Source organism: Schistocerca nitens, chromosome 2 (genome assembly GCF_023898315.1).
Source record: "Schistocerca nitens isolate TAMUIC-IGC-003100 chromosome 2, iqSchNite1.1, whole genome shotgun sequence".
Lineage (NCBI taxonomy): Eukaryota > Metazoa > Arthropoda > Insecta > Orthoptera > Acrididae > Schistocerca > Schistocerca nitens.
Window position 1 is genome coordinate 575,375,130 of NC_064615.1, and position 144,179 is coordinate 575,519,308.

General features: G+C 42.6%; 1 protein-coding gene across 1 annotated transcript; it reads left to right on the plus strand.

The window, feature by feature from the left end:
• Nucleotides 1–18,763: 18,763 nt before the first annotated feature.
• Nucleotides 18,764–109,624, plus strand: LOC126235165 (uncharacterized). Its single transcript, XM_049943897.1, has 3 exons — nucleotides 18,764–18,938; nucleotides 23,075–23,317; nucleotides 109,422–109,624. The coding sequence occupies exons 1-3, from the start codon at nucleotides 18,764–18,766 to the stop codon at nucleotides 109,622–109,624; spliced, it is 621 nt and encodes a 206-aa protein (XP_049799854.1).
• The last annotated feature ends 34,555 nt before the right edge of the window (nucleotides 109,625–144,179 follow it).

Sequence of the window (144,179 nt, forward strand, 5' to 3'; positions counted from 1 at the left end):
ATTGACGCCAACATGTCCGTAGACGACCTGTTGAAATGTCAGAGGAAGCAGAGATTTTCGCGACCTATACCTCTCCAAATACTGGAGTAATGGATGGGGGTTTATTGTATTTTAATTATTTGGTTTATTTATTTAATAAATTTTGCTTAAGAAAATTCTCTGTTTCTTATTTATTTCTGTTTTTTTTTGTTATAATTTCCAGCGGTTTTATTTAGGTTTTTTCTTCAGTCTTTTGAAAGCTAAAGAATATAAGTCTTTGGTTTTAAATACCACAGGAGAGCTAGATATATGTCCTGCAGCGTTGATCTCGCTGATACTCCTCGTCGGAACTGCTCCACCTGAAATCTCTAAAATGTTTATTTCGCTACGGAGATCGATCGGCACAACCAGGTGCTATGTTGTATAATGCGTATGGATTGATGTGTCCAATTTTTTTTTATCAGCGAAAAGTTTATTGCTTTGGAGATATTCTCTCGACGAATGTTGACCGTGAAAAGATACAGACTTGCACTATCATTCCACACTGCACCTCCGATCGATCTACGGCTCGTGATATCTGAAGTATGTTTGTCAGATCTTTTATATACTGATAAATACACACCTTGAATGAGTATTATTTTCTTGAATTTGTTTATTGTGCCATCGACTAGCTAAACATTCACAATGGAGCTTAATAACGTCGCACAACAGTAGCAAAATCTCTCCAACATAAAACACATCCGATCTCTGTAATCGCTTCACACAGAGTCCACAAATATACATCTTTGGTTATTTATTCCAGATGTAAGTAGGCTGTTTAGGTTTTCTTATTGGTAACGCCACGTATGTTAGTCAGGGCCATTCTTTTGTAGGTATTTTTAAAAGTCAGATTGCGTTGCGCAAAAAATATTGTGTGTCAGTTTAAGCACAGTCATTTATAATTGTTCAAAGGGGACGTTTCATATGTCGACCCTTAGCCGAGGATACCTCACTGGAATCTTCTGATTTTTTTCATGTAGTTTGTGTAATTAGTATAGCTTTTGTTTATTGCTAGAGCGTAATTGTAGAGAGAATCTCCTTTGTAGTTACAGTCTTTCATTGTTGTACAGTAAAACAGTTGTGACATGCATGTAGATTTGCAACATGTATTTCGCAGCTGCGCTTGCGATTAACTAGATATTATTTTCAGTCCTATGTTAATGTGTTTTCTCATTTTTGCTCTTCAAATTGTGCTTTTCTGTGTTATCGTGTGAAATATTGTGACAATTATGGCGAGTGAAAAACGTAATACTAGGCTGCAAAGTAAACTGAGAAATGACAGTGAAGACGAAAGCAGTGTGTTAGCGCCACCGTGTAATGAATTAACTAATGTTCAACATAGTAATTTGGTAATTGTGCATAGGGAAATGGAGCGGGCGGCAAACAATGGTATAGACAGTGAAACGATTAGTGAACAGGGAAGCATTTTCGATCGATCGATCGGCAACAGCCCGCCTCAGGAATCGGGAATGACAGGACACAATCTTACAAATACTGCAGATTCAGGGTTTGCGTCCTCACCGTTTTCTCAAATAAGTCAAGACACATTTTCTGCTTCTCAAAATGTGAATGTTGCCGGTGCAACTTCACTGCCGAAAAGCACTGAGGAACATGTTTCAGACACCAGTGCATTGTTATTACAGTTAATGAAACAAATGGGACAAAGGCTACAAAAGTTGGACACAACGCTTGAACAAAATCAGAAACAAATGGGACAAAATCTTCAAAAGTTAGACACAATGGAACAACACCAGAGACAAACACAGCAACAGTTAGACGCAATGGAACAAAAGCTTCAAAAGTTAGACTCAGTGGAGCATACGCTTGAACAAACACGTGAATATTTAACTACTGAGTTACATAAAATCGAATCGAAATGTCAAAAAGTCTGTAATGACGTAAAAACACAAATTTGTGAGCATTTCTAAGCTATTTTTTTGCGGCATGAAAATACATTACAGAATCACGAAGCAGCCATAAAAGAACTGCAAACTATTGTTCATGAAAATCATGAGACCTTGCAAGCTAAAATTGACTGAGTTGCATCTACCGATTCGGTTACGTAACTTGCAAAACTCAGGAAAACTTAAAGGACACAGTAGATACGATTTCAACACAAATGGACACTCTGAAACTTGGTTCAGAAAAACACACTGAGGAAATAAGTACACTATCGGAGAAAGTAGCCGAACTTTCCGATCAGTTCACTAACTTATCTGCAAAGGTAGATGATGATCTGAATGACACAAGACCTGTAGCTATCACTGACACAGAAGAGTATGAACAAATTAAGAAATTCAAACAAAACCAGAATCAAATTAATACGCAACACAAAAGAGAAATCCGGGAAGTACAAGATCAGTTGGCACAAATAATACAAAAATTACATATTTCAGAGGACACTCGCGCTCCAACACGGGAAGAGGGACTTAGAAATACGGAAAAGCCACAAAATAATAACACAGGGCATTTCGGAAATTACGAAAGAAATTGGCAAGGTGCACCGAATTTTCAGATGGAACCGCCGACACGACGTAACAATGACCGATATGCTACTCGCCGACACGATGATTTTGACTATAAGCTGTTCATTACTACACGTAAATTCAAAACATTTAAGAATTCTGGCAACGACATTCATCCACAGGCGTGGCTCCATCAATTCTCTCATTGTTTTCCTCCCAACTGGTCGTTAGAACACAGATTAGAATTTATGTGTGGCTACTTAGAGAATGAACCAGCTGTAAGAATGCGATCGGTCATTCACGATTGTCACAGTGAAGGAGAATTTTATCATGCCTTCCTCTCAGCATACTGGTCTCAAGCTACACAAGACCGAGTCAAACATAGCATCATAATGATAAAACATTTCGAACAATCTGAATTTTCCAGTCTTGTGAAATATTTTGAAGACATGTTGCACAAGAATCAGTACCTGTCAAACCCATACAGCCCCTCAGAACTCGTCCGCATTTGCTTAATCAAATTACCTGAACATTTACGATATATTATTTTGGCAGGACGTTCCAAAGACGACATTGAAGCTTTTCAGGGACTGTTACAAGAATTAGAAATTGACACTGACAATCGCGGAAAGCGAAAACAGGAACACAACAATTACAGGTCACATCCGTCGCAGTTCCGCGATGAAACAAATAATAACTGGACACGACAAGGCTATTCTCACAACACAAATCGTGACCAAAACAGACACTACCCGTGTGACAACCGTTGGCAGAGTAGTAATAATTACAGAGAAAGATCGCATTTCCGTAGTAATGAATATGACAGAGATAACCACAGAAACAGACAATATGGTAACCAAAACAATTATTATCATGGGAGACAGAATAACTTCAGACGCAACAGTTCAGAGCGCAGTTACGATTCAGGGAGACATTCTAGACCATGTGACCAACAAGAAGGAAATTACGTAATCTACCGTTATGACGACAGACGATATAATCGTAACAACAGACCAGAATTTAATCAGAACTGGCGGGTTTCAAACAGGGCAGGGCCCTCTCGACAAGTTGAATTCGTAGAAGTTAGGCCTCCAAATCCCAGTAACGACGCGTGGCAACAAAGAGACAGACAATGACTCGCACCGCAGGCAGACACGTGCGCCGGCTGGCTCCGAGAAAAATAACGTAGACGCTAACCTTGAGAAAAATTTTAGCATTCCTTACCGACGTATACCACATGATAACTGCGTTGATGTTGAAACTCTGCGTACTAAGAAGACTAAAGGTTTACACCACATTTCACATGTAAAACCGTTTATTGAGAGATAATCTGCTTTTTAACTTAGTCTTTGCCATAAAATTTTTCACTTCACGCTACTAGTACAATTTGTCACACTGAGAAACTGTTAACATGCAACAATGTTTTGAAGTTAACTATCCAGTCTAGAACCTAGGGAACATTTTTAAACAGAAATTACGAATGGATTGTTATAGTGAACAGATGACACAGTGTTGTTATTTGTACATTCTTGCTTGTTACTTGCACGATTACGTAACGACTATCAGGCTTATATACTTAGAACATATACTGGTACTGCTAATGGGATTTTAATGCAACATTTTGGTTTACTTGAAAATACATTCTGGATTTAAAGTACTTTCTGCGAGATACCAGATGACACAGTGGTTAGTTTATGTGACAGCTACACGATTTTATCACGACGCTACTAATGATTGACAATTTACAATGTTGCTTTTGCGGTGTTTCTGTTTTATATCTGCACAGTTTTTCTGATTTCTTCTGGAAAGGAAAACATGTTTTAGTAGTAACTTTTGTGGTATAGTTACAATGAGACAGCCTTTTCCATAGCACAACTTTCTTCGTCACGGCAATAAGCGTAATAAGTAAGATATCTATACGCAAAGCATTTCACTTTTGGTTATCATGAAGTAAGTACATTGACTTCTGCAGAACTTAGCTTTCGGAGGACGATAACTACGACACTTCCACAGAGATTATCTTACAACAAGACGCTCAGTTTAGCGCTACAGTACACGTATTTGAGTGATTAATTTTGTACTTAAAACATTTTATTTTAAAGATTTTTGAATTACAATGATACAGAGGTTTTCCGTGATACATTTCATTCCATTGCTGTAATCTGTAACACCTGAGGGTATAATTACATTAATCCTCAGGGGGGTACACGCTTACTTTGTGTACCATGTGTGTGGCAAGCACAAGGAGCCCTAGCTAATATGGTATTTGCTTATACAACTTTACACATCGGTACCATATTTCTCTAACACATAAATACACAGCTATCTGGTCATTTAACTGAGAGACAAACATTTTTTTTTACTACATCAGTGACACATGTTTACGTAATTACACAGTTGGATAACTTCACACTTATGCAGTTGTATTTTGTATGTACTTTCTGAACTGTTCATATATTTTTTGGAACCATTGTGATACTATGAGAGCATCGAATGATGTATTTAGTATGGGATTATGATTTTTAAAGTACGTTTGAGGTAGATGACACTATTGAAATGAGCAGAGAATTTTTTTTTTAGCTTTGGACATTATTGCAGAAAGCTACGACATTTTTGAGATTTGATTGAGGTGTTGTGATGTTATTGTTACGATGACTATGTGTATTATGCTGTTGAGGTATGTTTATGATCGATAAGCTGATGATATATGAGGAATTTGATTATGCTACGTATATTTTATGATGAAATATTGAAGAAGTGTCGACGAATATCTATATGAGTTATAAGGTAAGGAATAATGAGTAGTGGTTAGGGACTCTGATTTGTGAAACAGGATGTTCAAGAATCGTACTTTGAGAGTTATGAAAGGTGTGTAAATGGGTGAATGTATCACAATGCCGGCGAAAATTTTTTGGACTCTGTTATATTCATAGGATTTTGTTTCTACACATTTGCAACGCAAATTCTCGACCTGTGAAATTTTTTATATGAGACTGTCACTGTAGTGCAAACTGGTGTCGTAAATATTTCGGTAAGAAAGCTAAGTGACCTTGATGTAATGCGTTATGGGCGACCAGCTGTGTGAGTCGCCTGGAGAAAAAGCCATTAAGTGGAGAAAAAAAGGAACCATTAACCTCGCTATTGACATTCCTTTGTAGAAAGCATGGCAAATATGACACTCTCGAACTTGAAAACATATGATTACACTGTGGAGCTCTTAATTTATGATATTTACTAAAATGCCTAATGAAATGATGAGAAACATTTTACATCTATTGTCATTCTAGTTGAGAGTTTGCTCATTTTGTTTAATATCTAGTTTCTAGCTGCACTGCAGCATTGGTTAAAATAAAATTTTATAGATGTACTAATATAGATATTTTATGCCTAGAGATCCAGTAAATAATCACTTTATGGTCTACTTAAAAAAAAAAAAACGAAGGAGCACAAAAAGACATTTCCCTTCACAGGAATTGCATACAGAATTTTCTTTTCAAGTACTTGGTAATTTTTTGTAGAATAAGTTTTTGTGGTGCACCACTTCAATTACATACACATTATGATGTGAATATACATTTCCCTTATTTGTATTGTTGTCTTTAGTGTACTATTTTTTCTGCTTGAGCTATGTCATGTTTAGATACAAGTTATTGCATTTGCTGCTGCTGTTTGCCAGGCATAGTGCTACTAAATTTCACTTTGTATTACTCTGTTAAGCCAGTTTTACTACTGATTTATTTTTCTTGTTGCTGCACATTGGCTCATATTAGTTGTAATGTTGCATTTGCTTGGTAATTTAGATTTACTGTAGCTAGCTTTGCCAATTTGAATTTTTTGTCATTGCTGTTTGTATCAATTGTTTTGTGCTGCTGCGTTGCCTCGTCCCTTAGTTTATGCATCTGAGCTCAGTAGATTTAAGTTAGCTTAAGAGGGGGTAGACTATATAAGAGAATGTGTTGCGATGAATTGGAAGAAATGCATTGAGAAGTTATACGAAAAAGGTACAGAAAGCAGATATAGATAGGACTTTTTGGAAATAATGAAGAACGAAGGGAGATCTCCGAGAAGTAAAGAAAGTTTTGTTTGCAAAATACTGCAGCAAAACAAACCCTGTCCTTTCCTTGTGTTATCCCACTATGTGTTTGTGTACCCTTGGGTATTTGTGTTCTTCCTGTCTTTATGTGTTTATCTGATGAGAGTTACATTGCAGAATTTTTCTAATACTATGTTATTTACTTTGTAAAGATGTTTAGACATTATTTATCTGTTCTGTTTTGTTGCTCATATGTGAAGTTGATGTTTCAAAAGTTATTCTGATCTTTATGTATGTACTTATGTCATAATTCTTGTAATACTGATGTGCATGTTTATTTCTATTCTTTTGTAAAGCCTGTTTTACTACAAATGTTATCTGTATTGTTATGTTCTTTAATGATGTATTTTGTACCTTTGTTATTGTATTCTTATGTTATAAAATTGTAATTGACATCAGTTCATCAAATTAAGTAACTTGTAAGTTACATTTCACTGCACACGTTTCTGTTGGTCATAGTACATGGACAATATGTGAGAAGTAGGGACTGATAGTGTTTGCACATGTGTTTATAATTCAGCAAGGGACTGGATAACAGCATTGCTGGTTCTAAGGACATTTCAAAAAAAATTTTTGTGAGTGCACAAGTGGTGGTTCATGGACTCGCTATATTGTCCGCAAGACTCTTCGATGGTGATTGTGCACCTGCACAGTTGCAACAGATGGCTGCTGGCCGTCTCTGCAAGGACTACAGTGGGTCTGCATCTCTGGCGGCCACAAATACCATTATTTCTACAAGGACTGCAGTGGGTCTGCACCTCTGGTGGCCCACCAATACCATAATCTCTACCAGAACTACAGTGGGTCTACTCTGTGACGACCTACCTACCAATATTCTTCAAAACTTCGACTGACTCTGCTGTGGGTTTGCTCTGTTGTGGCCCATTACCTGTGTGCATGTCAAGAGTCAGCACTGTCTTTCCGTTGGAAGGACAACACTACTTCTTCAAGACTGCATTGAAATCCACTACTTCTGTGTGCATTGTCTTTTACTGCTCAGACTTTGAGAAAAAAAAACCTGCAATTTTACTGAGATGAATGATCAGGACTGTCTTTATGGACTGTGAGAAAATTTTAGCTTTTGACCAACATTGTATCAATAAGTGTGTGCATATCACATTTCACGCCTCACATGTGTCCAGATTAAACTGAGCCTAAAATTTAAAAACGTTTTGAAATTTATCTGTAACCACAAAAGGCGATATAGAAGTAGCAATCAAATGAGCAACTTCCAGTTCCCTGATACCACCTAAATCTGGAGTGCCCCAGGGAAGTGTGGTAGGTCCGCTGTTGTTTTCTATCTACATAAATGATCTTTTGGATAAGGTGGATAGCAATGTGCGGCTGTTTGCTGATGATGCAGTGGTGTACGGGAAGGTGTCGTCGTTGAGTGACTGTAGGAGGATACAAGATGACTTGGACAGGATTTGTGATTGGTGCAAAGAATGGCAGCTAACTCTAATTATAGATAAATGCAGATGAATAGGAAAAAGAATCCCGTAATGTTTGAATACTCCATTAGTAGTGTAGCGCCTGACACAGTCACGTCGATTAAATATTTGGGCGTAACATTGCAGAGCGATATGAAGTGGGACAAGCATGTAATGGCAGTTGTGGTGAAGGCAGATAGTCGTCTTCGGTTCATTGGTAGAATTTTGGGAAGATGTGGTTCATCTGTAAAGGAGACCGCTTATAAAACACTAATACGACCTATTCTTGAGTACTGGTCGAGCGTCTGGGATCCCTATCAGGTCGGATTGAGGCAGGTCATATCATATACTGGTAGGTTTGATCATCACGACAGTGTTACGGAAATGCTTCAGGAACTCGGGTGGGAGTCTGGAGGAAAGGAGGCGTTCTTTTCGTGAATCGCTACTGAGGAAATTTAGAGAACCAGCATTTGAGGCTGACTGCAGTACAATTTTACTGTCGCCAACTTATATTTCGCGGAAAGACCACAAAGATAAGTTAAGAGAGATTAGGGCTCGTACAGAGGCATATAGGCAGTCATTTTTCCCTCGTTCTGTTTGGGAGTGGAACAGGGAGAGAAGATGCTAGTTGTGGTATGAGCTACCCTCCGCCACGCACCGTATGGTGGATTGCGGAGTATGTATGTAGATGTAGATGTAGATGTAAATGAATGTGAGTAAATCACTACTTGTTAATAAATATAAAATGATTATCGCGAATGTCAGTGTAATAAATATGACTAACATCTTGATTAACAATTGCTGCGCTACTCTTGTGAAGAATTTATTTAACGAGCTATTTCGTAGCCTAGAAGCCACATCATCAGGTTGAATATGGCGAATCATGACTTTAAAGTTGCAACATGGATGGGACCGAACATTCTTTGTCTAAGAATAATTGAGGCATCGTCAGGTAAGCGGAAAGTGTGGGTCCACGGTTCCTCAAGCGTGCCATGATTCGGGAACAGACGACAGTAGATCGAACGTTGCCGGTGTTGGCCATTGCATACAGGGACACAATCTGTCCTTACTGTCATAAATACAGAAGGCCCGCAGTGCACGGATATGCAAGCGGGAAAGTGCCCAATTACATACTGAGCGGAAAGCTATGTCGGTGGCGAAATCGGGTCTATTCAAGGGCGGAAATGTAAGGAGTCAAAGACAGGTCAGCAGGGTGTGTTCGGTAGAGATGGGCAAAACTGTTCTTTTCAGAGATCGGATCCGAACTGTTCGATCATCGAAATATTCATTCAGGAAATTAAAGACGTCGGCCGTGCGATGTGGCCGGGCACCATCTTGCATAAACCACGAGGTGTTCCCAGTGTCGTCTAAGGCAGTTTGTACCGCCACAAATTCACGAAGAATGTCCAAATAGCGTGATGCATTAATCGTTTCGGATCTGAAAAATGGGCCACTGATTCCTTTGGAAGAAATGGCGGCCCAGACCAGTACTTTTTGAGGATGCAGGGACGATGGGACTGCAACATGGGGCTTTTCGGATCCCCATATGCGCCAGTTCTGTTTATTGACGAAGCCGTCCATGTAAAAATAAGCTTCGTCAGTAAACCAAATGCTGCCCACATGCATATCGCCGTCATCAATCCTGTGCACTATATCGTTAGCGAATGTCTCTTGTGCGGCAATGGTAGCGGCGCTGAGGGGTATCCGCGTTTGAATTTTGTATGGATAGAGGTGTAAACTCTGGCGCATGAGACGATACGTGGACGTTCGCGTCATTTGGACCGCAGCTGCAACACGGCGAACGGAAACCCGAGGCCGCTGTTGGATCACCTGCTGCACTAGCTGCGCGTTGCCCTCTGTGGCTGCCGTACGCGGTCGCCCTACCTTTCCAGCACGTTCATCCGTCACGTTCCCAGTCCGTTGAAATTTTTCAAACAGATCCTTTATTGTATCGCTTTTCGGTCCTTTGGTTACATTAAACCTCCGCTGAAAACTTCGTCTTGTTGCAACAACACTGTGTTCTAGGCGGTGGAATTCCAACACCAGAAAAATCATCTGTTCTAAGGAATAAACCATGTTGTCTACAGCACACTTGCACGTTGTGAACAGCACACGCTTACAGCAGAAACACGACGTACAGAATGGCGCACCCACAGACTGCGTTGTCTTCTATATCTTTCACATCACTTGCAGCGCCATCTGTTGTTGAAAATTGTAACTACTGTAATTTCGAAAGTTTGTCCGCCTGAAAATTTACTGTTGTCCCAAGCATATTGCAACAAACGGTGTATTTCTACCGCTGCTCGTTTAGTTTTTATTGCCGTTTCAAATATACCTGTCATTTTTGAAACACCCTGTACATTCCCAGTTACGAGAAATGTGTAGGTTCGATTGCACGCGGTTGTAGCAGCCGGGGTCTCACTTTATACTGATGTAGACAATGGGCATCGCTACGGAGTGGAACGAAATTTCAATCATTCAGTGAACCATTTTGTGGTTGCAGAAGACTTTAGTAGTTTCGGGGTTGATTGCAGACGTATATCCCACTAAAGTAATACGCAGTTTTGAGCGTTGGAACATCTATATCCCATATCTGTTAGTGTTACCATTTAGTGATAAGTATCCAGAAAATTGAGAAAATACTACGGACCATCAGCTGGATGTATAGAAGTCTGTGAGTGATGACGTGGAATGACGTTTGTTTATAGCTCGCACGCTGCATCTGTTCCACGTAAGTCAGATCAAGTCCTCTTCTTCTCCATTCTAAAAACGTCTAAAATGAGTGATCATTTCCTTATACACTCCTGGAAATGGAAAAAAGAACACATTGACACCGGTGTGTCAGACCCACCATACTTGCTCCGGACACTGCGAGAGGGCTGTACAAGCAATGATCATACGCACGGCACAGCGGACACACCAGGAACCGCGGTGTTGGCCGTCGAATGGCGCTAGCTGCGCAGCATTTGTGCACCGCCGCCGTCAGTGTCAGCCAGTTTGCCGTGGCATACGGAGCTCCATCGCAGTCTTTAACACTGGTAGCATGCCGCGACAGCGTGGACGTGAACCGTATGTGCAGTTGACGGACTTTGAGCGAGGGCGTATAGTGGGCATGCGGGAGGCCGGGTGGACGTACCGCCGAATTGCTCAACACGTGGGGCGTGAGGTCTCCACAGTACATCGATGTTGTCGCCAGTGGTCGGCGGAAGGTGCACGTGCCCGTCGACCTGGGACCGGACCGCAGCGACGCACGGATGCACGCCAAGACCGTAGGATCCTACGCAGTGCCGTAGGGGACCGCACCGCCACTTCCCAGCAAATTAGGGACACTGTTGCTCCTGGGGTATCGGCGAGGACCATTCGCAACCGTCTCCATGAAGCTGGGCTACGGTCCCGCACACCGTTAGGCCGTCTTCCGCTCACGCCCCAACATCGTGCAGCCCGCCTCCAGTGGTGTCGCGACAGGCGTGAATGGAGGGACGAATGGAGACGTGTCGTCTTCAGCGATGAGAGTCGCTTCTGCCTTGGTGCCAATTATGGTCGTATGCGTGTTCGGCACCCTGCAGGTGAGCGCCACAATCAGGACTGCATACGACCGAGGCATCATGGTGTGGGGAGCGATCTCCTACTCTGGCAGTACACCACTGGTGATCGTCGAGGGGACACTGAATAGTGCACGGTACATCCAAACCGTCATCGAACCCATCGTTCTACCATTCCTAGACCGGCTAGGGGACTTGCTGTTCCAACAGGACAATGCACGTCCGCATGTATCCCGTGCCACCCAACGTGCTCTAGAAGGTGTAAGTCAACTACCCTGGCCAGCAAGATCTCCGGATCTGTCCCCCATTGAGCATGTTTGCGACTGGATGAAGCGTCGTCTCACGCGGTCTGCAACGTCCAGCACGAACGCTGGTCCAACTGAGGCGCCAGGTGGAAATGGCATGGCAAGCCGTTCCACAGGACTACATCCAGCATCTCTACGATCGTCTCCATGGGAGAATAGCAGCCTGCATTGCTGCGAAAGGTGGATATACACTGTACTAGTGCCGACATTGTGCATGCTCTGTTGCCTGTGTCTATGTGCCTGTGGTTCTGTCAGTGTGATCATGTGATGTATCTGACCCGAGGAATGTGTCAATAAAGTTTCCCCTTCCTGGGACAATGAATTCACGGTGTTCTTATTTCAATTTCCAGGAGTGTATATTCTAGGTACTATTTTGAGACGTTACTAAATTCTAAATAATTCTTATGGTTCATACATCATTTGTAGTTAGCGAGGCCAATGTGCCCCAGCAAACTTCATACAGTATAAAAGTCTGTGGTATGTGACATGTCAAAGCCACTCTCAAATTTTATTTTGATATTTTGTTTCCAATATTTTTAATTTTTTCAGTGTGTCTTTCTGGTGAGAATAAATGTTTTTACACTGACTTATCATACTTTTTTTTTGTATTTACCACCCTAATGAGGTCCCTCTACAAGCAAATGTTTAATATGGAGAATCCTACAGTAAACTAGTTATATCCGTGGGACACATGTGTCCTACCTCGATGTATTTCGAAATCCGTCAACTTAAAAAAATAATTGTTAAGGAAAATGTAATGTTGATTATACCGGAAGACAGTTTTTCAAATTGTTCAAATGGCTCTAAGCACTAAGGGGCTTAACATCTGAGGTCATCAGTCCCCTAGACTTAGAACTACTTAAACCTAACTAACCTAAGGACATCACACAAATCCATGCCCGAGGCAGTATTAGAACTTGCGACCGTAGCAGAAGCGCGGTTCCGCATTGAAGCGCCTAGAGCCGCTCGGCCACAGCGGCCGGCACAATTTTTCATCTTTTACTTTTGAAATATGTGTAAAATGAAATGTAGCTACAAAAGAATTAATACTGGTTTAGTGATGAACGTATCCAGAAAGTTTGATAAATGTCGGACTGGTGCTTCATAGTGTAACACATCCCATTTCCGTCATCGTACTACGACGTAGGCAAACTTTCTTTTTTGACTCATCAGTCTTCTGACTGGTTTGAAGCGCCCGCCACGAATTCCTCTCCTGTGCCAACCTCTTCATTCCCGAGTAGCACGTGCAACCTACGTCCTCAGGTATTTGCTGGATGTATTCCAATCTCTGTCTTCCTTTACAATGTTTGCCTTCTACAGCCCCCTCTAATACCACGGAAGTCGTTCACTGATGTCTTAACAGATGCCTTATCATCCTGTCGCTTCTCCTTGCCAGTGTTTTCCACATATTCCTTTCCTCTCTGATTCTTCTCAGAACCTCCTCGTTCCTTACCTTACGAGCCCACCTAGTTTTCAACATTCATCTGTAGCGCCACATCTCAAACGGTTCGATTCTCTTCTGTTCCTGTTTTCGCACAGTTAATGTTTCACTACCATACAATGCTGTCCTCCAACCTCAGAAATTTCTTCCTCAAATTAAAGCCTATGTTTGATATTAGTGGACTTCTCTTTTTGTCTGTGGTAGTGTGCTTTTGATGTCGTCCTTGCTCCGTCCATCACTGATTATTTTGCTGCCTAAGTAGTAGAATTCCTTAACTTAATCTACTTCGTGACAATCAATCCTGGTGCTAAGTTTCTCGCTGTTCTCATTTCTGCTACTCCTCATTACTTTCGTCTTTCTCGATTTAGTCTCAGTCCATATTCTGTACTTCTTAGACTGTTCATTCCATTCAGCAGATCATGTAATTCTTTCTCACTTTCACTCAGGATAGCAATGTCATCAGCGAATCGTATCATTGAATTTTAATTCCATTCCTGAACCATTCTTTTATTTCCATCATTGCTTCTTCGAAGTACCGGTACAGATTGAGCACTAGGGGTGAAAGACTATCTTATTATTCCCTCTTGGCTTCTGCCATATATGAAATGGCTAATTACTTTTATCCAGTTCGCCAACAAGAAATAATGTCATGAATGGTTCTGAAATTTGGAAGTTCATCTTCAGATGAGTTTGTGGATACACAAACTGACCACATTGAAGCCTAAAACATTTTTAAATTCGAAGATTTTAAAAACCGTTATGAACACTAGTTTGGTCTTACTGTAGATGGAAATTCTTCACTAATGTTCTGTAATGTAGTGCAGGAGGCGTCCGGAACGTATGTCAGACAACAGAGCGAAAATACTACAGCAATCCCTGTTCATTATTTCTACGGAATTGGAAGCGAAGCCAACTACAACATGATATTGTTTTATATTTAAAAGACATACACAACTTCAGCAATTGTACTTCAAAATTACGTAAAAATGAAAACATATGGAGCGTCAGATAGAACAAACATACGTCTTACAAAAGTAAATTTATAAGAGGCATAGCGTAACAGTACCAAATATCTAAGTGTCACTATATGAACAAACAAATAGTAGAGCAAATTTTCAATATGTGAACTATTTAACAAAAATATCAATTCATTTTTGTAACATTCTCGATGCATAAAGCACATGTTTTCATATTTTAGGTAAAGTTTTGTAACTTCAAATGTAAACAATAATTTGTATGCATCATATCTTTACATGACCTCTTATCTTTGCTTGTATTTTTGCTGTGTTTATGTAGTGTACACATCTTAGATACGTGCTGTTATTAGCAATGTCTTGTGCTCTGCTCCTTTAATTATAGATACAAGAGATCTGAAAAATCGCAGACGTACGTGGTGTTAAGACTAAATAACCTGAAGAATCTTTCACAATGCCTGAAACGTCTTTGTTGCCACATTACTGAAAATAAAATGTAAATGGTCTGTGGTATACATTACGTTTCTCACGTATTTAAATAGTTTGAACGTCGGTGACAAACATGCCATACCATGGGAACAAGCACAGAATGAAGCTCGAGACTGCCGGCCTGAGTGGCCGAGCGGTTCTAGGCGCTTCAGTCTGGAACCGCGCGACCGCTACGGTCGCCGGTTCGAATCCTGCCTCGGGCATGGATGTGTGTGATGTCCTTAGATTAGTTAGGTTTAAGTAGTTCTAGGGGACTGATGACCTCAGATGTTAAGTTCCATAGTGCTCAGAGCCATTTGAACCATTTTTTGAACGCTCGAAACTACATCGTGGAACACAGTGCTTGACGATCGGTACTTCACGTCACACTGACGCTGTAAATACAGCCAGTGGCATTGGGCTAGGCAACGCGTCACGCTACGGGACACGTCTCTCTTTTCTGACCTCGTTACTGGCGCGACCTTAGACCGTAAATCGCCTTCCTTTTTTACATACGTTTAATAAAAGAAGACGTTTTATGGTGACGCTCTTAGCTCGCCAAGGTGGTGGCCCTCTGAAGTGTCGTTCAGCTGGATCTCTGGTGCCGTGCGTCACAATTAGACCCCTATCAGAAAGAACTATAAGAAGAAATTCACTGTATTCGAAGAAGAGGTGCACGTTTCGTCAGACCTGCGGTTGGTAAGCATAAGAGCGTTGTTGCAACTGGCGTCCATTTGCAGTGGAAAAAACCAAGAGCAGCTTTTTGTATCACAGTTGAACTCATACTTAAAATTCCGAGAGCGAACCTCCCAAGAAGAGTCAAATAGTAATATACTTATTCTCTCACATTTTTCTACAAAATGACCGTGACAGTAAAAATCAGAGAAAATCGCGCTTATATGGAGATTTAGCGGCATTTCATCTAGGCTCCCGTTATTAATTGTTTCAGTTTGGTATCGATCTTGCTTGATTAATTTATCATGTGTTCTGCCTTCTCACTTCAGAGGCAATAAATTCGTAAGCATGTAGAACACCTGAGGCCGTATTAACACTCCTGTGGTGACTGTTAATATGAGTGAACAATTCTATTGAACCCGTCGCGCTTTTCGTCTAATCCGAAATAGATTGTGACCAATCGATCAATTTCAGGTCCACTTCTTCAGCCGAAAACTCCTTTGTAAACTACAACCTACAATTCTACGTATTCAAAGATGGTTCTTATTTAGCATGGCAAACGCTTTGGGCAACTACATAAAATTGTTTGAAATTTTCCATCCCTTTCCATGTCAACCTTCTAGTTAAGTTTATTTTGTCAGTTTTCACCGGGGTGCTTCAAGTTTTCGTATTTGGTTTTTCTTTTAAAAATCAGTCTCAGTCTTTGTAACATATATTCGAAACCAGAACCATCTTTCATTGACAATGACGTAATAAATTTTGTGTAGGACAGCATCAATCAATTAATACTACTCATACTGATTTTGACACGTTTTTTTAGAAAAGCCTTTTAAAGCCACCGAAATATTTCAATCGAAGCACGAGGTCTAAATATCTCGATCCTGAGAAGACAACGTTTAAAGGAAGACACCTGTAAACATACATCCATAACTCTTGTAATACTTTGCTCACATGAGACAAAACGCACTTTCAGTTTCGTAATCCTCTGACCAATCGGAACTATTTGATATACATCGCAACAACATTGTGTTTGGTTTTTATTTTGGTATTCTGCTAGTGATTCTTGTTTTCGTGTATTTTTATGTCTTCCACTCCCCATACAACCTAGTCCAATCAATACTTTATAAACACGATTTGCATATGAACAGAACCGGCAATTTGTGAGGGAGTCACATTGTCATTCGTATGCACCAGGCTTTATGTATTGGCCATCACGATACCTAAAACCATTCGAAAGTTAGTTTCAATCATACACGCCGTAATTCTGGCGTAGGACTCAAAATTTGCCACCATGGGAATGACGTCACAAACCAGCTCAGCCTCAGCTGACGATGGGCAGTTGTGGGGAGGTTGAAACCATATTGACTCCTGTAGCGAGCAGCACAGATGTGCATGTTTTCAAGACGGTGTATCTTTTCAAGATGGCATTGTACTGGTTTCTTTTTTTTCCTTATGTGAAGATGGAGACCCTGTTGCAGCAAGATATTTCAATGCATTGCACACGCGTTACTGTTTCTGTATTGAACAGTAGTAAAAGATCATTATGCAAAGTTTTTGTTCGTCATTTACAAAGTTAAAAACCATCTCAATAATAAAAAGATGAAGCTGTTGACGTCAATCCTGGACATCCGTCGATTACAAGTTAAGTACGAGGGTGCTGGTAAAAAAGCCAGAAAAAAACGTTTGTTTCGCAAATAACTCATCTTACTTCTCGATATGTCTCATTTGAAGGATTTACATTTAGTTCAGCAATCCTCCACATTTTTCATCCCACCGGAAAAATGAAATCTGTCAAACACTGCAAAACACTCTTTGACTGCATCTATCACTTCCTCATTTGATGAAAATATCTTCCCACCATGCGAAAGTTCCAATTTAGGGAACAAGAAGAAGTTACTTGGAGTTAAGTCTGGTGAATAGGGTGGACGAGAAACCAATTCAAACCCCAATTCATGCACTTTGACTATTGTTGTCGCTGATGTGTGGGATTGTGCATTACCCTGGTGGAAGAACACTTTTCTGAGGCCAACCTTTTTTCAGCCAATGCAAATTTCAAACAGTCCAGCAATGAAGCATAACAGGCTTCAGTTATGGTTTTGCTTTTTCCAAGTAATGTATTGGGATTATTCCTTGGTAATGCCATCACCTTACCAGCTGACAAAATGGTCTTGGCTTTCTTTGGTGTACTTTCATCAGCCTTTGTACATCGTTTCGACTGCCGTTTTGACTCTGGTGTGTAATGACGGATCGAAGGTTTCATCAAAAATCACCAGTCGGCGTAAAAAGTGTTATGAATTGTGATTAAGCATCGCCAGACATTGTGTTGAAATGTTGTGCCGGATGAGTCTTTGGTCGACGATGAGCAGTTGCAGCATGGCTTCTTCGTGCAGAATAGCTCAGTTGAGATATTTACGATCTCAGCAATCTAACGAATTTATATTCGGCAGTCTCGGATTACCGTCTAATGGATGCTGTCAGAAGTTTCCTTTGTGGTGACCTCAACTGAAGAGCTGGAGCGCACTTCGTCTTCGGTGCTTCTCCGATCACGTTTGAATTCAGTAATCCAAAAGTGGCTCAAATGGCTCTGAGCATTATGGGACTTAACATCTGAGGGCATCAGTCCCCTAGAACTTAGAACTACTTAAACCTAACTAACCTAAGGACATCACACACATCCATGTCCGAGGCAGGATTCGAACCTGCGACCGTTGCGGTCGCGCGGTTCCAGACTGAAGCGCCTAGAACCGCTCGGCCACTCCGGCCGGCAATCCAAAAGTAAACGGTCCTCAATGATGGTACAGATTCCGCGTGAACTTCATCAATTTCTGTTTTAATCTGTGCGGCAGTCGAGCCCCTTAAATGAAAATATTTTATAACAGCTCAAAACTCGCTCTTCTGCATTTTCGATCGCAGTTGGCATATTGACCTATTAAGACGGCTGTCAACAATGATCTGTAGGCAGTACATTGCTGAAATTCATCCTTGGAATAATCGAGCTTATGAACCACGAAGGCGAGACAAAAACGTTACGTTGTTTCATGGAAATTTACCAGGTTTATCAAGCCACCCACATCCAAGGCAGTTATGGATTTGGAAATCTGCTGGCGGGCGTCGGTTTTTATAAATCGAACTAAAACAGATAGCTAGACCTCAGACGCACAATAGTAGCGCATCAGCGGCTCCCCATCAAGTCCTGACAGTCAATCTATTGTTCGGACAAGGCGCGAGAAACAGTGGATCTGCAGCGCCTGGGTAACGGTCACGGTTGCCTGACGTCTCGGAAAGGCGCGGCGCGGGGCTGAACTAGTTGTCCGATGAGCGAAGTGAGTAATGGCCCGGCGGCCGCATTAGCATGCGGGGCCAGGCCGCTACGCGTGACGGCGGCGTGCGTTTGCATGCCGCTGGACGTCGCCTGAAACCCCGACCAGCTCCACGCGGCGGCAGCCGACTCCCATACGTGCGAGCGGAGAGAGCTCGTGTAGCAACCGTGACGTTCCGGACTGTGAGCATTACAGCGGACAACAAAGGTTACGCACTCAGCATGAAGAAAATCAGCCAGAAATCAGTTTTCTTATCACTGGTGTAATGAAATGTGTGGCGAGGGCCTCCCGGCGGGTAGACCTGATCGCGTGGTGCAAGTCTTTAGAGGTGACGCTACTTCGGCGACTTGCGCGTCGATGTGGAGGAAATGATGATGATGATGAAGACTACACAAACACTCAGTCCCTGAGCGGATAAAATCGCCTACCCAGCCGGGAATCGAACCTGAGCCCCCTTGGCATGACATGCCGGCACGCTGTCTACTCAGCTACGGTGGCGTCGACTGTCATTGTTATGCGCATATCGATCCTCCATTCAACAGTAGCGTGAACGTCACTATCAAAATAACTGACTGCGAGATTAATGTCCTCTAACTTCACGAGTTGCGACATGGTCGCGAACTGAACATTGAGCCGAATATAGAATAAATTTCCTATACTATACGTCTATGGTCACAAATTTTTTGACGTCAGACTAAAGGTTTCGGTCTATAATGACCGTCTAATAGACTGGAGCCATAGTGGCATCGTCATTTCACGATCCCACTATGGCTACAGTATACTGGGACATGTTTTTCTAAAACAGATCTGAAGATGGTCATTATAGAGTGAATCCGGTAATTCTTTTTTTTTTTTATAACTTTGTGTTCTGCCTTACGGCAGGTCTTGTCATGGCGGAGGCCTCGTCAGAGAGATCCGCCACATGAGCGTCTAGGGAAGTGATTCCAGTGGTGGTTTCCCGTTGCCTTCCACTGATCATGATGAAATGATAATGAGGACAACACAACACCCAGTCCCTGAGAGGAGAAAATCTCCGACCCAGCCGGGAATCGAACCTGGGCCCCTTGGCGTGACAGACCGCCGCGCTGACCTCTCAGCTATCGGGGCGGACATCGGATAGTTTGACGACTAAAAATTTGTAATCATAGACATATAGTAAAGGAAATTTGAAGTCATCTAAATTCGCTCAATAAAGGAATGAGTAGAACTGATGGGATACCTATACGATTCTTCATAGCGCATGCAGAACAACTCCCCTCTTCCAACAGCAGTCCATCATAGATCGATGGAGGACTGAAACATTCTAGGTGACTGAAAACACGCGCAGATCTTTCCCAGTTTTAAGGTGAGTGTACAGGTGCACATAACTATGAGTTTATATCGCTGCTGTCTGCCTGTTGTACAGTTCTGGAACACGCTTTATGCTCGCCTATTATGACCTTCCTAAAGGCCGAAAATCCCGCAACTATAGGCCTACATCGCTGACGTCTATCTGTTGAACGATTTTGGTACACATTTTATGCTGACATTTCGTCTGGAACCGTAAGTTCCCACTGTAGAATTAACGTAAATTCTGCAAACAACTACCGTGTGAAACCCAAATCACTCTGTTCGTCCACGTGACCCAGAAGGCAGTAGGCGCTGGATCGCAGGTTGATGCCGGGTCCCTTGAATTTCGGAAGGCATTCGTCACGAAATAACTTTCACTGCCAAGTAACATAGCTCGATGAAACTTGGAAAGAACTGCTACCGTATACTATGGAACTTGATTGAACGAAATACGCAGTGAGACGCACAGAAATCATTTTTTATTCAAAGACAATAATTACACTGAAGTCACCGCAATTTGTGATGGTCTCCGGTAGATTACAGGAGTAGGGACGTTGTTCTTAGTAGTGTATGTGATCTCCACGGACAGGAGTACATGCTTTACAACGTGCTCCCATGTTGTCCACGCGATTGATAAGGAGTTTTTGTGGTAGGGCGCTCCATTCCTCCAACAACACGGTTAACACCTACTGGTTGGTCCGTGCACATGGAAATGCTGGTATTAAGTCGTAGGAACGGGTGGGCCAGGCAGGTCACCGAATATCTTCTCGTTCCAAGAGCTCCTCCACGTGTGATGTTCGATGCAGTCACACCGTCATCCGTAACAATGAAGTCAGGGCCCAATGTACCCCTAAAAGGACGCACATGGAGAAGGAGTACAGTGTCACAGTAACGTTGAGCGGTGAATGTACTGTGTTCAACGATTTAGAGATCAGTAAATCCATATAACATTACGCTTCCCCACACCATAACATCTGGAGCACCAAAACGATCATGTTCGAGAATATACTTGGGTGAATTACGTTCCTACCTCCTGTGACGGTACGTCCAGAATCAGTATTCAGTCTGAATTTGCTGTCTCAAGACCGTGCGACCTCACTCTTCGTTGGTCCAGTCCATATGCTGTTGCCACCATCGCAAACGGCGCCGCCAGTTTGCAAGTGGCAACGGTACACAACGTACTAGTTTTCAGGCAAAGAGACCACCCACATGCCGTGGATGTGCCATTGTAGAGTGTCAGATTGCACACGTTGCAGTGTTATTATATGTCGTTGTAACTGCACTCGCTGTTTTAAATGACTTCCTTCTTGCCTGTTGTTGTTAACCGCGTTCGATCACTCTTGTCCTTCGGAACGCTCCCCATACATGCGAAACATCGCTCTGATCAGTACCAAACTTTTGGGATACACTCGTCACACTTCGTCCTTCTTCCAGTTTCGCGATGATTGTTGCCTGTGTGAAGTCATCCAGTTGTCGTTTCCGGGCCATACCGTAATCAAGAGCACCACCATAGTGCACAGTAACTACTCACTGATCGAGACGCACTGTCTTTTTCCATTCTTTCAACTGCCCCGTTTTGTGGGGCAAGCCCCATTTGGTGCTATAGTCACGGTGACCTCACCCCTCTGACGTCCAACTTTTCAGCACTCTTTTTGAGCAATACTAGGAGACCTCCGGCAACATGGTCCAGCAGTTTAAATCATTTTTACTGAATAATTAATGTATTCCGATACTTAGCAAATCTCGTCCCTAAGTTTTGCAGAGCTGTGTTGAGATGTGTATGTAGCATCGGGTGAACGGCATGGGTTATAGGGCCATTACTGTTCACCATATGTATGAATGACCCAGTGCAGTGCTCTTCCAACTGCGACCCCAGGGCCGTTGCGGCCCGAATCAAGTAATCGTGCGTCTACGGTTCTCAGCCGTATTTTATGATAATGTCCATGTAGCAGCTAACAGTGAAATGCAAAAACTCAACTAACGTTCAGAAATTCTTAAGAGTGTAGTTTTCATGCTCAATAACAAACATAAATACTTGCAGAGACAGCGAAGACTTAATGTGTGCCTAGTTTTAATTGACGTTGGTAAATTCAAACTGCTTACCTTAGGGACGAAGCTGGGCGTAAGGGCAGATAGATTTGTTGTTTCGGGGTAAGGGGCTGTGATAGGAGAAATGTTTTCTTGTTTTTGTTCCAGTGCTGACAACACATGTGTGCCTTACCGATCAGCTACTACGGTTTAATTTCTAGTGGAAGTAACATGAGTTCGTCAGAGAGCTTTATACAGACAGTATTCTTCTAATGCGGTACATATTTGTAGCAAGGAATATGGGATTAAATTAGGGCTGTTGTAATACAGTGCAATGAGCAGAAGAAAAATGAATTCAAAATATTTGGTATACAATTGTGACCCTGGCTCATATTGCATAGCCCCCGTTTAAATATAAGTACACTTATTGTTATTAATCAGTTAATCATCAACTCACACAGTCAATAGATTAACGCTACACGTGGAAATTACGGTGTCAACATTGGAGTCGCTGTGGGTGGTACGAATCTGAAAGAGAGAACACGAAGTGTTGTAAATGGTGCCGATCATCATTACTGGAGTGCCGGTGGCCAACTTATCCACCGCTACTATAGCTGCTCTATTGGGGGCTCATAACAATCTAGTTTATGTAGGTAACCGATTAATAATAATATCGGTGCATATACGGCCATAGTTATCTCCCCACAATGTCAGTACTGACACGTGAGCAAAAAAGTTTGGTAACCACCGACCTAGTGGATAACGTTGGAAATTCCATGAGATTGTTCGCAGTTAAAGTCGTTGTGTTAGAGAGGTCACTACGCAAGAAAATTGAGCGAAATGCAGGAAGAGCAACAGAGGATCTTTCTTGGAACGTCGAAGGCACAGTGGTAACATTGTTAAGCTGTGAACTCGGTCCCCGCCTAGTTAAGACATCGACACTATAAAAAAGTATATGCAAAATTATGCTTCTGACGTTTCGCGAGGCGTGCGCAGTGACGCCTGCCCCCGACTTGACCTCCTGCCGGGATCACGAGCGGTACAGCCACCCCCGCCGCCCCCCGACCTGGGGAAACTGTGCCAGGCGGGCGGCGCGTTTTGCCGGCCGCGCCGTGTCGCAAGGCGCAGTTCTTGCCGCCGTGACTCAGCGGTCGCCTCGCCTCGCCTCGCCTCGCCACGCCACAGCCACAGCCCGCGGCCGCTCCTCCTGGCCGCCACACCACTTTGCGGTAAAACTTGTCGGCCCGTCACTGTACGAGGGGGCAGCGCTGCACGTCGCTAGATGCTCTCTTTTCTTCCAATATACACTCCTGGAAATTGAAATAAGAACACCGTGAATTCATTGTCCCAGGAAGGGGAAACTTTATTGACACATTCCTGGGGTCAGATACATCACATGATCACACTGACAGAACCACAGGCACATAGACACAGGCAACAGAGCATGCACAATGTCGGCACTAGTCAGTGTATATCCACCTTTCGCAGCAATGCAGGCTGCTATTCTCCCATGGAGACGATCGTAGAGATGCTGGATGTAGTCCTGTGGAACGGCTTGCCATGCCATTTCCACCTGGCGCCTCAGTTGGACCAGCGTTCGTGCTGGACGTGCAGACCGCGTGAGACGACGCTTCATCCAGTCCCAAACATGCTCAATGGGGACAGATCCAGAGATCTTGCTGGCCAGGGTAGTTGACTTACACCTTCAAGAGCACGTTGGGTCGCACGGGATACATGCGGACGTGCATTGTCCTGTTGGAACAGCAAGTTCCCTTGCCGGTCTAGGAATGGTAGAACGATGGGTTCGATGACGGTTTGGATGTACCGTGCACTATTCAGTGTCCCCTCGACGATCACCAGTGGTGTACGGCCAGTGTAGGAGATCGCTCCCCACACCGTGGTGCCGGGTGTTGGCCCTGTGTGCCTCGGTCGTATGCAGTCCTGATTGTGGCGCTCACCTGCACGGCGCCAAACACGCATACGACCATAATTGGCACCAAGGCAGAAGCGACTCTCATCGCTGAAGACGACACGTCTCCATTCGTCCCTCCATTCACGCCTGTCGCGACACCACTGGAGGCGGGCTGCACGATGTTGGGGCGTGAGCGGAAGACGGCCTAACGGTGTGCGGGACCGTAGCCCAGCTTCATGGAGACGGTTGCGAATGGTCCTCGCCGATACCCCAGGAGCAACAGTGTCCCTAATTTGCTGGGAAGTGGCGGTGCGGTCCCCTACGGCACTGCGTAGGATCCTGCGGTCTTGGCGTGCATCCGTGCGTCGCTGCGGTCCGGTCCCAGGTCGACGGGCACGTGCACCTTCCGCCGACCACTGGCGACAACATCGATGTACTGTGGAGACCTCACGCCCCACGTGTTGAGCAATTCGGCGGTACGTCCACCCGGCCTCCCGCATGCCCACTATACGCCCTCGCTCAAAGTCCGTCAACTGCACATACGGTTCACGTCCACGCTGTCGCGGCATGCTACCAGTGTTAAAGACTGCGATGGAGCTCCGTATGCCACGGCAAACTGGCTGACACTGACGGCGGCGGTGCACAAATGCTGCGCAGCTAGCGCCATTCGACGGCCAACACCGCGGTTCCTGGTGTGTCCGCTGTGCCGTGCGTGTGATCATTGCTTGTACAGCCCTCTCGCAGTGTCCGGAGCAAGTCTGGTGGGTCTGACACACCGGTGTCAATGTGTTCTTTTTTCCATTTCCAGGAGTGTATTTTTAACACATACTCTAACTGTGATTGCATGGTACAGCGGGTATTAGACCGCTGACTCTGTAACAATGTATGGTTGAATAAATGGTCTCTAGCATGGAAGCCAAGCATTTCCGGACGTAAGTTCATTAGAACTTTTTTGTTCCGCATCCTCTCATCGATCAATTCCTGGAGTTTGTATACGGTGGAAAAAAAATTCACTCTGTATACTCCGCAATCCGCAGGCAACAGACGCCGCTATCATTTCACTCCTTCTCTGTCCCATTCCCAAATGGTGCGTCGGAAGAACGACTGTCCATAAACCTCCAGATCAGCTCTAGTGTTTCTAATTTTCTCGTCACGATCATTTCTCGAGACATACGTGTGAGGAAGTAATATTTTGCCCGATTATGCTTGGGACGCACGCTCTCTCGGTTTCATCAGTGACCTTCGTTGTTATACAGAACGCCTCTCTTGTAGCCACTGTTACTGGAGATTGTTGAGCTTCTCCGTTACGCTCCCCAGGTTACTAAACGATCCCGCGACGAAACGTACCGCTCTTCGTTGGATCTTCTCTATGTCTTCTGTTGATTCTACTTGGTAAGCGTCTGAGGCTGGTGAGAAATCCTCAGTAATCGGTCTTACAAGCGTTCTATAAGACGCTTCCCTCGTGGACGAATTCCATGTTCGTAAGATTCTCTCAATGAATTTCAAAGTTGCGCCTGCTTCTTCTACAGCTCGTTCTATTTGGTCATTCCACTTTAGGTCAGACGGTAAATCCTAGGTATTCTCCGGTTGTTACTGTTTGTAGTGGTTTTTTACCAACAGTGCATAAGCTCAATGTTGTAACATAGGAACCAGATTACGCGCAAAATAAATCCGAAATATGCTCAGAATTGATATTTCTCCTCAGATAAAAAATCCAAACTCATGAATATAAGTAGTGGGACCATCTGACTGAGTTGTTAAGGAAATATGACCTAAACAGGAGAGACTCATTTTACACATCGTATTTATGATCGCCATGGTAGCTAATGTACTGATTTTTGTAGGCCTGACAGTTTGTCTTTTTATCTACTAGTTTACGCCTAATTTTTTACCTAGTTGCTTACACAAAACTCAGATTAATTCAGGCGTTTATTGTAATACAGGGAGCGAAACGCTATTTAAAACTTTTACTGAAGCTGGACAGAATTTATAAGAGTCGATAAGCATGAAATTGAAGCACTGGTTGAGAAGGAAGTAACTTATCCCCGATTTTATTTAATCTGTACATTGAGCAATTAGTAAAGGAAACGAAAGAAAAAACTAGAGTAGGAATTAAAGTTCGGGGAGAAAAAAATTAAAAACTTTGTGCTTATCCATTACGGATGTTTAAGAATATGTGACTTTTTATTCACTGCAAATACAGAAAACTGCAACCACTCACTTTTTTTAAATAGTTATTTTTTCCATGACCAGGATTTCGAACCTTTTCAGGCTCATCTTCAGATAGTATACTGGAGGTTACATAGCTATTTCAATGCGTAATGCTCGGTGCTCAGACTGTGACAAGAAGATGGAACATGCTTTAATGCATCGCCATGAGCGCTGTTTATATACCGATTTGAATCCAAAGTTTAATTTTGTACTTTCCGCAACAGTATGGGTGGCTTTTCTTGTTAAGATCCGTCTGTCTGCTTTTACTGTGATTGACAGTTGGTACCATATCACTCACTTTTACAAATTATTTATGCATACACACTGTATCCAGCTTGTGCTGTACAGCTGTTACCTGTTACAAAGATATGGCAGAGGCCTAGATTTCTCAGACATATTATATGTTTTTGTTTAGATGCATTAAAGTCGATGTAAGGACAAGTTCTGTAATGAAAGCTGGCGTTAATATGAATGCCCAAAATAAGTAAATAAATTACTACTAGAACAAACTTCAAATGATGCACATTAAGAACAAAAGCCATCCATACTGTCGTAGTAAGTACAAAATTAAATTTTGGATCCAAATCGACATATAAACAATACTTATGGCATTGCATTAAAGCATGTTCCATCTTCTTACCACAGAGCGAGCACCAAGCATTACGCTTTGAAGTAGCTATGTAACCTGTTGAAGACCATCTGAAGATGAGCCTCAAAAGGTCGAAAACAGGTTCATGGAATAAATAACTATTTCAAAAACGTGACTGTTTGCAGTTTTCTGTATTTACCAAAAACTTTTTGGTTTGCCGATGAGACTGTCAGAGACAGCAAACAACTTTGAATAGCAGGTTAATGGAATAGACAGTGTCTTTAAAGGAGATATAAGATGAAAATCAACAGAAGCAAAACAGGAATAATGGAATTTAGTCGAATTAACTCTAATTATCCTGAGGGATACGAGGAAATGGACACATAAGCAGTGGACGGGTTTTGCTATTTGGGCAGCAAAATAAATTATGATGGCCGATGTAGAGAGAACATAAAATTGGCAGTGATAAGATAAGCGTTTCTGAAGAAGAGAGATATAGATTTAAGTATTAGGAAGTCTTTTCTGAAGGTATTTGTCTGCAGTGTAGCCATGATGGAAATGAAACATGGACGATAAACAGCTTAACAAGAAGAGGCTAGAAGTTTTTGAAATGAGGTTCTGCGGAAGGATGCTAAAGATTAGATAGGTAGACGGCGTAACTAATGAGGAGGTACTGAACAGAACTGGAGAGAAAAGGAATATGTAGCACAACCTGACTAGAAGAAGGGATAGGTTGATAGGACACATTCTGAGGCATCAAGGGATCACCTGTTTAGCTCTGGGGGAAGTGTTGGGGGGGGGGGGGGGGGTAAAATCGTAGAGAGAGACCTAGAGATGAATGCAATAAGCAGATTCAGAAGGATGTAGGTTGTAGTTTTATCCGCAGGTGCAGAGCCTTGCACGAAGTAGAGCAGCATGGAGAACTGCATCAAACCAGTCTTCGGAATGAGGGCCAAAATAACAACAACGTATAAACAACTGTGCTTATAGCCCAGTTATGTGCAAGGATCATGTTGTACCCAGTCTGTTGCCAGAGCTCTCAAATGCAAAACGTGAGGTAGCCACATTTTATATAAAACGATGAATCTGTTCTCCGTCAACACCGATGGCGACTAACTTGCCTTCTGTTTTGAAAAGGCATGCAAAGTCGAACGGAGAGTATTGCTCACCGTATTTGTTAAATAATGTAACTTTGATCGTAGAAACAACTCAAGAGCCTGGTTATGTTTGATGAAGGTGAAGCGCACTTTACGTGGAAAGGTAAGTACTGACCGCAAAGGGCAACAAGGCATAAATCTATAGACTAGGAAAACTGTGGTAAGAAAATAGTAATGCTTTTGAAAATATTTGATTAGTAATGCATATAACTACACCCAAAATTCACTTAAGTCACGATGGCACAGACCACATTCATACAGCAAACCGATTCTCTATGACGCATTGAAGATCACCCACTTCACAAAAGCCACGAACGTAGCATTTCAATATCGAAAACATGGTATAAAGTTCTCAAAATGACGCGAAATTCTAGGTTTGGTGTTATTAATTAATAACATTGCGTCGTGAGTCACAAATTTGTTAATTTCTGTTTGTTGTCCAACGCGTTTCGGAGCTACAACTCCATTTTTAAGGACTGCATGGATATGTATGCCTCAGTTTTTCACCTAACACTGACAGTACGACACAGTTGTTAGATTTAACGTCATAACCTTTACCTCAAGCAGAATTAATGAGAAGAAACAAGAGAAATGACAGAAATATAATCTATTAACATAGTATCTGCATTTGACCAAATGGCTTTCGACTTCTGCATTGGTGAAGAACTTTCAAATTTGCACATTTACTTTTTGAAGTTATTTAACGTGTTTATTACAGTACTAGATGACTCAAATGGCGGCTATTAACCAATGTTACAGTGATGTGATACAGTATTAGATTTACTGTTATTTTCATTTACGTAATTGACGAAATAAAATAAGAAATTAAAAAACTATTTACAGGAGAGACGCTTAATAATCTTGGTCTAACATGTTTACATGTTCAAGACGAAATTTGGCATATTTATTTACACACAGAGTGACTTGTAATTGCTACCTTTTACTACTTCTATCGATAAGTATGAAGTTTATACTTTTTCGGACTGTGACTTCACTTTTTTTCAATTAGGCGTAAAGGAGGCCACAATTTGCACGTTACTGGTGCGGCTGGTACAAGTCTACAGACAATTCAGTCTGCACGTGAAGAGACGTCATGGAAGTATTTTATGATGAAAATGTGGATGTGGTCGTCAAAGAACAGACTGTACGTCAGCACCCAAACCTGTGGCAACAACCCCTTCGCCAGTGCCGTCCAAGTCTGTCCCTTGAGGATTTAGTCCTCCCTACGACAGTCCCGACAATGTACGACATCTAGTAGAACGTGAAAGGTGCTGTGTGACGACATAATGAATCAACATATGATACATGTTTCCTCGTTCCTCTTTCACGTCATGGAAAAGAACCAGTCGAAATCTATTGATTGTTTATGATTTTTGATATAACTCCTGTAGGATCATGTCTTAATTTCATTTTGGAATGATCAAAAGTTGACTTTTCTCCTCCGCCTTTGTGAACTGTATAGGAAATTTAAAAATATGGGTATCGGGGTCATATTCTTGTAAATAAGATGAAGAGAGCTGACCTAAGGACGATAGTTCACTGAATGAGCCGATCGTTTGAAGGTTAATGTAATAATTGTCCCATGTATCAATGTGTTCAGTTCAGTTGCTAAATTTCAGCTATTTATTGTGTAGTTTTTTTGCTATCCACCCTCAGTGCTTTAACGAGGAAAATTGTGCTGGCTTAAGGTTTAGGGTACTTACCATTCAATCATTGGAACATTTTTTTTTTCTATAACGCCGTGATCCTAAGTAGATGGTTGCACTCAGGTTAATCTCCATGACTTATCAACATTTTTCATTATTTGTTCAACCTATAGCATCCATGCAGTACAAAAGTTTCAACATTGCGTATATTTTACCATTTTGAGTGATATCATACTTTTTTATTGATGCATGTGATTTTTTTTTAATGTCAGTCTACTTTTATGCGGTTTATTCTATATGTTTACACAAAGAATATGATATTTATTATGTCAACTTTTGATGCAGATTTTAAAACAATAATTACAAATAATGTCAATAATTATAGCTCCCCCTCCCCCCTTCCCCCACACACACACATAGTGCAGACATGACCAACCACATGTCTTTCAGACGAACCCTAGTCTCTTGTAGTCCTAATAATTTAATACTGCAGCACAGCCAGTGCCTGCCCAGGGACTGGGTGTTTGTAATGTCCTCTTCCTCCTCATCATCATTATCATTGGTGAAAGTGGCTTGATTAGGCAGTGTAAAAAATTGGACTATGTAAAAATTGGGACTTTGTATGTGTGCTGATGACAGCGCAGTTGAGCGCCCCATAAACCAAACATCATCATCACCTCCAGTGCCAATAGGTAAAAAGTAAGTACCCCGAAAAGATATTCAATTGTTGTTGTTATTATGGTCTTTAGTCCTGAGACTGGTTTGATGCACCTCTCCATTCTACTCTATCCTGTGCAAGCCTCTTCATCTCCCAGTACGTACTGCAACCTACATCCTTCTGGATCTGCTTAGTGTATTCATCTCTTGGTCTCCCTCTACGATTTTTACCCTCCACGCTGACTTCCAATGCTAAATTTGTGATCCCCTGAAGCCTCAGAACATGTCCTACCAACCAGTCCCTTCTTCTTGTCAAGTTGTGCCACAAACTCCTCTTCTCCCCAATTCTATTCAATACCTCCTCATTAGTTATGTGATCTACCCATCTAATCTTCAGCATTCTTCTGTAGCACCACATTTCGAAAGCTTCTATTCTCTTCTTGTCCAAACTATTTATCGTCCATGTCTCACTTCCATACATGGCTACACTCCAAACAAATACTTTCCTGACACTTAAATCTATACTCGACGTTAACAAATTTTTCTTCTTCAGAAACGCTTTCCTTGCCATTGCCAGTCTGCATTTTATATCCTCTCTACTTCGACCATCGTCAGTTATTTTGCTCCCCATATAGCAAAACTCCTTTACTACTTTAAGAGTCTCATTTCCTAATCTAATTCCATCAGCATCACCCGACTTAATTCGACTACATTCCATTATCCTCGTTTTGCTTTTGTTGGTGTTCATTTAATATCCTCCTTTCAAGACACTGTCCATTCCGTTCAACTGCTCTTCCAAGTCCTTTGCCGTCTCTGACAGAATTACAATGTCATCGGTGAACCTCAAAGTTTTTATTTCTTCTCCATGGATTTTAATACCTACTCCGAATTTTTCTCTTGTTTCCTTCACTGCTTGCTCAATATACAGATTGAATAACATCGGGGAGAGGCTTTAACACTGTCTCACTCCCTTCCCGACCACTGCTTCCCTTTCGTGCCCCTCGACTCTTATAATTGCCATCTGGTTTCTGTACAAATTGTAAATAGCCTTTCGCTCCCTTTCTTTTACTCCTACCACCTTCAGAATTTGAAAGAGAGTATTCCAGTCAACATTGTCAAACGCTTTCTCTAAGTCTACAAATGCTAGAAACGTAGGTTTGCCTTTCCTTAATCTTTCTTCTAAGATAAGTCGTAAGGTCAGTATTGCCTCACGTGTTCCAACATTTCTATGGAATCCAAACTGATCTTCCCCGATGTCGGCTTCTACCAATTTTTTCCATTTGTCTGTAAAGAATTCGCGTTAGCATTTTGCAGCTGTGACTTATTAAACTTATAGTTCGGAAATTTTCACATCTGTCAACACCTGCTTTCTTTGCGATTGGAATTATTATATTCTTCTTGAAGTCTGAGGGTATTTCGCCTGTCTCATACATCTTGCTCACCAGATGGTACAGTTTTGTCAGGGCTGGCTCTCCCAAGGCTGTCAGTAGTTCTAATGGAATGTTGTCTACTCCCAGGGCCTTGTTTCGACTCAGGTCTTTCAGTGCTCTGTCAAACTCTTCACGCAGTATCGTATCTCCCATTTCATCTTCATCTACATCCTCTTTCATTTCCATAATATTGTCCTCAAGTACATCGCCCTTGTATAGACCCTCTAAATACTCCTTCCACCTTTCTGCTTTCCCTTCTTTGCTTAGAAGTAATTACGTAGGTTTAAAAATTTAAACCACCGTTTCGGGAGTCCTTGAGTATCTCACATGTTGAATGCAGCCAAACTCAATAAGAGAAGCCTTCTCTGAGTAGCCTGGCGAATGTGTGTACGAAAGATTGAGTTTTTGTGTGTTTTCCCGCAACATCCCTATAAGGCGTAAGGTACTGATGATGATCTCGTTTGTAGGAGTTGTCTATTGATTAATAGTGGGCACCAGATACATTTATCTCAACATGTGTTTTATTTAATGCAACTTGCCTATTTAGTGGTTAATAAATTCCATGTGGGAAGACACTACTGTTTCACGAACCTCCTCACCCAGGTGTGCAAGTACTGGCCGCGGGCCGCATGCATCCGCTAATGGTATTTGCGCTGCCTGCAAAGGCAGTCAGAATTTTTATGTAGCAATGTATACCTTTTCTAAGTGCAAAGTTAACTAATGCATGCAATCATTTTAAAAGGTGCGGCCCTCCGCTAAACTCTGCTTCCACAAAGTGGTCTCCGAGCTAAAACTATTGCCCACTTCTACCCCAATCGAATCCTCTTCCCCATTTAATGGTCTGAATTTGAAATACCACTATCGTGTGAATGTAATATATTCTGGATTAGCAGAACATGAGGCACACTGATGAAAGTAAGACATCATTTAGGAGCTATTTTCGGGTGCTACAGAGAATTAGAGACTGAGTCGTTATCCGTTGTCAGCCAATAATTAAATCATTGACTTCATTAGCATATTTAGGAACCTTTCTTACATTGTTAAAATTACGCGTGACGCGTTCGTGAAACACAATCAGATCAAACCTTCAGATCAAATCTTCCAGAATTAAAATTCTTCGCATTCCCTCTTCCACAGAGCACGTAGCTTATAGGGTAACAATAGTAAAAAGTTATACGGCAATTAAATTTCTCGTCATGGATTTTTTACTTATTGTGCAAATGTACAGTAAACAGGAAGAACTTGAGGACAATTCTGTAAGGGTACCTGAAAAGTCCCTAACCATTTCTGAGAAAAAACGTTTTAATTCAAAGGATATATTTACAATATGAAAGAATATGTGTATAACATGGAAGAGGACATCGTATTTCAATGAAATCACTGTCGTTCGACATTGTTTCCCTCCATATCCAAGCAAGAGTTGCCTCCTCTCTTCGGTGCACCTGAATACACGCTATAATACTGCAGGGGTAACTGTGGGCTCAACTGCCAAAATGCGTTCGCGCAGATGCTGCAGATCCCTATTCTTCATCTGTACATCTGCGTCTTGATGCGACCACAAGCAAAGAAGATCAATGGCGTTACATGAGGCACGCATGCGGCCTTGAACCCTGGTAATCCACGTCCAATGCAGCGTCCTGAGAACGTGTCGTTGAGACGATTCGCACAATGTACGTAAAGTGCCGCGGGGAGCCGTCCTGTTGAAACACCACCAAATCCAGAATGTTGGCAAACAATTGGGGCTGCCCGAATTTCTGAAGCATGTGCAGCTTGACATTGATGTGATTGTTGCTGCAGCAAAAAAGAATAGAGCGTAAATACGCTGCTGGGTGATGCCTAGCCTCACATTTACTTTCGGAGTATTAAGTTCCAACTCAGTGGTGATATGTGGTTGTTCAGCCGGCCGCGGTGGTCTCGCGGTTCTAGGCGCGCAGTCCGTAACCGTGCGACCTTTACGGTCGCAGGTTCGAATCCTGCCTCGGGCATGGATGTGTGTGATGTCCTTAGGTTAGTTAGGTTTAAGTAGTTCTAAGTTCTAGGGGCCTGATGACCACAGCAGTTGAGTCCCATAGTGCTCAGAGCCATTTGAATTTTGTGGTTGTTCATCAGTCCATATCCTCCTGCTGTGGCGACTGACGAGCCCACAGGTATGAAAGGCAGCCTCATCACTGTACAGGACGTGTGCCAACAAACGATCGTTGTTACTGACAGACGAACGTCGTTACGCATGGCCCTACGTGACGCATGTTCCTCAGGTTCAAGATGATGGAGCACCTGGATGTTTTAAGCCTTTTTTTATTCAGTAAGAAGTGCCTGTCTGATGGCATGTTCCATGTTGAGACGACGTGTCGACGTCTTAGGACTCTGACCGATAGCCTATCTCGTATGGTCTCCACAGTTTCCTGCGACGTTGACGGTCGCCCATAACGTTTCTCGTCACAAACATTTCTAGTTAGCTTGAATTTTGTTGACCAAACCTCTATTGGTCGTTCAGTTTGGGGCTTATGTACGATAGCATCGACGACACTGTTCTTCAATCTCAGCAAAGGGCAGCCAATTGAGTCTTCACCTTACGACACTGATTCATTGTTCGGTACTCAACTTCTCAGATTACCTGCAACGAAGAGACAAAAATTATCGTTGTTTCATAAATGGTTTGTGACTTCTCGGGCGCCCGATGGGTGACGCGGGAGTGTACAGTGTGCGAAATTGAGCAACAGCAGCTCGTACCTATCCGGTCACTGAGTCGAACTGAGTTTGGATGACAGGTATATTTACGACATTCCACGCTACTTCAGCGGTATGTCAAATTTTACGCAACGTAATCGCTGGCGAATAATGCCATGTCAGTCTCTCAGCAACCCATCTTCATGACGGGAGAGAATTTAGAGAACGTGCTGACCAAATTAACAGTCGAATAACTTCTGTCCCGAAGTAGATTAGGATAGCACGAGCGAACAGGAGGTCTTGTATCGCCTTGCTGAAAATTAATTTCACGGAGACCTCGAAGATAGGGTACAATCGCCGTTATACAGGGTGAAAAGTATTTAAACCGACATACTCTGGCAGCTTGTAGGGGACATCAAAACACATATTTTTCCCTAATGTCATTTTCTCCTATGAGGAGCATTTAAACCGGTAGAGGAAGATTTCTCTGGCGGCAAATTAACAAAACCAACAAAGACTGTTCCATTTTTTTATGACCAAGAGACAACACATTATCACAACCCAATTTCAATTACAGTAGATTTTCAAAAATGCCTCCATTGACACGTAAACAAAGGTTACACCGTCTGATCATGTTCTGTCTGACTCAGGCAAAACCCCCAGGAGTATCCTGAATTGTTCCTGCTGCTGCTACTATCCGGGCAACCTGATCCTCTTCTGATGCAACAGGTAAACAAGGTTGCGCATCTCTCCCCACACAAAAAAGTCCAGAGAGGACATATCTGGGTATAGAGCAGGCCATGGTACAGGACCATCTCTGCCAATCCACGTTCCTGGGAAACGTCGGTCCAGGAATCGACGCACACAACGACTGAAATGTGCCGGCGCCCCGTCATGTTGGAACCACATACGTTGTCTTGTAGGGAGCGGGACGTCTTCCAGCAATTCTGGCAATGATCTGGCGAGAAAATTGTAATAGTGCCTGCCATTTAATGGCCTAGGTAGCAGATACTGCCCAGTTAAACAGCCCCAACAACACCGACCCACACAATAACGAAGAACCGCACTTGATGAGCGCTAGTAACTGTGGCATGTGGGTTATCCTCACTCCAAACATGCGAATTGTGCCTGTTGAAGACTCCATCACGCCCGAACGTTGCTTCATCGGTAAACAACACAGAGGATGGAAATGTAGGATGCATTTCACACTGTTCGAGATACCACTGCGAAAACTGTGCTCTGGGTGGATAATCAACTGGTTCCAGGTTGTGGACACGCTGAAGTGAAATGGGCGTAACAATTGCTCTCGAAGGACTGTTCTTACATTGGTCTGATTCGTCCCTATGTTACGTGCAATTGCACGAGTGCTGATTGAAGGATCCCGCTCCACATGCTGCGAGACAGCTTCCTCAAATTGCACCGTTCTTACCGTACGACGGCGTCCCTGTCCAGGTAGTCTGCTAAATGACCCGGTCTCATGCAGACGTTGGAACACAGCAGCAAAGGTCGTATGATGCGGGATACGGAGATTAGGATATTGTTGTTGATAAACCCGCTGTGCAGCTCGTCCTTTGTGGTGCGCTACGTAGTACGCACCAACCACATCAGTGTACTGACTCCAGGTGTAGCGCTCCATTAGTTAACAGAGACAATGTACTACTACACTGGTGGACAGCAGTTGCCTACAACTCAAGAGCGTAATACGCCCTGTAACAACTGAAGAGCGTAATACGGCGTCCACCGTTTTAAATAATCCTCATAGGAAAAAATGACATTAGGGAAAAATATTTGTTTTGATGTCCCCTACAACCTCCCAGAGTTTGTCGGTTTGAATAATTTTCACCCTGTAGATGTGTCAGTAATGTAGCGACTGGTGTCCAAGTTCTTGGCTATGTTAAAGAAGTGATCGCGCCGTGATCTCAGTGGTGCCCTATACCGTCACGTCAGGTGCAAGAACCGTATGGTGACGGTGAATGCAATCTGGTAATGCACGATCTCCTCGGCGCCGACACAGATGAAAACGTCCATTAATGATGCTGTTGGCTGAACCGAGTCTCGTCAGAAAAGATGACGTAACAGCATCCCGTATCCTGTGCTGTCACTGGGTGCACCGCTGTCGGCGCATCTCTGTCTGCTCCCGCGTCAACAGAAGTCTTGCCTACAGTTCGTCGGGCTCCAGACGTTGCCGCACTGTCTATGAGTATACTTAACTGCAGAAATAAGTCAGTTTCCTGACTTAAGGTACATGATTTGCCTGAAAGATCCTGCACAGCCGAGCGAAATATATACCTGCCCCTCTGGCGCTAGTCGCATGGGGCCACTCCAGCATGGCATTGAGTGGCGCCTTCCTGAACCATTCATTCGATATTCGTACAACAGCCCTGAGATCATGAGCAGCAATACTGCTGAACGATAAACGGCAGACTTGATAGACTAGGATCCTGCAATTCACAAATTCCGACAAGTGTTAGTAGACGTTTTTGCTACTTACACTAGACATAACACTATTTTCTCACAAACGACCAGTATTCAAATGCGACCCCTGACTAAGAAACCTACTGCATAAACCTTTATACACCGAATGTAGATAGCGTTACTCCTAGCGATTTTGTGTGGTTTTACTAAAACGCTAAATATTTGCATATTCAAGCATGCAGTACTTTGCATGCCAGTTTCATTTTTGCAGCTTGGAGTTTTTACGGTGTTTTAAAAATTAATGGCAGCTGTGTGTCTGATACAAGTACTTTGATGTAAAAGTGTTATTATAAACTTCGTTGTTGTTCTAAGAGAACTCACGAATCTAATGACTCCTTTAAACAGTCAGATAAAAGAAATAGCCAGAAGGGAAAGCGAGATTGAGAAGAAAGAAGAGGAAGTGTGTGGAAGAAGCAAAAAGAGGCAGAAGCGATGTCGCAGGTGAATATACTCGTAGCGAATGAAGCTGTTAATCTGCACATGGATGGATCACTTAAGCATGTAAGCCACACACTTGCAGCCTATGTCCCAGACGTGATAGTGGAGCGACTGTGCCTCCCCCCCTTCAGCCGCTATGCTGGCAGGCGGCAGGCAGCGATCGGGCCCCGAGCGCACTGATTCGTGACCGCCAGCTTTTTCCGTTGTAGCCTCATAAGTAGACCAGAACCACAACACGGCAGTAGCTCATTCGTGTCTGCCCAACAACAACAACCTGATTACATCGACGGACAGTCGTTTCCACCGACGCCTCGTTGTTTCTCTAGTTGTTACTCTACCGCACTTTTAAGACTGCAGTGAGATGCCAAATAATTCACTCAAAAAATTTTCTGAAAGTGATTCTGCACGACCGAAGGTGATACAGTCTCAGAATCGAGGATATCTTATCTGTGTTTCAAACTGTGCGTTCTGATTCGGCAAGACGTATAAATATTCTGTCGTGGTTTAAAGCAATTTAGTTGACTATAGCAGATGACTCATCAGAACTTGTTCCCTGAATCCATCACCCAGGCAGTTTCATGGTTTCCTTCACGATATGGCAGCACTGACATGGCCGTGCTGCAATACTTAGAGAGCTGCCTAGTGGTAGATAAGTTGTTTTTATCGTGTCTCTAATGAAAGTCACCTGCAATAGTGACCGTAACATTGGTTTTTCTTTTTTTTTTTTGACTATGACACGGTCACACAACCGGAAGAATTTCAGAAATATATCGGGTTCTGCAGATGTCTGCTCGAAAAAAACGTAGATATATTTGGGAATGTTAATAATGATCAGTTAACTACATAGCTTTTATCGATTACATGTTCATAATCTCAGCTACATTCATCGAATCAAAAGAATTTTGAATCGGTATGGTTTACGAAGATGGTCTTTGGACTCGGCCAACAGAAAACCTCGATATGCGTCAACAGCACCGTTCATTGGTTGTGATTTTCTGTAATTATGACACAAGTGAGACGCCGAAGTTCCCAGGCACAAAACAGTGGGAAGCGAAAAGTCTACCCTGGTCCGTATGTCTCAGTTCTAGGTGATTCTAGGCTTATTTTGATTTGCTCTACCACATAGTCAAAACATGTCGACAGAAATATACACACATCAAAAAAAGTTTTGCACCACCTCGGTTCCGAGAGGTCCGGAGCCGGCCGCGGTGGTCTAGCGGTTCTAGGCGCGCAGTCCGGAACCGTGCAACTGCTACGGTCGCAGGTTCGAATCCTGCCTCGGGCATGGATGTGTGTGATGTAGTTAGGTTTAAGTAGTTCTAAGTTCTAGGGGACTGATGACCACAGATGTTAAGTCCCATAGTGCTCAGAGCCATTTGAACCATTTTTTAGAGGTCCGGAACCTGTACAGAAAATTGGAATAGAGATCAACATAAACATCATTTCCGCCCTGTTTATTGCTCATGAAAACCACATATTGCATGATGTACCACTATATAGTGAGACCATGAGAGGTGGTGGACCAGATTGCTGTACACACCGGTACCTATAATACCCAGTAGCACGTCCTCTTGCATTGATGCGTGCCTGTATTCGTCGTGGTATACTATCCACAAGATCACCAAGGCGCTATTGGTCCAGATTGTCCCACTCCTCAACGGCGATTCGGCTAGATCCCTCAGAGTGGTTGGTGGGTCACTTCGACCATAAACAGTCCTTTTCAATCCATCCGAGGCATGTTCGATAGAACATGCTAGCTATTCTAGTCGAGCGATGTCGTTATACTAAGGAAGTCATTCACAAGATGTGCACTATGGGGGCGCGAATTGTGGTCCATGAAGACAAATACCTCGCCAATATGCTGCCGATATGGTTGCACTATCGGTCGCAGGATGGCATTCACGTGTAGTACAGCCGTTACGGCATCTTCCATGACCACCAGCGGCGTACGTCGGCCCCACATAACGCCACCCAAAACAGCAGGGATCCTCCACCTTGCTGCACTCGCAGGACAGTGTGTCTAAGGCGTTCAGCCTGACCAGGTTGCCTCCAAACACGCCTCCGACGATTGTCCGATTGAAGGCATATGCGACACTCATCGGTGAAGAGAACGTGATGCCAATCCTGAGCAGTCCATTCGGCATGTTGTTGGGCCCATCCGTACCGCGTTGCATGGAGTCGTGGATGCAAGGTGGACTTCGCCATGGACGTCGGGAGTGAAGCTGAGCATCATGCAGCCTATTGTGAACTGTTTGAGTCGTAACACGGCGTCCTGTGAATGCACAAAAAGCATTAATCAACATGGTGGCGCTGTCAGTGTTCCTCCGAGCCGTAATCCGTTGATAGCGGTCATCCACTGCAGTAGTAGCCTTTGGGCGGCCTGAGCAAGGCATGTCATCGATAGTTGTTGTCTCTCTGTATCTACGAACTTTTGCGTGTCGAAATTTTCGCTTTCCTTTTTGAACCGAAAGTGCAACAATCTCTGCTTCCTCAGCATTTTTCGAATTTTATTATTAAACCATGGCTGGTCTTTTCCGTCCTTAATACATTTTCACGGAACATACTTACCCACTTTAAACCTGTGCCATAATTCCTCTATGTCCATCATGTTGGAACTACACATATCAAAAAAAGTTTTGTATCACCTCGGTTCCGAGCGTTCCTGAACCTGTGCAGAAAATTGGAATAGAGATCAACATAAACATCATTGCCGCAATTTTTATTGTTCGTGAAAACCACACATTGCATGTTGTACTACCATACGGCGAGACCTTCAGAGATGGTGGTCCAGATTGCTGTACACACCGGTACCTTTAACACCCAGTAGCACGTCCTCTTGGATTGAAGCATGCCTGTATTCGTCGTGACATACTACCCACAAGTCCATCAAGGCACTGTTGGTCCAGATTGTCCCACTCACCAACGCCGATTCGGCGTAGATCCTTCAGAGTGGTTGCTGGGTCACGGCCTCCATAAACAGCCCTTTTCAATCTATCCCAGGCATGTTCAATAAGGATCATGTCTGCAGAAAATGCTGGTCACTCCAGTCGAGCGGCCGGCCGGGGTGGCCAAGCGGTTAAAGGCGCTACAGTCTGGAACCGCCCGACCGCTGCGGTCGCAGGTTCGAATCCTGCCTCGGGCATGGATGTGTGTTGTCCTTAGGTTAGTTAGGTTTAAGTAGTTCTAAGTTCTAGGGGACTGATGACCTTAGAAGTTAAGTCCCATAGTGCTCAGAGCCATTTGAACCATTTGAACCAGTGGAGAAATGTCGTTATCCTGAAGGAAGCCATTCACAAGATGTGCACGATGGGAGTGCGAATTGTCGTCTATGAAGACGAATATGCTGCCGATATGGTTGCACTATCGGTCAGAGGATGGCATTCACTTATCGTACAGCCGTTACGGCGCCGTCCATGACTACTAGCAGCGTACGTCGGCTCCACATAATGCCACCACAAAATAGGAGGGAACCTCCTCCTTGCTGCACTCGTTGGACAGTGCGTCTAAGGCGTGCAGCCTGCCCGGGTTGCCTCCAAACATATTTCCGTCGATTGTCTGCTTGAAGGCATATGCGACACTCATCGGTGAGGAGAACGTGATGCCAATCCTGAGCGGTCGATTCGGCATGTTGTTGTGCCCATTTGTACCGCGCTGCATGGTGTCGTGGTTGCAAAGATGGACCTCGCCATGAAGTTGCGCATCATGCGGCCTATTGCGCGCAGTTTGAGTCGTAACACAACGTCCTGTGGCTGCACGAAAAGCGTTATTCAACATGGTGGTGTTGCTGTCAGGGTTCCTCCGACCCATAATCTGTAGGTAGCGGTCATCCACTGCAGTAGTAGCCCTTGGGTGGCCTGAACGAGGCATGTCATCGACAGTTCCTGTCTCTCTGTATCTCCTCCATGTCCGAACAACATCGCTTTGGTTCACACCGAGACGCCTGGACACTTCCCTTGTTGAGAGCCCTTCCTGGCACTGAGTAACAGTGCGGACACGATCGAACCACGGTACTGACCCTCTAGGCATGGTTGGACTACAGACAACACGAGCCGTGTTGCTCCTCCCTGGTGGTATGGCTGGAACTGATCGGCTGTCGGACCCCCTCCGGCTAATAGGCGCTGCTCATGCGTGGCTTTTTACATCTTTGGGCGGGCTTAATGACATCTCTGAACAGTCAAAGGGACTGTGTCTGTGATACAATATGCACAGTCAACGTCTATCTTCAGGAGTTCTGGGAACCGAGGTGATGCAAAATTTTCTTTGAAGTGTGTATTTTGTCGGACAGGTCCAACAATAACGTTATTACGTAAGCTACATTATTCTGCTATCAGTAGCTCCCATAAGCATATCTTATCAGTAGACTCTTGCAAATGGTAAATAAAGTTGTCATTATGCAAACTAGACGCACCGCCTCAGGAGAACACCGTGACAGTCTTGTAAAAATATCTGTCTAGAGCTATGCAGACTGTCATCATACTTTCCTGACCAAGTTTTCTCAGCATAACCTACTGTAAAAGAATCAACGTTTTAGTGACAATAATGAAGCATATCACCGCAGTGGAACCATAAAAGTAACCTGAACACACAGCACCACTTAACAGTTTATTGCGTAGCAGCAAACTGTTTTCTACGTACTTTCGACTGCGGACGAATAATGAAGCTCTTCTGTGCTTAGAGTAATGGAAGTCATAATTCGTGTTTTAATATTAACTACCTGTAAAAAGAAAACTATATAATGAAAAAAGGGGTATTTACGTGGAGGCATGGAAACGTAAAACAGAAGAACAAACCTGTTACATCTTGCAATTAGGTCGCTTTCTCCTAGAAGGAAAGAAGAATATGAGACTAAGCTCAGTAACAGAACTGTAACAATAAACTCATAGCTGTGTCAGTAGAGTGGCCGTAGAATATGGCAGCAGAATCACCGGACAGCTGATTAGGAATTAGAGTATGCTAAGTGGACTTCAAGAAGTACCGAGGTAAATCAATATGTACCTTTTTGAAGAAGGCTTTTTAAAAACTTTTGTGACATTTCATTGTAATTACTTGAACCTAAATGTCAAAAAAATTGACAAATGCCTTAGCTTCACTGCAGATTTTTTTGGAAATTTTCAGGCCAGTTTTAACAAAAAAAAAAAAAAAATGGTTCAAATGGCTCTGAGCACTAGGGGACTCAACTGCTGAGGTCATTAGTCCCCTAGAACTTAGAACTAGTTAAACCTAACCAACCTAAGGACATCACAAACATCCATGCCCGAGGCAGGATTCGAACCTGCGACCGTAGCGGTCTTGCGGTTCCAGACTGCAGCGCCTTTAACCGCACGGCCACTTCGGCCGGCCTCCAGTTTTAACAGATACCTATTACAACAGATATCTATTATAACGAGAAAAAAAATCACGTGCCTCGGACAACATGAAAGATGATGGCTCATGTTCAGTGAATAGTTTTCCCCATGCACGTGATTTTTACAAATCCCACCCACACCTCTTGAACTTTTTCCTTGTTTAGAAGCTGTGACAGTCACGAAAAAGTTTTCAGCTATCCTAAGAAATATTTTCTTTATCGTAGTTCCAGTCTTGGATGACTATGTTTGTTTGCAATCACGTAATTAATTTCGGACGGCAGTGACCACCTTCAGACCCGAGAAGAAACGTGTTCCGTTGTACATTTCACGCCATTATATGCGATGGTGCGGCTAAAACCGTTAGCCATTTCGGCTTCGTCAAACAAATACAATTATGTTTATTTGTAATCAGGTAATTAATTTCAGTTGGTGATGATCGCTTTCAGGCCTGAGTAGAAACATGTTGCATTATACATAATATTCTAGTACATGTGACGATGGAGTCAAAAGAGTTTGCCATTTCGGCTTCGTCAGCCAAATACAATTATGTAAAGAACAGCATCCAAGCATAGATACTGTCACCGACTGAAGTTAATTACCTAATTACAAGTAAACATTGTGATCCATGATTGCAATTACAATACAACAATTTTTCCTTGACTGGATCCTTGCAATAAGATTCGGCGTAAACTGGTGAGATCAACTGGAAGAAGTAATAGTGGCTATAGTTCTGACATAAATTACAGGAGCAGCACTGTTCTGACCATATTCCCCGCTCTGTTGCCGTCCATAGATGACTTAAGCAGAGAATGAAGCAGAAGTTTTTAGTAATGACAATAAAGCCATGCGGTTGATTTATTGAATGAAGAAACAGTTTTCCGGGAACCCAAAACAACCTGCTTGAAAGTCGAAATAAAATTAACGAGTCGTTACCTTCCTGCAGCATCTCTCAGAAAACTGGAAGGTTTCTTTGCAGGAAATGGTATAAAATTCAAGTGACCAGCAATAAATATTTGCATGGATTGATCGTCGGTAGATGATGCGACGTAATTTTGTCCGCGCTGCTTAAAATCGTCAGTGATTAGGAGTCCCTGAGTATCGACTTTGAGGAAATGTCAGAGATACTCAGACTTCGTTGCATGGTTGCTGCTCGTCCTCACCGAGGACGTCTCCGCTGCGGTCACGTCACCTCGGCCCGTCCACTGACGCTAGCTTATCAAAAAATAACGCGGCTCCGAGAAGTGGAAAGAGAGTTTGACTGGACATCCACCTCACAACGTGCGCCAAATTCAAAACCCACCAAAGAAAGTTACAAGGGATGGTCTTTCCCGTCGTAAATGGCTGAGACCCACCAGAAGCCGAAACAGATCCTTAGATTAGTTAGGTTTCAGTAGTTCTAAGTTCTAAGGGACTGATGACCTCAGAAGTTAAGTTCCATTGCGCTATGAACCATTTGAACCATTTGCACACCACTACGGTGCGAACTAATCGACAATACAACATATTGTGGAGAACTGGCCACTCAATCGATTTAAGGATTGTCTGAAAGTCTTGCAAGAAGTGACACGAGTGCTGTCATACTGTTAAGGATAATGCTGATACATGATGAAACAACGCTCTGGTGGGCGGTTTGCGGGTTTAAATGACCTCGGGGTACGAGCATGTGGTGTATTTGACCTGCGGTCGTCGCACGGTAGCTCTGGCAGCAGTCCGAAGAGGCAGAGGTGTGTTGTTGCATGTCAGGCTAAGGTGCAGCGAGTAAGTGTGCAGACGTTTTCAGACGTGCTAATGGTGACTGTGTGTTGAAAATGGCTCAAAGAACACATATTGATGACGCTATATGGAGCAGAATACTATGGAGACTGGAGGCTGGTCAAACACAGTAGGTCATAGCATGGGCCTCCGTGTACTACAAAGTGTGATCTCAAGATTATGGCAACGATTCCAGCAGACAGGAAACGTATCCAGGCGCTACAGTGCGGGACGTCCACAGTGTACAACACCACAAGAAGACCGATATCTCACCATCAGTGCCTGCAGACGGCCACGGAGTACTGCAGGTAGCCTTGCTCCGGACCTTACCGCAGCCACTGGAACAGTTGTCTCCAGACACACAGTCTACAGACGACTGAACAGACATGGTTTATTCGCCCGGAGACCTGCAGGGTGCATTATACTGACCCCTGGTCACAAGAGAGCCCGTAAAGCTTGGTGTGAAGAACACACTACTTGTTCATTGGAACAGTGGTCCCAGGTTATTCACGGACGAGTCCAGACATAGTCTGAACAGTCATTCTCGCAGGGTTTTCATCTGGCGTGAACCAGGAACCACATACCAATCCCTTAATGTCCTTGAAAGGGACCTGTATGGAGGTCGTGGTTTTATGGTGTGGGGTGGGATTATGATTGGTGCACGTACACCCCTGCATGTCTTTGACCGATTAACTGATTAACTATAACAGGTCAGATGTATCGGGACGTCATTTTCCACCAGTATGTCCGACTTTTCAGGGGTGCAGTGGGTCTCACCTTCCTCCTGATGGATGATAACGCACGGCCCCACCGAGCTGCCATTGTGGAGGAGTACCTTGAAACAGAAGATCTCAGGCGAATGGAGTGGCCTGGCTGTTTTCCAGACCTAAACCCCATCAAGCGCGTCTGGGATGTTCTCGGTCGACGTATCGCTGCGCTTCTTCAAACCTCTAGGACACTTCAGGAGCTCCGACAGGCACTGGTGCAAGAATGGGAGGCTATATCCCAGCAGCTGCTCGACCACCTGATCCAGAGTATGCCAACCGGTTGTGCGACCTGTGTACGGGTGCATGGTGATCATATCCCATATTGATGTCAGAGTACATGCTCAGGAGCCGGCCGGTGTGGCCGTGCGGTTCTAGGCGCTTCAGTCCGGAACCGCGTGACCGCTACGGTCGCAGGTTCGAATCCTGCCTCGGGCATGGATGTGTGTGATGTCCTTAGGTTAGTTAGGTTTAAGAAGTTCTAAGTTCTAGGGGACTAATGGCCACAGGTGTTAAGTCCCATAGTGCTCAGAGCCATTTTTTACATGCTCAGGAAACAGTGGCGTTTTGTAGCACATGTGTTTCTGGACGGTTTTCTCAACTTATCACCAATACCGTGGACTTACAGACCTGTATCGTGTGTGTTCCCTATGTGCCTATGCTATTACCGCCAGTGTTGTGTAGTGCCACTTTCTGTGGCACCGCATTCTGCAATTATCCTTAATTTATGATTATGAGTGTACTTTAAATTGAAAATACATTATGTACACTACGTGAGCAAAAGTATCGAAAAACAAAAGTATCCAGACACCTCTACGTGATACGTAAATCACCACTAGATGTCACCAGAGGCGGTTCCATCAGCAACATTTCAACCTTTCTAAGGCTAACCAAGTCGCCTATTGGTGATGTGGTTGTGAAGCGGCAACACGAAAGAACAATCACAGCTAAAACAAGACCAGGTAGGCCTCATGTAGTCACAGACAGGCACCGTCGATTACTGAAGAGGGTGGTTGTACAAAATCGGCGGAAGGATTCGTGAGATGCAAAAAGTGCTACCAGCAGGCCAGTTAGCACAGTGGTTGTTCGTACAGAATTAAAATAATGGGGTACAACGATCGAGCAGCTCATGAGTCACACTTTTCTGCAGTCAGTGGAGGCACGTGAGGCTGTGCGAAGAGCGATGCCCCTACACAGTGGATTGATGGAAACGGGATGGATCACGCTATACCCAGATGGCAATCCGGTGGAACGGTTTGGGTTTGGCGAATGCCTAAAGAAAGTTATCTACCATTATGTGCAGCGTCAGAAGCGAAGTATGGGATTGCTCTTCGAGGTGAGAGTGTGGTCCACTTATTTCACTTAATAAAACGCTAAATGCGGAAGGCTTTTTAAAGCATAGTGTACTGAGTACAGCAGAAAGACAGTTCTGAGACGACGACTGCTCGCGTCAGCATGTCAATGTACCCTATCACAAAGCAGCATCCGCTAGACAATGGTTTGTGGACAATATAATTTCTGAAATGAGCTAGTCTGCCCAAAGTCACGACCTTAATCCACTGAAGTAGTTTCAGGATGAATTAGAATGTAGACTACGCTACCTTATCTGGTTTCGGGTATTGCGGAAGAATGGGCTGCCATTCGTCCACAGGCATTGACACACCTCACACGAAGTGTCCCCAGCTGAGTTGAAGCCGTCATAAAGGCGAACGGTGGTCAAACGTGCACATTAATGCCCACTAATAAGTTTCCAGATACTTCTGATCAGATATTCTAGGCTCTACACTGAAGCACCAAAGATAAATACTATATTGCTGTGCCTATGTTATTCTGAATTACGAGCTAACTTATCAGGGCATAAAACCAGGATCATAGTCTCTCATGAATTCCCAGGTGAAAATAAGTAAAAGGAGGACTGGCTTCAGACTAACACAGACACTACAATATCGTGTGTGTTTTTAGGGTTCCGTGCCTCTATCTGTAAAAAAAGGAGCAACTGATGGATGGCTTTGTTGCCCGTCTGTCTGTCAGTGTAACTGTTATGAATCCATTTTCTCTGGAACGAGTAGGCGTATCAAGTTAAAATTTATGTCACGTATTAAGGTCTATAGTCCATTGGCGGTGTAAAAATTTTAAACTTCTAAGTCACCTAATTCCAAAGGTACGGCCATTTATGTAACACATTTTGATACTCGAAAAGTGACTCATCAAATCATGTAGGGTGTTTTCCATTCACCTATAACCTAGAAATTTGGCAAGAGCCAAGCCTTCACAGTATAAGTAACGGAAAAAATCCAAAACCTGTTAATCTGTAATTATATAACACAAAAAAATATTTTCTCACTTTTTATCGGTATGTCTGTCTGGTGTCGATTATGACCCTTAGTCTCTGGAACATTTTGGCGTATCATCGTCAAATTTATATCACATACTAAAGTGCATAATACCTCGACCGTCTACAAAAATTTAAGCTTGTAAGTCAATGCATTCAAAAACTTGGGTCATTTTTGGTACAAAAATGGTTCAAATGGCTCTGAGCACTATGGGACTAAACTGCTGTGGTCATCAGTCCCCTAGAACTTAGAACTACTTAAACCTAACTAACCTAAGGATATCACACACACCCATGCCCGAGGCAGGATTCGAACCTGCGACCGTAGCAGCAGCGCGGCTCCGGACTGGAGCGCCTAGAACCGCACGGCCACCGCGGCCGGCTTTTGGTACATATTTTCATACTCGCAAACTCACTCATCGTAACCTGTATGGTACATTCCGTTGACGTAGAATCGTGAAATTCGACAAGAAGCAAGGCTTCACAGTACAAGTAAATCAAAAAATCTGAAACTTGTTAAATTGTGATTGTATCACATGAAAAACGTCTTTTGCTCTTTGAAAATACGTTGGATTCATCCCCCGTCAGAAGAATAATAGACGAATATTACTGCATGCAAACATAAAACGTAAGTTGTAGGCATGTTTTAGTAATTAATTAAATTGTTTCATTATGACTTGTTTCTCTACATATACACTGAAGTGCCAAAGAAACTAGTGTAGGCTTGCGTATTCAAATACAGAGATATGTAAACAGGCAGAATACGGCGCTGCGATAGGCAACGCCTGCGTAAGACAAGACGTGCCTGGCGCAGTTGTTAGATCGGTTACCCTTGATGACTGCACAACACAAAGCCTTACGCTTCGTCTGGGCCCTTCCGCACCGACATTCGACTGTTGATGACTGGAAACATATTGACTGATAGCACGAGACTCGTTTCAAATTGTACCGAGCGAATGGACGTGTACGAGTGTGGAGACAACCTCATGCATACATGGATCCTGCATGTCAGCAGGGATCTGTTGAAGCTGGTAGAGGCTCTGTAATGATGTGAGGCGTGTGCAGTTGACGTGATATGGCACCCTTGATACGTCTAGATACGACTGTCATGGGTGACACGTACGTAAGTATCCTGTCTGATCGCCTACATTCATTAATGTCATTGTGCATTCCGACGGACTTGGGCAATTCCAGCAGCACAGTGCGACAACTCACACCTCCAGAATTGCTACAGAGTGTCTCCAGTAACACTCTTCTGAGTTTAAACACTTCCGCTGGCCAGCAACCTCCCCGAACATGAACATTAAGGGACTCCGGAACGCCCTATACTTGCAATGATAAAATAACGCTTATAAATTACATCTTTCCTCACAAAGTATTTGAGGTAGGAAGTTGAACTTTTTACAGATTATTTATTGGAATATGGGCTACACCTTAACACAGGGATTTTACAAAATTTTAGTTCAGTTATTAAAGATGATTTTTTTCAATTGTAATGAAAATTCACAACTTTTTTTGCAATTTTTTATTTATATATTCTAAAATATACAGTTTTTTGGAAAAAGGCTGTCTTAAATTATGCAGAAGGTACTGTGTAACATTTACTGAAACTTTGAAACAAATATGTTTGGAAGATCCTTAGAAAACATGTAATTAGTATGAGAAAATAAAAGTTTTGGGAATCGAGCGACAAAGATTGGATTAACTTTTTAGTGCATTCCAGGTCCATAGGATGGATTATCTTCATCCTATGCAAACTCCTCCTCCAGCTTCCTCTTGTTCCTCCTCCTGTTTACTCTTGCTTGTATTTCTAGACTCTTTACAGCCCTGTCTGCAGCCCGAAGGCGTTCCTTGTCTAAAGCAAGCATCGCTCGTACCATGTTAGAACCTATCTTCATTCCCATATTTCTAAATACCTTGCACCTTACAATGTTGCCATCATTGAAAGTCGCAACAGCATCATACACACCAAAGTGAAGTGTTTCTATTCCAACAAATACAGTCTTGGGGATTCTCGACCATATAACACTATTTACACTTTCATTGGGGTTTTGAGTTTTTCCGTGAATACACTTTTTCAACAGTTCAGGTGCTGCTAAGTCTCTGAAAATAGGTTTTATCACCTCCATTATTGCATGAGGCAGACTATGCTTATGAGTGTACACTTCACCAGTTAGCAATCCTTTGTTATATTTACACCAACTGTCTTCTTCTTTGGGACACAAGCTATGTTGGGGATTTTCATCGTCTTTATTGTTTACAGTAATAACACATACCTTTGGCTTTCCAACATTTCTCCTTTTCTTAAAAGCCTTCAGAGGATTTCTAATAACTTTACTTTTACTCATTATTATACTTCAACAAAACAGAGACTCAAGAAACAGAATTCATTACGAATATTTTCGAGATAACGACAGAGTAAATAAACATGAAACAATCGACAATCACAGCGATATATATTAAAAAAAATAAAAAAAATAAAAAATAAAGAAAAACAAAAAAACACAATAAAATAAAGTTGTTATATTAACTTAAATATGTTGTTAAATTAACCTAATTATGTCATGTATTGGAAAATTCGACTCGTTCCACATCATTACGAAATATCGTATTCATGATCCATGGAACTAGTATTAATCTAATCTAATCTAATCTAATCTAATCTATTGAACCATCACAGGTTAGCCACAACACATACTTTATCTCACATCACTAAAATGTACCTGATGAACACGGACGTTAATAATAACACCATTTGACAGCAGTTTAACAGCGCCACAGTGGGTGACGCCCATGTAGAACACATTTCAAAAAAAATTTAAAAATAGTTGTAGTCTTCGGAATTGAATAAATTATATATCTATTAAAAGGTAATAGTTTGCAGATTCAGAAAACGCAAAAAAGTAAAAATTGAACTTTTCATGATTTTGAGCCTTTCCGGAGCCCCTTAATGACCGTATCTGGGATTCCTTGCAACGTGCTGTTCAGAAGAGATCTCCACCCCCTAATATTCTTACGGATATATGGCCATGCATGCAGGATTCATGGTGTCAGTTACCTCCAGCACTACTTTGGCGCATAGCGTCCACTACAGTGGACAGCTGTTAATGGTCGTTTCTTTGGCATTTTCAATCAGTTCTGAGGCTGCAAATGCACACAGTTCACTGCAGTGGGCACTCCCTACTGGTGTTGTGTCCTGCATGCATTTTCAGCCTCATGACTGATTGAAAACGCCAGAGAATTGACCATTAAAAGTTAACCACTTCAGTGAAATTCATGCACCACAGGGTTAAGACATTGGTGTAGTTCATGCCACGTCGTGTTGCGGCACTTCTGCGTGGTCGCGGGGGCCCTACACGATATTAGGTGGGTGTCCCAGTTTTTTTTGGCTCTACAGTGTAATATGTTATAGAATAATAACAACAAAAACTGAAACTTGCTGGTGTAGCCGCTTGTCGGATGCCATCTCTGCCTCCACATGGCAGGATTTTTTAAAATTCTTCTCAGTTAAAACCTATTATGTGAAAACTAAAGCCGGCTGGAGTGGCCGAGCGGTTCTGGCGCTACAGTCTGGAACCGCGCGACCGCTACGGTCGCAGGTTCGAATCCTGCCTCGGGCATGGGTGTGTGTGATGTCCTTAGGTTGGTTAGGTTTAAGTAGTTCTAAGTTCTAGGGGACTGATGACCTCCGAAGTTAAGTCCCATAGTGCTCAGAGCCATTTGAACCATTTTTTGAAAACTAAAACAGGCTACACAAAACATATTTTCTTGAATAATAATAATACCTATGATTTTAGTACTACAGTTTCTTCTACTCCTACAAATCTACAATAAAACCCGTAAGGAGTTACCCAACTGTTAATACCACTATAAGCACCACACAATCTGTTCTGTGTTTGTTTATTTATCTTGGTGTATTTAACATATAGGTGATTGTTTCCGCTAGTGGATCCGTTCTCATACCACCGAATTCAACAGTCATTGTCTGCTGGATTCCTGGGCCGTCGGGCGGCACGTCAGCAGCGTTTCCACTACAACAAGCAATTCCACTGATCACTGTTACGCATAGTCCACACTCCTGGCACCAACGCAATGTATATTGTTGAGAAACTATTTCATTCGGTGGTCGCCGGCCTTAGTTTTCTTCTCTTCAAGCTGTGGAGTAGCCAGGACGGGAGCATGGCCTTCCCCGATACTGGCAGCTGCTGTATCGTCCAAGATGCGCCAGGTCGACTCGCTCCTAAGTGCTGCTTTGGGCCATTATCCGCCACATCACCGAAAAGGGCAAACGGCGCAGTTCCACAATATGTGTTCACGTGTGCCCACATTACCGCAGGTATCATTCATCTGTCTTTTGATTTTGTACAAACACGTATCATACAGGCCATGGCCAGTCAGATAATGTATCAATCCCCTCGACGGGTTAAGAAATCTCATTTTTGTCCCTCCCTGGTTTTTGGGAGCAATTCGTATGTTCTCGTGCCTGTGCCTGAAGTTTCCCACTCATTATACCGTATCTGCAGTATACGAGCTTTTACACTACTGCCCATTAAAATTGCTACACCACTAAGATGACGTACTACAGACGCGAAATTTAACCGACAGGAAGAAGATGCTGTGATATGGAAATGATTAGCTTTTACAGAGCATTCACGCAAGGTTGGCGCCGGTGGCGATACCTACAACGTGCTGACATGAGGAAAGTTATCAACCGATTTCTCATACACAAACAGCAGTTGACCGGCGTTGCCTGATGAAACGTTGTTGTGATGCCTCGTGTAAGGAGGAGAAATGCGTACCATCACGTTTCCGACTTTGATAAAGGTCAGATTGTAGGCAGTCGCGATTGCGGTTTATCATATCGTGACATTGCTGCTCGCATTGGTCGAGATGTAATGACTGTTAGCAGAATATGGAATCGGTGGGTTCAGGAGGGTAATACGGAACGCCGTGCTGGATCCCAACGGCCTCGTATCAGTAGCAGTCGAAATGACAGGCATCTTATCCGCATGGCTGTAACAGGTCGTGCAGCCACGTCTCGATCCCTGAGTCAACAGATGGGGACGTTTGCAAGACAACAACCATCTGCACGGACAGTTCTACGACGTTTACAGCAGCCTGGACTATCAGCTCGGAGACCATGGCTGCCGTTACCCTTAACGCTGCGTCACAGACAGGAGCGCCTGCGATGGTGTACTCAACGACGAACCTGGGTGCACAAATGGCAAAACGTTATTTTTTCGGATGAATCCAGGATCCGTTTACAGCATCATGATGGTCGCATCCGTGTTTGGCGACATCGCGGTGAACGCACATTGGAAGTGTGTATTCGTCATCACCATACTGGCGTATCACCCGGCGTGATGGTATGGGGTGCCATTGGTTACACGTCTCGGTCACCTCTTGTTCGAATTGACGGCACTTTGAACAGTGAACCTTACATTTCAGATGTGTTACGACCCGTGGCTCTACCCTTCATTCGATCCCTGCGAAACCCTATATTTCAGCAGGATAATGCAAGACCGCATGTTACAGGTCCTGTACGGGCCTTTCTGGATGCAGAAAATGTTCGACTGCTGCCCTGGCCAGCACATTCTCCAGATCCGTCACCAACTGAAAACGTCTGGTGAATGGTGGCCGAGCAACTGGCTCGTCGCAATACGCCAGTCACTACTCTTGATGAACTGTGGTATCGTGTTGAAGCTGCATGGGCAGCTGTACCTGTACACGCCATCCAAACTCTGTTTGACTCAATACCCAGGCGTATCAAGGCCGTTATTGCGTGAAAACGTAATCAAATGTCAGTTCTAGTATAATATATTTGTCCAATGAATACCCGCTTGATCATCTGCATTTCTTCTTGGTATAGCAATTTTAATGGCCAGTAGTGTATTAACTCTTCCGTATTGGCCTCAGTTCCAAGCATCCGGAGCATTCCGTTTGATTTCCTTTCTTTAACGAGTAAAAGGTTCCCCTTTCCCTCATTTCCAAGTCGAGTGGGCATATTCCTAGAATTACTAACAAAGCCCCTGGCGAGACCGGCACCCGTCTACCAAGTGGGTCGCCGGAGTGGGCCCGCGCTCGCCTTGCGCAACAGGTGGCTCCCGCGAGCCGCGGAGAATCGGCGCGCGGGTGACGAGGCGTGTCCCCTGGAATCGCCGTGTCCCGCCGCGGCGCTCCCAGCTCGGCGCGGCTGCTCGGCTGGCCGCCGCTGTGGGAAAAACGTCCGGCCGGCGGTCGCGCAGAGCCGCGCCGACCACTGTAGAAAGTGGGCTACGGCTGCCGGCAAAAACCGGCGCTGCGCCCAAAAACCGTTCAGCAACCGCTACCCATGCCGCTCGGCGGTTTTTCAAAAAACTGCAGCTGATCGCTGACACGTTTGCACCTTTCCGAAGGCACTAGCAGTGGTTCCCTTCGACGGAACCGCTGACTGAACTTCCAAACGCGAGCAATCCAACATAAACTCTCTGACATAAATATTCTCTATTTCTCATTTGAAGGAATTAATATAACAATTCTTCTATTACACTTTTTCAGCTTCGTCAGACTATAAAACTTATCTGGAACTGCTGTACTCGTACAGCACTCGTGGCTGCCGCAACGCGATCGCGAAGTGGGGCCGAGGCAGTTTCAGATAAGTTTTTACAGTCTGACGATAATTTATGGATTTGTAGTTTTAGCTTGACGATGTCCACTATGGACAAACGGTAGTTACTATTATTCTGAAGAAGGTTGGGTTATCCTGACTGAAACCTAGGTAAATTCTAGGTAAACGATGCAACTGAGGCTATTGATTATTAAAATTAAAATTAGTACATTATTACGCTTAATATTTCATGTCTCTTGCTTTTAATTTGTTTCTCATTCACTAATTTTAATGCACCCACATCACATTAACTACACCAGACATGGGCAACTATTGGTGACAAGTGGGCGTGTTTCACATACTTCAGCTTGCGGACAGCGTCGTCGCGCGACAGCAGCGCTCCTAGCGCATAAAGTCAAAAGTGTAGTGTCTGTGAGGTTAATGTTTGTGAGGTACCTAATGTATATGTATGGCACCACTTCCCGACACGCAACGCCAGTAAGTTGTGCCTCAAAACACGCGTTTTCGAGAATATATTCGTTTTACTTTCACACGGAATTTATTCTGCGGGCCAGATTGGAACCGACAGGGGCTACAACCGGCCCATGGGCCATCGCTTGCCCAACCGTGATGTAGATAGTTAACACAAGAATTTGCATGAGAGCAGTCACCAAGAGCATTAGAAGTCGTTTCAGTAATTTTCATTTGTTATATCTCTGCTTCTTAGAATTTACAAATTAGTATTTGTACACAGCCATAGAGCAACACAAGAATAATAAGAATTGATCTGCATATGTCTTGTTTGCTTTGAACATTTGTTTCTATAATTGCCATTGATTTATTATTTGATGTGATTTACTTCCCAAATCTTTTTATATATGTCATGCTTTTATTCAGTATAAAATGCTATGTACTTGTTGTTCGATATGAATTTACTACACATGCTTTTCTATAAAAGTCATTCTCTTGTGCAACATCATATGTTATATGGTAGGCTACGATTAAAACGGAGTGGTTGATTTCATACTGTAAAATTATTAATATGGATGAAGAAATTGAATCGAGTATGTATGGATCTTAACGATAAGCCATCTAAGAGTGGGTCTACAATGGGATTGGCCTAATAGATGAACATTATAAAAAGTACTGGTATGAATATGTAACATAGTAATTGATTGCTGGTGTTCTCCTTATTGTTGTATACTTCCGCAAATACAGATCCAATTGCACCAGCAATCGTGAGTATGATATGTCTTGTATAAAAGTGTACTTGTGTGAATTTCACGTTGTTCACCTCCACATCAGATTGAACACTGGTCACCTTGGCATGATACTCGCCGGCCGCTGTGGCCGTGCGGTCCTAGGCGCTTCAGTCTGGAACCGTCTCGGGCGTGCGGTTCTAGGCGCTTCAGTTTGGAACCGCGTGACCGCTACGGTCGCAGGTTCGAATCCTGCATCGGGCGTGGATGTGTGTGATGTCCTTAGGTTAGTTAGGTTTAAGTAGTTCTAAGTTCTAGGGGACTGATGACCTCAGATGTTAAGTCCCATAGTGCTCAGAGCCATTTGAACCATTTTTGAAAGAAAGCAGCCACCATACGAGCAGCAAAAACTTGTCCACGTTCTAATTCAGTTAGATCCGACATAATACCGTCACGGCTACACGGAATACCGTTCTGTCCACGACTGATACTTGCAATGTATTGAGGACGTTGCACAGCTGCCGTTCGTGGTCAGATACAACAGCGCAGCTGCGCGCGTGGCTAGTCGTTAAAGAATGCATTTCTCGCGGCGTTTCCATAATTCTGACCACCCCCTGTAAGTCATTGTACGTTTCTGTTTTACTTGCGCGTTCATGAACAACGTAATAGACACTTATTCATCAGGCGTTTCTACATAACTCAGTGTCAAGACTTTTACTCCGAAATCCACAACCAATGCCGTCTCACTTTTAAAATACTCTTTGTTTCTGTATGTTTTCAGAGTGTAAGACCTGCAGATGAGTGTTTGCGACAGCTGGTGGACAGTTTTCTGATACGAAGAGGCACAAATCTAGAAACAGACTGAACTCTAGCTGAGTTCAAACGTAGCCGAAGGCCCTCGTAGGAAAATTAAACGCTTACTGAAATCATAGACAGCACAGCGTTAGCCCGTGGGATTAGGACTTGTCCATAACCTATCTGATTTCTAAGATTACATCGTGATTTCACATATTGCGGCCAGGCGCAGCACGGTAGACAGAAATTCAAGATGGCGCTGCATGGACTTCGTGACGTCATGTGGGCTACGTGTCACTTGTCCCAGGCTCTGTATTTCCTAGGGCTTAGCTACGGGTAAGCTCCTCACAGGAGACGAGGTGTAAATGGGCCTGCATAAGTTCAATATTTATTGACAATACTAATTTGTCAACGCTTCAAGATATTAAAGCAACCAACAAACCATCAATATTACTGTATATAGTGTTAGCCTGCAACGCAGTTTTACAAGATTAAGATGTACATCGCCCAGAAGAAAGCGTTTGCCCCCCAATTATATTAGCTGTATCAACAGAAAACAACGAAAAAGAGGAAATCTTTCAGAAAATGGCTGAAGAAGAGGAGCGAATTGTCGCGTGTTAACCCCCTGGTGCAGTGGTCCAGTGCAGTGGACAACGGTGAATATCTCCTGTATGGCATATTTAATTAGTCCTGAGGCTGCAAATGCACGATGTCCATTCGTCCACTGCAGTGGATAATCCATACTGATGATCTCGCCTCCGTGCATTTTTAGCCTCAGGGCAGATTAAAAACACCAAAGAAGAAACATTAAAAGCATTCCACTGCTGTGGAGAACTGCATCACAGGGTTTTTTTCTGACCTAAATCAGGATCATGTTCCTGAAAGATTTCATAAGCTATTCTGGGATCAGTCCTGGATCGAACGACAAATTATTAATGTCGATACGCAATAAAATAGAGAAGAAAGTACTTTAATGAAGGAACAATCGCTTCCGATGAGCAGTTTGCAGAAACTTCAATATCTCTGCTGGCAGGCAGCTGATTCGACTACTTGAAGTTTACTTCTGTAATTTCCGCAAACACAATCAACAAAACTATGGGGAAACCTGTCAAGGATATGTTGCGATAATTAACGAAAAACATGTTAAAATGTTTTGTGATAATTGGGTGAAATTACATTTATATACATTAAACAGACCAGTTGTAGTAGTTGTAGGTCTATAAAGTATTTTTTTAAAGGGGATCGCTTTTGCATAATGTTATGTAATTCAGCAACCTACAGTAACGGAGATGAAATCGCAACACCAAAAAAATAATTAATGTAGAGTAGTGAAATTTAGGGAATACGTTTGTCTAGGTATCATTTTTAAGTGATTAACATTGAAAAATCGCAGGTTAATGTAAGCGCAATATAAGCCAGAAATGCTGGTACATTAATGAGCAGCGTAACTGCCAGAATGATGAATGCAAGCATGCAAACGTGCACGCATTGTGTTGTACGGGTACCGAATGTCAGTTTGTGCCATGGAGTTCCACACCTTTCGCACTTGATCGTTCAATACATGGACAGTTAACGCTATTTGTGGATGACGCTGGAGTTGTCGTCCGATGATCTCCCATATGTCCCCGACTGGAACAGGTCTGGTGATAGAGCAGGCCCAGGCAACATCTCGACACCGCCGGAATGCTGTTCATAGCCGGCCGGGGTGGCCGAGCGGTTCTAGGCGCTCCAGTCTGGAACCGCGCGACCGCTACGACCGTAGGTTCGAATCCTGCCTCGGACATGGATGTGTGTGATGTCCTTAATTTAGTTAGGTTTAAGTAGTTCTAAGTTCTAGGGGACTGATGACCTCAGAAGTTAAGTCCCATAGTGCTCAGAGCCATTTGAACCATTTTTTTGATTACATAAATTGATAACTCAGGTTAGAAGTAAGATACAAACATGATACTGGCGTCTAATTGTTTGCAAACTATCAAAGTTTTTTTCACACATCAGTAAACTTCCACATGAGCACCCTTGGTAGCACGTAGCACATCTAGGGGATATTCAATTTCCGTCCACACATTAGCCAATATCACTGGAGGGATCGGTTCAACGACTGTGATTATCCGTTGCCGCAGAGTTTCAAGATCTGGTACACGTGTTCGGTAGACCTCGTCCTTGACATAACCCCATAAAAAGAAGTCTAACGGGGTTATGTCAGGAGTGCGTGGAGGCCAAATCGTTGGCCCATCACGACCAATCCATCGCCCAGGAAAGGTCATATCGAGATAGGCACGGACGTCCAAACCCCAATGAGGCGGTGCATCGTCTTGCTGAAACAAGACATCGGGGTGATATTGAAGCAGCTGAGGAACAGCATACAATTGCAACATGTCCAGATACACTGCAGATGTGATGGTAGCCTCAGCGAAGAAGAATGGCCCGATAATTCGATCGTGCAATAGCGCGCACCAAACATTCACCTTTGGACGTGCTACCAAGGGTGCTCATGTGGAAGTTTACTGATGTGTGGAAAAAACTTTGATAGTTTTCAAACAATTAGACACCAGTTTCATATTTGTATCTTACTTCTAGCCTGAGTTATCAATTTATGTAATCAGGTTGAAATGGCTCTGAGCACTATGGGACTTAACATCTTAGGTCATCAGTCCCCTAGAACTTAGAACTAGTTAAACCTAACTAACCTAAGGACATCACACACATCCATGCCCGAGGCAGGATTCGAACCTGCGACCGTAGCAGTCGCGCGGCTCCGGACTGCGCGCCTAGAACCGCGAGACCACCGCGGCCGGCTATGTAATCAGGGAAAGACTTTTCGGACACCCTGTACATTAAACAGACCAGTTGAAGCAGTTGTAGGTCTATAACGTATTATTTTAAAGGGGATAGCTTTTCCAAAATGCTATGTAATTCACCAACCTACAGTGACGGAGATAAATCGCAACACGAAAAAATAATTAATGTAGAGTAATGAAATTTCGGGAATACGTTTGTCTAGGTATCATTTTTAAGTGATTAACATTGAAAAATCAAAGGTTAATGTAAGCGCAACATAAGCCAGAAATGCTGGTACATTAATGATCGGTGTAACTGTCAGAATGATGAATGCAAGCATGCAAACCTGCACGCATTGCGTTGTACGGGTACGAATGTCAGTTTGTGTCATGGAGTTCCACACCTGTCGCACTTGGTCGTTCAATACATGGGCGGTTAATGCCATTTGTGGATGACGCTGGAGTCGTCGTCCGATGATCTCCCATATGTCCTAGATTGGAACAGGTCTGGTGGTAGAGCAGGCCAAGGCAACATCTCGACACTCTGTAAAGCATGTTGGGCTACAACAGTGATATGTAGGCGAGCGTTATCATGTTGGAAAACAACCGCCGGAATGCTGTTCATAAATGACAGCACAACAAGTCGAATCACCAGACTGTGCATGGGTTATTCACGAGAGTGCTGCTGCTGCCGTACGAAATCGCACCTCAGACCACAGCTCCAGGTGTAGGTCCAGTGTGTATAGCACTCAGACAAGTTGGCTGCAGGCCTCCTTCTAACCAACACACAACTGTCCCTTTCATAAGAAAACACAACAAATTTCGATCTTGGTCTCCACTGGCCTCTCGCTACACATCCCTGAACTCGCAATGGCGTTGGTTTGGGGTCAATGAAATGCACTGTACAGAGCGTCTGGCTCGGAGTTTTCTTTGAAGTAACCGAAGTGTAACAGTACGTTGTGTCACTGTGCTGCCAACAGCTGCTCAGGTTGAAGCTGCAGAAGCTGCACGATGCGCCAGACACACACGTCGTACACGATGGTCTTCCCTCTCAGTAGTGTCTCGTGGTCGTCCGGAACCCGGTCTCCTTATGGCCGTAAATTCTCGTAACCACCGCTGCCGGCAATCAGGGACAGGACAGGGACTACATTCCTGTCAAGTTTTCGCAGTATCCCAGAAGAAACATCCAGCTCTCGTAACTCTATTGCACAACCTGGTTCAAAGTCACTGAGATGTTTATAATGGCGTCTTTGTCGCCTTAATGGCGTTCTTGACTAACGTCAACCCATCACGTCTAGTCTCAAATGTAACTAACGCTCAGACCGTTTAAGCGTGTATTTAAAGCAAACGTAATTTGCATCCTCATAGTCGCACTACTGGTGCCACTCTTACGGGACTGGCGAATAGGTATCTTGTAGATGTAGAAACACGCCTGCCAGCTTTTATTTATGTCGCACACCTTGATGCTGTGACCTTTTCTTCGTCATTATATTTCAAACTAACAAACAAAGCAGTGTCATAGAGATTCCTTCGCTGACCATCCTAAAATGGTATGTACAATGATTATCCTTAAATAGGCCTAATAAAATTGTTTTGTGTTAAAAGACTACTTGAAAACTGAAACAGAGGTATGATATGCACAAAGGCGAATAGAAAACAAAGAGTGCTCACTAATGGCGTGTGGCTGGTTCATAAGCTCTGTCATTAACTGAATGTAGGATATTGTCAAACTATCAATACTTGACCTCAAACGTTCAGTATATAGGATGTCTTGAACCTTTTAGGTCAAACTGAAACATATGATAGAGGGTCCTCAACCGATTATATTGAGATAGGGAACCAATGGTCGGAAATGCTTCTTATTGTGTTATAGATTTACAAAGGGTGCACCGCATAACAACAACGTAGCACATAGTAATTGTTCAAATCAACGACCGTCAGTCTCAATCCATCTAGAGCAACGGTGCATGCAGTTCTGTCTCACTCTCTAAAAGGTCCCTGGTGTCTGTTATACAGTGGGACAAGCGGCGGGTGAGAAACAGCTCACACTGCTAAGGACCAAACAGATATACTGTACACATTGCACGTGTGTCACGTCAAAACTGCATGCATAGCGCCGCACGGACATCACTATCCGTGGCGTCAGTTGTCCATTACATCAGACAGCTAGCTGTGTGTCTGTGTACAATGCATTTAATGTACGGTGCGGGAGGATGTGGTCCCTGTAACGCAGCATGAAAGTACTGAGAACGCTTTCCCAGCAGGCGTTATCCAGACTGGAAGAAGTTTATCTCCGTGGATACCAGCTTACGAGAGATGGCGTTGTTCACACCACAGAGAGCCGGCGAAGGTTCCCGCGAAGGACATGTCCGGACACCAGACTTTGAGGAGATGGTTTTGGATCTTGTTGCCGACCACCCAGAAATAAGCACCTGTCAATTTTACCCTGAAACACGCACTTCGAAGAATACACTATGGAGAGTACTGGCTGAACTGATGTTACAGCCCTGGCATTAAGAACGTGTGCAAGCACCACGATAAAAGAATTTCAATGCCCACCTTCATTTCCGTCAATGTATTACCCACCGCAGTGCTGTAGTGCCGAACTTCGTACAGTTTGTATTGTTCAAGGACGAGATCTCATTTAACCGTGAGTGTATTTTCAACAGCCGCAACAGCCATGTCTGCAATGAGGACAATCCCCACGCCACTCACATCGGTTGCCATCAGTAATGATTCTCTGTCAGTTGTCCAAGATCACCTAATATGAACCTATTTGCAGCCTCCTCGTTTGACTTGTCCACGTTACCTGGTTCAAGTGGTTCAAATGGCTCTAAGCACTATGGGACTTAACATTTGAGGTCATCAGTCCCGTAGACGTAGAACTACGTAAACCTAAGTAACCTAATGACATCACACACATCCATACCCGAGGCAGGATTCGAACCTGCGACCGTAACAGCTGCCCGGTTCCGGACTGAAGCGCCTAGAACCGCTGGGCAACAGTCGCCGGCCGTTACTTGATGTTCCTGCTAGATGAGCTGCAACATTTCCTGGGGACTGTATCCCTTGTTATCCGCGAAAGGTTGTCGTTTCAAGGTGACGGTGCACCAGCCCATCATCGTTGGACTGGAAGGGGACATCATGTCCCGTGGCCTGCGCGATCGTCGAATCTCACACCTCTGGACTTTGGGTTTACGTCAAGACTTTGGTGTATAAAATCCCCGTAGAAACGGATGAAGACCTGCTTGCGAGAGTCCACGCTGCCCGACTGCTGGTACAACAGACAACACGGATCTTTGAGAGAGTGCGGCGGAACTTCACGCGCCGTTACCATACATGCATTGAGACTGGCGGTCGTCACATTGAACAATTACTATGGAGGAGGAGACAAGCGTTTAACGTCCCGTCGGCACTGAGATAATTAGAGACGAGCACAAGCTCGGATTAAGGGATTAGGGAAGGATAGGGAAGGAAAGTGGCCGTGCCCTTTCAAAGGACCCTTCCTGGCATTTACCTTAAGCGATTCAAGAAATCATGGGAAACCTAAATCAGAATGGCAGGACGCAGGTTTAAGCCGTCGTGCTCCTGAATACGAGTCCAGTGTGCTAACCACTGTGCAACCCGCTCGATGAACAATTACTATGAGCTCGTTGATGTTATGCGGTATACACTGTAAATGTCCATAACAAAATAAATATGCATTTCCAGTCATTGGTTCCCTGTCTCAAAGTAAACGGTTGTAGATTCACTATCACCTATTTCAATTTGACCCAAGAGGTTTGAGACACACTGCGTACTGACAATGCTCAGAATATTTTGAGACCGTTGATACTGCTCGTCAATATTTCTAGTATTGACCATACGGCTTTCAGACGGTCTATATATTGACGGTGAGGGCCCCTTGGTAAACTGAGAGACGCTAGACAGGCAGCGAGCGCCTGGCGGTCCGGCAGCCGCACAGCCACACAGAGGCCTCTCGCCGCTGCAGGCCTTGGCCAAGGACGGCCGGCAGCGCAGTACAGTAACCCAGTGCCGTAGTGGCAGCCGCAGCCGGGCCCCGAGGCTAACGTCCTCTCGCCACAGCCGCCTCCGCCGCTGCTCGGCCTTGCGAATGCCGACGCACCGCTCCGCACGTGGCGCGCGACCTCCACCTACTGTTGCAGGCGCACTCCGTCCTCGGTCTGTATCTCTGCTCGCCTACCACCCGGTTCATCTTTCGACGTCGTACCCTGCTGATTTATCCACCACATCTCATCGTTAAGCCTCCTACCCCCCACCCCCCTCTCCCGCCGTCCTCCTGTAGCGTTACATATGCTAGTCATGAAATACAGATATACATTGAGTCCATGTAGCTGCATAACCGACTAAGGTGCGAAATGAAAACATACCATAGAAACGTTAATACTGTGATATGTCGTGCATTTCTGTATTTGTTTTTCTGTGTAAAGCATGTTTTTGTACTTAAAATAATAGTAAAAAAGTTGGCAGAGACTTTTGCTAAAGAGGCCAAACGGGAACGAAGTCTGTATATCTTTTGAGGTATAATAAACGATATGATATTTCATTTCGTCTCGCCATTCTGTGGCGTCTTTTTCTGTCTGGCTGTTGAAACCGTGAGCACACATATTTCTACGTACCATATCTTTAGATAAAATGCAAGTTTTTTAATTTTTTTATTTTTATTTTTATTTTATTTTTTAGGAACGTGTAAGTGGAATTTAACTTGTATGAATACTTGCATCTTTCTTTTCAGGGGCTGTAACGAAAGGATTGGTGATGAACTGTACGAGAGTAGGCTGTGGCCGAGCGGTTCTAGGCGCTTCAGTCCGGAACCGCACTGCTGCTACGGTAGCAGGTTCGAATCCTGTAGTTCTAAGTCAAGGGGACTGATGACCTTACATGTTAAGTCATTTGTTCGAGAGTAGAACGGCAGAAAACTTTAAGCGTTCTCTAATTACCTACTCAACATCGCTCATCAGAAACACCCTGAGATCGAGTTTCGATCATTTCTTTGCATTCCTTACGTATGTTTTTCATACAACAATCATAGTAGATTGGTCGATCAATTTCCTTCGAACAATGATGTCGGCTGTCGCTTCATTGGCTTGATATTATTAGGCGGTAGCCTGATAATTACGTGAATACGTAATTTACATCTTTTGACAAAAGCATATCATTAATTTCATTTATCTATATTTTTTGCTCAGGTTACCCGTCTTTGAACATATCTCTCACACGTCATCGCCGGCCGCGGTGGTCTAGCGGTTCTGGCGCTGCAGTCCGGAACCGCGGTACTGCTACGGTCGCAGGTTCGAATCCTGCCTCGGGCATGGGTGTGTGTGATGTCCTTAGGTTAGTTAGGTTTAAGTAGTTCTAAGTTCTAGGGGACTTATGACCTAAGATGTTGAGTCCCATAGTGCTCAGAGCCATTTGAACCATTTTTGAACACGTCATCGGAATTCCATAATAACACAGATTGTGACAATGCGAACTCAGAAAAATTTTATTGAATGTGACAATGGTCGCGGAAGCCTACGTTTATACACTCCTGGAAATGGAAAAAAGAACACATTGACACCGGTGTGTCAGACCCACCATACTTGCTCCGGACACTGCGAGAGGGCTGTACAAGCAATGATCACACGCACGGCACAGCGGACACACCAGGAACCGCGGTGTTGGCCGTCGAATGGCGCTAGCTGCGCAGCATTTGTGCACCGCCGCCGTCAGTGTCAGCCAGTTTGCCGTGGCATACGGAGCTCCATCGCAGTCTTTAACACTGGTAGCATGCCGCGACAGCCTGGACGTGAACCGTATGTGCAGTTGACGGACTGTGAGCGAGGGCGTATAGTGGGCATGCGGGAGGCCGGGTGGACGTACCGCCGAATTGCTCAACACGTGGGGCGTGACGTCTCCACAGTACATCGATGTTGTCGCCAGTGGTCGGCGGAAGGTGCACGTGCCCGTCGACCTGGGACCGGACCGCAGCGACGCACGGATGCACGCCAAGACCGTAGGATCCTACGCAGTGCCGTAGGGGACCGCACCGCCACTTCCCAGCAAATTAGGGACACTGTTGCTCCTGGGGTATCGGCGAGGACCATTCGCAACCGTCTCCATGAAGCTGGGCTACGGTCCCGCACACCGTTAGGCCGTCTTCCGCTCACGCCCCAACATCGTGCAGCCCGCCTCCAGTGGTGTCGCGACAGGCGTGAATGGAGGGACGAATGGAGACGTGTCGTCTTCAGCGATGAGAGTCGCTTCTGCCTTGGTGCCAATGATGGTCGTATGCGTGTTTGGCGCCGTGCAGGTGAGCGCCACAATCAGGACTGCATACGACCGAGGCACACAGGGCCAACACCCAGCATCATGGTGTGGGGAGCGATCTCCTACACTGGCCGTACACCACTGGTGATCGTCGAGGGGACACTGAATAGTGCACGGTACATCCAAACCGTCATCGAACCCATCGTTCTACCATTCCTAGACCGGCAAGGGAACTTGCTGTTCCAAAAGGACAATGCACGTCCGCATGTATCCCGTGCCACCCAACGTGCTCTAGAAGGTGTAAGTCAACTACCCTGGCCAGCAAGATCTCCGGATCTGTCCCCCATTGAGCATGTTTGGGACTGGATGAAGCGTCGTCTCACGCGGTCTGCACGTCCAGCACGAACGCTGGTCCAACTGAGGCGCCAGGTGGAAATGGCATGGCAAGCCGTTCCACAGGACTACATCCAGCATCTCTACGATCGTCTCCATGGGAGAATAGCAGCCTGCATTGCTGCGAAAGGTGGATATACACTGTACTAGTGCCGACATTGTGCATGCTCTGTTGCCTGTGTCTATGTGCCTGTGGTTCTGTCAGTGTGATCATGTGATGTATCTGATCCCAGGAATGTGTCAATAAAGTTTCCCCTTCCTGGGACAATGAATTCATGGTGTTCTTATTTCAATTTCCAGGAGTGTATTTAACCAGTATTTTGGTTTGCCGTGACGTACTGGGAAAAGTTTTTATAATAGTAATATCTCAGACATTTCTCTTGTACCATAAATTCCATGTGGAAACGTTTCACCACTCCCTTGCCTACAGTACCCAGCCCAAGTAAAATCTAGTATGCAATTAGCCACAAAGTCGCGCGAAGTTGTATACGGACAGTTCCAACACACTTTATCGCGACAGTCCCTGCACAAAGTCGTACGTCTGCACTTTCGGAGTCAGCTGCTCTAAAAAATTAGGCAAATGTTAAAAGAAACATAACTGTCATCAAGCGGCAAAGATCAGATAACAACAACAATGTCGGCCCAAAATTATCTGTTACAGCAGTTAGTGTTAATGTGCATATGAAGGAAAGTTAATTTACGGAATTTTTACACATACAGTTTAATCAAAATTAGAAAGAATACTCATATGTACACTGAAGTGACAAAACGGCAGGGGATAGCGATGTGTGCATATACAGATGGCGCTATTACGGCGTCCACAAGGTATAAATGGCCAATGTATTGGAGATATAAGCATGGGGCTGTCGTAAACTGTCTGGGAGTACAATGTTCCGAGATCCACAGTGTCAAGAGTATGCCGAGTATATCAAACTTCAGGCATTACGTCTCACTACAGAGAACGTACTGGCCGACGGCCGGCCTTCACTTAACGACAGCGTTTGCATTGAGTTATCAGTGCTAACAGACAGGCAACACTACGTGAAATTACCGCAGAAATCAATGTGGGACATACGACGAGCGTATGCGTTAGGACAGTGCGGCGAACTTTGGCGTTAATGGGCTGTGGCAGAAGACGACCCACGCGAGTACCTTGGCTAACAGCACGACATCGCTTGCAGCCCCTCTCTTGGGCTCGTCACTATATCGATTGGACCCAAGACGTCTGGAAAACCTCGGCCTGGTCAGATGAGGCTCGATTTCAGTTGGTAAGAGCTGATGGTAGGGTACGAGTGTGTCGCAGACCCCACGAAACCACGGATCCAAGTTGTCAACCAAACACGGTGCAAGCTGGTGGTGACTCCATAACGGTGTGGGCTGTGTTGACATGGACTGAACTTGGTCCTCTGGTCCAGCTGAACCGATCAGTGACTGGAAATGGTTACTTTTAGCCATTCATGCTCCCAAAAAATGATGGCATTTTTGTGAATGATAGAGTGCCATGTCACCGGGTCATAGTTATTCGCGATTGGACTGAAGAACATTCTACACAGTTCGAGCGAATGTTTTGGCCATCCCAATGACCCGACATGAATCCCACTGAAAATTTATGGGAATAATCGGAGGTCATTTCGTGCACCAAATCCTGCACCTGCAACACTTTAGTAATTATGGGCGGCTGTAGGGGTAGCTTGGCTGAATATTTCTGCAAGGGGCTTCCAACGACTTGTCGAGTCCAGGTCATGTAGAGTTGACGCACTACACCGGGCAAAAATGAGGTCCGACACGATATTAGGGGGAATCCCATTACTTTTGTTACCTCAGTGTAGACTCCAGTCACGAAAATTGATAATGGCCGGCGGAACGGTGTGCTGACCACATGCCCCTTCACATCCGCATCTAGTGAAGCCTATCGAGGACATGGTTCAAATGGTTCAAAGGCCTCTGAGCACTATGGGACTTAACATCTATGGTCAACAGTCCCCTAGAACTTAGAACTACTTAAACCTAACAAACCTAAGGACATCATAAACATCCATGCCTGAGGCAGGATTCGAACCTGCGACTGTAGCGGTCACGCGGTTCCAGCCTGAAGCGCCTAGAACCGCACGGCCACACCGGCCGGCGAGGACATGGCGATCGGTCGGTACCGTTGATGCTTTCGAGGCCTGTACGGAGTTCAGTGCAGTATTCATATATGTACATATATAATTAATATATCTTATTACGGAACCGCGCGACCGCTACGGTCGCAGGTTTGAATCCTACCTCGGGCATGGATGGTTGTGATGTCCTTAGGTTAGTTAGGTTTAAGTAGTTCTAAGTTCTAGGGGACTGATGACCTCGGAAGTTAAGTCCCAAAGTGCTCAGAGCCATTTTTTTGAAAATACATTTACAAACTCTGGGGACAGTTTCCTGACAGCAAATCGAGGAAAAATTTCATCTAAACTTACGTCAGGAATTTTCGAATGGTTAATGAAAGTTTACATTCTAGGTGATTGGAGCTTGTCAACACATAAAGCTCATAGTAAATACTCGAAATGTTCTACTCTTTCTTCTAAACACGTATGCACTCGTCGAATCACGAACATACTTTCAAATACTTCCTGAGGGTTTCGAATGGTTTCGCACGTTTCCACGACACGTAGATGAAGAGTTTCTGTATCTGTACCAGTCTGTCATGGTAAATACCAGCTAGTGCATCTCTAACACTGAGACTGAACTGTGCTGGAGCTCCAGCATGCATAAACCACATGTTTCTTCTTATTTACAGGGGTAAATCTACTAGCAGTCCTTGGAGGGTGTTCAGAATAGCGCCCCTGTAGATAGCACTTGTAAGAAGTACTTGGATAACGTATGGCCCTACCAGACAGTCACCTAAAATTCCAACTCACATATTAATCTTAAACTGATGCTGATGTCTAGCCCGTAGTGTAGCGCGAGGATTGCGATCGGCCCATGTGTGTTGACTGTGGAAACTTGTTATTCCTTGTCTTCCAGACGTTGCCTCGTCTTTATACGAAACTGAACACACAATCAGTAGGTTGGCAGGTTGTGCAACAAACCATCGGCAAAAGTTCTCCCGTGGTTGGTTATCGACAGGCGTAAGGCTCTACACGCGTTGAAGATCATACGGATACACGAGTTGCCCGTAAAGTATCCTTCAGCTGAAGTCGGAGATGTACAACATACCGGAGCCACTTGTCCTGTGCTCTTCCCCGACAGCTTGTAGGAAGTGCTCTTCCTGGTCATGTGTACAAGCAACACGTGGTCTTCCTCGGTCGATGCTCTGTAGTGCTATGGATGCTGTCTCGGCAACGTGACGATACACAGCACCAACGATTGGATGACTCGATGCCATCGTTCTGTAAACACCGTCTGATACAGATGTGCAGTCTCGTGTCCATTAATGTCTGCATGCTCAGGAAATGAATATCGTGTCACATTTGAACAGAGTAGTTTCAGTTAACTGATTACCTGTAGTACATGTACACAATACACACGTTGAAGACAGACCAATAACGAATGTAAACAAGTCTCCTTGGCATCACGACGACTTTTGCGATAGTTAGTCAAACGGGCCATAGGTAAGTGAAATTGATGGTTTGTACCTGGAAAGCCGTTCAACTTGAACTTTCATTAATAACTTGTAAACGAAGGATTCTACGACATATGTTTATAAGAATTTTTGTTGTTGTTTTGTTCTAAGTAACCTGTCCTCGAATTTTGTAAATCAGTTTTTGAAACACCCTCTAGTACAGATAAAAGCAGTTGCTCCATACTGTATAAATTGTCAAATAAGATAAAGCGTGCCTATTTCACTGAGAGCTCTCCTTCGTCTCCTTGATCGCAGTCTGCAGAAAAAACTTAAATGGGTGGTAACGAAACCATTTTGACTTTATCGGAGACGAACTACTGTCTTAGGCTCATAGAGCTTCTTGTGTTCTCCCCAGAACTGTGCTTTTAAATCGTGTATCTTTTTCCATATCATATTGTGACATTTCATGTTTTTGGCCAAACGCTCCATATTTACTTTTGATTTTGTCGCAGTGGGATGTCACAAAGCAAAGATATCGGAATGCCTGAAAGTCTTCAAGTACTTTCCTTTTTGTCTCCATGGTAGGCAAGTAGAAACTGAATCTGGAAACGTACAGACTGCAATAAATCGCATAACATTGTGTCTCATGTCCCCCGTTTCTAAGTGGAACCGGAGACTTGCGACTTTTGTATAGCAACAGTCGGAACGCCAGAAAAAAGTCAAGGAACACCCCTAAAACATGTCCCGCGACTCGTGTTCTGCGATTTTGTCACTAGGTGTGTACGCTATTCAAGAGCCAGAGAGTACGAGAAAACTTGTCAACCTGGATATTACCAAGACAGCGCTAATATGAAGAAAGTGGGAAGATTGGAAGAAACCAACCTAGGAGAAAATCCAGTTCGGGATATTGAGAAAGACAGAAACACGCGAGGTAACACTGACTCTACGACTTATCTTATAGGACAGGCTGAATAAATACAAACCTAATGAGACGTGGCGGGCTTTCTGGCGTCGCCTTTCGAATTCCTGGCGCAACTACCTCGATCTGTCGTGAAATGTCCGTCTCGTTTGAGGCCACTATATTCTCTGCTCGAGGCCGTTGATAGGGGACGGGGCGTGTTGTGGCTTGGCGAGTTGGAAGTGGTACCGGAGCGAGGAGGAGGGTATGTGGGGTCCGTCCGCCGAGTAAGGCGAGGGCTCGGGCATAACATGGCAAGGTGTTAATGGCTGGTGTCCGTGGTATAGCGTCCCCAGCGAAATAATAAGAAAAGACTTAAAAACAGTATTTATAAAGAAGAGACATTTAAAAATTGAATAATATACATTTTTCTCATGTATCCATATTATAATAATTTCTCTGTGTAACTTTCGAGGGCAAAGAAATATAACAAAATGATCTAAAGAGACGACAAGATACGCTCTTTTGTTAATTTTTTAGTCGTCTTCACTTCTTCTCTTGTCTTGGTTACGTGTAGACGGACATCTCGCGAGTGCTGACAAATGTAAGCATATTTGTTCTAATTAAGCAGATAATATATTGATTTAATATCATTGTTCACTTTTAATTTGTAAGAGGTGATCCCGATTTCATGTCCGCCTTCCTTGAATTAACCTTCATTCGAGTAATTTACAGTGCAACAATCGCAGCGGCCGATGCAGCCAGTGACGCCATTACGTGGCGATATTAACTTATAAAAATTAGCGAAAGCGAAAAACTCGCCCGCCATTAACACAATATACATTTTTCTGCACAGCCGCCCGACGTTGCAGAAAATACGTAGCTTTAAGATTCTTATTTTCAGTACCACAGCCGAGAGCCAGAGCCAGGACTCCGGCTACGAGGCAATGGTTAACGGAGGTAAGAAAAAATACTCTCGCGCGTGTGTGGGCCGCAATTGTAATTAAACACTAAAGATTTTTTGCTTTAAAGTGAACTGACTAGCCGAGGAAATTAATATGAAAAGTTTATTCCATTGTTCAACTTAAATACTCATGTTTCAAGATTCAGCGAATCTAATTCCACTGAAGTTCAATATTGTAAAAAAAAGAGAACTTCACAAAAGCGTTTAAATGTAAATCAAAATTGAATGAAGTATCATTTTGATTAAGGCCCACCACGTAAGTCAGCAACAATCAACATTACCAATAAATAATAAATTAAATTACGACGGCCGACGGACGCGAGAGTGGCCACATCGTTGTACTGTGGATCCGCACAATTTGTTTGGCTCAAATGGCTCTGAGCACTATGGGACTTAACTTCTGAGGTCATCAGTCCCTAGAACTCAGAACCACTTAAACCTAACTAACCTAAGGGCAGCACACACATCCATGCCCGAAGCAGGATTCGAACCTGCGACCGTAGCGGTCGCGCGGTTCCAGACACGATTTGCTTGAATTATCGGTTTGATAGGGGGGAATTAAAATAGTGTGCGGAGTCGTTGATACAGAAGACATATACCTGCTTACGGAATGGAGACTGTTCATTTTTATGTTTAGATGATTGGTATGTGTCGTACCACAGGTCGGTTAACAAGTGTTTTAGTGCGGTGTCGTCGCCCTAGCTCGTGGTAGTTTTCCGAAGACATGCTCCGGTTGGCGAAACTGTGAGTGGCGTGCAGTTTGCATTTTGTTGCACAGTTGCTGCTACTGCTACTTCCTTGGCTTTACTCTCATGGCGAGTGTTCACTATTGGTTAAAGAAATCGTGTAACAGTGAAAAGAGGTGCTTTTCCAAGTACAGCGATCTAGACGAATTCTCAGGAAGCACCTGAACAGGAGACTCTGCAAATTAACAACGGACTATGTGTGACGGGTCTTGTGCACCATAAACAGGCGCGGAACAAGGTCAGTGTTGTCTGCATCTCAAGCCACTGCAGCCCATGTCAGTTGTTTCTGCTTTGTGTAATAGTATTGCTGTTATTCTGTGTCTGGCTTGAGGCTAACAGCAGGCTGTGGGTCGTTCATTCTCATTCGCTCTCTCTCTCTCTCTCTCTCTCTCTCTGTGTGTGTGTGTGTGTGTGTACGTGTGTGTGTGTTCATTGCTATAAGTGTCCTACAGCGACATTTCACACTCCTACGGCGGAACGTGATCATTGATTTTACGCATGTTTGCTGGTCGTAGAAGATTGTATTTGATATTCTTGTTCAAACTTGTTTTTGCGGTGCCGCGGCGATAGATGTGAAGGGTTGCGCTGTTAGCGGGCTGACCCCTAATTCGAAGTTAGATGTGAGTGCACCACGCTCCCTTAGGATAGTGTACTGATTAGTCACCTAGCATAAGTGGTGTCTATGCAGATTTACAGTGTTAACTGGTTTACTTCATAATTAAGGCATGCTAAGCTATTTAAGCGCTGCTGCGCGAGAAGTAACTAGTTTGGGCTGGTAATTTGGCATATAGAGAGCACAGCGCATAATGGTGTACGGTTAAAGTGGTGCATTGGGTACTAGTAGTTATGTGTTGTATTGTCGTGTGGTGAGTGGTGACCAGGGTTCATTAGCTATGGTGTAAATTGTTATTGTCGTGTAGCTCTCGTCCACGAGAATGAATTGATTGAAATTAGAATTCACTTGACCTTGAGTGTTTTAATGTGGAAACCCGTGAAAACAAAAGCCAAGTTTTGATATTATTTATTTAAATTGTATATGTATTATCACATGATTAGACTTTCGAGTAAAGAAGGCCTGCCTGTTTTCTATTCGGTAATTTTACCTAAGTGAAGCTTTTATCATTGGAGGCCTTCCTGTTTTCTATTTGGTAATTTTACTTAGCTGAAGCTGTTGTCATTGAAGGACTGCCTATTTTCCATTTGGTGATTTCATTAAACTCAAGCTGTTATTAAGAAAGGTCTGTCTGTTTTCTATTTCGTTATTTCACTTAACTGAAATTGTGGCTGTCAAAGGTCTACCTGTTTTCGAGGTATTTATGGTTGGTTCTGAGCACTATGGGACTTAACATCTGAGGTCATCAGTGCCCTAGACTTAGTACTACTTAAACCTAACCAACCTAAGGACATCACACACATCCATGCCCGAGGCAGGATTCGAACCTGCGACCGTAGTAGTAGCGCGGTTCCGGACTGAGCGCCTAGAACCGCTAGACCACCGCGGCCGGCAGGTATTTATGTCAATAGGGTAGGCACAGGAATGACAAATGATGGTACATGGGCCCTAAACTTTCGCCTTAAGTCCCTTCATCCATAGTTGTAGGTTTCACATACATTTACGTAATTTGTTTATTTAGAGAGAGCTTCTGAGAATGGCGACTGGAAGACACTCTTTGAAATTGTGTCAGTAGCAGGGATAAAATTCCGGAAGTGAAAGGTTTTCTACAACTTGCCGAGATTAGCAGCATACAACGGCAGCTAAACGCTTCTTTCTGTTAATTCGAGTAGAAAATACATCTGTTGTTGAATGGAATGATAATTCCACGATTCAATTCGATAATAAAATTCGCGTTTAAAGTCCAAGTCTTTCACAGGTTTGCTGCTTTAGTTGCGCTAGTAACATTCAGCGTAGGGAAGTCGATGACGAGAATAGTTACCGAGTAATAAAGTCTAAAATTGTTGTTCTTATGGTCTTCAGTTCGAAAACTGATCAGCTGTAGCTCTCCCCGCTTGCATACACTGAGCAATCCTCTTCATCTCTGAGCAGTTACTGCAAACTATAATCATCTGAACCTGCTTATTGCAGTCAAGCCTAGAGTTCAGCGAAAAGAATAAAAAACATTTAGGACTGTCGATGACATTGCAGTTCTGTTAAACGCCAAAGGACTTCGAAACTGAGTGACTTGAAAAGAAGTTATACTCAAAAATGAATAGCAAGAAAAATAAAACAGGGACAACGCCATGCATCTGGATCAAGTCAGGTGATACTGATGGAATTATATTAGGAAATGAGACGCTACAGTTTTTTCTGGCAAGCGAAAAGGTTTCTCCTTAATGATTATCTCCCAATTGGTGAAACAGCAGATCGTAAATTCTACGTGAGATTTCTAGATTACCAGGCAGGTAAAAAATGAGGATTACGGAAGAAAGGAACATATATTAAGAATTACTTGAAGAAATCCAGCAATCAGCCAATGAAATTGAATCGACAGCCACGCAGGACTACAATCATTAAATGGATAAATTAATATTGACAAGAACAAATCATCTGTAAAAAAGTGCTTCTACAATGTAAATCTGAAGGAATGTGGCACAACTGTTGAATCAACCATTACGACCCGCACATTTGGCACCTCCTGACTTATTGAGTTATAAAAGTCGTATATTGAAGAACTGAACTGCAGGAGTGGATTCTGCTGACTAGAAAATGTTGGACAATTTACTGACCTAAAAGAGGATTCCGAAGAAGAACATGTAAATTCTGGCGTATAAAAATTACATTGTTTCAGCACCAGACACTTATATTTCCCATGTCCTCGTTCTGCCGCACTCTGCTGCTCAGTCTTTTTAAGCTAGTCATATAAATAAAACACTTTTCCTATAATCTTCTTCTCTGTCAGTATTAAAGAAATCAGTTAAGAGTCAGTCTAGGTCATTCCATAGTAATAGTCTCACGAGCTATATTTTCCACGATGTACTGTACGTTTATGCAGGGTGGTCCATTGATCGTGACCGGGCCAAATATCTCACGAATAAGCGTCAAACGAAATAACTACAAAGAACGAAAATTGTCTAGCTTGAATGGGGAAACCAGATGGCACTATGGTTGGCCCGCTAGATGGCCCTGCCATAGGTCAAACCGATATCAACTGCGTTTTTTGAAATAGGAACCCCCATTTTTTATTACATGTTCGTGTAGTACGTAAATAAATATGAATGTTTTAGTTGGACCCCTTTCTTCACTTTGTGATAGATGGCGCTGTAATAGTCACAAACATATGCCTCTCAATTTTAGACGAACTGTTGGTAACAGGTAGGTTTTTTAAATTAAAATACAGAACGTAGGTACGTTTGAACTATTTATTTCGGTTGTTCCAATGTGATGCATGTACCTTTGTGAACTTATCATTTCTGAGAACGCATGCTGTTACAGCGTGATTACCTGTAAATACCACATTAGTGCAATAAATGCTCAAAATGATGTCCACCAACCTCAATGCATTTGGCAATACGTGTAACGACATTCCTCTCAACAGCGAATAGTTCGCCTTCCGTAATGTTCGCACATGTATTGACAATGCGCTGACGCATGTTGTCAGGCGTTGTCGGTGGATCACGATAGCAAATATCCTTCAACATTCCCCACAGAAAGAAATCCGGGGACGTCAGATCCGGTGAACGTGCGGGTCATGGTATGGTGCTTCGACGACCAATCCACCTGCCACGAAATATTCTATTCAATACCGCTTCAACCGCACGCGAGCTATGTGCCAGACATCCATCATGTTGGAAGTACATCGCCATTCTGACATGCAGGGAAACATCTTGTAGTAACATCGGTAGAACATGACGTAGGAAATCAGCATACATTGCACCATTTAGATTGCCATCGATAAAATGGGGGCCAATTATCCTTCCTCCCATAATGCCGCACCATACATTAACGCGCCAAGGTCGCTGATGTTCCACTTGTCGCAGCGCAGCCATCGTGGATTTTCCGTTGCCCAATAGTGCATATTATGCCGGTTTCCGTTACCGCTGTTGGTGAATGACGATTCGTCGCTAAATAGAACGCGTGTAAAAAATCTGTATCGTCCCGTAATTTCTCTTGTGCCCAGTAGCAGAACTGTACACGACGTTCAAAGTCGTCGCCTTGCAATTCCTGGTGCATAGAAATATGGTACGGGTGCAATCGATGTTGATGTAGCATTCTCAACACCGACGTTTTTGAAATTCCCGATTCTCGCGCAATTTATCTGATACTGATGTGCAGATGAGCCGCGACAGCAGCTAAAACACCTACTTGGGCATCATCATTTGTTGCAGATCGTGGTTGACGTTTCACATGTGGCTGAACACTTCCTGTTTCCTTAAATAACGTAACTATCCGGCGAACGGTCCGGACACTTGGATGATGTCGATAGCCATACATCAACACGATATCGACCTTTTCCGCAATTGGTAAACGGTCCATATTAACACGGGTAATGTATCACGAATCAAATATCGTCCGCACTGGCGGAATGTTACGTGATACCACGTACTTACACGTTTTTGACTATTACAGCGCCATCTATCACAAAGCGAAAAAAGTGGTCCAACTAAAACATTCCTATTTCTTTACGGACTACTCGAATATGTAATAAAAATGGGGGTTCCTATTTTAAAAAACGCAGTTGATATCCGTTTGACCTATGGCAGTGCCATCTAGTGGGCCAACCATAGGCCATCTGGTTTCCCCCTTCAAGCTAGACGAGTTTCGTTCTTTGAAGTTTTTCCGTCTGATGCTTATTTCGTGAGATATTTGGCCCGGTCACTATCAATGGACCACCCTGTATAGGGAGCCAGAAACAATGTGAAATGTTTATAAGAGTGTTTCAGGAAAGGTTGTGCTGGGAAATAATTATTAAGAAGAAAAATCGATACGTTGCTCCGTTTCCGAGTTAATTAGCGTTGAAGTTAGCCAATGAGGCCGTCGCACGGGCAATTTTTCTTATAGCGTATGTGACAGGGCACGAGACTGCTCAGAATTTGGTTCGTGTTCGATCCTTACTGGCGTCCTACGTGCAATTTTTGTATCGCTCTCTTGTTGGTTTTAGGAAACCAAACGAAGTGCACGTTTGGCGAGACCGTCTCTGACGGGCCGCTTGAATTTGAGCGCGCAATGAACTGAGTGACTAACTTCAGTGCTAATTAACTTGGAAACGCTGCAAATGATCGAATTTTTCTTAACAATTATTTCTCAACACAACCTACCCTCCAACACTCTTGCAAGTTTTTCAGACTGTTTATGACCAACCTGTACATGCTACTTTTCTGAATGCATAGAAGAGCATTGAAATTTTCCAAATTATCTTAAACGTTTACGCCCCCTCCCTCCCCTCTGCCCCCCCGCACGCCCTCGTCTCCACCCATTTGGCCTAAGGGTTGGCGATACAAACAACATTTGATTTAAATAATAAAATTAGTGCACCAGGTACATTTTTCCAAGTGTTCCGTGGATTCATTTTCATTTTCGAGTGCTTTGGGAATTTACCTAATTTGTAAACATGATATCTGCTCATATGACAGTTACCACGGCACTGGAAAATGGGAATAAATTCTACGGATGGGGTGCGCTACAGACAGAAAACAAATAATAGTTGCAGTAAATTTTATAAGTCATTATCGACACAGCTGCAGGCTTAAAATAAGTGAAAGAGCGGTGGGCCACATATTTAGTCCCTCAACACATCAAAGGGCCCCATGCAAGTAGAGAAGATTCAAAACCATAACTCGTAGGCATGCTTTCAGCCTATGTTGGATGTCAGATCACTGCTGCTACCACTGCTGGCGATGATGATGATGACGATGATGATGACAATTATTGTGAGCTAAACTCATACCTATGCACGTGGAAGGACTCGTATTCACAACCCTCTAGCAAGTCGCCTTAACAAATACGCTACATCCTTTCCCTTCTCTCGAAAGTGTATTCGAGAGCTGGTCATCGTGGATAATTTATGCGTCGGCCAGTTACATCAGAGGTTTTCCTCGGATGTGGGAAACGCTTCGTGAGCAACGGCACCGCATCCGCGACGTGTCGCTTCCGCATGGGCACCTAGTTTGGTAAGCACGTCCGTTAATGGCTCTGGTGAAACTGACACCAGCGCTGCTGCCGTCTAATTAGCGCCAAGTGTGTTTTCATATGCGCCCAGAAACCAGCATTCATCAGCCGTATACTGCAACTCCTCTCTCACTGCTTTGAAACACCCACCACTGGCACAGGTCATGCTGCACCATGCTATATGATTCATTTTCGGTTGCATCGCTCGTATCACCACGCTGATTCCAAAGCATTGCCAAGGTAGAGCTCGTATAAGATGTTAGGATACACCACTCCAAATACGCCACTACGTGATCCCACAGGCGCTGACTGATACTAAAAGATTATCGAATTGGGGACCGTTCAGTGTGGTGCCAAACATCGTAGTTTTCACCAGTGCCAACATCCTTTCAGTTGAGGCATTGTCACTTCCTCCTCATGAGCAGATCGGGGTTTCGAATACCGCCTCTCTCATGGGTATGAGCATTAAGTGGGGCAAACTTGTATATGTCTTGTGTACATTTGACCACAATCGATAGTCTGTTGGTTTCGAACTTCGTGTGAGACATGGAGTACAACAAGTGTAATGAAATCAGTTGTCATACGTTAATATACACAGTCCAGTCACATTAATGTGACCACCTGTCAGAAGCCTGAATAATCACATTTTGCGGCGCGGACGTGGAAGAAGAGAGTCAGTGAAGTTCTGGAAGCTATAGCCAGAGAAATGGAGCCATGTCGACTCGAGCGCCGTGGCCAGCAGCGCTAGGTTTCTCGACTGAGGATCCATGGTGCGAATATCCCGATCGACGTGGTTCCACAGGTTCTCCCTGGGGTTAAATCCGGGGAGTTTGGTGTCCAGGGAGCCGGTAACTCATTCTGTTGCTCTTTGAACAACGCACGTACAATCATACAATGTAAGCTTTCACGGGCGGTACTAACATCGCTCAAAACTTCCGGGTTATAGGTCGTGGTCGATGTATAAAACTTACCGTTTCCTCCCCGACTGCGGAAGATATCTTCAAAGGTAAAATGGCAAACTGCAACCAGAGTGTAGAGAGCACCACAGTCGATCACGTGACGTCGGCTACGAAATTATCTCTGGTACTGCCAACATTCTCGACTGAAAGTAATCGATCTCAATTCTTAAGTTGCAGTCTTGACATCCAAATTTTATCTGATTTAACACATTCCTATTTCCTGTTAAAATTATTGCGGTGTTTATAAATCTCAATAGCCTCTTTGTAAATACGGGCATTATAATGCGACGTTTTCGGAATGAAACTCGTCTCAGTGAATTTTATTTCATGATCACTCTCTTGCTAAAGATGTTCCGCTACAGTTGACCTTATGTCCCAGGCGGCAATTCCTCCTGTGTTTAACAAGACGGGTGTTAACACCTCTTTTTGTGATACCTACATAAACAAGACCACAACTACAAGGAATTTTGTGCACACTCGGTTTAACCGAAGAGTGTCGTATATCTTTTCCGGATTTTATACATTCTTTTATCATCCTGGTGGGTCTGAAGGTAGTTTCCACACCATACTTGCTCAACACTTTCTCTTTGGGCGGCCGTCGTTCCTCATCGAATCTGATTCTCTCCCTAGGACGAAGTGCCCGATCTATCTCCCTGTTCAAACAACCATTCTTCTTGACTGTCGACCGCAGATGTTCATGCTCTTCTTTTAAATGCGTCGGTTCACAAATATAATGCGCCCTGACCTTCAATGTTTTAATCACACCTCTTTTTTTGTCTGGGGTAGTGGTTACAATCTTTGTGCTTTGTGGTATGTGGTTTATGCAGGTACAACAAAAAGAAGTGTGAACACCCGTCTGGTTCAACACAAATGGAACTGCGCCTAGGACATACGAATAACTGCTGTGGTGGAACATCTCTACCAAGATGGTGATCATGAAATAAAATTCACTGAGATGAGTATCATATCGAAAACGTCGCATTATCAAGCCCTTACACTATGTGATCAAAAGTAACCGGACACCCCCAAAAACATACGTTTTTCATACTAGGTGCATTCTGCTTCCACCTACTGCCAGGTACTCCATAAAAGCGAGCTCAGCAGTCATTAGACATCGTGAGAGAGCAGAGTGGAGCGTTCCGCGGAACTCACGGACTTCGAACGTGGTCAGGTGATTGGGTGTCACTTGTGTCATACGTCTGCACGCAAGATTTCCACACTCCCAAACATCCCTAGATCCACTGTTTCCGATGTGATAGTGAAGTGGAAACGTGAAGGGACACGTACGCCACAAAAGCGTACAGTCCTGACGGAGACTGCCGACAATTGAAGAGGGTCGTAATTTGTAATAGGCAAACATCTATCCAGACCACCACACACGAATTCCAGACAGCATCAGGATCCACTGAAAGTGTTATGACAGTTAGGCGGGAGGTGAAGAAACTTGGATTTCATGGTCGAACGGTTGCTTATAAGCCACACATCACGCCGGTAAGTGCCAAACGACGCGTCGCAAGGTGTAAGGAGCGTAAGCATTGGACGATTGAACAGTGGAAAACCGTTGTGTGGAGTGACGAGTCACGGTACACAATGTGGCGATCAGATCACTGGGTGTGGGTATGGCGAATGCCAGGTGAACGTCATCTACCAGCGTGTGTAACGATAACAGTAAAATTCGGAGGCGGTGGTGTTATAGTGTGGTCTTGTTTTTCATGGAAAGGGCTTGCACTCCTTGTTTTGCGAGGCACTCTCACAGCACAGGCCTACGTTGATGTCTTAAGCACCTTCTTGCTTCCCACTGTTGAAGACCGATTCGAGGATGGCGATTGCATCTTTCAACACGATCGAGCAACTGTTCATAATGCACGTCCTGTGGCGGACTGGTTTCTCAACAATAACATCTCTGTAATGGACTGGCCTGGACAGAGTCCTGACTTGAATCCTATAGAACACCTTTAGAATGTTTTGGAACGCCGACTTGGTGCCTGATCTCACCGACCTCTTCTCAGTGCAGCACTCCGGGAATAATGGGCTGCCATTCCCCAAAAAACCTTCCAGCACATGATTGAACGCATGCCTACGAGAGTGTAAACGGTCATCGAGGCTAAGGGTGGGCCAAAACCGTACTGAATTCCAGCATTACCGATGGAGGGTGTCATTTTCAACCAAGTGTCCGGATACTTTTGATCACATAGTGTATGTATAGAGAGGCTATTGAGATTCTAAACACCATAATAATTTTAACAAAAAAGAGGAAGGTGCTAAATTAGATAAAATTTGGATGTAAACATTGCAACGTAAGAATGAAGATCGATTACTTTCAGTCGGGAATGTTGGCACTACCAGAAATAATCTCGTCACGTGATGGACTGTGATGCCCTCTATACTGCCCATATATTCTGCGCTCCCTCGAGTTCTGGTCGCAGTTCGCCATTTTGCCTCTGAAGATGTTAGGAGAAAGTTTTATACATCGACCACGGCCCATTATCCCGAAAGTTTTAAGTGATGAACGGATTTACACCTCGAGCGATGTGTGACATGTTACATTGTCCTGCTAACGGATGCCATAGTGTCAAGGAAAAACAAACTGCATTTAAGGGTGAACATGGTCCCCAATTGTAGATACACACATGTGCCTTGGCCTCAACCCTTCCGGTAATTGTTGGAGGGTGTTTTCTTTCAGACGTTTCACACCATACACGCCAACATCCATATATCCCATGGAGCATAAAGCGTGGTTCATCTGGAAAGGCCACCTGTCGCCACTTAGTGGACGTCCAGTTGCAGTACTGGCGTGCGAGTTCCATCCTTCGTCGACGATGAATACTAGCCAGCATACGTACACAAACCAGACGCCTGTTGTGGAAGGCCATAAGCAGCAAAGTTCGCTGAATGCACTTTTAATTAGTTGGAAAACTTAATATCAACAGTTCCACTCTACAATGAATTTCGTTCAGTATTCTAGAGTTGCCGATGTGTTGCTGAAATATATAACCGTTGGATGGTAAGGTCAAAATAATTTTAATACCTGCCAAGCAGATTATTTAAAAAATCGCCAATATTTGATGGCTCATTGACGGAAAGGCGTCGTTTAGTTCAAATTACTTTGCTGTCGTGGAGGAAGTCTTTTATCGTGAGGTTTCCGAGTACGGTCACTTCATAATGACCAACCTAAGAGCCGGAGAGTCGGCCCGGGCAACACCTAAAACGCAGTGGGAGTGGTAAGAGCAGCCTTCCCGGTAAGGTTGGCCGTAGGAGCTACGTTTCTGCCGGTAAAGAAAGACAACTGAGGCAATAAAAATAACGGAGAGACACTCTCCATCCCACTTTGTTGCAGGCTCTCGTCAGTGCTATTCGGCATTACATCGCTATTAAAAATTAGTACGGAAATCTATCGTCAACTTAGCTAGTAGCAGGCATGGCCTCCATTACCTTCTTATCGGACGTGCTTAGAGATGCATCGGCAGGAATCAGGAAGCGTTGCGAGATGTCGTTCACGACTACCATGATCGTCGAAATTTCGTGAGACACAGTCTACTCTGGAAAAAAACTGCACACCATACGCTGATGCTATTTGAGTTAAGACTTGTCGCACATGCCGCACTTTGCATTCAAATCTCGGATTCTCTCATGGCCAACAATGTCTACCATATTACCTTCAGGGCTGTTTCCCATTCTTTTTTCTATTTATAATTCCCTACTAACTAAACAGCTGTATCTTTGGTAACTTTTTCTTATAAATTCTCATTGCCGTGGAGAACTGGACATACAGTGAAAAACTCGAAACTCTGGATTCATGCCGTCCCATTCTGCAAAGGCTGCCTTTCATTTTATTGTGTCTCTCTGTTACCTGTTTGTAGCTTTCGTGCTGTCCCTTATTCCACAACATTATCTGGCTGAAATATTCACTGTAGGTTTTACCATCGATGGAAGATATTCAGGCAAATTATCATTATCTGGAGTTATAAGCCAATCGGAAATAATTGTTACGAAAGGTTTTATTGTTTTAATGGTTTCATTTGCGATCCAGTATGAATGTGCTAGATTTTCCCTCCCCATTGGAGTTGTGCTTAAGTTGTGGGTATAGAAAAGTACCTCCAAAAGTTGTATTTTTGCTGTTTTACGGTTATATCTCGTAAAGGACTCATATTAACGAAAACATGGCCCGATTAAAAATTCTAGGCCATTAAATTCTGCATTGAATGAGACGAGACACATGTATTTTTGGACAACTCGTTCCTTTACTAGAGCTCATCAAAGGTGGACAAATTTTACATATTGATGAAACCTTTTTGTTTTAACTTCTGTTATTGGTAATATTATTTAAACTAACCGATCTACCAATAAAGTGGTTCATACTAAAGTTATAGAGGAATAAATTCTACGTTCGATGAAACCAAAAGTTATTTTTTTTTTACCAGTGGTTTCCGTACCACTCCACCTCAAAGTTCGACTAAATTGCGCTGAAGCGTCAAAGAAACTGGTATAGGTATGCGTATTCAAATACAGAGATATGTAAACAGGCAGAATACGGCTCTACGGTCGGCAACGCCTATATAATACAACAAGTGTCTGGCGCAATTGTTATATCGATTACTCCTGCTACACTGTCAGATTATCAATATTTAAATTAGTTTGAACATAGTGTTATAGTCGGCGCACGAGAGATGGGACTCAGCAACTCCGAGGTAGCGATGAAGTGGGGATGTTCCCGTACGACCATTTCACGAGGTTACAATGAATATCAGGAATGCGGTAAAACATCAAATCTCCGACATGGCTGCGACCGGAAAAAGATACTGCAAGAAAGGCCAATGACGACTGAAGAGAATCGTTCAACGTGACGGAACTGTAACCCTTTCGCAAATTACTGCAAATTTCAATGCTGGGCCATCAATACGGGACAGCGTGAGAGCCATTCAACGAAACATCATCCATATGGGATTTTGGAACCGAGGGCCCACTCTGTACACTCGATGACTGCACGACACATAGCTTTACGCTTCGCTTGGGACCTTCAACACCGAAATTCGACTGTTGATGACTAGAAGCATGTTGCCTGATCGGTCGAGTTCATGGACGGGTATGGAGACAACCTCATGAATATATGGACCCTGCGTGTCAGCAGGGGAATGTTCAAGTTGGCGGAGACTCTGTAACGGTGTGGGGCGTGTGCAGTTGGAGTGATATGGGAGCCCTGATAGGTCTAAATACGACTCTCACAGGTGGCACGTACGTAAGCGTACTATCTGAACACCTGCATCCATTCTTGCCCATTGTGCATTCCGACGCACTTGGGCAATTCCAGCATAACAATGCGACAACCCACACGCCAGAATTGCTACAGAGCGGCTCCAAAAACACTCTTATGAGTTTAAACACCTCCGCTGGTCACCAAATTCCCCAGACGTAAACATTATTGAGCATATCTGGGATGCCTTGCAACGTTCTGTTCTGAAAAGATCTCCACCTCCTCGTACTCTTACGCATTTATGGACAGCCCTGCAGGATTCACGGTGTCAGTTCCCTCCAGCAGTACTTCAGACATTAGTCGAGTTCATGCCACATCGTGTTGTGTCACTTCTACGTGTTCGCTGGGGCCGTACACGATATTAGGCAGGTGTACCAGTTTCTTTTGCTGTTCAGTGTACTTTGAGTGCGTAGATTGTGGGAAAGAGAGGGAATTTTTTGTTGCAGCCTGTTTCGTGTTGAAGTTAGGTAAAGGGTAAAACACTATAACACACCAAGTACTAATCTTGTTCCAATTAAATATAGTAATAAGTTATTTAACTAAAATTTGCGCCCAGTGGGTACTTTACTATCAGAAGGTCTGATAAGTTTAGCAGTGAATTATTGTCTAAGATGACGACTGAGCAGACCGTAATGCACTCGCTGAAAAGAACAAGAGGGCTCAGTGATGGTCGAGTCATTTCAGACAGTACTCTAAGTGGATGGATTCTCACCATGACAACTGTTACCACAGAGACGCAGCCGTTTGAAGATTGTTGTGGGGTATCAGTCACTACCTTGGTTATTCGAGGAATGCTAGAGTGCAGCGTGACAGTGCAGGCCTTCAGAAGTTTATTGAGTGGTTTCAATCCCTTGATCCTTTCTCTGTTACTAATTTTGTTATGTACGTCAGCACAGGAGTCGTCGGAGATGATCAATCAACCGCCACAGAGTCTTTGAAATTGACACTTCTTCAATGCTCGCCCTGGTTGGTCAAATCTTTGACATCACGTTTGTCCGAAAAAAAAACCAGAGTAATGAGCATACAAGGATTCAAATGTAAGGTGACCACTGATGGGGGAGGATGTACCAGTAAACACTGAAACCATATTCCACCGGATAGCACTCCTCAACAAATCCGATGAACAGTTTGAAGAATTCTTAAATTATGAGATGGCACCCTGTTCCCCCTCTATGTTCGCTGCAAGTTAGTGTTATATGACTTTGTCACACCACTTAATGAGGCTAACCTGAAAGGAAAAGCTTTTGTCGTTGATGGTGAGTTTCCTCTCCACCGGGTTGTGTCGAAGAATGATGGTGAGTTTCCTCTCCACCGGGTTGTGTCGAAGAATTGTGGAACATTCCAACTAATCCTAACCAAATACGCTGAACACCTAAAATGGCACTACATCTGAAGTACGACAAGTGTAGTGTTTGATGGCTACCCAGAAGACCTGCCCACCAAGAGTATTAAGTATACCGAGCGCCTCTGCCGAAGCAAAATACACACTACTCCTAACGTCATCTTTACCGAGATAATGACGGTGACCAAGAACCAGGTGCAGTTCCTTTCCAAGACAGCACGACTTATTAGCTTGCTTACTGAGAGGTTTTAAGATGAAGGTTTCTCAGTGAAGCAAGTTAATGAAGGTGCAGCCCATCTGATTGTTGCCTCGGCCCTTGAGGTATCACAGAGGATGACAAGGTTGTGATAGATGACGAGAATACGGACCTTCTCATTATGTACAGAGCCTTGGTCACAGCATCAGCAAACATACATTTCTCAAAAGCTGGAAGAGGAAAGACTCCATCAAAAAAAGGGGGAAAAAAAGTTTCGTGCCGCGCGTGGTTGCCGAGCGGTCTGGGGCGCCTTGTCAACAGTCCGCACGACTGCCTCCGTCGGAGGTTCGAGTCCTCCCTCGGGCATGGGTGTGTGTGTGTTGTCCTTAGTGTAAGTAAGTTTAAGTTAGACTAAATAGTGTGTAAGCTTAGGAACCGATGACCTCAGCAGTTCGCTCCCATAATAGCTTACCACAAATTTCCAAATTTTCCAAAAAATTTGGTCCCAACAGCCCCACAATGACAGATAATATCAGAAGGTCGCTTATATATCAGCAGGCCATAAGTGGATGTAACACTATTTTAACACTCTCCAAGGAGGGCAAGAAAAAGGTGGTCAAGCTGCTGGTCGAAAATAAATGTCTTCTGGAAAAGATCAAACCTTTCTTCGAGCGTGACACTCAAGCTGAGGCTATTGCCGAAGCTGGCCTACGATTTTTAACAGCCTTCTAGGAGTTAGGGCAACAGATCATATAAACATCACTACCACCAGCATCCAACACAGACCGCCAAATGGTTTGAGAACTTGCCTACAAATACAAATATGCTAAGGATACCAGATTGGTCCACTCCCCTGGGGATGGCAGACTCCAAAGTTTGGTCTTGACCCTGTTCCTGCCTCCAACGAACCAGCTCCACAGTCTCTTCTCTCCACAATTTTCTGCGAACGCAACAAGAAAATTGCAGGTGGTTGTGGGTTTCGGAACGCTCACTGATTTGTGGCAGCTGTAAGCGGAACTCCTACACTAACTCCTTACAACCAGAGGAAACTGACGAACCAGACGTTGGCGAAGATATGATGCACATACGGAGTGATGAACATTACAGACCTTGAGGAACCGAATGATGGGGAGACGGACTCCGAATCGGAAATTACAGACTTTGCCGAGTGGCTCAACGACAATCAAATGTCGACGCCTGTGAAATTTGTGTATCTGCCTATTTTTCTATCAGTTTTGTCGTCATAACTGTAACTACAGTTTTTATTATAAAATATAATCATCACTAATTGATTTCAAGAATTGTGTTTCTTATCCTGCCTCCATATTCGTATCAGTTGAGTGGATCTCATCATATTCTATACACATCATTTTTAATATTATCTTTTTATATGTTCTACAATTTTAATATTGTATTATATTAATATATTTACAAAGTACAAGATTAGTACAAAGTTGTGCTACTGTAATAGGTTTAATATAGTATAAAAAACATTGAAGAACTGGAGTTTAAACAGTCTTCATTGATGATGAGAAATGGTCCAACTTTAAGGTGGAGCTGTACAGAAACGGATTGTCCGAAGAATTTTTCGTCTCATTGAACGCAGAACTTTTTCCTCTGTAACTTTTGTTTGAGCCATTTTATTGATAGATGTGGTAGTTTAGATGACTTTACCAAAAATCAAAAGTTAAAACTAAATTTTTTGATAATTATGTAAAATCTGTCTAACTTTGAAGAGCGCTAATAACGAAACAGTTGATCTAAGAAATATGTGTTTCATCTCATTCAATGAAGACTTTAATGCCCTACAACTTTCAATGGGACTACGTTCGATATTATGAGTCATGTTGGAGATATAGCCGCAAAACCGCAAAAATACCCCTTTGGGGATATATTTTTACTCCACCATTTAAGCACAACTCCGATAGGTGGTAAAACCTATCACGGACATACTGGGCCACAAATGGAGCCATTAATATAATAAAACCTTTTGTGGGCCTATTAGGAGAAGAAGTAGCACTTACGTCAGCAGGTCTAATAGTCACCACAAATACTACTCTATCATTTAATCTGATTATCTCTTTGGCGAGAAAGAAAACTGGCATTCTACGGATCGGAGCGTGGAATGTCAGATCCCTTAATCGGGCAGGTAGGTTAGAAAATTTAAAAAGGGAAATGGATAGGTTAAAGTTAGATATAGTGGGAATTAGTGAAGTTCGGTGGCAGGAGGAACAAGACTTTTGGTCAGGTGATTACAGGGTTATAAATACAAAATCAAATAGGGGTAATGCAGGAGTAGGTTTAATAATGAATAAAAAAATAGGAGTGCGGGTTAGCTACTACAAACAGCATATTGAACGCATTATTGTGGCCAAGATAGACACAAAGCCCATGCCTACTACAGTAGTACAAGTTTATATGCCAACTAGCTCTGCAGATGATGAAGAAATAGATGAAATGTATGACGAGATAAAAGAAATTATTCAGGCAGTGGAGGGAGACGAAATTTTAATAGTCATGGGTGACTGGAATTCGTCAGTAGGAAAAGAAAGAGAAGGAAACATAGTAGATGAATATGGATTGGGGGGAAGAAATGGAAGAGGAAGCCGCCTTGTAGAATTTTGCTCAGAGCATAACTTAATCATAGCTAACACTTGGTTCAAGAATCATAAAAGAAGGTTGTATACCTGGAAGAATCCCGGAGATACTAAAAGGTATCAGATAGATTATATAAAGGTAAGACAGAGATTTAGGAACCAGGTTTTAAATTGTAAGACATTTCCAGGGGCAGATGTGGATTCTGACCACAATCTATTGGTTATGAACTGCAGATTGAAACTGAAGAAACTGCAAAAAGGTGGGAATTTAAGGAGATGGGACTTGGATAAACTGAAAGAACCAGAGGTTGCAGAGAGTTTCAGGGAGAGCATAAGGGAACAATTGACAGGAATGGGGGAAAGAAATACAGTAGAAGAAGAATGGGTAGCTCTGAGGGATGAAGTAGTGAAGGCAGCAGAGGATCAAGTAGGTAAAAAGACGAGGGCTAATAGAAATCCTTGGGTAACAGAAGAAATATTGAATTTAATTGATGAAAGGAGAAAATATAAAAATGCAGTAAATGAAGCAGGCAAAAAGGAATACAAACGTCTCAAAAATGAGATCGACAGGAAGTGCAAAATGGCTAAGCAGGGATGGCTAGAAGACAAATGCAAGGATGTAGAGGCTTATCTCACGAGGGGTAAGATAGATACTGCCTACAGGGAAATTAAAGTGACCTTTGGACAGAAGAGAACCACTTGTATGAATATCAAGAGCTCAGATGGAAACCCAGTTCTAAGCAAGGAAGGGAAGGCAGAAAGGGGGAAGGAGTATATAGAGGGTTTATACAAGGGCGATGTACTTGAGGACAATTTTATGGAAATGGAAGAGGATGTAGATGAAGACGAAACGGGAGATAAGATACTGCGTGATGAGTTTGACAGAGCACTGAAAGACCTGAGTCGAAACAAGGCCCCGGGAGTAGACAACATTCCATTAGAACTACTGATAGCCTTGGGAGAGACAGTCATGACAAAACTCTACTATCTGGTGAGCAAGATGTATGAGACAAGCGAAATACCCTCAGACTTCAAGAAGAATATAATAATTCCAATCCCAAAGAAAGCAGGTGTTGACAGATGTGAAAATTACCGAACTATCAGTTTAATAAGTCACAGCTGCAAAATACTAACGCGAATTCTTTGCAGACGAATGGAAAAACTGGTAGAAGCGGACCTCGGGGAAGATCTGTTTGGATTCCGTAGAAATGTTCGAACACGTGATGCAATACTAACCTTACGACTTATCTTAGAAGAAAGATTAAGAAAAGGCAAACCTACGTTTCTAGCATTTGTAGACTTAGAGAAAGCTTTTGACAACGTTAACTGGAATACTCTCTTTCAAATTCTGAAGGTGGCAGGGGTAAAATACAGGGAGCGAAAGGCTATTTACAATTTGTACAGAAACCAGATGGCAGTTATAAGAGTCGAGGGGCATGAAAGGGAAGCAGTGGTTGGGAAAGGAGTGAGACAGGGTTGTAGCCTCTCCCCGATGTTATTCAATCTGTATATTGAGCAAGCAGTAAAGGAAACAAAAGAAAAATTCGGAGTAGGTATTAAAATTCATGGAGAGGAAGTAAAAACTTTGAGGTTCGCCGATGACATTGTAATTCTGTCAGAGACAGCAAAGGACTTGGAAGAGCAGTTGAACGGAATGGACAGTGTCTTGAAAGGAGGATGAACATCAACAAAAGCAAAACGAGGATAATGGAATGTAGTCAAATTAAATCGGGTGACGCTGAGGGGATTAGATTAGGAAATGAGACACTTAAAGTAGTAAAGGAGTTTTGCTATTTAGGGAGTAAAATAACTGATGATGGTCGAAGTAGAGAAGATATAAAATGTAGACTGGCAATGGCAAGGAAAGCGTTTCTGAAGAAGAGAAATTTGTTAACATCGAGTATATATTTAAGTGTCAGGAAGTCGTTTCTGAAAGTATTTGTATGGAGTGTAGCCATGTATGGAAGTGAAACATGGACGATAACCAGTTTGGACAAGAAGAGAATAGAAGCTTTCGAAATGTGGTGCTACAGAAGAATGCTGAAGATAAGGTGGGTAGATCACGTAACTAATGAGGAGGTATTGAAAAGGATTGGGGAGAAGAGAAGTTTGTGGCACAACTTGACTAGAAGAAGGGATCGGTTGGTAGGACATGTTTTGAGGCATCAAGGGATTACAAATTTAGCATTGGAGGGCAGCGTGGAGGGTAAAAATCGTAGAGGGAGACCAAGAGATCAATACACTAAGCAGATTCAGAAGGATGTAGGTTGCAGTAGGTACTGGGAGATGAAGAAGCTTGCACAGGATAGAGTAGCATGGAAAGCTGCATCAAACCGGTCTCAGGACTGAAGACCACACCAACAACAACATCTCTTTGGCATCATTCTTTTGAGACTGGCTTTCCTACTGTTCATTAAATACTCTTATATACATATGGGGTGTTTGTTTTAACCCGAGACGACGAAATATCTCGAAAACGACGCATCGAAAGGAAAAATGTTCTAGGTGAAAAGTTAAGAAAAGGGGACGCCTGTCTGTGCTACAACTGGCCACCTCCTAATCACTCGTCCTGCATGGACAAGGTAAAATTTGTATTTTCAAATGGGAACCCCCATGTTATTGCATATTCAGATTCTACGTCAAAAAGTACGTACTCAACCCATTGTTTTCCATTCGTGGTAGATGGAACTGTAATCGACAAATATCAAGTGTGTCCACTTTTGCAATTAAGAACCGAAGCATTTGCTTCTACATTTCATTTATGATGTAAACTAAACCTTTGTCACCTAAATTTTGATACTGAGGTTCAAAAGTTACTCGAGAGTTACAAATGTGACAGTACAGTACAAATAATATGGCTAGACCTTGTCATTTCTCGCAAATAAACTACTTGTAGGGTAACATAGTTTTCTGTTCCTATGGGACTGATTACGGTGAGTCCTAAAATCATAGGAATGCTTGATTTCGGTGGCCGCCCTCGAGCCCCGTCATCGGGCTGACTGATTTCGGTGTGTGTTTTCCCCCAACAGCCGTAACGCTCGCGCTGGCCACTGTGCGGGTGCCTGCGGATTACAAAGCACAACCACTGTAAGAAAGTAATTGTCCGAAATGATAGTGATAGGCGCACCTTACATGTAGAAGCACTGAAATCAAGCACCCGAATTGTGACAGGCAAGAGAACTCACTGAAATCAAACATCCCGATGGGAACAGAAAACTACTTCATCTACATCGTTGTTTCTGGATCACGTTAAACGTAGTTCCTTGCCAGAGACTGAAATGGCCTAATCATATTCTACGGTAAATAAGTTTTTCAACACTAGCGTAAGTTCAAACGTAACTGTCAAGCGTTATAGCACCAATGTTTACATTTACATCATAAATGGAGCGTAGAATCAAGTGCGTCAGTTCGATATTGCAAAAACAGGTACACTTGATATATGTCGATTACAGCGCCATCTACTGCGAATGGAAGACGATGGTCTGAGCAAACCGTACGTATTTTTTGTCCTAGAATCGGAATATGTGACAGAAGTGGGGGGGGGGGGGGGGGTTCCATTTGAAAACATGAAGCTGATCCCGTCCATGCAGCAGGGGTAGTTAGGAGATGACCAGTTGTAACAGAGACCGATGTGCCTTCACCTTGAACTTTTTTTTTCGTATGATGTGTCGTTCTCGAGATATTAGTAGTCTCAAGTTAAAACAAACACCCTGTATATGCACAGGTAATACAATAACCGCGAACCGTAGAGCAAGAGACCTTGCAGACGCAAAGCTATAAACTGACTTATGGATTAAATGGTGTAGAGAGCAGGTCTGTATGAAACCAGCGCATCAATAGAAATCTGCTGTAACTCTGTCAGAACAACAAAGACTAAAACTTCATCGAATAGTGGGATTTTCGTGCTGTGGTGACAACGGCTTGAACGGTGCACCACCCAGAAATTTACGCATGTCTCCGAAGAGATATGAGTTACTTCAGCTGTTCATAGCTCTTTAGGTGTACATTTTAGATGTGTTTACTAGACTTTTTGGCTTCTAGTGCCGTGTACTTTTAACTGTGTGCATTTACGCCATTAATTATGAAGCCTTTGAAAGGGCGCAGCCGACTTCCTTCCCCATTCTTCCCTAATACGATGGGACCGACGGCCTCGCTCCCCCAAATCGTCCAACCAACCGATTATGAGACATCCTGTACATCTTTTCAGTTATGCATACATTAGAGACAAACAATTACAATTAATAATTTGAATAATAATTGTAAGCAATATTAATAACAATTTCAGAAGAGTTGATAATAAGATTCGTACAGATTAATAACAGCATTAATAGCCGGTCTCTTTTGAAGCCTGAAACACCGTGACAAAAGAGAACGTTAAAATGATACTGTTACTAACAAAACAGGAAAGACACACTGTTTCGATAGAACATTTTGGACAACAGGAAGGATTCTGAGAGAAATCATAGTACAATGAGCGGCCTTAAGTATGAAAAACATATTAGTTTTGCGATAGGATGTTGAATACCATCTTTTGAAGCTGAAAGGGCGTGTGGTTCCCTTACGGATATGGGTCAGTTCGTTCTAGAACCCGATTCCTGACGTACGAAAATATTTTGAGGAATTGGTTGTGATATGGAATGGTACCAGAAGATATTATGATATTCAGAACGTGTATTTAAACTACATTCTTTATCCAGATCAGTAACAGTCAAAAATAAATAATTACTGCTTCAGCAATTGAGCAGACACTATAGTAAATAGGAACTGCGGTAGTCTCTCAGCTTATGAGCACCTGTCTTGCTGTTCGTAGGATGAAATCGTTTCGTCCAAAAGATAAACAAGACACACAAGTGTTAATCACCATTTCCAGGTAGCTGATCGCTCATATGAAAATATTAAAATATAAAATGTAACGTTATTATGGTCGAAAATTGGAAGTCCTTGCGAGTGTACAAGCATTTAAGCTCCAAAGATATTTTATGGGTAATCAAATGAAAACATGACAGATGGAAGAAAGTAAGGAAACTGTCTAGTATTTCAAAAGTAATCGCCACAACTGTTAATACATTTATCCCAATGTGAGACAAGACGGTCAATGCTTTTATGGAAAAATGTTTGCGGTTACCTACGGAACGATGATTGTACCCAGGGGTGCACCTCTTCGTTCGAAGCAAATCGACGGCCATGAATGTCTGTCCTCAGGGCACCAAAAATATGGAAATCGCTGGGGGATATATCGGGACTGTATGGAGGATGTGTAAGAGCTTTCACAGCATTTGGCCTTGTTGGAGTTTCGCAAGCAAAAAGGACTAGAATGTGGTTAGAAATCTATGTTGACAGTGTCGACAGCTTTCAGTAATCGCTATGAAGATATCTCTTTGGGGCACAGTTCGAAAAATACACCATATACCCGCATACCCAAACAGGAAGCGTTGACTGGGACATACTCTTTGAAATTCTGAGCGTAACAGGGACAAAATACAAGAAGTGAAAGGCCATTTATAATTTGTACACAAACCAGACCGCAGTTATTCGAAGAACATTAAGTAATAGCTGAGGAGAGTTTAAGGCTAGGTTGTAGCTCATATCTAATGTTATTTAGTCTGTACATGGATCAAGCAACAAAGGAAACTAGGGAGAGATCTGGAATTGCAATTAAATTTCGGGGAGAAGGATTGGAAACACTGAGGTTTGGAGACGACATAGCAATTCTGTGAGAGATGGCAAACGTCGTGAAGAGCAGTTCAGTGGATACTTCTCAAAAAGTTGTGATACGAGCACAAACAAGTAAAACTATGGCGACAGAGTGTACTCGAATTAAAACAGGCGACTCTGAGGGAATTAGATTAAGAAATGAGACACTAAATGTCTAAGATGAGGTTTGTTATTTGGGCAGAAAAGTTACTGATGGTGGCTGAAGTATAGAGGACGTAAAATGCAGACTGACAATAGCAGGAGAAGTGTTTATGAAAAACGGGAATTTGTTAACCCCAAATGTAAACTGAAGTCTCAGGAAGACTCTTCGTAAGATATTTGTCTGAAGAGTAGCAGATTTCAGGATGTCAGGACAAACGTAAACGTTAAACGGTTCAGACGTGAAGAGAATAGAAGCTTTTGAAATGTGGTGCAACAGAAGAATGTTGAGAATTAGACTGAATAACTAATGACGAGATACTGAATCGAAATGAGCAAATAGGAAATTTATGACACAACGTGATTTGAAAAAAAGGATCAGTTGATAGGACACGTCCTGAGGCATCAAGGATTCGTTAATATGATAGTGAAGGGAAGTGGGGAGGGTAAAAAGTGTAGAGAGAGACTTGAATACAGATACAAATTCAAACCGAAGTAGATTTCAGTAGTTATGCTGCTATGAAGAGGCTTTTATAAGATGTTCTAGGTTAGAGAGGTGCATTAAGCCAGTCTTGGCACTCAAGTTCACAAAAGAACCAAAATTATCTATAAGGTCAGAACTACATCCCTTAGTGAAAATGATAAGTTTGATAATCTGTAATTCGGTTTGAAGGGCAGACTCAAATACTGGAAGTGATATGAGGCGCACCATAGTATGGAAAGTTGCATTTTTTTGAATCTGTGGATGCTAGGAGCGTGCAGGAATTACAGCATTCGTACCTTTTATTTTTCTGTAAAGGGTAAGTAAGTATTTATTTCCACTAATGTTTATATTAAGGCCCTAGAAATTCCTGGAGGGACCTCACAGCTCCATTATGATCTGTGTTAATTACGTTGGAAATTCAACTGTTGTAGAAAAGTATTAAATAGTCTAGTAATACCAGTCTCTAATCACTGCAAACTATAATTTTGCTTCTCATTGACTCCGTCTGTAAGAAAACTTGTTCAAAAGTACTCATGAAAATTTTAGATAAGACTAAGAGGGGAACCCAGAACTAGATCTTCAATCTGTTTACCATAAGTGTACTCAAACAGGAAACACGTGGGCGTGCTGAAAAATAATGTCTTCAAATTTTTATGTGTATACTCTTAAAGCTTTTTAAATAAAACAGCCGTTATTAACATTCTAAATCTGTATCATTCATATCTATATATTTATTTCTCAACATAGACACCACGGCGATGAACGCATTTCTCCCAGCGGGAGACTAGTTTGCTGATACCGTCACTGTAGAATGCTTGAATTCGTTGAGAGACCCACAACATCACCTCAGCTACACCGCTTCAACTCTATCAAATCGAAGTCCTCGAAGATGTTTTTTAAGTTTTTTAAACAGGTAAATATCGGATGGGGTCAAGTCGGTGCTGTGTGGAGGATGACTGACGACAGCGAGCCCTGCAGGTGTCTCAGTGCTCGTGTGTGGTGTGGACTTGTCATGCTGAAGGAGAGGGTGCTCCACGTGTGTTCGAACTATTTGAATTCAAAACGTGATTACATCACACTGTTTCACATGCACAGATACAGTTACATTACACACCGCCATGTTACAGGTCTGCGTTACAATTCGGATACAAATGAAGAATGTTAAATACGCTTGTTTTATTTAAAAAATCTTAAGAGTTTTTGTATAAGTAATCGGAGGCCTCACTTTTCAGCATGCCCTCGTAATTCTGTTTTACGCACGTCTGAGTAGCAGTGATTATGTTGTGTAATACTGTAGTATTTAATTTAGATTGTTGTAAAAGATCTGTTGAAATGTTTATACACTTATCAGGGTATCATCAGTAAGTAAGCAAGTGACGTCAAACAATTCTAGGTTAGAACTCGATGGAACCAATATGTCTTTAATTTTATCAACAAGACATATGGAATTTCTAGTATCAGTTCTATCTTATGTAGTAACACAGCCTTCTCGCTAGTATGTCACAAGGTGTGCAGGTGGATAACACTATTGAGTGTAATTGAATGCAATATTTATGTAATTTACGCAAGGAAGATGACCTAGCAGCCATGGACTCATTTTATTAAGCATGCGGGTATTGGTTTTTGATATAATACTTTTACAAGATTTGACAGCGGTTCTTACTTGATTATAAAAAGCTGGAGTCAGATTGTAACACCAATATCGATTGTAACTATAAAGTGGTTGTTCTTTACTAATGAAGCTCATTGAATTGTCAGAAGGAAAGTGGAACTTTGTAATATGTATTATGGAAACTAAAATAATGTTTAGAAATAATGAAACTTTATAAAATATGTATGTTCAGAAAGAGAAATTGTACTTTGAATGCTGGTTCATGCTTATTGAATGTATATTGTATAGTATAAGAGATGTAGGCAACCCCTCCGCTACGGAAGTGGCCTGGCGCACGTTAAAAGGTGGTTTTGGCGGTCGACCTGGGCAGCTACTAGGTAGGCATGCTACGCAGTCAGTGGATAGACGTAGTACGGTTAACATTGAGGGTGCCAAGTAAGGCATTTGAAAGCCAATTTACATTGAAATTGCCTCGGATGTGGTTTCGGCTGTCGTATGGTGGACTTGTTATTATGAAATGGCTCTAAAACGAGGATAATACGTAGCCAAGAAGAATTTATAAAGAGCATTCATCATCAAGTGTGTGAGACCAGATAGCCGCCGCTTGCTTGCCACCACTATTGCGCCACTGCTCCGCCGACGTCAGGAGCTCAGATATGTATCACAGTATGAACCAGTATGTTTGTGTGATTGTTTTTCAATAATAATTCTACATCTACATCTACTTTTATACTCCGCAAGCCACCCAACGGTGTGTGGCGGAGGGCACTTTACGTGCTACTGTCATTATCTGCCTTTCCTGTTCCAGTCGCGTATGGTTCGCGGGAAGAACGACTGTCTGAAAGCCTCCGTTCGCGCTCTAATCTCTCTAATTTTACATTCGTAATCTCCTCGGGATGTATAAGTAGGGGGAAGCAATATATTCGATACCTCATCCAGAAACGCACCCTCTCGAAACCTGGACAGCAAGCTACACCGCGATGCAGAGCGCCTCTCTTGCAGAGTCTGCCACTTGAGTTTATTAAACATCTGCGTAACGCTATCACGGTTACCAAATAACCCTGTGACGAAATGCGCCGCTGTTCTTTGGATCTTCTCTATCTCCTTCGTCAACCCGATCTGGTACGGATCCCACACTGATGAGCAATACTCAAGTATAGGTCGAACGAGTGTTTTGTAAGCCACCTCCTTTGTTGATGGACTACATTTTCTAATCACTCTCCCAATGAATCTCAACCTGGTACCCGCCTTACCAACAATTAATTTTATATGATCATTCCACTTCAAGTCGTTCCGCACGCATACTCCCAGATATTTTACAGAAGTAACTGCTACCAGTGTTTGTTCCGCTATCATATAATCATACAATAAACAGTGATACAAACACGTGTTTGAACCTTAAAATTGTCCTGATCATGAAACCAATGCAGAGTCCCATTCTCAATGAGTAGGAACCGAGTATCCTGTTTCTAATTAATTAATGGTTTGCTTCTGTACTAAATGTACTTAAGTTCAGTGCCAAAGTGTGTAGTGTTACCGTAAAAGTATCTGCTTCACAGGCAATGGATAAGACATACAAACTGAACCTATATGAAGAGTAATCTTGCTTTGATTATTACCATGAACTAAGTTCTGAAGTTGATTGAACTTAATATTTAAATTACTTGCTTTAAAGTATGAACATCTAAACTATTTCAAGTATTGTCATAAATCAATATTGGCAAACTGCAGTTTGTTTCTGAAATAGTCACAGGATTTGCCTGTAAAGACAGTTTCAGTTTATGGGTCCCACTATATTCTTTTATATTATAAGAAAGATAAACTAAATACTGCTTTCGCTAAAGATATCTGAAGCATTTTCATAAACTTGTGAGTATTAAAAGTGTCTGTGTAATGTTATTTAATATCATTTGAGGTGTCTGTATGCTAGTTAAACTAGGACTCTTGTCATGCCCAATTTTAATCTTGTGAGGTCTTTAGTAACATCTTAGTGTTGAGTTAGTTATTGATTGCACACGGAACTATTGTTACTATGAGTGAAATAACTTTTAAATTTCCTATGATTGCTGATTCGTGTAAATAGTAACTACTGCTACCCACTACTCAGTTCGTCCGGTAGACGTGTGTATTCATTGCACTATTTAATAGGAGTATTAATGAAAGTCAGTTTAATAACACATTTTCATGTTTCGTGAAACATAATGTTTCAAATTATGATGCCTAATTAGGCTTTCGACCGTTTGTTAATTCATTTGTATGCATTTACTACTTTCATTATCCTCAAAATAAAGCCTTTCAGTTTTCTGTTAATTGCCATTGATACGAAAGTAATGTTCGATACCTTCTATTCATTAGGCAAACACACGGTCAAACATTTCAAAATTCCTCTCAGAGGGTAATGCTAGCTTTCAGGCGAGTGTCATACTTGGCACTAACCTGCAGCCTACGTGTTATGTAAAGAATGAAGTTCAGAACTGCCAAGATACTAGTTAATGTCGCTACTTTAATGTAGCTACTAACGTACAGCAAAACTAAACTCTATGATTAGCCGTATTTGGTAGAATGACCTTTTGGAAGTTATCATCTTCTTAAACCTGCTTAACATATAAATTTCACTGGGCGAGACTGCATCATTACCGGAAGCAGAACTTTTTAAATCGTAGACTACCAAATGGTCGCGTAAATGACATTCCCTAACGCGAGCTCAGTGTCTACCTTTAATACTACTGTTTATCAGAGACTGTGCAGGATGAGTCATCTATCATTCCCTTATTTAACACCAATACTCATCAGTACTGTAGGCGCAAGCGAACTTGACACTCCGCACGGTATATGCCGAGAGCTGTGGATCATGTTATATTGTGTAACCCCTTATGGTCGCTCCCAACTGCCAAAGCAGAGGGTCAAGTCAGACTGCACTTACAGCATTAATCGTTATATTTCGTAAGTTCTTGATTTGGTCAGCGAACAGTTCCTTGTGAACAGGTAAGGGAGCAGACTTTTCGTTTGTTCACTGTAATAGTTTTTCTTTTATACACAGATATATTTCCCGGAAAACTTCACATACGTCTTCACGCACTTTTCCATCAAAGCTATCGAAGTCACACCGGTAATACGCATAGGATAAACATTTAAACACGAACTTACTTTTTATCACAGACTCTGTACTAGTTTCGCATTTCTTTCATCCACGCTCTCCTGTGTCTCTTGATAGCCTTCTTTGCAGCTAATGAGATACACCTAGATTTAGTCTTGATGTATTTTGGAAGTATGTTCCGGTATAAACATTCCTTGTTCGACAAAATGTTATGTTGTGTAGCCGTTAGCTTTTGTTTCAATAATCGGTAATTTCCAAGAATGATCGCCTATCGAAGTCGCTGTGTCCAAACGATACATATTGAACATGCGATCGTAAATCGATCATGCGCCTCTGGTGGCAGGCGTTATGATCAATTATTTGTGATCGTCATTTTTATCTGTTTTCCGTCGTTACCTTAGTTGCTCTAAATTACATATCTCAGAGTAATATTTGTGAGTTGTAAGGGAAACCCAGATGATTTATGTCGGTAGTGAGGGGATGTCTGGTGTTCCTGACTTTTCTTCGGCGGGTTCTCTCACATGGAAAAATCTAATTGCATGCTTATCCCCCATAGAAAATTGTTCGACTTTTTGTCGCAAATATGGAGTACTACCGGACGACGAAAGAAGGGACTGTATAGACTGTGGTGGTGGGAGGTGTGTAAAACGTCCTAAGAACAGTTACCATGCGTAAATACCGTCACAATTGCATTGCGGGCAGTGCGGAAAACGAACGATTATAAGGAAGAATACATGGTTCGACTCTTCCAAATTATCCATCCAGACCAGCGTAATGGCCTTTCACATGACGACAAAACCGAAAACGAGTAAGGTAAGTCGTGTCCTTTGTAAGTACAAGTATTTTTGTAACGCTCTTATTTTGTCGTTGCTGTAGTGACCACCGTAACCATACTCATAACGCCCTCCACCAGAATCGCATGATCGATTTACGATCGCACGTTCGATATGTATGGTTTGAACCACGTGACTTCGATAGATAATCATTCTTGGAAATTACCCAATAATCTGTAATACACGATAACTGCACTTTGTCAGCACAGTTTGTAACATTAAATGAATTTTACCTCTGCCGTTCATCGTGATAATAATATTAAAAAGGAAACACTTTCCTGATGTTCTGCAAAATATTTGATCACAAACAGGCTTTCAGCTTCTCAGAGCCTCGTGACGTGACAACTGAATGTCGCAGCCACAGATAGACTTGCAAAGATATTACAGATACAGACACAAACAATGATAGATACAGAATGTTTAGAAAGGGAAGTTTTACTTTTCATGTAACACCGGAATTGTTACATTTAACAAAAAACTAAAGGTTCTTATGTTATGTAGAAACGGTTACATTTAAAAAACCATTAATCAGAATTTGGTGTTGTGCATTTGCATAACTAAATTTAATCCAACAGAAAATGGAAATTGTGTTTATCCATTTAAAAATAAGCTGAAATTCTGTGCAAAATTTTTCCTGATTTCAAGTATTTCTAGCAACTGAAAATTTAGTTAATTGATGAACAATATTACTTGTAACGAGTTCTACAGTAAGAAAAAGGGACCTTAATTTTTACAGAAGTAATTGCTTTTGCCATGCGTCGGTCCCGGATTTTCACAACACTGAAGTCAACGATTGTATAGGATGTCAGCGACAATGTTTCATCGATTCTAAACTTGTGATTAGTCTCTTGCCTGATATCCTCTGCTTCAAGACTTTCTTTTTCTCAAGGAATTGTAGACAACAGGCTACTGCGTCACATACTCGGCATGGTACTAACTCTGGCGATTGTTCCACGACGACACAAGCTAACGACACATTTTTGAATCAAGTCTATCATATTAACGGCACGAATACTTCTGTATACGACACTCTTGATATTTATTAACCTTCAAATTCTGTAGAAATACCAGTCTGGTAACCGGTAAAGAACAGCGTTTTGGGGCTATTAGAGAAACCATACAAACATGACAATAATCATTGAGTACCGCACTCTTACATTGTGCACACATGAATACGAAGATAACAATTTTGAAAATCGTAACACGACTCGGTGGCACTAGTCCGTGTGCGGTCGTGTGCTGCAGCCTTACTGACAGAGAATTCGTAATAGTAAGTTCGGTGAAAATGTTCTTTCCACGGCAAACAACACTGAGGTTTAGCTTTGAGAAAAGTAATGCGTATGCATCTCGTTTCTCAAATGGTTCAAATGGCTCTGAGCAACATGGGACTTAACTTCTGCGGTCATCAGTCCCCTAGAACTTAGAACTACTTAAACCTAACTAACATACGGACATCACACACATCCATGCCCGAGGCAGGATTCGAACCTGCGACCGTAGCGGTCGCGTGGTTCCAGACTGTAACGCCTAGAACCGCTCAGGCATCTCGTTTCTCGTTTTGGAACTTGCTAATAAAGTAGACTGCATGACAAGAAATTTCTATGTGTTCAAATGGACAATATTTTAAAAATTGTACTTGCGAAACGTATCAGTGCTAGAGTCTGTGAATAACAGCACAAAATACTAAAGGTACCGGTAAATTTAATCACGATGATCGTTCGCTAAGCAGAACTGCAATTACTTAATATGCTGATTTATCTTTACAATCAATGAGAATATAAAATTTGTCATTTGAAATTCCCTATACAGGATGGTCCATTTCAGGAATGTTATTGTCCACAGACCATTGGCTCACAGATGCAGTGCGTTGTCTTGTTGATGCTGAAAGGAGTATATTGGGGCACATTTGTATGTGGCACCTGAATATGATTTTATAAACGATGTATGTCTTTGATAGGTTTTATATCGCTAACCATGTGAGACCGCAGACCCAGACATTCTGCTTCTGGTCTGAAATTGTTATAGTGTTCGAGTAAGAGAGCTCTGGGCGCTCAGTTGTAGGTAGCTGTCCGTGGGGGAAAGAAGATGGAGTAGGCAGTTTTTGTTGTGTGCTGTCTGAAGCCACCAGGTGTTAGATTAATTTATGTATGTCAATATTGTTGAACTTGGAAGTAGCTTCTTTTTAACTCCCTACGCAAAGTCTTTGTGCTTGCTAGGCTGTTGGTAGCACTTTCGAGATCACCAGTGTTTCCTTTCGCCTATTCCATGCTATTTTATACAACCACCCTCCGCAGTTTTCGCCGGCCCCATCCGTCAGTACGTGAGGTCTGCCTGGTCTGAGTTAGCTGTGGTTGTTTCTTCTCGTTTCCGCTTCACAGTTACATCACCAAGAGTTGACTTGGGCAGCATTAGAATGGTCCATAAGTCCCTGTTAGATAAGTTACTCGGGTGACATCCAGTGACTAGTCACGTTCGAAGTCACTGACACGCAAGCCTCCAGGTGACAGACACTCAGATCGGGACGAAACGTTCTATGTTGATAGAGAAGACCGATTTAGTTCATACTGTAAGTTGTCGTCGAGTAGAGCATGCTTAAACGGTAGTTAAAAGTATCACTAGACATACGGAGCACAGGAATAGCTTATCTGTGAGTGAAGATATCGTAGTTGCCGCGCGGGTAGAGCGTTCACACCCCACTGATGACAATTTCTTTCAACTGTTTACACATGAATCTGCTATATGGTAGAATATTTTACCGACATGTAAAATGATTATTAGGAGTTTGTGCCAATGTTATTTTGCCAGTCTCGTTTCGCTTCGTTAGTTGAACGTTGTGTACTTTTTTATTGATCTTATTCTTTTGTTTATTCTTAATTGTTATGATTGCTACTTCTTCCTCACGCCTGATGCAATTGTTTCTTTACTTTTATGTTCTGACTGTATATTCTGTGAAACTACAAATGTACTCTAGAGGTTTACTACTTTCAAAGAAACGAAGCCAAAGGTGAATGCCGAGAGAACATTGCTTAAACTACAAACACCCCTTTTACGTGTCATAAACACATTGCCCCATATAAAACTTTCACGCATGATACAGTTTAAAAAAAAACATTTAACGTAACTCGGGTTCGAACACGGAACCTACATTATATAACGAGACTCCAACGTCCTACCAAGTTTGCCACGGAAGCAACAGACCGTCACACCGACGGTTGTAATTTTCTTCTCCTCTGTAGTTCTGGCATTACTTTTAATTAACGTTTACACCCGTTCTGCTGGACGACGGTTCATAGAAAGAACTAAATCGGAGTTTTGGTTGATAATTAATCGACATACAACGTTTGGTACCGATCTGAGTGACTGACATCTGGAGGCTTGCGTGTGAGCTGTCCTTACTGTGACATTCTGCTGTCATTGCTCCGCTACTGTCAACGCTGCATTCAAAGCCTCCTTTTGTTCTATCGCGTCCAGTTCTCGAGACATCTAATGGTCAACTCTGTATTACGCATGGGTGTCCGGAAAGTTTTGACCGGATGCTGTATGTATGATAAAACTAAATGGAATCAGTATAGCCAGAGAGGGTTTGCAGAGGCATATTCCGTCCTATCTGCGGCCAGAGACCGTATCCAGCGTACGAAAATTAGCCTCCTCCTTGTTTAGCTCGCAACTCAGCTGTACATCTGTGGATTCTTGTGATCGCAGAAAGCCCGTACAACTTCCTAGTGGCAATGGATACCAGTGAAGAAGTCCGTACGCATCAATTTTGTCAAAGCGAAATGAAATCATTGCACCGCAGTCCAGTCAAGAGGATAAAGGGAAAAGAGTAGACTAAACGGATAATGCAGTGACAACAAGTTAAGTGGAAATAGTCAGCATATCAAAGCCACCTATACCAAAAACTGACAGGAATAATATGGAACAAAAGCGCCAAGAAAATTCAAATGAACAAACAGAAACGAAAAAGAGATCTAGTAGACTACAATAAACTGCAGAGACTCGGTAACGAATTCAAGAAGTGAGAGTGACATGCAATTTTGATCGAGAAATAAACGAGTAGTCATAATTAAGAATATGGAAAAGGAAATGATGGGCACACTTGTGAGGAACAAACACTTAACAGACGAAATATTACCATGAAACTCGAGTGAACGGAGATCAGGATATAATTCAGTTTTAGGACTGCGTAACAAAGGAGCTCCTTGCGGCTTGTGATGCAGGAAACAACGCCGTGCCACAACCGAAAAAGCTGGCCTCACATTTAGCTACCAGAGAAACATCCAGAAGCAGACTGCGGACAGCGTGATCACAGGAACAAGGAAAGACTGTGAGAAAGGATACTGTCAATCCCGGTGGAAACAAAAAGAAACGTATGGCTGAAAACAAAGGTAAGATACACGTATCAGCTGACGTTCTGCACGCACAAGAAAATGAGAACGAGTGACGAGTAAGTGACTTTCAAAAATATGGATCCTGGGCAGGTGAAGTTCCAGACTCGCTGCGAGTTTTTAAATATCTTTTTTCTATTTTTTATTTATCTTACAATACACCAGAATTTAATGGAGCAGACCTACAACACCATAACAACAAATGAAAAACAGCTCTTGAGTGAACTGAAAATATCATTAGTTGCTGATTTTCTTTATTGCTATACTGTTGTCATAGCTCTCTTACAAGAAGTTTGGACAGAGGAAATCTAGGCGATGGGTTAAAAATCTAACCCGAACATCGCTACGACTGATTGTAACGGGACAGGAATATCAGTGTGAGTAGAAATTACGTTCTCTGAAATGATCAGTTAGAATCAGGCCACGGAATATCTGGAAGTCTTTTTGACTTGGCAGTGTTGACGTTGTATGCCCTGTTCGAATTATCGAACAATTACACCTGTCTGATATACTACCGAAGTTATGATTATGTCTTTCAAAATAGACTTCGCCAACTTGTAGACAGGGAGCCACCTGTAGAACAAACTGGATTTTGTAAAGGAAGAGGAACCAGAGTCCTAGATGACGAAGATAGCTGTCATTTGTAAGAGTCGGGTGCTTCTTGTGTTTTTGTTTCCGAAGAAGATTTTGGGTGAAAGCTAAATGTGTCCCAGTCTCTTCATGGAGCCTGTCTGCTACTCAATGTGTCATCTTTACGGTGAGCAGCAATCTATCCTTTTATAATTGACAGATATAATAAACATAAATCAAACCGTAAAACAAGGATGTCCCTTATACATGATGATGTTAACGATAGCCATGGACAGACTTTTGTCAGCAGTAAAAGACGAATGTCACCATTAACCATCTTTGTCTTACATCTTATGCAGGTGACGTCGGAAGAGCAGTGAAGAACCACGAAGCTCTAACGAAAGTCGTGAAAATACTGTACAATTACAGCTTCGCATCAGTTGAATAAGTTAATTGCCACAATACCAAGTTTCCTATAGTAGGAGCTGTTTTAAGAGATAGTAAGAGCTAAGAGACAAAAACATTTCACAATGAAGGTAGGTAGTATCAGGAGTCACACCGGGGTTCGGTATTAGGTCTTATACTCTTTTAATTGTATGTAGATGATGTGTCATCAGTCTCGTCCTATTGCAAGTACCACATGTTCGCTGATGATCTCCAATCATATCTAAGTGAAAAACCTATAGAGCTGAAGACAGCTATCGAGAATCTCAGTACCGACCTATGTGCTCTATCAATATTCGTGCAGGATATAGAGTTAAAGCTAACCCACCCAAAAACCAAGCGGTTCTGGTTGGCCATTCTAGGCTCGTTATCCCGAAATATCGGGAATCCCTGGCATCTTTAACCCTAAATGGGATAAACATCCACTACTCTCCTTCAGGAAAGAGTCTAGGAGTAGTAAAACAAACATAGTCCGAACAGGACATGAAGGCTCGACGGTACCGACCGGCCACCGTGTCCTCATCAGACCTTAGGCGTCAGCGGATGCGAATACGGAGGGGCATCTGTTCAGCACATCGCTCTCCCGGCCGTTGTCAGTTTTCGTGACCAGTGGCGCTACTTCTCAGTCAAGTAGCTCCTAAATTAGCCTCAGAATGGCTGAGTGAATCCCGCTTGCCAACAGTGCTCGGCAGATCCGGACGGTGACCCATCCAAGTGCTAGCCAAGCCCAACAACCCTTAACTTCGGTGACCTGACGGAAACTGGTGTTCGCACTGCGGCAAGGCCGTTGGCGTCCAGGAGTAATAATAGATGAAAATCTAAATTGGATTCTGCACGTGACTGTAATGTGCAAGAAGGGATCAGCATTTCTCCATGCTTTACAAAAATATAAAAAGATCTTCCTTTTAGACTTGAAAAAGAAATTTGTACAACACTTATACTTCCAGTTAGTGATTACAGCGATGTTATACTGCAAGGCCTTTCACGGGAAAGCTCACGGCGCCCGGACCTAATTATGAGTACTTGTATACGTTTCATTTGTGGTGTTAGACTTTCTGACAACATTTCTCCATGATATGCACAGCTATGCTGGTTGCGTGCAGACAAGAGCAGAGATTTCCGTAGCCTCCGTCTTCTCTACTGACATATCAATGAACACTGTCCTAGACCTAAATGCTCTTGTCTGAATAACACGACAGAAGCACCCGTTCGCATCACTGCAAAATCCTTTCTGACCCACTCCATCGTTCAGCTGCCTTCTCGAAGTCCTTGTCAGTAGCACGAACCCGAGCCTGGAAAAAGCTCCCGTATTACATTAAAGAATTCCAGCCCAGAAGACTGGTAATGACATATCTGCTAAAGCAACAATAATATTATCATTGTCCCTCTACACACGTTACCCTTGGTCACTCCTTTTTCCAATCTGATCTTCCTCATGATCCCAGCATTCTTATCCTATGTAGTCTCCTTAAATTTCCTTTTCCCAAGACTCGCTATGTCAGAAAGCAGCTACTTTGGAGAAATATAATTTCTTCTTATATCTGCCACTATCATTATCGTTATTAATGTCACAATTATTGTCATTATTATTATTATTATTTCTTTACTTTCTCAGACGTTAAGTCTGGTTAAGAATGGAAAGTGACGCGGACCTTGATCAAGCGTCACTTCCTATTAACTGTACGGTATGTGTTATATTGCATTTAGGAACTTTCGGGTAATTGAACATGTATCAATAATTACGGATTTCTGTAGTTGTATATATATGGTTGGATGTAGCTGTATTGCATTGGTGTACTGGTGGATATTGTGTGGTATGACTCCTGTAGTTGATAGTATAATTGGTATGATGTCAACTTTATCCTAATGCCACATGTCCTTGACTTCCTCAGCCAGTTGGATGTATTTTTCAATTTTTTCTCCCGTTTTCTTTTGTATATTTGTTGTATTGGGTATGGATATTTCGATTAGTTGTGTTAATTTCTTCTTTTTATTGGTGAGTATGATGTCAGGTTTGTTATGTGGCGTTGTTTTATCTGTTATAATGGTTCTGTTCCAGTATAATTTGTATTCATCATTCGCCAGTACATTTTGTGGTGCATACTTGTATGTAGGAACTTGTTGTTTATTATTATTATTATTATTATTATTATTATTACTACTATTATAACCATTAAGGCTACAGCTGCAGTAGCAAAAGCAATGCCACTATTAATTTTATTAGTTCAAATAGCCATTTTGGACACTCATATCAATTTACTACTAGTTGTCCTGAGACTGGTTTGATGCAGCTCTCCATGCTACTCTATCCTATGCAAGCTTCTGTAAGTAGGCTGTTTAGGTTTTTTTATTGGTAAAGCCACGTAGCGCTCTGTACGAAAATCACTGGCTGTGCTGTGTGCAGCCTATGGCTGGTTTGCATTGTTGTTTGCTATTGTAGTGTTGGGCAGCTGGACGTTAATTGCGCGTAGCCGTCAGCAGTGGTGGATGTGGGGAGAGAGATGGCGGAGTTTTGCGAGCGGATGATCTGGACGTGTGTCCATCAGAGACAGTAAATTTGTAAGACTGGATGTCATGAACTGATATATATATTATGACTTTTCAACACTATTAAGGTAAATACATTGTTTGTTATCCATCAAAATCTTTCATTTGCAAACGATGCCTATCAGTAGTTAGTCACTTCAGTAATTAGACTCTTTTATTTAGCTGGCAGTATTGGCGCTCGTTGTATTGCAGTAGTTCGAGTAACGAAGGTTTTTGTGAGGTAAGAATTCATTAAAGGTATAGGTTATTGCTAGTCAGGGCCATTCTTTTGTAGGGATTACTGAAAGTCAGATTGCGTTGCGCTAAAAATATTGTGTGTCACTTTAGTGAATGTCTGAGTACGTTCAGTTTTGCTCAGCTGTTTGAAAATCAAATACCATAAGATGTTTATCAGCACAGTAATTCATTAATTTTTCTAAGGGGACGTTGCACTTCTTCATCTCCCAGTACCTAGTGCAGCCTACATCCTTCTGAATCTGCTTAGTGTATTCATCTCTTGGTCTCCCTTTACGATTTTTACCCTCCGCACTGCCCTCCAATACTAAACTGGTGATCCCTTGATGCCTCACAACATGGCCTACCAACCCATCCCTTCTTCTGGTCAAGTTGTGCCACAAACTCCTCTTCTCCCAATTCTATTCAATACCTCCTCATTAGTTTTGTGATCTACCCTCCTAATCTTCAGCATTCTTCTGTAGCACCACATTTCGAAAGCTTCTATTCTCTTCTTGCCTAAACTATTTATCGTCCATGTTTCACTTCCATACATGGTTACACTCCATACATATACTTTCAGAAACGACTTCCTGACACTTAAATCTATACTCGATGTTGGCAAATTTCTCTTCTTCAGAAACGCTTTCCTTGCCATTCCCGGTCTACATTTTATATCCTCTCTACTTCGACCATCATCAGTTATTTTGTTCCCCAAATAGCAAAACTCCTTTACTACTTTAAGTGCCTCATTTCCTAATCTAATTCTCTCAGCATCACCCGACTACATTCCATTATCCTTGTTTTGCTTTTGTTGATGTTCATCTTATACCCTCCTTTCAAGATACTTATAATTTTTAATAGTAATGTAACGTAAGTTCAAAATGGTTCAAATGGCTCTGAGCACTAAGGGCACTTCACTTCTGAGGTCATCAGTCCCCTAGAACTTAGAACTACTTAAGCCTAACTAACCTAAGGACATCACACACATCCATGCCAGAGGCAGGATTCGAACCTGCGACTGTAGCAGTCGCGCGGTTCCAGACTGTAGCGCCTAGAACCGCTCGGCCACCCTAGTCGGAGTAACGTAAGTAATGGAAATGTGCGATAATAATAAAAAGATGGTTTAGTGGTTAAGAACCAGATTACGGTTCCAAAGCTCTCGGGTTCGATCCCCGGTCAGCGGTGGACGGTCACCTGACCGCTTGGAATCAGTTCTACACCATCTACAAGGCTCGAAAGCGGGCCTTGTGGTCTTCTAAGGCGGTGACTAATACTGTAGTGATATCGCATATTTTGGTTATAGCTTTACAGCAGTCTCTACTGGTAGCAGAAGTGAGGAGAGTCGCCACGAGCAGACGGGCCAGCAGTGCAGCAGTAGCAGCAGCAGCAGCAGCAGCGGGCGCCGGCCCAGTACGAGCCGCGATGCGCCGGCTGGGCGCACATCCTGCAGCGCATCCTGGTGTCCGGTGGCGGTCCCGGCCGGTACCGTACTCCGGGTCCCGTTAGCAGCACGGCCGCAGCCGCAGACACACCGACCGTGCTCGTTAATCGCCGCCTCGCGCTCCCACCTCCCCTCCCCTCCTCCCTCAACCCCCCCTCCCCATCCCCTCCCCTGTCTTCACTTCCTCAACGCCCCGCCGGCGGCGTTCTGTTCCGATAGGGGGCTCCCTAGGAACTTCTCAAGGAGAACTCTTTACCACAAAAACAAGTCAGTAACATTTAACTATTTAGCATTTTATTTTAATGTTCCCTCTCCTTATCCAGTCAAGGCCTGAAGCAGTGGTCATGAAAAAGTCGTTTGAGCCATCCAAGGAAGCTCTTAGTTTACACTCTTCGACAATGTGCTGGATGGTCTCGTTCGGTGGTCCACAGTCACATCTTGGGCTGGGACCCTTAGCCCATCTGTGCAGGTCTTGTTCGAAAGTGGTTTATATTCTGCCACCATTGCGAAGATATCCACTTCAGGTGGAGGCTTAGTAGTCCAGATTTCGTGCATTATGCTCTCAGTCGTGAAGCTGCTATCAGCAAGCTGCTGGGGAAGTAGCAGGGGTGGATTTCTGGAACGAAGCGGATTTGTTCTCAACTCGGGAATATCCTCTTGGATGGGAAGTTGAAGATTATTCATTTTTTTATATTATTCGTCAGTGCTTCTAGTCTTCTCAACAAAGACGGAGGTGTGTGACAGACTGATGGACGCCAGCATTCGGGAGTAGTTCCTATGCCATCACAAATGATTCTCGTTATTATATTCAGCTGTCTATCTTATTTACCTGAGATCTGTTGAAACACGCCAGAGCACAATACTCAGCCGTAAAAAACACTAAAGTGGCTCTAAGCACTATAGGACTTAACGTCTAAGGTCATCAGTCCCCTAGAACTACTTAAACCGAACTAACCTAAGGACGTCACACACATCCATGCCCGAGGCAGGATTCGAACCTGCGACCATAGCGGTTCCAGAATGAAGTGCCTAGAACCGCTCGGCAAAAAACACTAAACTGAAAAGTTCCAACTGTATTTGCTGGTGCTCCCCAGCTAGTACTGAAGAGTTCCTGAATAAGGTTGTTTCGCGTGCTTAATTTCCAAGAATTTTTTCCTAGATGTTTCCTGAAAGATAGCTTCCTATCGAGAGTCATTCCAAGAAAATTTCGTTGAGTCTGGTAGGGGAGCACTGCGTCGTTCATATGAACCTCTAGTTTATAATATGCCGCTTTGTTGTTTAAGTGGAAACTGTTGACTTCGGTTATAGAGACATTAGATGATTCTTCATATGGTGAAATGTTTACGTGTTTTGTTGAGACAATCAGTTAGCGTGCTTACAGCACTTCTGAACTGTTTGCGCTGACCGCAGATGCTACCTCGTCAGCATATCCAAACTTCTTTTAGCTGGTTTCAGGTAGTCCATTAATTAATTCCCCTTCTTTGCTTATGAAATTACTCTGCACTGTTTGTAAGCGTCCGACTGAGAGAATGTTATTGATTAGTCTCAAAATGATTTGGCAGGGGATGACTGAGATCAGCTTATATACGAACCCTTCCTTCCATTAACAATTAAACACCATGTGAATCTGTCAATCGAAACAATCTTTGTCAGTTACGATTAGCACCTTGTCAGCAGCATAAACTTGACATAAATTTATCTTGAGATCATTTAAGTAGCTATTTCTGCGGCTATACTTTTCGTCTATGGCGAACCCAAACAACACTAACCTGCAGTTGAGACTGTCATCTTACTCTACGTGGAGTACACGAAGTAAGACAGTTAAAATGTGTTTATGAATGTAACACCAGAATGAATCTTTTGCTCTACAGTGCAGTGTGCGCTATTTTGACTCTTCCTCGCAGATACAATTTCTACTCGGCATGAGGAATGGCATCTTGCTTTCATTGTAGAAAAATGTAAATTAATGCAGATGAGCAGAAAAAAACGATCCTGTCATATTCGAATACAGCACAAGTAGGGTGCTGCTTGACACAATCACATCGATTAAATATCTAGGTGTAACGTTGCAGTGCGATATAAAATGGAATGAGCACATCACACTAGTCGTAGTGAAAGCGACTGCTCGATTTAATTTTTTGGGGAGTATTTTGGGAAAAAGCAGCTAATCCATAAAGGAGACATATTCTTGAATACTGTTGGAGTGTTTGAATCCTGCCATGTCAGATTATGGAAAGACATTGAAGCAATTCAGAGGCGAGGTACTAGATTTGTTACCAGTAGGTTCAATAACGCATTATTGTGGCCAAGATAGACACGAAGCCCACGCCTACTACAGTAGTACAAGTTAATATGCCAACTAGCTCTTCAGATGACGAAGAAATTGATGAAATGTATGACGAAATAAAAGAAATTATTCAGATAGTGAAGGGAGACGAAAATTTAATAGTCATGGGTGACTGGAATTCGATAGTAGGAAAAGGGAGAGAAGGAATGTAGTAGATGAATATGGACTGGTTGTAAGAAATGAAAGAGGAAGCCGCCTGGTAGAATTTTGCACAGAGTATAACTTAATCATAGCTAACACTTGGTTCAAGAATCACAAAGGAAGATTGTACACATGGAAGAATCCTGGAGATACTAGAAGGTATCAGATAGATTATATAATGGTAAGGCAGAGATTTATGAACCAGGTTTAAATTGTAAGACATTTCCAGGGGCAGATGTGGACTCCGACCACAATCTATTGGTTATGAACTGTAGATTAAAACTGAAGAAACTGAAAAAAGGTGGGAATTTAAGGAAATGGATCCTGGATAAAATGAATAAACCAGAGATTGTACAGAGTTTCAGGGAGAGCATAAGGGAACAATTGACAGGAATGGGGGAAAGAAATACAGTAGAAGCAGAATGGGTAGCTTTGAGGGATGAAGTAGTGAAGGCAGCAGAGGATCAAGTAGGTAAAAAGACGAGGGCTAGTAGTAATCATTGGATAACAGAACAGATACTGAATTCAATTGATGAAAGGAGAAAATATAAAAATGCAGTAAATGAAGCAGGCAAAAAGGAATACAAATGCCTCAAAAATGAGATCGACAGGAAGTGCAAAATGGCTAAGCAGGGATGGCTAGAGGACAAATGTAAGAATGTAGAGGCATATACTGCTGGGGGTTAAATAGACACTGCCTACTGGAAAATTAAATAGACCTTTGGAGAAAAGAGAACTACTTGTATGAATATCACTAGCTCAGATGGAAATCCAGTTCTAACCAAAGAAGGGAAAGCAGAAAGGTGGAAGGAGTATAGAGAGTCTCTACGAGGGCGCTGTCCTCAAGGGAAATAAGTTATTATGGAAATGGAACAGGACGTAGGTGAAGATGAAATGGGAGATATGATACTGCGTGAAGAGTTTTACAGAGCACTGAAAGACCTAAGTCGAAACAAGGCCCTAGGAGTAGACAACATTCCATTAGAATACTGAGAACCTTGGGAGATCCCTCCCTCACAAAACTCTACCATGAGCAAGATGTATGAAACAGGCGAAATACACTCGCATTTCAAAAAGAATATAATAATTCTAGCCCCAAAGAAAGCAGATGTTATAGGTGTGAAAATTAGCTAACTATCTTTTTAATAAGTCTCAGCTGCAAAATACTGACACGAATTATTTACAGGCGACTGGAACAACTGGTAGAAGCCGACTTCGGGGAAGATCAGTTTGGATTCCGTAGAAATGTTGGAACACGTGAGGCAATACTCACGACTTGTCTTAGAAGAAACATTAAGGAAAGGCAAACCTACGTTTCTAGCATTTGTAGACTTAGAGAAAGCTTTTGACAATGTTAACTGCAATATTCTCTTTCAAATTCTGAACGTGTCAGGAATAAAATACAGGGAGTGAAAGACTATTTACTATTTGTACAGAAACGAGAGGGCAGTTATAAGAGTCGAGGGGCATGATAGGGAAGCAGTGGTTGGGAAGGGAAAGAGACAGGGTTGTAGCCTATCCCCGATGTTATTCAATCTGTATATTGAGCAGGCAGTAAAGGAAACAAAAGAAAAATTCGGAGTAGGAATTAAAATCCATGGAGAAGAAATAAAAATTTTGAGGTTCGCCGATGACATTGTAATTCTGTCAGAGACAGCAAAGGACCTAAACGGAATGGACAGTGTCTTGAAAGGAGAATATAAGATGATCAACACCAAAAGCAAAACGAGGAAAATGGAATGTAGTGGAACTAAATCAGGATATGGTGAGGGAATTGGATTAGGAAATGAGACACTTAAAGTAATAAATGAATTTTGCTATTTGGGGAGCAAAATAACTGATGATGGGCGAAGTAGAGAGGATATAAAATGTGGACTGGCAATGGCAAGGAAAGCGTTTCTGAAGTAGAGAAATTTGTTAACATCGAGTATACATTTAAATGTCAGGAACTCGTTTCTGAAAGTATTTGTGTCGAGTGTAGCCATGTATGGAAGTGAAACATGGACGATGAATAGTTTAGACAAGAAGAGAATAGCCGGCCGCGGTGGTCTAGCGGTTCTGGCGCTGCAGTCCGGAACCGCGGGACTGCTACGGTCGCAGGTTCGAATCCTGCCTCGGGCATGGGTGTGTGTGATGTCCTTAGGTTAGTTAGGTTTAAGTAGTTCTAAGTTCTAGGGGACTTATGACCTAAGATGTTGAGTCCCATAGTGCTCAGAGCCATTTGAGCCAAGAAGAGAATAGAAGTTTTCGAAATGTGGTGCTACAGAAGAATGCTGAAGATTAGATGGGTAGATCACATAACTAATGAGGAGGTAATGAATAGAATTGGGGAGAAGAGGAGTTTGTGGCACAACTTGACTAGAAGAAGGGATCAGTTGGTCGGGCATTTCTGAGGCATCAAGGGATCGCCAACTTGGTATTGGAGGGCAGCGTGGAGGGTAAAAATCGTAAAGGGAGACCAAGAAATGAATACACTAAGCAGATTCAGATGGATGTAGGTTGCAGTAGGTACTGGGAGATGAAGAAGCTTGCACAGGATAGAGTAGCATGGACAGCTGCATCAAACCAGTCTCAGGACTGAAGAACACAACAACATATACAGGTTCAATAAGGACGCGGAGATGCTTCGTGAGCTCAAATTGGAATCCCTAGAGGTAAGACAGCGCTCTTTTCGTAGGGCACTATAGCGGAAAATTTAGAGAACCGGCATCTGAGGCCGACTGCAGAGCGATTCTACTGCCGCCAACGTGCATTTCGTATAAGGCCCACGAAGGTAAGATGAGGGAAATTAGGGCTCCTACGGAGCATTTTAGACAGTCGTTTTTCCGTCGCTCTGTTTGCGAGTGGAACAGGGTGGGAAATGACTAGTACTGATACTTGGTACCCTCTATCATGCGCCAGATGGTGGCTTGTGGAGTTTGTATGTAGCTGTAGAACTGGGTGTCAGATGGGCTTCGAACCTGGGATCTTCCAGTGGCAGTGCCCTGACCGAGAGGGGTATCCACACATAACTCACAACATTACTACTTTCAGTTCCTCTCCTCTATCTGCCAAATTCCACAGACGTGTGGCTGAATACAGTACGAAACTAGCAAGAAGATATGCAGGACACCTATGGATCTCGCAATGTAGGAGAGAGACGTTGGTAGAAATAAAACTGTAAGAAGTTTCCTTGAGTCGCGGTGCCTGAAGAAGTCAGTCGGTAAGAGAAGTGCCCGCGAAAGTCTCGACTCCAGGTTCGACAAACGGTTTTATCTGCCGGGAAGCTTCACTCTGTAGGTGAATCACATGCGACAGTTTAAAATGAAGTGCCAAACGGAGCTTCGAACTCAGATGTCCTCCACTAGTGTCCAGTACGGTAACGTGATATTTGAGTTGAAAGTTATTACGAGAAGCATATTATCAATTCTATAGCGATTCATCTGACATGGGCTGTGTTGTACCGGACGAAATAACACTCGTCACTGCAGTGGTGAATTCTTAGCTTTACTCCTGGTGCCGCCGAGCTGATACTACAACATTTAAAATATCAGATCACTTTATTACAACCGGAACAAGATGAAATACTCAATTTTGTAACAATTTATGTCCCTGGAATATCATGAGTAGTTATTACAGTCACGGCACATTAATGTATAACTTATACAGAACAAGATACTAGTCTCTTCTCACAGAGATCAAATATCAATAAACCTGTATGCCGAGTTCTGTCACATACAGTTGTCGCACTGCTGACTCGGTAGAGAGAGGATGCTGTCGTTTTCGGTGATCATCGCTGACAGGGCTTAGACGTAAGCAAGCGAGCTGGTGCGGTGGGCATGTGTAGGCCATCGTGTCTCATTCGTCGTTGCCTCTGGCAGCGACTAAGTTTACTTATGGTTCCATCGCGAGGTACAACTCTTGTCTTGGCACATCCCTCTTCGGATGATACCACAGACTGGTAGTACAATCGTAAGCTTGTCAGTGAAAGGCAAATATACGGGCTCGAGTCCCACTCGACACGCATTTTTAAATTAATACACAGAGTCTAATAGCAGGAAACATTTATAAAGAGGTAATTATACGGTAGTTTCTGAAGAGAAAAGTTCACATACTCAGATACACTTCTCTAAATAGTGTCTGTCTTGTAACTGTTAGATAACACTGCTGCGAACCGGCTACACACGGAAAAAGATGGACGAAACCATGGGAATAAACTTAATATGTAGCATCTGTTGATGAAGGGAACCTCTCGGGAACCCCTCAAAGAACGGACGCCTCGAAAGAAAACATGACTCGTGGTGGAGTTATCTTGCTGGCATTCTCAATGCTTCGCTTTTATCATGTAGATCGATCTACATAACGGGAAAAGTCTTGTTTCCGGTGTCACGAAGAGGGCGAGGCGTCTATGCGTTGCACATGTGTGACAGCGACCGGTTCAGATTACTCACGAAGGGGGAATTAATGATCGCCACACAGCCTCTTCTGAGAGCACCGGTTAGCCAACTGCTATGACCTACTGGGGCGGGCTCGCCGCTTTTCCTACACACCCGCCGTGGAACGCACTTCATGGTAACACGTCGTCAGCAGATATAGGCGACTGCGTATCTCTTGTTTCCCTGGTGTAATGTCTCTTTAGTTTCCGTCACCAATGTAGTTATGATCGGATCAGTAATTTTGATACAAATAAAGGATTAGCAGTTAGTATATACAACTTGTGATTGTGTAGGCCACCCATAATAAAAGTAATAATAATAATAATAATGATAATAATTCAAGTTTCTGTTACTAGTTGCTGGACTTATGTCCATAAACATGGCATGTGTATGTTGTGTTACGACTTTGGGTAAACTGTGTTAATGTCTAGTAGAGAAAAACGTACGCCATTTCAAAATATGACTCCGTATAGGACATTGACTAAAAACTGGACGTAAAGTAAAAGTGAATTAACTAAAACGGAATACTTCCAGCGATCACAGGCTACTTTCTCTGTCGGGCTACATCACGAATAAATCATCACACTTTGCAAACACTGGGTGAACAGGTATGAGGCACAGAAACTATTAAGTACAACGAACATTCATTGAAATACAAACACTATTTATAGATGCAAAGAACATATAGTAAAACAAAAAACGAATTTCGGAGTAAGCTATAAAGCACTATGGAGATCTTTGGTTGTGTAGACGAGAAGATATATTAGTGTAAATACCTCCAGTGGTACACAAACTCTTTCCTGTCCAGTTTATATGGCTTATGCCTTGTACACGTTTATGTAATCAGGTGACATGTTGAAAACATTAAGTGTAATGTTTATGTTGCCAAAAGTGGATATTGTGTATGTGTGTGTGTGTGTGTGTGTGTGTGTGTGTGTGTGTGTGTGTGCGTGTGTGTGTGCGCGTGTCTGTGTCTGTGTGTATGTGTGGGAGGATGGGATTCAGAGATGGATAAGAATAGGGGACCAATGTTTGGCTTATGCCAGGGCTGTGGGTTTGTTAAGAGTAGAACTGTTGGATGTTATAACTGGGCAAAGGTCAAAGTAAACACATTGATAAGGAATTAAAAGCTAGTAGATACATATTTTTTAATAATATAAACAATATGTATACTCTCAGGCTGTCACTGGGTACAGACAATCGGTGTTTTCGGTGGATTTGTTGAGTTTTGTGAGTCAGGTAAACCAACAGTTCGTTTAGGAAACATTCAAATAACTAAACTAAATCGTGGTGCATGTGGAGCGGAGAAACCGGGGGATTGGAGATGTTTACAGTAATGTGACTATTCATATACACAAACAAAGTTCTCCACAATGCTTTAAGAGTTACTCGTAAATAACGTTTTGTTTTACTGCGGGATATGTACCTTGCAACTTTAAAAAGTGTTTCTGTTTTTGATGTATGTTCGTTGCACTTATTAGTTTGTAGACATCTTTGTTCTCCCAGTGTTTACAAAATATGACGGTTTATATGTGACGTATAATAATATAGAAATGAGCCTGTGAACACTGGAGGTATTCTATTTTAGTTATTTTATTTTTATATTTACATTTACGTTCAGTCTTTAATCAAAGACTTTCACAGTTCCATTTTCAGAAACACGCTCTTGTTTTTCTCAATCAGACAGTGCCACGTGATTCTCCAAAGACGTAACACAATATATATCGTATAATACACATGATGGACGTTTAAATCTTAAAAACGCGTTGTACAAATAAGAAATAGTGACCGGTAACAGTAAACTTGTTGTTTCATTCTATATCGGTAACAGTAACGGTAAAGCCAAACCTAAAATATTCGCATTTAAAAAAATGATTCATCTGTAGATACTCGTACCTTTGCTTCTTGACGCAGTCGCTTATTCGTCCACCGTTAGCAGTGATTTAATGGATGGAATTTATAATCTGCCACTAACTGCAATTCACGGAAAGGGCTACACAGCTAACATTAATATTTAGATGAAATTATTACAGCCAGTCACATACCTACGAGAAAAGATACACAACAAACAAAAGACCCCATGTCCTCGACGATGTGAATCTGTTCATAATATTTCTCTTTCTCAGCCATAGAAAGAATTGTCACAAAAAAATTCAAATGTTAGAATTAAAAGAACCACATAATAAAAACACGAAAAGAAAGAATGAATATTATTCTAAATATGGAAGAGTAAAAATACACTCCTGGAAATTGAAATAAGAACACCGTGAATTCATTGTCCCAGGAAGGGGAAATTTTATTGACACATTCCTGGGGTCAGATACATCACATGATCACACTGACAGAACCACAGGCACATAGACACAGGCAACAGAGCATGCACAATGTCGGCACTAGTACAGTGTACATCCACCTTTCGCAGCAATGCAGGCTGCTATTCTCCCATGGAGACGATCGTAGAGATGCTGGATGTAGTCCTGTGGAACGGCTTGCCATGCCATTTCCACCTGGCGCCTCAGTTGGACCAGCGTTCGTGCTGGACGTGCAGACCGCGTGAGACGACGCTTCATCCAGTCCCAAACATGCTCAATGGGGGACAGATCCGGAGATCTTGCTGGCCAGGATAGTTGACTTACACCTTCTAGAGCACGTTGGGTGGCACGGGATACATGCGGACGTGCATTGTCCTGTTGGAACAGCAAGTTCCCTTGCCGGTCTAGGAATGGTAGAACGATGGGTTCGATGACGGTTTGGATGTACCGTGCACTATTCAGTGTCCCCTCGACGATCACCAGTGGTGTACGGCCAGTGTAGGAGATCGCTCCCCACACCATGATGCCGGGTGTTGGCCCTGTGTGCCTCGGTCGTATGCAGTCCTGATTGTGGCGCTCACCTGCACGGCGCCAAACACGCATACGACCATCATTGGCACCAAGGCAGAAGCGACTCTCATCGCTGAAGACGACACGTCTCCATTCGTCCCTCCATTCACGCCTGTCGCGACACCACTGGAGGCGGGCTGCACGATGTTGGGGCGTGAGCGGAAGACGGCCTAACGGTGTGCGGGACCGTAGCCCAGCTTCATGGAGACGGTTGCGAATAGTCCTCGCCGATACCCCAGGAGCAACAGTGTCCCTAATTTGCTGGCAAGTGGCGGTGCGGTCCCCTACGGCACTGCGTAGGATCCTACGGTCTTGGCGTGCATCCGTGCGTCGCTGCGGTCCGGTCCCAGGTCGACGGGCACGTGCACCTTCCGCCGACCACTGGCGACAACATCGATGTACTGTGGAGACCTCACGCCCCACGTGTTCAGCAATTCGGCGGTACGTCCACTCGGCCTCCCGCATGCCCACTATACGCCCTCGCTCAAAGTCCGTCAACTGCACATACGGTTCACGTCCACGCTGTCGCGGCATGCTACCAGTGTTAAAGACTGCGATGGAGCTCCGTATGCCACGGCAAACTGGCTGACACTGACGGCGGCGGTGCACAAATGCTGCGCAACTAGCGCCATTCGACGGCCAACACCGCGGTTCCTGGTGTGTCCGCTGTGCCGTGCGTGTGATCATTGCTTGTACAGCCCTCTCGCAGTGTCCGGAGCAAGTATGGTGGGTCTGACACACCGGTGTCAATGTGTTCTTTTTTCCATTTCCAGGAGTGTAGTTTTTCACTCGTTTGAACCACACATTTCTTTCTTAATGCTGTGAAACGTGAACACATTCTTGCACGTTTCAGTAACACAAGAAGATTTACTTATAGGTGGGCGGTCTCACTTCCGTAATTCCGAAGCAGACTCTTCTTTCTTTTCTTCAGTAGGTACTGTCCAGTATTAGTTAAAATTTTGTTATGTTCTTGCAATGTATTTTCGATCCGTTCCAGAATGGTAACGTCAAAATGAATTTTCGGATTACTCTTTTTCATTACTGTAGCTGCTTGATATTTGGGGAAAGGGTTTGTTAGATCCTCGCAATTCACAGTTTAGACAGCGATCGAGGAAATTCACGTAGCTGCTGATGGAAGAAAGGCAGTCTACCATAAGAAGAGGTCCAAAACTGACACACGAAGTTAGTTTTTAATTAGATATTCATATTTTAAATGTTCTCATTAACAGCAGTCCGGTAAGGGAAGTAACAATCTCTGAAACATATTGTGCTCCCATCTCTTCGTGGCCGTTCCATGGCATACGCCTTGAAAACTTCATAAACAAACAAACAAAAAATTCTGTACTTCGGCTAAATGTATTACCATAGATGCCTGTCAATGAAGTACACACCTCCAGACATGAGCCTTTAATAAAATCTTCACAAAATATCAACAGAGACTGGTTGTGGTCACTGTGAAAAACATATTCATTACTCTTTGCAAAGAATAACAGTCCAAACACAGTATATCTTTATGCAAAACCTTTAAGAAATCGGGCTTTCTTTGGAATATGAAGTTCATCCTTTTCTAGCAATCTCGTAGCGTGACTGCTCTCTTCACATATTTTAGCTGCAAGACCTGTTAATCTTCTAGCGGAATGATCTTTCACAGCACCCAGCGGCTTCAAAAATTCTGAAGCTGTTTAATTGATTCTTTCTACTCTACTTCCGCTTGTACCTTTCAAAACGTTATCAAATTCCGATACGATATTGTCACATCTAAGTGGTCTTTTCCCGCGTTTTAATCTTTTTGCTTCATGTTATAAGTTCTCTTTTTATCCTTACACAGGAATGTTAATTTCTTCTCTCAGTTTCTTATAAATCTTTCTGTGTAGTGAACGTTTGTATCCCTCTTCAGTTCAATAGTGCTGTCTTTACTTCTCATCCGTAGAGAAAAAGCAGATAAGTACGAGTAGAACTCACGCACCGAGGGTTCCGTACAAACATAATTTTGCGGTGTATAGATAGTTCGTCCATCCCGGGAACCGAGAATACGGACTATTTATGCCAGTTATCGACATCGAGAATGACATAATATCGGTCACAGTAATTCCTAAACTTTCAAGAATGTTTTAAGTTTTAAGTAAATTTTTTGTGTCATTTCGCATTCGCTACTATAATTTTTCCTTTCTTTTATTAACTTTGGACTTATATTAACATGCTATGGCTATGCTGGCAATTCCAGACCCGTTGACTTCGTCTGCCATCTTCCCTTTTGTGACTACTGATCAGATTTGACGGAAGTCTCCAGAGAACAGACCGGTACTGCCGGTGATAGGCTTATTGTTGCTACCAAATGTCGAATTGTTCTGTGGATGGCTTCAGTGGATAGCTGATGGGATATCCGAACCTCATCCCAAACAATGGAAGTGCAATCCTGCATCAGTTACCAGCATTACATTACAGACGCTGTACGTGTCGTTAGCATAGACTGTCAGCACTTTAGTCGTGCAGCCATACGTCTGTCGCTACTAGATGGCAAAGGCATCGTTTACAGACCGGCAGTGTGCTATACTGCATCGTAGCTCAACCAATTAGCACGAAATATTTGTAAATTACACACACAAACGTCCCTCGTGAATCAGTCTACCTGTTACTGTAAACGAGACCAAAATCCCTACATGAGTTCCTGAGATTTTTGGCAAATTACGATTGTTATGTAAGTTTATAGCGACAAAATATATTTTCTATGTGATGTAATTACAATTCACCAATTTTCGGACTGTTTCCTTTACTTTTATTATGAAACTTTGCTTCTTGTCACATTTCATGACTAAGTCAACGGGTAGTACCCTATAGGTTTTGACGAGTATGCTGACAAGCATAGAAATGTGTGACCTAAACAGCAGTGTCTTTTGATTATATATATATATATATATATATATATATATATATATATATATATATATTGGTACAAATTATTAATTGTTAATTATATATATTATATTGTTATATATATAATTAACAATTATAATTGTTAATTATATATGTATTGGTACAAATTATTAATTGTTAATTATATCACACGATATATATATATATATATATATATATATATATATATATATATATATATATCCCCCATGAACCATGGACCTTGCCGTTGGTGGGGAGGCTTGCGTGCTGCCTCAGCGATACAGATGGCCGTACCGTAGGTGCAACCACAACGGAGGGGTATCTGTTGAGAGGCCAGACAAACATGTGGTTCCTGAAGAGGGGCAGCAGCCTTTTCAGTAGTTGCAGGGGCAACAGTCTGGATGATTGACTGATCTGGCCTTGTAACATTAACCAAAACGGCCTTGCTGTGCTGGTACTGCGAACGGCTGAAAGCAAGGGGAAACTACAGCCGTAATTTTTCCCGAGGACATGCAGCTTTACTGTATGATTAAATGATGATGGCGTCCTCTTGGGTAAAATATTCCGGAGGTAAAATAGTCCCCCATTCGGATCTCCGGGCGGGGACTACTCAAGAGGACGTCGTTATCAGGAGAAAGAAAACTGGCATTCTACGGATCGGAGCGTGGAATGTCAGATCCCTTAATCGGGCAGGTAGGTTAGAAAATTTAAAAAGGGAAATGGATAGGTTAAAGTTAGATATAGTGGGAATTAGTGAAGTTCGGTGGCAGGAGGAACAAGACTTTTGGTCAGGTGATTACAGGGTTATAAATACAAAATCAAATAGGGGTAATGCAGGAGTAGGTTTAATAATGAATAAAAAAAATAGTGCGGGTTAGCTACTACAAACAGCATAGTGAACGCATTATTGTGGCCAAGATAGACACAAAGCCCATGCCTACTAAGTAGTACAAGTTTATATGCCAACTAGCTCTGCAGATGATGAAGAAATTGATGAAATGTATGACGAGATAAAAGAAATTATTCAGGTAGTGAAGGGAGACGAAAATTTAATAGTCATGGGTGACTGGAATTAGTCAGTAGGAAAAGGGAGAGAAGGAAACATAGTAGGTGAATATGGATTGGGGGGAAGAAATGAAAGAGGAAGCCGCCTTGTAGAATTTTGCACAGAGCATAACTTAATCACAGCTAACACTTGGTTCAAGAATCATAAAAGAAGGTTGTATACCTGGAAGAATCCTGGAGATACTAATAGGTATCAGATAGATTATATAATGGTAAGACAGAGATTTAGGAACCAGGTTTTAAATTGTAAGACATTTCCAGGGGCAGATGTGGATTCTGACCACAATCTATTGGTTATGAACTGCAGATTGAAACTGAAGAAACTGCAAAAAGGTGGGAACTTAAGGAGATGGGCCCTGGATAAACTGAAAGAACCAGAGGTTGTAGAGAGTTTCAGGGAGAGCATAAGGGAACAATTGACAGGAATGGGGGAAAGAAATACAGTAGAAGAAGAATGGGTAGCTCTGAGGGATGAAGTAGTGAAGGCAGCAGAGGATCAAGTAGGTAAAAAGACGAGGGCTAATAGAAATCCTTGGGTAACAGAAGAAATATTGAATTTAATTGATGAAAGGAGAAAATATAAAAATGCAGTACCTGAAGTAGGCAAAAGGGAATACAAACGTCTCAAAAATGAGATCAACAGAAAGTGCAAAATGGCTAAGCAGGGATGGCTAGAGGACAAATGTAAGGATGTAGAGGCTTGTCTCACTAGGGGTAAGATAGATACTGCCTACAGGAAAATTAAAGAGACCTTTGGAGAGAAGAGAACCACTTGTATGAATATCAAGAGCTCAGATGGCAACCCAGTTCTAAGCAAAGAAGGGAAGGCAGAAAGGTGGAAGGAGTATATAGAGGGTTTATACAAGGGCGATGTACTTGAGGACAGTATTATGGAAATGGAAGAGGATGTAGATGAAGATGAAATGGGAGATAAGATACTGCGTGAAGAGTTTGACAGAGCACTGAACGACCTGAGTCGAAACAAGGCCCCGGGAGTAGACAACATTCCATTAGAACTACTGATGGCCTTGGGAGAGCCAGTCATGACAAAACTCTACCATCTGGTGAGCAAGATGTATGAGACAGGCGAAATACCGTCGGACTTCAAGAAGAATATAATAATTCCAATCCCAAAGAAAGCAGGTGTTGACAGATGTGAAAATTACCGAACTATCAGTTTAATAAGTCACAGCTGCAAAATACTAACGCGAATTCTTTACAGACGAATGGAAAAACTGGTAGAAGCGGACCTCGGGGAAGATCAGTTTGGATTCCGTAGAAATGTTGGAACACGTGAGGCAATACTAACCTTAAGAAAAGGCAAACCTACGTTTCTAGCATTTGTAGACTTAGAGAAAGCTTTTGACAACGTTAACTGGAATACTCTCTTTCAAATTCTGAAGGTGGCAGGGGTAAAATACAGGGAGCGAAAGGCTATTTACAATTTGTACAGAAACCAGATGGCAGTTATAAGAGTCGAGGGGCATGAAAGGGAAGCAGTGGTTGGGAAAGAAGTGAGACAGGGTTGTAGCCTCTCCCCGATGTTATTCAATCTGTATATTGAGCAAGCAGTAAAGGAAACAAAAGAAAAATTCGGAGTAGGTATTAAAATTCATGGAGAAGAAGTAAAAACTTTGAGGTTCGCCGATGACATTGTAATTCTGTCAGAGACAGCAAAGGACTTGGAAGAGCAGTTGAACGGAATGGACAGTGTCTTGAAAGGAGGATATAAGATGAACATCAACAAAAGCAAAACGAGGATAATGGAATGTAGTCAAATTAAATCGGGTGATGCTGAGGGGATTAGATTAGGAAATGAGACACTTAAAGTAGTAAAGGAGTTTTGCTATTTAGGGAGTAAAATAACTGATGATGGTCGAAGTAGAGAGGATATAAAATGTAGACTGGCAATGGCAAGGAAAGCGTTTCTGAAGAAGAGAAATTTGTTAACATCGAGTATAGATTTAAGTGTCAGGAAGTCGTTTCTGAAAGTATTTGTATGGAGTGTAGCCATGTATGGAAGTGAAACATGGACGATTACCAGTTTGGACAAGAAGAGAATAGAAGCTTTCGAAATGTGGTGCTACAGAAGAATGCTGAAGATAAGGTGCGTAGATCACGTAACTAATGAGGAGGTATTGAATAGGATTGGGGAGAAGAGAAGTTTGTGGCACAACTTGACTAGAAGAAGGGATCGGTTGGTAGGACATGTTTTGAGGCATCAAGGGATCACAAATTTAGCATTGGAGGGCAGCGTGGAGGGTAAAAATCGTAGAGGGAGACCAAGAGATCAATACACTAAGCAGATTCAGAAGGATGTAGGTTGCAGTAGGTACTGGGAGATGAAGAAGCTTGCACAGGATAGAGTAGCATGGAGAGCTGCATCAAACCAGTCTCAGGACTGAAGACCACAACAACAACAACATCGTGAGATACAATTACCAATTAATAACTTTTGAATTTTTTCGCTTACTTTTACTGTAAAACGTTTCACCTCGCCAACTTTCATAATTATAGGTCAACGGGAAGTACCTTATAGGTTTTTGTGAGTGTGTTTTGTGAGCACCAAAATATGTGACATAAATGGCCGTATCTTTTGATTCCATTGATTTAAAAACTCTAAGTTTTTACACCGACAAGGGGCCATAGACTTTAGTATATGACATAAATTTCAACTTGTTACGTCCACCCGTTCTTGAGAAAAAATGGACCTTAATAGTCGGACAGACAGACAGACAGACAGTCGGACAACAAAGCGATCGCCGTGCGGGGTAGCGGCGCGGTCTCAGGCGTCTTGCACGGTCCGCGCGGCTCCCCCCGTCGGAGGTTCGAGTCCTCCCTTGGGCATGGGTGTGTGTGTTGTCCATAGCGTAGGTTAGTTTAAGTTAGATTAAGTAGTGTGTAAGCTTAGGGACCGATGACCTAAGCAGTTTGGTCCCATAAGATCTTACCACAAATAAAAAAACAAAACAAAGTGATCCTACAAGAGTTCCGTTTTTACCAATTGAGCTACGGAATCCTAAAAATGGAAAAGGAAATACGATCTTCGACGTAGAACCGTGAAATACTGAAGTCTATATGGTCGGAGGAAGATCCGAATAGCACTTCTCGAGAAATGCCTTAAATGCTGTACCATCTCGCTCGGTCTAGTGGCAGGTATCTGCGTTTAAGTTTCCTGCACGACGCTGTCCCTCTGTAGGAAGTCGTTTCTGTCTTAGTCATTTCACTTCCACTTCACTGCGTTTCCTGTTATTACTATACCACTAGTTTCAGTCATTACAACGCAAATTACTGAGTTTTACGTTTCTATCTACATAATTGCTGTTATCCTTCAGTTACACATACTTTATCGCCCTTGTGTTCCTTATAATTATTTATTCATTTCTAGTTATTTCATCCTATGGTTAGAGCTCGCTCCCTCTAAACTGCCACAGCACAAGCCTACGGTACGGGTAAATGATCGATGATCGTAAGTGACGTCTCAGACCTTATGCAAGAAGATTTCACTACTTTTTTTATATAATGTAGGTATCAAATTCAGATAGCTGGATCTGTAAGCCCACTAAAAGTTGGACTAGCGACATTGTCCATAGCAAACATTTATTCTGAAACAAGGTTATGTAGCCAACATGTTGCGACCTATTGTTTGCGTATTAGGTTCTTGGGGTACAATGCCTTTCTGGCATTACGTCACAACCAGTACTATAACCCGAAACTAAAAATTGCTAGGACTCTTCGATGAGTGAGCGATGACTCTGTTTCGTGGCGGCGAAACAGATCATAACTATACTAATTTTGTCACTTACTGACGAAATCCCATTCAAAGATTATTCATTGTCACAGAGCAGCGTCGTTCACCAATTTACTACGCTTTTACAATATTCGTTGACACAGTAATATCCCATTCTTAGGAAGCAAGTTGTTACATTTTGTCAGCGCTATTGTATTGAGAAGACATCTTACGCTGAATATTTTCAATTTTAAGAAAGAGCTCTCGTACTTTGGCAGCCTTTCATAAGAAACTGAGCTTAACATAATTTCACTCTTCTGAATATGAAGTTGCTCTAGTTATTAAGGAGAAATATAAACTTGATAGTCGAACTAACACTGTCAACCGAGGAAGAAAAGCCGCAAATACAAATATATGGTTCAAATGGCTCTGAGCACTATGGGACTTAACAGCTGAGGTCATCAGTCCCCTAGAACTTAGAACTACTTAAGCCTAACTAACCTAAGGACATCACACACATCCATGCCCGAGGCAGGATTCGATCCTGCGACCGTAGCTGTCACGCGGTTCCGGACTGAAGCGCCTAGAACCGCTCGGCCACAACGGCCAAATACCAACATAAATAGTGATAGTATCAATTTACAAACATTAACTATTTGATTCTGCCACACAATTATTACAAAAATTTAAATATTTCGGAAAACAGATTGACGTTGCAAAAAATTATATAATTATCTGTTGGAAATATGATTTAACTTTATATCAGCATCGATTCAACGGAATATTTCAGACGCAGCGGAGCAATTGACACTTTGTTTCCTTGTTTATGTGCCGTTTCATGATTTTATAACTTTTACTAACAGGTAAAGTCAGATAACTCAAGCTGTAACGAAAACATTCTCCAAAGAAAACATTCGTCTTTTTTAATTTTCCTGTATGTAACTACGCCAACGGCCTTGCCGCAGTGATAACACCGGTTCCCGTCAGAAAACCGAATTTAAGCACTGTCGGGCTGGGCTAGCGCTTGGATGGGTAACCATCCGGTTTGCGAGTGCTGTTGGCAAGTGGGGTGCACTCAGCCCTTGTGAGGCAAACTGAAGAGCTACTTGATGGAGAAGTAGCGGTTCCGGTTTCGGAAACTGATTTACGGCCTGGAGTAATGCCTATGAGCTAAGGATGACACGGCGACCGGTCGGTACCATTGGGCCTTCATGGTCTGTTCGGTAGGAGTTTAGCTTTTTACTTTTTATGTGTCACTACTACGTTTAGAGATCTGCCACACTAAATACTTCTTTTACAGCCAAATATGATACAAGAAATCGTCGTACACCATTGTTCTATTTCCTACAAAAATGTCGATACTAAAAGATATCGTAATAAAAAAATATCAAATTTTCGCAATCCTATGTATGATTTCCGGATATTATTACTGTTTAGAACTGAAGTATTACTTCATGTACGCCGGCCGGGGTGGCCGAGCGGTTCTAGGCGTTACAGTCAGGAACCGCGCGACCGCAACGGTCTCAGGTTCGAATCCTGCCTCGGGCACGGATGTGTGTGATGTCCTTAGGTTACTTAGGTTTAAGTAGTTCTAAGTTCTAGTGGACTGATGACCTCAGAAGTTAAGTCCCGTAGTGCTCAGAGCCATTTGAACCACTTCATGTACAATGTTTACAAGTCTTTCTGTTGTTGAAAAGTATCACTGCGTTTGCCTTTCTTAACCTACGAAACGTATTAATAAATCTTCATTGTGTGTGACACCGCAGAATTTGTGTACACAGCTATGACAGACTTTGATAATGTAACTGATGAAGTACGGGAAAGCTCCAGTTCCGTTCGACCCAGCGAGCGTTTAGCACCGCAATTCGCTGTCAGTTGTGGTGGGGCGCCTTGCCGGCCCGATGATCGCGTTCGAGTTCGTTATGATATTACGGTTCTTTGAAGGCTCTGAGTTCTCGTTAGCTGTAACAAGCACTCCCGTTACATCACCGCGGCCGGTGCCAGCAACGCCCAGTGACCATAGGATGGACGGGCCACGAAACCGCGCGTGACTCTGCCAAAACGGTTCTCCGCCCGTCGCGTTTGTATTTGCCTCGCCGCACGCTCTGGATCTTGTCTTGCCGACTGGACCTACGTTTACAATCTCTTGACAGTCCTGTTACTCGATGGCACGCACTAGTGTGACGTTGAAACCAGACGATAATCCTGAGGAATTATCACGTTTACCATTATTGCAAAATGCTATCGTGGGAGCACATGCTGAGTCGGCGAATTAAAGTTTAATTAAGTAAATTCTCTCCGCGATTAATCTCCACCTAGTGATCTATTTAGCGATGATAGTGTATGTCTCAATATTATGATATTCTGTATCAGTACATTGTTTAGTACTTTTTTTTACAATACCCTAAGCTGTAATGAACACCGTAATGTTTCGTAATCGTTTCAAGATACCAAAGCAAGTTGGCACTAAGTGCTAATATCCAACGAGGCGAGCTATTTGCTGTACAGTTAACACCCGCAACGTTTTTACCTGCCGAAATTCTGAGGCGACGATAGTCTTTTCAAACTCATAACGATATAATTTTAAAAAGATTAAAATCATAACGATATCATCCCCCCCCCCCTCCCCCCGCACCCCGTGAATCATGGACCTTGCCGTTGGTGGGGAGGCTTGCGTGCCTCAGCAATACGACAGCCGTACTGTAGGTGCAACAACAGCGGATGGGTATCTGTTGAGAGGCCAGACAAACGGGTGGTTCCTGAAGAGGGGCAGCAGCCCCTTAAGTAGTTGCAGGGGCAACAGTCTGGACGATTGACTGATCTGTCTTTGTGATATTAACAAAAACGGCCTTGCTGTGCTGGTACTGCGAAAGGCTGAAAGCTAGGGAAAACTGCAGCAGTAATTTTTCCCGAGGGAATGCAGCTTTACTGTATGGTTAAATGATGATGGCGTCTCGTTGGGTAAAATATTCCAGAGGTAAAATAGTCCCCATTCGGATCTCCGGCCGGGGACTACTCAGGAGGACGTCGTTATCAGGAGAAACAAAACTGGCGTTCTACGGATCGGAGCGAGGTATGTCAGATCCCTTAATCGGGCAGGTGGATTAGAAAATTTAAAAAGGTAAAAACATAGGTAAAAGTTAGACATAGTGGGAATTAGTGAATTTCGGTGGCAGGAGGAACAAGACTTCTGGTCAGGCGAATACAGGGTTGTAAACACAAAATCAAATAGGGGTTATGAAGGAGATGGTTTAATAATGAATAAGACAGAATTTCCGTAAGCTACTACGAACAGCATAGTAAAAGCATTATTGTAGCTAAGACAGACACGAAATTCGCGCCTACCACAGTAGTACAAGTTTATATGCCAACTATCTCTGCAGATGACGAAGAGATTGAAGAAATGTATGATGAGACAACAAAAAAAAAAAAAAATTATTCAGATAGTCAAGGCAGACAAAAGTTTAATAGACATGGGGGACTGGAATTCGATAGTATGAAAAGGAAGAGTAGGAAAAGTAGTAGGTCAATATGGAATGGGGGTAAGAAATGAAAGAGGAAGCCGCCTGGTAGAATTTTGCACAGAGCATAACTTAGCCATAGCTAACACTTGGTTTAAGAATCATGAAAGAAGGTTATATACGTGGAAGAGTCCTGGAGACATTAAAAGCTTTCAGATAGATTATATAATGGTAAGGCAGAGATTTGAGAACCAGGTTTTAAATTCTAAGGCATTTCAAGTATTAGATGTCGACTCTGACCACAATCTATTGATTATGAACTGCATACTGATACTGAAGAAATTGCGAAAAGGTAGGTATTTAAGGAATGGGACCTGGATAAACTGAAACAACCAGAGCTTCTAGAGAGTTTCAGAGAAAACATTAGGGAACGATTGACAAGAAGAGGGGAAAGAAATACAGTAGAAGAAGAATGGGTAGCTTTGAGAGATGAAATAGTGAAGGTAGCAGAGGATCAAGTAGGTAAAAAGACGAGTACTAGCAGAAATCTTTGGGTAACAAAAGAGATATTGAATTTAATTGATGAAAGGAGAAAATATAAAAATGCAGTAAATGAAGCAGGCAAGAAGGAACACAAACGTCTCAAAAATGGGATCGACAGGAAGTGATAAATGGCTAAGCAGAGATGGCTAGAGGACAAATGTAAGGATGAAGAGGCATATATATCACTAGAGGTAAAATAGATACTACCTACAGGAAAATTAAAGAGACCTTCGGAGAAAAGAGAAGCACTTGTATGAATATCAAAAGCTCAGATGGAAATCCAGTTCTAACCAGAGAAGGGAAAGCAGAAAGGTGGAAAGTGTATACAGAGGGTCTCTACCAATGCGCTGTACTCAAGGGCAATATTATGGAAATGGAACAGTACGCAGGTGAACTCTACCATGAGCAAGATGTATGAGACAACTGAAATACCCTCGGACATCAAGAATAATATAATAATTCCAATTCCAAAGAAAGAAAGTGTTGACAGATGTGAAAATTACCGAACTATCAGATTAATAAGTCACGTCATCAAAATACTGACACCAATTATTTACAGGCGAATGGAAAAGCTGGTAGAAGCCGACCTTGGGGAAGATCAGTTATGGAGTATACTGCTAATATTTTTATGAGAGAGCTAATTTCAATAACTTTTTGAAAGATAATCCGCCATTTGACTGAGCAACAGGTTTTATTCCATAATCTAGATTTCGGCCTTCGCCATTTTCAAGTGTTACAAGTAACAACAATCATTAGACTTGAGCAGAAGGCACTGTAGCGAATTTTAAATCTGCGATTTGGTCGTCCATTTTACTCCACAGCCATGTCATGTGAATAAGTCCTGATAATTGCCAGTAGTTTAGGCTATTATACAAATGTTCTCGCATTTACTTTTGTCAAAAGTGGTTTATATAACCGAAGATATGTATTTTCATGATAAAATGCGATTTACTCAAATCTAATAACCTGAAAACGTCGAAATCTAGATCGTGGTTGTACAGTCGAAGGACGATTATATTTTTCAAAGCGTTTTATGAGGCTGTGGTAACACAATAAAGTAAAATCATTAATTTTAATACAATTAATAAACATTTACGGAACAATAAACTGCTGTCCTGCTATACTTTCAATAAAATAAAGAAAAACAACAATGATTCCATTGCAGAAAGCGGCACAACGCTCAAGGCGATCAGCCTTGGCGCGTTTCACTCCGCACCCACAAGGCAACACAAAGATAATGTCCATACATATTGTTTCCAAAACAAAGAGAAACAATATCAGTTTACTTCAGAGCCACATCACAGTTGAAAGTCAAATCGTTAGGCCAAGTTTCTATTACTCTTTTTACATTATTCTATTATAATCCTTCCGTGATACCCATTAAATATCGCTTACGCTACAGTACCGCCTTTGCTTTGCAAGTGCTTTTTCTATGACTGCATTTCACTCTGAGCTCCTTTTCTACTGTGCCACATCGTTCCACTGCTACCACTGAAGTACACCCTACTCACGAAAAATAAGTTCTAGAAGTCAAAGCTGCTAAAGCTTTCTAAAGAACTCAAATCATGTATCATGCAATAATGGATATTTACATTAAACATCCTTTTAATACACAAAAAACTAAACATATATCCATTCCATACCTTTTAGCGTCATTAAAAGAAAATAATTCTCTGTCTCGCTGCTTCTCCAAGTGCAAATAATCATTATTATCTGTATCTTTTTAGCTTCATACTGTGAGATTTAGCAACAGTAAGACTTTACATATCAACACGTTTCTGTCCACTAAGACAAGAGCACAAATAATATACTAGTAACAGAAATTATCACCTCACAGACATTTTGAAAGTAAAGTATGTTTGTTCTGTTCCACTTTTAATATAATAACTAGAAACTAATTTTAAATACTTCTAATAAGTCGAAATAAAACATTCACTTGCGCTGAACACATTTAATGGGGTGGTAGGTTACTATACTACACAAGAGATATTTCCCACATGGTCACCAAAAATAGAATTGATACTCCTTGTTCCGAAGAGCTCCATCCAATATGCATTGCGTGACGGCTCTTCTGCCAGCTGCAAAGGTGCATTCTTTACAATATTGTAACATAACCTATTATATGAATGCCTGGTGTCTGTCCTTTTCATTTTCATTCGTCACCGCTGATTACGTGTAAATTCCCGATGAGGCTTATATCAATAGTTCCATCCTTTTCCCATGTTTCCTCCCCCCTCTACCTTCAAGTTACATAAAGTAAACTCTGATCACATATTTAACTACATTGCATTTCAACGGACGCTGTGACTTGCATTGTCACAATAAGCTCCAAAAATTTTGATGAGGATAGAATGAGGAGCAAAACTCAAGAAAAGTAATATGAAAATGAAACTCAAAACAACAATTTTTGAAAGTGTTCAAATGTAACAAATTGACACTTATTACTATTATTATTATCTGCTGAAGCCATTTAAACACTACGCAAAAATATAAGTTGTTGTTGTTGTTGTCTTCAGTCCTGAGACTGGTTTGATGCAGCTCTCCATGCTACTCTATCCTGTGCAAGCCTCTTCATCTCCCAGTACCTGCTGCAGCCTACATTTTTCCGAATCTGCTTACTGCATTCATCTCTTGGTCTCCCTCTACGATTTTTACCCTCCACGCTGCCCTCCAGTACTAAATTGGTGATCCCTTGATGTCTCAGAACATGTCCTACCAACCGATCCCTTCTTCTGGTCAAGTTGTGCCACAAACTCCTCTTCTCCCCAATTCTATTCAATACCTCCTCATTAGATATGTGATCTACCCATCTAATCTTCAGCATTATTCTGTAGTACCACATTTCGAAAGCTTCTATTCTCTTCTTGTCTAAACTATTTATCGTCCATGTTTCACTTCCATACATGGCTACACTCCATACAAATACTTTCAGAAACGACTTCCTGACACTTAAATCAATACTCGATGTTAACAAATTTCTCTTCTTCAGAAACGCTTTCCTTGCCATTGCCAGTCTACATTTTATATCCTCTCTACTTCGACCATCATCAGTTATTTTGCTTCCCAAGTTGCAAAACTCCTTTCTACTTTAAGTGTCTCATTTCCTAATCTAATTCCAGCAGCATCACCCGACTTAATTCGACTACATTCCATTATCCTCGTTTTGCTTTTGTTGATGTTCATCTTATACCCTCCTTTCAAGACACTGTCCATTCCGTTCAGCTGCTCTTCCAAGTCCTTTGTTGTCTCCGACAGAATTACAATGTCATCGGTGAACCTCAAAGTTTTTATTTCTTCTCCATGGATTTTAATACCTACTCCGAACTTTTCTTTCGTTTCCTTTACTGCTTGCTCAATATACAGATTGAATAACTCCCTTCCCAACCACTGCTTCCCTTTCATGTCCCTCGACTCTTATAACTGCCATCTACTTTCTGTACAAATTGTAAATAGCCTTTCGCTCCCTGTATTTTACCCGGGCCGCCTTCAGAATTTGAAAGAGAGTATTCCAATCAACATTGTCAAAAGCTTTCTCTAAATCTACAAATGCTAGAAACGTAGGTTTGCCTTTCCTTAATCTATTTTCTATGATAAGTCGTAGGGTCAGTATTGCCTCACGTATGCCAACATTTCTCCAGTTGGCTTGTACCAGTTGTTCCATTCGTCTGTAAACAATTCGTGTTAGTATTTTGCAGCCATGAATTATTGAACTTCTAGTTCGGTAACTCTCACACCTGTCAGCACCTGCTTTCTTTGGGACTGGAATTATCATATTCTTCTTGAAGTCTGAGGGTATTTCGCCTGTCTCATACATCTTGCTCACCTGATGGTAGAGTTGTGTGAGGATGAGTTTTCTGAGAACTGACTCTCCCAAGGCTAATAGTAGTTCTAATTGAATGCTGTCTACTCCTGGGGCCTTGTTTCGACTTAGGTCTTTCAGTCCTGTGTCAAGTTTTTCGAGCAGTATCATATCGCCCATTTCATCTCCATCTACGTTATCTTCAATTTCAGTAATATAGCCCTCAAATACATCGTCATTGTATAGACCCTCCGTATACTCCTTCCACCTTTCTACTTTCCCGTCTTTATATTTCATACAATTCATATTCTCCCTGCACGTCTGCAATTAACCATCTATAATAGAGTAGCAAGCAGCTTCAGGGAACTGCTGAATATTCTTCAAACCACCTGTTACAAGAAAAACAGGGGTCCCATCTCTGACAAATAAGATTTACAGGAAAAGGACTGGTTCAAACAATAAGAAACGTCTTCAGAGCAGCAACGATTTCAACCAGAAAATACTCGTCTCAGAAACAGAGAGCTCTGTTAAACAATTTTACTTTAAATTTTAACAGAATAATACCACACTCTTTTAACACGTTCTTCCTTTCTTGGGTCCATTGTCATCACATACCATATTCTGTTATCTTGTTACACAGCACCAAGAACCTCCTCAGTGACGTTCACTGTTCTCGTTGAGGACAGATCCAACTCTCTGGACGTACAAAATAGTACAAATTAACATCCAGTCTGCTGCTCAGCGTCTCACGACAGTCATGTGTCACATTCACTCTAACATGAACCTGAAACTAGCTGCCAAGCTAAGACAAACAAATAAAACTGATGTTTGGTGTGATGTCCCATTTGCTTGACTGCTGTTGAAATTGCTCGTCAATATTTTATACAGTTTTAGTCTTTAATTACTTATTACAAAGTTTATTTGTGTTAATATTTTCTGTAAAAGTAACTTATTAGTGGACTTTCATTAATCTCAGTATTTCTTCCTGTGTTACTGACTCGAGTGGTCAGTTATTCGTGAGTGGACTTATGTCTTTCTTCTGTGCCTCACACATCAGTAGTGTGTTTACATTTTGCGGCATACAGTACAGCTGTAGCGGCTATAAAGCTAAGTAGTGACAAAGATATTTGTGTACTGTTATACAGTTATTAAATTTAATAGTTTTCAGCGGAGTTTCGTGCTGTTTGTGACTGACAAAGTTATTTGTGTACTGTTATACAGCTATTAAATTTATTAGTTTTCAGCGGTGTTTCGTGCTGTTTGTGGCGAAATAACGATTTAATAAACTTTTGGAAACGTTCGCTCACGGTTTTTTTAGAGTTTTCTGTGCATTGAAGTCGTTTAGTAAATTTCGTGCTTTAGTTTTCAGCTGACGTTTCTTATTGTTTCTAGTGAAATATTTCGGTAAAATTTTTATTCAGTGTTTTAACTTCGTTCAGTGTTCCAGGGGCCGCTTGAATTTTTGGTTTTAGCTACAAATTTTGTGAAGTTTTGTTGGTATTGGTATTAGCTGTCGCGTAGTAATATTAATAGAAGTAGTTGCTTTTTTATTAGACAGAGAATTCCGAGACCGCTATTGTTAGTTCTATAAATAGTTCCACTTGTGAAACTGAACTTTGGTAACGTAGACGTATAGTTTTTTCCAGTAACTATAAAATTTTACCGTGAGTGAGAAGTGTGGGCTCTGTCGAGGGTTTGTGAGAAGTGGGTTACGCTGTGGGATTTGTTCAAAGTCTTTTCATTGGGGGGAATGCAGTGGGGAAGCCCGTGGGCATTCTATCGAGATCCTCTCCTGTAAATGCAGAATCTGTAGCAGAAATAAGTTGATAGAGGAGCAGGAACCTAAGATCTGAGCCCTTCAGGTGCAGTTACAACGCGCAAAGGAGGAACTAGATAGATTGAGAAGGGTGAAGGGTAGTGGGTTGTGGGAACTGGCAGTTGGAAAGAAGGCAGCTTGGAAGAGGAGGTATTCAGACAGTTATGCTTTGCGCACATGTAATAGATTTGGCCAACTGTCAAAGTTGAGTGGAGAGAAGCTTCTTGTAGCTGTTTGTAGCTGTAGATGTAGGGAACATGCAGCAGTCCTCAGCAGTTGGGAGGCCTAGGTAGGTTGCAGAGTCTAACAGAAAGAAGGAGGTTCTGCTGCTAGGTAGTTCGCAAGGCAGATGCTTGAGCCAGCAGTTGCAGGAAGTGTTGTGGAGTGAGTACGAGGTTACCAGCATTGTGAAGCATAGTGCAAGATTGGCTCGGGTCACTGACAGCATAGAGGAGTTGTGTAGGTATTTTATGAAGGAGGATCGGGTAGTGATAGTGGGTGAAGCAGGGAACAGTCTTGATAGGGATGGGGAATATGATGCAGGTGGTGACCTGGTAAAGTCAGCTACTCAAACTGGTGGCACTAAAGTGCATTTCGTGCAACTGTTTCAGCGTCATGATCGGCCTCATCTTAATGCGGCTGTTAGGCGCGTTAACATGGGGCTGATGGCAGAGGGTATGGGCTACATTTCAGTGGTGCCAGATGGGTGTATCAGTGGATCGGGTTTAACTAGGCATGGGCTGAACCTCAATAGGCAAACCTTATAGGTGACAGTGTAGTTGGTGGTGGTGGGATCACTCATGGAAAAATTCCCATAGTAGTTTTTAGACTGAAGTCCGCTGATAGGTACACCTGCTTAAAGTAAGTCCCTCTAACTAAGGGCTCACCTTCAGAGGGTGTCATGTTTCCAAGCAGAGAACCAATTACCTTATTTCATCAAAGTATAAGAAGTATTTGAGATAAAGTTAGTGAACTGCTTATAGACATTGTTTCTGAAATTATTGGTATATCGAGCACCATTTAAATAAGTTGACAATTCAGAGGCTTCCCTTACCAGGATACAGATTAGCTGGCTGAAGGGGGAGTGGCTATGTACGTAAAAAACAGTATTCCATTTGAGTCTATAGACGTATCACGACACTGCACTGAACAGACATTTCAATGTTTTGAAGGGGCACTTGAATTTAGTGAAACTAAACTTCTAATTGTTCTTGTTCACCGGTTCCCTAACGCTGACTTCAGAGCATTCCTGCTCAAGCTAGAGAGGATTCTTGATTCACTTTGCAGGAAGTACCAGAAATTAAATATATGTGGTAACTTCAGTATAAATTTCGTATGTATATGATGGTTCAAGAAAAAAGATGTTGGTAGATATCCTAAATTCATATGATCTGATGCAGACTGTGTTTTTTCCAACTAGGATGCAGGGGAACGGTAGTACAGCCGTAGACAATATTTTTATTCATTCTTCAATACTAGATGGGCATTCTGTTAGTAAAAGGGTGAATGGCCTGTCAGACCATGATGCACACATTGTAACACTAAAAGGCTTTAGTACTCAAAAAATGTCACATTTAATTACAAACTCTGTAGGAAAGTTAATCCAACAGCAATAGAGAATTTTTTAAACCTTGTCAAGGAACAAGATTGGCAGGATGTTTATAGTGCCAGTAACACAGAAGATAAATATAATGCTTTCCTTAACACATTTCTCATGCTCTTTGAGAGTTGCTTTCCATTATAACGTTCTAAACGGGGTACTAGCAGTAATAGGCAGCCCAGGTGGCTGACTAGTGGGATAAGGATATCATGTAGAGCAAAGTGGGAATCATATCAAATGTTAGAAGTAGTCACAATCAAGCTACATTAGCCCATTACAAACAATATATAAAGTGCTTAAAATGTAATTAGGAAGGAAAAGAGTATGTGGTATGCAACTAGAATAGCTAATTTGCAGGATAAAATGAAAACCATATGATCAGTTGTGAGGGAAGTGTCTGGTCAGCAGCACAAGGTCGACTATATAAAGTTAGTTCGTAGTAAAAATATTTCTGTTACTGATCAATCAGATATATGTACGGTATTTAACAAACATTTTCTGAGAATTTCTGGTGAATTAAATAAAAATTTAGTTTCAGCAGGGAATCATATAAGTTTCTTGGCAAATGCCTTTCCTAGATAGATATCTGAAATACTCCTCTGTGATACAGATAAGGTGGAGGGTGAGTCAATAATTAAATCACTGAAGATTAAGGACTCTCATGGATATGATGGAGTGCCTAGTAGAATATTGAAGTACTGTGCTGCACATGTTAGCACTGTATTTAGCCATATTTTGTAATTTTTTCTTTAGGAAAGGTCAGTTTCCTGAACGATTTAAGTAGTAGTAAAGCCACTTTACAAAAAGGGAGAAAGGGATAATGTAGACAATTTTACACCTATTTCTATGCCATCAGTGTTTGCTAAAGTTATTGAGAAGGCTGCGTATGTAAGGATAATTAATCATTTTAAATCACACAATTTGCTATCAAATGCACAGTTCGGCTTCAGAAGTCATTTAACAACTGAAAATGCTATATTCCCTTTTCTCTGTGGGGTATTGGATGGGTTAAACAAAAGATTTCGAACGCTAGGTATATTTTTTGATTTACTAAGGCGTTTTATTGTGTTGATCACAAATTAATGCTCCAGAAGTTGGACTATTACGGAACACGAGGAGTAGCCCACAATTGGTTCACCTCTTACTTAAGCAACAGACAGTAAAAGGTCATTATTCACAATGTTGAGAATGGCTGTGATGTGCAGCCTGAGTGGGGTACAGTCAAGTGGGTGGGTGCCCCAGGGATCAGTGTTGGGGCCACTCCTGTTTCTTATTTATATAAATAATGTGCCCTCTAGTATTACGGGTAACTCTAAAATATTTCTGTTTGCTTATGACACTAGCTTGGTAGTAAAGGATCATGTGTGCAACATTATCTTGTTTTCAGATAGCACAGTTCATGATCTAAGTTCATGGTTTGTAGAAAATAAACGAATGCTAAATCACAATAAGATTCAGTTTTTACCGTTTCTGACAAACAGATCAACAAAACCTGGCAATTTTATTTCACAGAATTGGCATACGATTAGAGAAACTGAACAGTTCAGATTTCTAGGTGTTCAGATAGCTAGTAAACTGTTGTGGAAACCCTCGTTCAGGATCTTGTTCAAAGACTTAATGCTGTCATTTTTACTATTCGAATGGTATCTGAAGTGAGTGATCGTTCAACAGCAAAATTAGTCCACTTTGCTTATTTTCATTCGCTTATGTGGTATGGTATTATATTTTGGGGTAACTCTTTCCATTCTAAATGGATATTTTTGGCTCAGAAACGGGCAGTTCGGGCAATAAGTGGTGTAAGTTCATGAACCTCTTGTCGACCCCTGTCCACGTGTCTGAGCATTTTGACGTTGGCCTCTCAGTATATGTATATTCCTTAATGTCATTTCTTGTTAACAATATAAGCTTATTCCCAAGAATAAGCAGCTTTCAGTCAATTAATACTCGGCAGAAATCAAACCTGCTTTTGGATCGGACTTCATTAACTCTTGTGCAGGAAGGTGGGCAGTGTACTGCTGCATCCATTTTCAATAAGCTACCACTCGAATTCAAAAATCTTAGCAGTAATCCACGTTTTTTAAAATTGAAGCTGAAGGGTTTCCTCATGAGTCACTCGTTCTATTCTGTCGAGGATTTCCTTGAAAAATTAAGCTGATTCTTCTTGTATTGTTGACTGCGTTTACTTCAACTTATGGATTGACCTTTTTTCGGGTTCATAACCATTTTGTTTTTATCTGTTATTACTGTTATGTTGTAATTTCATGTACAGACAAGTTCCATGGCCTTGGAGATTTACTCCTCAATTTAGCCCTACGGAACTTGACGTGTAAATAAGTAAATAAATTACGAAAAATTAAACTCATAAAACTAAATGCTCTGAACTGAGCATTTAGTTCAGGATTTGATACGCAGAATGATGCAAGTTGTGATGTATATAATTTATCCAGCTTACATTTTGTCCTATTCATGCACAATGGAATCTATGGTAATTTAACAACATCAGTTGCAAATGTAAACATTGTATTCTATTACATTACCAGAATTATCCTGATGATAAGATGCTATCCCCTACATATTCTTCATAGTAACAACCAAATTTTATATCTACATGCTCCATACAAACCCTACTACCTACATCACATCAGTCATCACCAAGAAATCTTATATTTTACCCCCCCTTCGCATTAATCGGCACATCTTTGATATAGCTACAGAATAGACAAATAATAATCAGTAACCTTCAGCATATTTGGCTTCCAGGCCTTCATGCTTTGTTGTGCAGTAAGTTGTTAGAGATCATGTAACTGGTGTGCACTGCTCCTCTACATATTTTTGTCTGCTACTACAATCATCGTTAGACTATCTCATCTGTAGGCTCCAATGCGTCGTCATTTCTTGAGTCCTCCAAATACAGTCTTCATGCCAGGTCTCTGCTTTCTGTTCCAGCTTACTACACCAAGAATTAACGCTTTTATTAAATTCGTTTGCCATCGAAGATATTTTTGTAAAAGCTTCTTTTAAAATCTGTAAACTTTTGGTACAGAATTGTAAAAGATTAATTCGTACTTGCAAACTTTCAGTCAGAGTCTTGCTTGATTTCGTTCATATTTTGTAAGATAAGTCTTATTTCCCCGTTGGAGGCGCTCCCGTTGCCTACACACGCCGCCCCCATATCTGTCATTGTTGCCGTTTCAGTTTTAAGTTCCATTTGAGCACTGCTCTATAATAGAGCCTGGTTTCTCCTCAGAATAATCTACCATTATATTCTGGACATCTTCCAGACAATTCGTTAGCAATTCGGCTTTCAAAACCTTTTAATTTCTTAAGCCGACAGATTCCATTATTTTGCTCATGCAACACAAATACGCTCATGCTCATAAATTAAGGATAATTGCAGAATGTGGTGCCACACAACGTGGCACTACACAAAACTGGCGTTAATAGCATAGGCACATAGGGAACACACACGACACAGGTCTGTAAGTCCACGGTATTGGTGATAAGTTGAGAAAAGCGTCCCGAAACATATGTGCTACAAAACGCTACTGTTTCCTGCGCATGTACCCCGACATCAAAATGAAATAAGATCACCATGCACACGTACACAGGCTGCACAACGGGTTGGCATACTCTGGTGGTCGGGAAGCTGCTGGGGTATAGCCTCCCATTCTTGCACCAGTGCTTGTCGGAGGTCCTGAAGTGTCGTAGGTGTTTGAAGACGTGCAGCGATACGTCGACCGAGAGCATCCCAGACGTGCTCGATTTGGTTTAGGTTTGGAGAACAGGCAGGCCTCTCCATTCGCCTGATATCTTCTGTTTCAAGGTACTCCACCACGATGGCAGCTCGGTGGGGCCGTGCGTAACCATCCATCAGGAGGAAGGTGGGACCCATTGCACCCCTGAAAAGGCGGACATACTAGTGTAAAATGACGTCCCGAGACACCTGACCTGTTACGGTTCCTCTCTCAAAGACATGCAGGGGTTTACGTGCACCAATCATAATCCCATACCACACCATCAAACCACGACCTCCAAACAGGTCCCTTTCAAGGACATTAAGGGTTTGGTATCTGGTTCCTGGCTCACGCCAGATGAAAACCCGGCGAGAATCACTGTCAGACTATACCTGGACTCGTCCGTGAAAATAACTTGGGACCACTGTTCCAATGACCATGTACTGTGTCCTTGACATCAGGCTTTATGGGCTTTCCTGTGGCCAGGAGTCAGTGGAATGCACGTTGCAGATCTCCAGGCGAATAAACATCTCTGTTCAGTCATCTGTAGACTGTGTGTCTGGAGACAACTGTTCCAGTGGCTGCGGTAAGGTCCCGAGCAAGGCTACCTGCAGTCCTTCGTGGCCTTCTGCGGGCACTGATGGTGAGATATCGGTCTTCTTGTGGCGTTGCAAACTGTGAACTGTGAAGGTTGTGTAGCGCCTGGACACGTTTCCTGTCTGCTGGAATCGTTGCCGTAATCTTGAGAACACACTTCGTGGCACACGGAGAGCCCGTGCTACGCCCTGTTGTGTTTGACCAGCCTCCAGTCGCCCGAGTATTCTGCCCCTCATAACGTCATCAATATGTGTTCTTTGAGCCATTTTCAACACACAGTCACCATTAGCACGTCTGAAAACGTCTGCACACTTACTCGCTGCACCATACTCTGACATGCACCAACACACCTCTGCGTGTGTGGACTGCTGCCAGCACCACTGTGCGACGACCACAGGTCAAATGCACCGCATGATTTAAACCCACAAACTGCCCACCAGAGTGTTGTTTAACCATGTATCATCATTAGCCTTAATTTATGAGTGTGAGTGTACATTAACAAGTATAGAAAAAAATTTAGCTTTTTGCCATATTTCATGGCCCGTTGTAGCTTACTCCGTTTCCAGTCCAGAATCTGAAACAGCCTACTGTGCGCTGCTATGAAAATCCCACAAACGAGCAAATGAATACCGTACATGTAAAAGGACAGGCCATTACTTGTAAACTACATTAGAACAGTAGTTTATACTACTTCGTTTTGCAGACAGGATGCACGAAGATTTCGACGTTGCGGCTTAATGTCTTTATTATCGCTTGTACAGAAAGGGCTATGTATGGATTGCCATGAGGACATGAGAAAGAAATCAAAATATTTCTTACCGCAAATGTCTGCAACTGTTACTGGTTCGTGTAAGAACGCTCTACTTTACCAACAACTATTTCAGATTCCAGGTAGTAATCCATATTGCAGTCACAGATATGTATTTTTTCGTTTGTTTATAATACTCTCAAGAGAGGTAAAATATATGTAACTGAATTTCAATTTAGTTGTTTTTAACGATAATAAGTTGTAGAATATAATAGCAAAAATGAAAACGAACTTCACACTCTGCAAAAATCAGACAGTTACCAATATACAACAATAACAGATGTTGCTTTACAAGATTTAAACGTCTACAGCAGGAAGCTTATTTGAATAAAATTAACAAAAAATTACGTAACGCAGACCACTACAAATCATTCTTCCTGTCCTATTGTCAAAAAAGTAAAACAACCAAGAATACACTGCAGAAAGTGGTGCAGCACCTTGTGGATTCCAGTATGGTAATGGGAGACAGGTAAATAATTCCATCGCGACTATCTCCTTATTTGATCTACGAGTATTATTCAGGACGTTTTTCGGGCACTATGCCCCCGTTCTTCAGAAACATCTCCGGGACAACAGAAGCGTGTATCAGGCAACAGTACATTCCATTCTACTACTCTTAAGGAACACATTATGAAATACCAAGCATGGGATAATAGGCCATGTAGCAATCCTCTTGAAATGCTATTGAGCAACGTGGTGCAGTGGTTAGCATACTGGATTCGTATTTGGAAGGATGATGGTTGAAACCCTCGTCAGCCCTTTCAGATTTAGGTTTATTCGTGATTTC

Coding starts and splice junctions, on each gene's coding strand:
- LOC126235165 (XM_049943897.1), top strand. CDS start 18,764: ATGCGGGGCCAGGCCGCTACGCGTGACGGCGGCGTGCGTTTGCATGCC. Junction 18,939..23,074: donor CATTACAGCGGACAACAAAG/GTTACGCACTCA, acceptor ACGTTTCGCGAG/GCGTGCGCAGTGACGCCTGC. Junction 23,318..109,421: donor GGCCGCCACACCACTTTGCG/GTAAAACTTGTC, acceptor TTTTGGTTATAG/CTTTACAGCAGTCTCTACTG.